At 35.8% G+C, this 144,179-nt stretch overlaps 2 protein-coding genes across 6 annotated transcripts; both read left to right on the forward strand.

The window, feature by feature from the left end:
* The first annotated feature begins 2,831 nt into the window (after positions 1-2,831).
* On the forward strand, positions 2,832-71,922 carry Prkci (protein kinase C iota). Of its 4 annotated transcripts, none has more exons than XM_040270080.2 (18): positions 2,835-3,228; positions 21,111-21,232; positions 28,916-29,005; positions 29,766-29,816; positions 33,052-33,137; positions 35,597-35,737; positions 38,377-38,431; positions 39,508-39,566; positions 45,782-45,958; positions 46,389-46,486; positions 47,420-47,506; positions 49,047-49,182; positions 54,460-54,547; positions 55,536-55,661; positions 57,054-57,133; positions 58,538-58,627; positions 61,659-61,774; positions 62,019-62,212. In XM_040270080.2, exons 1-18 carry the CDS (start codon positions 3,128-3,130, stop codon positions 62,020-62,022), a joined length of 1,707 nt encoding a protein of 568 aa, XP_040126014.1. In that variant the 5' UTR covers positions 2,835-3,127; the 3' UTR covers positions 62,023-62,212. The 4 variants fall into 4 exon arrangements, with proteins under 4 accessions (XP_040126015.2, XP_040126014.1, XP_005332543.1 ...); XM_005332486.3 differs by lacking the exon at positions 62,019-62,212 and adding an exon at positions 69,326-71,922 and having other exon boundaries at positions 2,836-3,228; XM_078043629.1 differs by lacking the exons at positions 2,835-3,228; positions 62,019-62,212 and adding exons at positions 3,407-3,570; positions 69,326-71,922.
* Positions 71,923-105,802: 33,880 nt separating this feature from the next.
* Positions 105,803-130,887, forward strand: Skil (SKI like proto-oncogene). 2 transcript variants are annotated; one of them, XM_078043631.1, is made up of 7 exons: positions 105,803-106,113; positions 107,716-109,480; positions 119,747-119,840; positions 121,622-121,854; positions 124,982-125,202; positions 125,730-125,885; positions 126,742-130,887. In XM_078043631.1, the coding sequence occupies exons 2-7, from the start codon at positions 108,379-108,381 to the stop codon at positions 126,898-126,900; spliced, it is 1,965 nt and encodes a 654-aa protein (XP_077899757.1). In that variant the 5' UTR covers positions 105,803-106,113; positions 107,716-108,378; the 3' UTR covers positions 126,901-130,887. The 2 variants fall into 2 exon arrangements, with proteins under 2 accessions (XP_077899757.1, XP_077899756.1); XM_078043630.1 differs by having other exon boundaries at positions 105,861-106,113; positions 125,730-125,954.
* Positions 130,888-144,179: the final 13,292 nt, after the last annotated feature.

Genomic DNA, 144,179 nt, shown 5'->3' on the forward strand with positions numbered 1-144,179 from the left:
CAAAGCTTGTGGGATGTAAAATGGTATATTGGAACACAATTTGACATTCCCTCAGGATGTTAAACATAGTTACCATGTGACTCAGCAACTCTACCCTTAGGTACATACCCAACAGAATTAAAAATTATGTCCACACAAAAACTAGTATATGAATGTGCATGGTAGCATTAACATATCCTTTTGTTTGAGAATATTATTTAACTATATAAAAGAATGAAGCACTGATATATGATACAAGATGGAGGAATCTCAGAAATATTAAACAAAGTGAAAGAAGTCAGACACCAAAAGTGGCATACACATGTAATCCCAGTGACTTAGGAGGCTGAGGCAGGAGGATCGCAAGTTCAAAGCCAGCTTCAGCAACTTAGTGAGGCTCTAAGCAACTTAGCGAGACCCTGTCTCTAAATAAAATGTGAAAAAGGGCCAGGGATGTGGCTCAGTGGTTAAGTGCCAATTGGTTCAATCCCCTGTACCACCAAAAAAAAAAAAAAAAGCTACATGTTATATGATTCCATTTATATGAAATGTCCAGAACAGGAAAATCCATAGCAATACAAGCTATTGGTGTTCGCTAGAGCTGAGGAGAATGGCCAGTAACTACTAATGGATATACACTTTCTTTTTGGGGTGATGCACATATTTTGGATTTAGACAGTGGTGATGGTTCTATAACTTTGTGAATATACTAAAAACTATTTAGTTATATATTTTAAATGGGTGACTTGTAAGGTATGTGAACTATATCTCAATAAAGCTATTTAAAAATTTTAATGCCATGCTTTCCCTGGTAATCGCAGCAGAAAGCTCTTGTGTCTTTCTCCCCCACCCTCTTTTTTTTACAGGCACTATGTTGCCCAGACTGGTTTCCAACTCTTGGGCTCAAGTGATCCCCCAACCTCAACCTGCCAAGTAGCTGGGACTACAGGCATGCACCACCACACCCTGCTCTTAATAGTTTTTATCTTTAAAAAAAGGAGTACTTATTTATTGATGTGAATTATAAATATTTACAGATTCTTCTAGAGAATAAAGTAAATAGAAAACCTCCTTTGGTAATGATGGTTGCCCTCAATGTATGCTATGAGGAAAATGAAGGGTTTTTCAAAAGTGCTAAGGAATAAGGATGAAAAAATGTTTCCTATGCCTTAACTTTCATTTCTTTATTAAATTTTATTCTTTACATGACTTAAGGCATTCCCCTACCCCCAGTAAGCCATCATGTAATCTCATATTTGGCACATATCAAATTATCCAGTAATCCAATTTCTATATTTAACATGCTGATTCAGGTACCCAATTGTCAGAAAACTTGATAGTAAGTTATTCAACAAGATTTTTTTTTTTTTTTCAAAATGGTACTAGAGATTGAACGAACCCAGGGCCTCATGCTGCATGCTCCACCACCGAGCTACATCCCCAGCTCTGGAAATTTTCATTAAAACGTATGATGCAAGCTCATAGCAGTGGGAGAATGTCATAAGAAGCTAAGCGTTACACATAACTCTGATGAGTCAACCCCCTAAGCCTAACTTACTGTCGTAAAGAAAGCTATTTCTTTGAATATTACAAAGCTTTTTCTTTTTTTTAAATTAGGGATCGAAACCTGGGCCACTTAACCACTGAGCTACATCCCCAACTCTTTTTTATTTTTATTTTGAGATAGGGTCTCATTAAGGTGCGGAGGCTGTCTTTGAACTTGCTACCCTCCTGTGTCAGTGTGGGCCATCGCGCCAGGCTGATTATTCCAACTCTTGGCAAGTTTTGGTTCCAAAACAGTCGCAGGGCCTGGATTCATGCCACTAGTAACTGTAGTATTTTTTGTGACAGAGCCAAGACTCGAGGAAAGTGAGAGAGTAAGTTACAGGGACAGATTCTTTCTAATCCTTGGTTAAAACCAGGCGTTGTGGCCCTCAGCAACTCCCTGGGCTGAGGCAGGAGGATTTCAAGTTTTAGGTCAGCCTGAGCAACTTAATGAGACCCTGTCTCAAAATAAAAAAGGACTGGATATGTAGTTCAGTGGTAGTGTGCCCTTGGATTCAATTTCCAGTAAAAAACAAACAAACAAAAACACCTCTAGTCCTTGGTCAGCCAGTGTCAATGCAACAAATGTTGTGTTGTTTTTTTTTTCCATCCAATGACAGTGCACAGCTACTAAGGGCCGTGAGGGAAGGTCTTCCCTCATATCTTCTGATTGAGTTTCTCCCTTTATTACATTCATTAGTACATTTGTTACATATAATATTAAATTCTTTCCATAAAAGAAGCTTTGCTGAGCAGGTAACCAAATGCTCCCCAAAAGAGGCACTGTCATTTAGATGATTTAAGAATTGGAAGAGAGAATTCATCAGAGAACAAAGTCTGGATCTTGACGAACCCCAGTGATTTCCAGCGCCTTCAGACACCCAAGCTGTATTTCGAATCTCCACGCCCACAGCGCCCGGGGGAGCTAGAGAGTGACCATCAGCTCGAAGGCGCGGCACACCACACGTAAGGAACAAGTCCCAGAATCCCACCCGGACTCCAAGTCCCAGAAACCCGCAGGACAAACCTATCCCAGGTGCCAAGAAGGCAGGCTGTGGACGCGACCAAGTTGGGAACTGGGGTGAGATGATGTAGTATTTGACCACGACCATGTTTCCTGCAGGGGAGAGGATTCTTACAGACCGATACTCATAAATGATCTACCGTGGATCCCACGGAAAGCGCGATTCTTGGAGGTTTGGGGCTATAACTAGCGGCTCCTTAGCTCTCTTCTTTTTTTCTGGCCCCTCGAGGATGGTTCGGCCCGGCACGGAGGCTCCTTGAACTGGTCGGATGGTTGCGCCCGCCCTCCCCCGGAATGTGGGCCCTGGGAGCCCGCGAGGTGGGAGGGGCGGCAGCGGCGGGGAGGCGTGCTGGGCCCGGGTGGCGGTGGAGGCGGCTGCGGCCGCGGGCGGTGGGAGGAGCCGCGAGGTTCCGGCTGCCCGGGCTAGGCGACCCTTGGGTCGGCGCCGTGGGCGAGGTACGCAGGTAGGCGGGCGAGCGGCCGCCGCTCAGGGATCGGCTCCGGCGGCGGAGTGCAGAGCGGCGCCTGGCGCGCCCCCCGCACCCTCGGCCGCCGGCGTCCAGGCGGGGCTGTGAGGAGATGCCGACCCAGAGGGACAGCAGTACCATGTCCCATACGGTCGGGGGCGGCGGCAGCGGGGACCACTCTCATCAGGTCCGAGTGAAAGCCTACTACCGCGGGTGAGTGTCTCGGAGCAGTGGTGTGGGTGCGAGCAAGGGGAGAGGCCAGCTAGGCTTGGCCTGGAGGAGGGAAGGGTGAGGGGCTGGAGGTGTTGTGGGCGGGTTGGGCCGGGCTGGCCGCTCGGGAGGGGGGGGAGGGGGTTGGTGACGAAGTGATCTGGGGAGGAGCAACCTGGCACTGATTGTGGGTACCCCAGGTGTGGTGCCGGGCGGGGGGAATCGGGGGCTTGAGCGGCAGCGTGGAGTCCGAGAAAGAAGCCTTGGTACAGAGTGTGTGTACCTGATGGGGACGAGTCGCTCCCCTGCCGAGAGATCTGCGGGGGCTGTACGTCATTGGTTTAGGTGTGTTTGGGGTTGAGAGTTGAAGATTCCTAGTCTTGTCTCAGGTAACCTCGGTTTGCTCAGGGTTTCGAAGACAGACAAGACTGTCTCAGTTGCTGGCCCTTGTGGTTCCCGGCAGGCCTAAAGCCTCTGGTTTTCTAAGTCAGGGTTATCTTTGCTGAGCAAAAGTTCATGGAGTACATCTGGACTATAGTCAGACCAGTATGTTAGATGTAGGAGTCATACCTAGGAGTAAAGTTGGTAGCGTTTTCAAGGATGTGTATTAGGTGTTGTGTCGTCGAGAGTGAGCGGCAAATGTGTAATTAAAATTTTGCGAACCGTTCTGTATTAGTATTGTTTCAAGGACCATCTGGTAAGATGAGAAGAGGAAGAGTCACATCTTTAAATTCTGCTGTCTTTCCTCATATTATTACCTAAGCTGTAAGTACTTTGGTTACCAGAAATAATTCAGTCCTGAGATCATCGTGTTAAATCACATTCTATCATCAGTGACGCACAGTACTCCCCTTCGTTTGAATTTAGCTGTGGTTTGAAATTTTTTGGAGGTAATTATGTTTAGGAGTATTAGTAAGGTGAAAGGCTAGTGTAAGCACAAAGTTTGACACTAAGGATTAACAGAAAACCCGACTGCTTTGGCCCAACTTACTGCTTGTCTAGGCAGAAATAAATTTAAAAAAAAAAATAAATAAAAGAAAAGAAAAGAAAACACTCAAGGACTGCAAGATTGAAACTGCAGTGCATACTTTTACATTCCTGAGAGGATCAGTGAAGATAACAAACTTTCGAAATGCCTCTCGTTTTGATTTCAAAGAAAATATAATCCCCATATGTCTTATTTATTAGATGTAAGGATTTACTAGTTTGAAATCAAGAAGCCCCTGTTTTCTGTAAAGGTTGACTGCATTCAGTAGTTTATAGGAGTTATATTGGACAGTATTAGAACTGTTTTTACTTAAAACACAGGTAAAAGAGGTTTTGATTTTTTAAAACAATACCAATAAATGTTTTTTTGTTGTTTATTTTTTTTTTTTTTTAATATTTGTAGCTGTGTTGCCCAGTTTGGTTCATGGTTGCCCACCAATTTAGTAAGATGAGGAAAAAAACTTCCTTTTTTAAAAATTAATCTAATCCATAATTTGGTAGATGAGACATTTCATTTTGGAGTATGTTCCATTTTTATAAAGTTGACAAACAGTCCATGAGTCATTAGATGCAGAAATATAGTTTTTTTTTAAAGGTGTATGATTATTGATAGTTCAACAAACTAGATTGAGAATAAATACATGCACATGGCAAGAAAGTATAAATTGTACAGAGATGTAAAATAAAAAGTGTCCCTGTTTCTCCCCCTCAACTTCCACAGGTTACCACTGCTGGCAATTTATTTCTAGTTTTTCTGAAGTTTGAATTTATTACTTTCAAAGTTGTACTTTCATTTCTTGATGTATCAATTTCAGATTGTGTTTGATTCTTTTCATTAGAAAGATGAGAAATTAAGTGCACAGTACCTTTGTCTCCTGTCCTTCTAGTGCCTTTCATGTTTTGGCTGTTAAGATATTTAGTTCTCTGTGTTACCTTCATGGTTTTAAATAATCTAAAATCTTGACTAAAATTTTGATGGCATCCAGTGACTCTGAAAGATAAATTAATGTTTCCTCATTTTTCCTACTTTTACTTAATAAGTGTAAATAAACATAAGTTAAAAATATTGTAAATGTCTTCTTGTCTCCATCCTCCCTTTTTATTTTGGTGGTTTGAGGATTGAACCCATAGCCTCCTGCATGCCAGCCAAGTGCTCTACTAGTGAGCTACATTCACTGCAAAGGTTCTCTTTTGGAAAGAAATCAGTCTGTTGTGCTCAAATATAGACATTCTATAGATATTTTCTTCACTTACTGATCCAATTACAAAAAAGAAGACACTAAGGACACACAACTTTTTAGTTGTTTTAACTAAAATTTGTCTAAGACATTCGAGTTAATTTGTTTTTGTTTTTGATGGTACAAGGAATTGAACCCAGGGCCTCCTACCACTGAGGTACATTCCCAGTCCTAATGTTATCTTTTAAAACTTAGAAAATTTGCTAAGGAAAGACACAATAACCTCTTGCCCTTTTGTGCCTTTCTATAAAAGCTTTCTAATATTACCTTTATTTCAAGACATCAGCACTCTCCAAACTGTACAAATTTCTGTCCTCTGATATTAGGTCTTTTAATATTATGTTTATTCACAATAGTCTAACCTGATGATTATAGTAGTATATAGTCAGCTGTTCATTAATATATATGCAACTAAAATGAGTCACCAATGAAGGGTAGTTAATAAACAGATTGGCTAATGGAATACCTACCTGTTATTAAAATAGAACATCCCTTCTTTATACTCAAAAATATAAGGACAATTGCATTTAAAAAGGTTTTCTTTTCCATTAGATCTCTTGAACAGGCATTATCACTTAACTTTTCCTGTACTCCCTTATAATAGTGTTTCTTTACAATGAATGTTGAATCTTGAGATAACTAGATTTCTTAAATGAATAAATTGCCTTCTTCCTTCAGCGATATGTATGCTATTCTTATTCTGCTGGATTTGATCCTTGTGAAAATGTGATATAATCAACACTTAATTTTATTTTTCTCCCCTAGTTTTCAAGCAGGTGATTAATAGCACTGAGAATCTGATTTTTATGGAGACCAACCTAAGGGTTGCTGTCTCATGGCCAGCACCCTTCTTTTCCTAACATGAGAGCTTTTCAGTGAGTGGCCTTCTTCAATCATTACCTAGTGGTATTAGTTCAGAGGAAGAGAAACAGGTTTTGTTGGTTAGTGATAGATTGCTATTGTATGTGCATATCCTTATATAAAGTTATTTGATATTATGGGGTGGAATTTAACCACATAATGTCTGGATTACTCATATCCATATGGCATTATATGTTATGAGAAATTTTGCAAATAACTTCTAAAAATGCTTTTTTAAACTGCTGTTGTTGAACAGTGGTAACAAACCATAGGATACCTTCTGTACACATTTAGAAACAAAAAGGATCGATAACTCCTTTTTATTTTTTCCCTCTTTTGGTGGTACTGGAGGTCAAACCTAGGACCTGACACGTGCTAAGTAGGTGCTCTGTCACCAACCTGCATCCCCAGTTAAGATTGTTAACTGCATATTTGGGCTTTATAGCTGGTTTGGTGAAGGAGCATGTAGGATTTTTCTCTCTGTAAACAAGTCTTGTCAAGACTTGTTTCGAAAAGTGTTGCAAAATTATTTTAAGAAGATAGTTTAGTATTCTGAGAAAATAAAAACAGTGTCTTGAGTTAAGCATTGGGGGAATGGTAGCAGGTTGATCCTAGAGATTTTGGCATAGCACTCAGCCATAGGGCAGCTGATCCATAGTTTGGCCAGAGAGAAAAAAATAGGACAAGGTGGCCTACTGCCAAATGAAACAAAAAAAGAAGAGAGAGAGAGAGAGAGAGAGAGAGAGAGAGAGAGAGAGAGAGAGAGAGACAGCAAAAGAGAAAAGAAAAAGAAACCCTCTCAGAAATTTGAATGAAATAATATGGAGATAAATTCTTGTCAAGCACTGGGGACTAAAGCCAAAGAGTTGGAGAACAAGGCAGGTGAGGCCAGAACTGACTATATGCAAACTAAAGGTCTAAAGATACAAGAGCTGACAAGGAAGAAGCATTCTGTATAGAAAATTCTCCTAGAGGTCCTTAGTTTGTGATAGCTTTCTCATAGAACTCCTAGGCCTACCCCACCAATTTGGGGGGTGGGTATAGGGGATTGAACCAGGGGTATTTAATCACTGAGCCATATCCTCAGTCTGAGACAGGGGCTCTCACTAAGTTGCTTAGGGCTTCACTGAGTTGCTGAGGCTGATTTTGAATTTGCAATCCTCCTGCCTCATCCTGCCAAGCTTCCGAGATTACAAGCATAGGCCATCTCACCTGGCCTAGGCCCAGGCCTCCTTCAAAGGTAACTTGAGTGACTGTTTTTTTTAAAAAATATTATTATTATTTTAATATTTATTTTTCTTTTTAGTTGTAGTTGGACACAATACCTTTGTTTTTATTTATTTATTTTTATGTGGTGCTGAGGATTGAACCTAGGGCCTTGCACGCTAGGCAAGCTCTCTACCACTAAGCCACAACCCCAGCTCCAAGTGACTGTTTTTTTAATGGCCTAAATGAGCCTAGTTAAAACATGAATTTTAAAAATTCCAATCTTGCTTAGAATTTGGAGATTATTTGAACTGGGTTTAGTAAATACTGTTGAGCACCTGCTATAATCTGAACCCATGGGCTCTCCTGGACACAGGATGTAGAGATAGATGATACAAGCTTCTGCCTTTGAAGATCTAAGAGACTTGTGAAGAGAAAGATAAATATATATTTATGTTTATGTACATATATATCTCATTTATATCTTATATGTATATTATAACTATATAGAGTTATAAAGGATTAAATTTGATGGGGAGGATTTGCAGGGTGCATATTGGGGAGGAGTTTGCGTGAAGGGAGCCTCTTATAGGAAGAAATGTCCACAGCTTTTAAAGGATAACTAGGGAGGGGGTTGGCACAGTGGTAAAGCACATGCTTCACAAGCATGAGGCTCTAGGTTCAATCCCCAGGATCTCTCCATTTTCCATAACAAAGGATAAATAAAAATTTGCCTGGTAAATAATGATGTCATTCCAGGCTTTAAATAACTGCATAAGGTTGGGGAATTAAAGTCAGTTTAGTTGTTGGTCTCATTTTTCTTCCTTATTAGAATAAAAAATAAAAAGTGGGCACTGTTGAGAAATGGGTTAAAAAGTTCACAGGGGCTAGATCCTGAAGACCCATGAAAGATCACACTTGGAACCAGAACTTGAGATGGATTGGTGGAGGATAAGACTAATTTGGAAGCTTATGAAATAATCTAAGGAGATGGAAGAAAGAAATGATTTGGTGGAGATTTTAGGGTGTAGAAATGATATAAATTAGAGATTTATTGCCGTTAGAGGAGTACGAAACTCAAAAAAAAAAATTTCTTGTTTGAGAGAACCTAGGTTATATGCAAGGAAAAGATTTCTGGGAAAGGGAAATTCATTGCCAAAAACAATTTTGAGTTCTGGGTACTTGTGAGGCATCCAGGTTGGAATGTCCAGGATTAACTGAACATAATTTATTGTGTACCTGCTCTGTATGGCAAGCACTATGCATGACAACTAAACAATAGGAATGTGGCTGAGAATAATGATAGAAAAAATGTCATCAGTGCCTTGATCACAAAGTCAAGGCACTAAAGTTAAATTTAAAACAGAAACATGAAATGGAAAACTGCCCCTGTAGTCTCACATTCCCACTTTTCTAGGGCAACCCTTTTTAACTGTCTGAGCTATCCTCCATGATATTAATGTATCTATATGTAGAGACATGTATTCACATACAAACACATAGATACACCCTTTTATTTTTCCAATAGATGAGTTCATGTTTCTACATGTGCTTCTTCAACTTGATTTTTTTCATTCTTGGTCATCTTTTCATGGATAGATGGATGGGTAGATAAATGGATCTCTTTCTTTGTAATTGATATATAATGTTCCATACTATTGTTATAGCATAATTTAATCTTTATGCTAGGAATCAAACCCAGGGTCTTACACATGCTAGGTAAGTAGCTCAATCACTGAGCTATGTCCCCAACCCCATTAAATCTTTTTTTTTCCCCCCTGATTGATGAACAAACTTGTCTTCATTAAGTCACTACTTTAAATAATATTAGAGGAGTATCCTTATATTTAATATATTTGCAAACAAGGCCGAAGATATTCTCATTTTAAAATTTGACATTTTCTTCCTCAAAACTTAATTTACATTCTCAGAAGCAGTATGTGAGTGACGCTGTTTCTTTATGCTTTCATTGCATGTTATGTGTCTTTTAAGTTTTTGACCATTGGATCAGCAAAACAGTAACTTTCTAACAAGTATGCTTTTTTTAGGGGGTAGGGGAATACAGGGGATTGAGCCCAGAGGCACTTAACCACTGAGCCATATCTCCAGCCCTTTTTGTATTTTCTTTAGAGACAGGGTCTCCCTGAGTTACTTAGAGCTTCACTAAGTTGCTGAGGTTGGCTTTGAAACTTGCAATCCTCTTGCCTCAGCCTCCTGAGCCACTGGAATTACAGGCATGCGCCACTGTGCCCAGCACAAGTATTTGTTTATACATTATTTTTAAACTAATTTTATTGGTATATTATAATTATACATAATAGTGGAATTTGTTGTGACATTTGTAAATGTATATAATTTGGTCAATTTTTTTCCACAGTACCTTCACTTTCCCTCAAGTCCTTTCTTACACTGGTCCTCTTTTTCTAATCTCTGGTCTCTGTTCGACTTTGATGAGATTCCCCAACTTCCTTTATCCCCCTTTTTTCTCTTTTACATATGAGGAAAAAATATATGACCCCGAGTTTTTGAGTCTTATTTCATTTAACTTGATAATTCTTCAGTTTCATCCATTTTCCTGCAAATGACATAATTTTATTCTTTATGTATAAATAAAACTCCATTGTATATGTATATCACATTTTCTTTATCCATCCATTGTTGATGGATACCTAGGCTGATTCCATAACTTGGCTATTATGAATTTTATTGCTATAAACATGGGTATGCATGTATCATTATAGTACACTAACTTTAATTCTTTTGGATAAATTCTAAAAAGTGATATATAGCTGGATCATATGATGGTCCATTCATAGTCTTTGGAGGAACTTTCATACTAATCTCCATAGTGATTATACTAATGTACAGTCCCATCAAGAGTATATTAAATATTCCTTTTCCCCCACATCCTCAGGAGCATTTATTTTTATTTATATTCTTCATGATTGCCATCCTAACTGGAGTGAGATGACATCTCTGTAGTTTTGATTTGCATTTCCCTGATGCTAAAGATGGTGAACATTGTTTTCATCTATTTGTTGACCATTTGTTTTTTTTTTTTTTTTTTTTTTTTTGAGAAGTGTCTTTCTATTTCGCATTTACTGTTTGGGTTGTTATTATCATTGGTGGTGGTAAGTTTTTTGAGTTCTTTATTTAATTTGGATATTAATCCTCTGTCAGAAGAGTAGCTGATAGAGATGTTCCCATTATTTAGCCTCTCTCTTCATGCTCTGAATCTTTTCCTTTGCTGTGCAGAAGCTTTAATTTGATGCTATTCCATCATTTCCCAAGCTTTAGGAGTCCTAATGCCTATGCCTATATGTTGGAATGTTGACTCTGTTTTCTTCTAGCAGTTTCAAAGTTTCTGGTCCAATTCCTAAATCTTTTTTTTTTTCAGTTGTAGATAGATACAATACCTTTATTTTATTTATTTTTATGTGGTGCTGAAGATTAAACCCAGTGCCTCACAAGTGCTAGGCAAATGCTCTACCCCTAAGCCACAACCCCATTGCCTAATTTCTAAATCTTGGATCCATTTTCATTTGACTTTTGTGTAGGGCTCCAGTGTCATTCTTCTACATATGGATATCCAGTTCTCACAGCACCATTTGTTTAAAAGGCTATCTTTTCTCCATTGGATGTTTTTGGTGCCTTTGTCAAGGATCAGATGACTGTAGTTGTGTCTTTTATTCTATTGGCCTGTGTGTCTGCTTTCATGCCAGTACCATGCTGTTTTTGTTACTATAGCTCTGTAGTATAAATTTAAAAGCAGGTATTGTGATGTCTCTAGCATTGCTCTTTGTGTTTGGAATGGCTTTTGCTAATATGGTCTTTTTTTAAAAAATATATTTATTTATTTATGTATCTTTAGTTTTTTAGGTTGATACATTAGTTTGTTTTTATGTGGTGCCAAGGATCAAACCCAGTGCCTCATGCATGCCAGGGGAGCACTCTACCACTGAGCCACCACCCCATCCCCTGGTCTTTTATTCTTACATATGAATTGTAGGACTGTTTTTTTTTTTCTAGTTCTGTGAAGAATTTCATGGTATTTTGATGGATAATGTATTGAATCTGTGGATTACTTTTGGTATTGTCATTTTAACAGCATTAATCCTGCCTATCTATGAATATTGGAGGTTTCTCCATCATTTACTGTCTTCTTCAATGTTCTATATTATTTATTGTAAAGATCTTTTACCTTAGATTTTTTTTTCCTAGGGTTTTTTTTTTCTTCTTTTCCTTTTTTTCTTTTAAGGCTATTGTGAATGGATTTTTTTCCTGATTTCTTTTTCAGTAAATTCATTATTGGTGCATAGAAAAACTATTGATTTGTGTATGTTGATTTTGTATCCTCTTACTCTGCTAAATTTGTTTCTTAATTCTAGAAGTCTGTTGAAGCTTTTCGGATCTCTAAGTATGGGATCATATCTTCAGACAGTGATAATTTGATTTTTTTTTTCTGCTTGTATCCTTTTTATTTCCTTCTCTTGCCTAATTGCTCTTGCTGAAATTTCAGTTTGATATACATTATTCATTATATTTCTTTTGGATTATCTTCATGTTGTTTGCCTATTTTTATGTTGTATTATTTTTCTTATTTGTTGATGGGGCACTGACATTTTTTCTTTTAAATTTGTCTTCATTTCCCAATCTGTTGCTTATCTTGAGTTTTTAATTTTTATGTAACCAAAGCTGTCTTTTTAATTTTTCCCCTCAGTGACTTCTTTTAGAAAGAACTATTTTCTGTTTGTTTTTGAGGCTTTCTTTTTAAGTTGCCCATGGACTTTATTTTATTCATTTGTTTATTTGTGGTGCTGAGAGTTGAACCCAGTCTTCACACGTGCTGGCCAAGTGCTCCACCACTGAATCACAACCCCAGCCCTATGCAGCTTTTTAAAGTATTATCTTTTCAAAGAATGGTATTTGGAAATTTAATCATCTGTAGTATTCTGATAAAACTTATTTTTATTTTTATTTTTAAAAAAATCATTTTAATGTTGCTTTTATTTACTTATTTATTTGATGATAGTGGTGATTGAATCTAGCAATGCTGTACCACTGAGTTACATCCCCAGCCCTTTATATTTTCATTTTGATAGAGGGTTTCACTAAATTTCTGAGGCGCCCCTGAATTTGTGATCCTCCTGCCTTTTCCTCCCGAGTCATTGGGATTAGAGGCATACACTCATTACTGCACTCAGCTAAAAATTTGTTCTAATGCCAATTTTGAAGAGGTCATCCTTTCACCACTGATTTGAAATTACAACTTTGTTATATGCTGGTGCTTTTCTGTTTCATTAGTTTTTTAGAGTGAAATCAGTTTTTGTATATGCTAGGATTGGCTAATTATTGTAATATTATAGTTAATTTTACTGTGTTAGGAAAAGTCTATTTTATTAATTTTCTATTTCCAAATTTTCTTGGCTATTCTTGTGCATTTTCTTGCCCAGATGAATTTTAAAAGGTTTTCATAAGTTCAAAACAAAAATCCCCTATTGTTATTTTGATTTGGAATCATATTGAGTATATTAATGTATAGATTAATTTGAAAATTTATAATTTTATCATACAGAGCTGGCTTTATAAGTATGTGATATCCACCTATTCTTTTCTTTCATATTTTTCAGCAAGGTTTTATAGTTCCTATTCCACTCTTACATATTTCCTGATGAGTTTATTCATATATAATTTTGTTACTTTCATGAATGGGACCTTTTATTCTTAAAGGCTTACTATGTACCATCTTTATTTTTTTTTCATTTTTCCTATTTCTTTTGCTTGCTTGCTTGGTTCTTGTTTTCTGTTTTGTTTTGTTTTTGAGTTGGAGAGTTGCTATGTTGCCCTGTTTTTTTTTTTTTAACCTTCTCCTGAGTAGCTGAAATTATAGGACACACCACCTTACTTGGCTGTATACTCTCCATTTCTGTATGATTAAATTGAATTGGCTATTTTATTAACAATTTATTAGTTAACTGTCTTAGAATTTATAGGTAAATAATGTACCAGTTTTAAAGTAGACAAAAGTGATAGTTTTGCCTTCATTTCTCTGTATCTTACCATCTGGCTAGAATTTTCCAGATAATGTTGAGTTGAAGTTCCAGCAGTGGTCTTTTATCATAATGAAATAGATCGACAAGAAGAAAATTTCATAGAGTGTCTTCAAAGATAACCTACCCTCCTTTTCTCTTTGAAATATGTTCAAGAACATACTTTTATAATGTACCTACCCTCTTTCCAACTATGGCAAATATTTTGTGCTTGTTTTAATTTAATCTTCACAGTGATGCTCAAGGGAGATATCATTATCTCCATTTTACAGATTTTAGTATTGAGATTCAGTGACAATACAAAACTGGGTTTTACGCTTCAAACAAAATTTATGTTTTTCCTTTTTCTGTGTCGATGGGGCTTTAGAACACAGCCTTTTTGTTTTATTTTAAAATTCTTACTGTTGTTATTTTTGAGCCCGTTTTCTGTCTTCTAGATGTTAAAAACTGGAAGTTGCTTTGTGACTTTTTTTTTGTAACTTACAGTTAATTTGAGATTATATGACTATTTCATTCTCCCCAAACCTTATATCCAGTGGTTTTAGCATCCATGGATAATCTAGCTTCAACCAATGTTTATACTGGTGTTTACAAATAATTTTTTTTCCTAAATAGACTGTTATTTAAGAGAAAAGCTTATGTTGAAAATAGCAGAACTGACTATGATTCTTTTGGGGTTATTTTTTAAAACATTAGAAAAACTTTAGAATTTTTATTAGAACATAGGAAATTGAATGCTTAAAGCAGTTTGTCTTCTGAAGCCTGACAGCATAATTAAAAATGCTTTTTTCTTCCTTTTCACTTTTTAAGTAAAACTAAATCCAAATTTGCCATTTTAGGAATCTTTGTGGCAAAGATCAGTTTTTTCCCCCTTTCTTTCTGGTTTTTGAACTTAAACCAGAAAATTATCCATGCATATTTAAAAAAAAATACCTTTACAATGTAAAATCTTTATTTTGCAGCTCATTTTTAGCTTTGCTACTATAATAAAGATCTGGTGATTGTGGAGTGTTATGATCATGGTACTTTCCCCGTTATTTAGAGAAATGTTTACATAAAACTTTCTTAAATGTTTTAGTTCCTAGCACTTAACCTATTAAGTCCTAAGTCTTCCATTCTGTGGATTTTTCAATGCAGTTGGTTGGAAATAATAGGTGGGAAATAATAAAATAGGTTGGAAATAATAATCTAGAGCTTAAATATTATTTTATTAATTAATATTGATCAATATTATTATTGACTAATTAGCACATTATGATTATATTCTTTTTAGTATAATTATGTTATATGTTATATACTATATTTAAAGTTTTTTTTATAGGTGTTCCACATCGGGACAATGGGAAAAAAAATGGGTTAAGGATTGGTAGTGATAAAGCATAACTCCTTCATTGAATCTCTTAAAATTGTACATACTGATGCTTTTTTAAGAATTACACAGATATTTTAAAAATATTCTTTTCTTCTAATAAACATTTGTTGCCTCTTAAAAAGCCAGGTTTCTGAAAATTCTTGTTACTTACAGATATGCTTACTCCATGTTAATTTTAATTCCTGGTGGATTTTAATAAGGGAGTCCTATTTTGATGATATCCAATACTATTTTCCTTCCCTTGCACTCAAGAAAGATACTTTCATATTTTTTTTTTGCTAGAGAAATTCTATAGAATTCTTTTCTTGTCTTCTAACTTAATTCCAAAATACGTTCTCCCAAATCCTTATGACTTCATAGAAGGCACTTAAAAAGAAAAATTGCTTTGAGACAAGAAGATTCTCTTTTAATGTTTTAGAAGAAGGAACTATTTTCTGTTTTTATTTTTTAATATTTTTAAAATTTAAAACTATTTTTGTTTATAAAACTTATTTTAACTTGTTTAATATCATTTAAATTTACTTAGGAAATAAATTTGATGGCAAAATACCTCTACATGGTAGAGAAATTGAAAGTCTCTTTCATTAAGAAGTCTCCCTTAAAGTATGACTTTTTAAATGTTTTGTCTCCTCCAACCACCCACAGTTAACAACTTTTAAATAGTATCTTGTTCTATTATATCTGTTGCTCACTATGAAAGATGGGAATTTAGCACTGTATTTTCTCTGACCATGCTTAATTTTCCTTGTTATACTTGTGACTTTTTTGTTTGTTTGTGTTTTGGAGGTGGGTACTGGGGATTGAACTCAGAGGTGCTCTACAACTGAATCACATCCCCAGCCCTATTTTGTATTTTATTTAGAGACAGGGTCTCACTGAGTTGCTTAGGGTCTTGCTAAATTGCTGATGCTAGCTTTGAACTTGTGATCCTCCTGCCTCAGCCTCCTGAGCTGCTGGGATTACAGGCTTGCACCACTGTACTGGCTATATTTGTAACTTAAATAATATACCTTTCTGTACTTCAATTTTTAGTCATGGTTACATAAAATTTTTTTTCCATTTAAGTGTATAGTTTAGAGGTGTTAACTATATTCACATTGTCATGCAGTCAATCTCTAGAACTTTTTCATTTTGTAAAACGGAAACTTTCTATTCATTAGAAAACTGCATTTCCTCCTCCATGGCAATCACCATTCTGTTTTCCATTTCAATGAATCTGACTACTGTAAGTACCTCATATCAGTAGTTCCACAGTATTTGTTTTTTGGTGACTGAGTATTTCATTCAACATAATATTTTCAATATTCATTAATGTTATAATATATGTTAGTTTCCTTCCTTGTTGAGGTTTCTTTTTTGAGACTTACATAATATTCCATTTTATGTAAGTACACTTATTCATTCATCCATCAATGGACCAGTGCCATCTTTTGACTCTTATGAATAATGCTGCCATGAATATGGGTATGCAAGTATCTGTTTACGATCTTGTTTTCAATTCTTTTTCATATATACCTAGAAGTAGAATTGCTAGATTATGTGGAAAATCTGTTTTTAATTTTTTGAGTAACTTCTGCACTGTTTTTCAGAGTTGATGCACCCTTTTACATTTCTAATGTGCAAGTCTTCTGGATATCCGCATCCCTGCTAACATTTATTTATTCTGGGTTTTTGTTATTTGTTTTGTTTGTTTCTTCTCCTTTTTTTAAAAAAAATATATTTGGGGCTGGGGATGTGGCTCAAGCGGTAGCGCGCTCGCCTGGCATGCGTGCAGCCCGGGGTTCGATCCTCAGCACCACATACCAACAAAGATGTTGTGTCCGCCGAGAACTAAAAAAATAAATATTAAAAAAAATTCTCTTCTCTCTCTCTCTCTCTCTCTCTCTCTCCTCTCTCACTCTCTCTTTAATATATATATATTTATATTTTATATATATATATATTTATATTTTTTTTTCTTTAGGTGTAGATGGACACAACACAATGCCTTTATTTTTATGTGGTGCTGAGGATCGAACCCGGGTCCCGCCCACCCTAGGCTAGTGCTCTACTGCTGAGCCACAATCCCAGCACTGTTTGTTCTCTTTTCTTTTTGCAATATTGGGGATTGAACTCAGAGGCATTTTACCACTGAGCTACATCCTCAACTCTTTTTCTTATTTGAAACAATGTCTGAGTTGCCCAGGCTGGCCTTCAACTTGAGATCCTCTTGCCTCAGCCTCCTGAGTAACTGGAATTACAGGCTGTGTCTCTTATCCCAGCCTCCCTTTTTTTCGTTGTTGTTGTTGTTGTTTTTGATAGTATCCATCTTAATGGCTATGAGGTGATACCTCATTTACTTTTAATTTTCAGTTTCCTAATGATTAATGATGTTGAGCATCTTTCATATGGTCATTGGCTATTTGTGTATCCTCTTTGGAAAGATTTCTGTTCAAATCATCTTTTGCTTATTTTTAAATTGTTTTTTTTCCCCCTACTTTTAAAATTTTCAGTTTTAGATAGTGGATTAACACTAGGAAAGAGACATTTTTGAATTTACATTTCCTTTAACTTTTTCCACATCTTGATTTTTCTTTGTAAATTTTACATTGTAAAGGTTTAAACATTATCCTATTCTTTAAGTCATAAAATTTCCCTTAGCCTTTTGTAAAATACATTTATAAGATGAAGTGCCAAGAAATGTAATTAAATGCTTAGAGAAGGAAAAATAATCTTATGTCAATAAAACATTTTTCTTTTAAAAGTTTCTCTTTGATGTTTTGGGCTGGTATGTTTTCTTGATCATATTTATCCCATCTGTTTTTAATCATCTAGAGTTTTCTCATTCTTTCTGTTCTACTTCTGGTTCCTTTTTTGTTATTAAGACTTTAGTAATTTGTTGTTTCAGTTTTCTGTCATGTCAGTGGACCCTTAGGAAGAAAGCAACAAAGATATGTTTACTTCAGCTATATTAGAAGTGTTGTATGTTGCTTTTAGAAGGTAGAATTAACTGAAAAAATGAAAAAAGGCAGGGGGGCAGGGCCAGGTATAGAGCTCAGTAGTAGTGAACTCTTGACTGGTATGCACAAGGCCACGGGTTTAAGCCTCAGTACCATTAAAAAAAGAAAGAACGGAAAAAGAAAAGTAGAAAGGGTGCCGGTGTAGCTCAGTGGTAGAGTATTTGCCTAGCATGTGTGAGGCACTGGGTTCAATCCTCAGTACCACACAAAAATAAATAAAATAAAGGTATTGTGTCCATCTACAACTAAGAAAAAAGTTTTTAAAAGATAGAAGGTAAAATTATTTTGTCTCTCTAGTGAGGTTTCGCTCCTACTTAGAGTACTGTATGAAATACAATTTTTAAAAATTATTATTAAATACAATACATATAAATATGCTATTTTCGAGACATTATTCCAAGTATTACAAATGTTAATTAAGTAAACTTATTAATCCTCATTATGTCATCTGAGGTATTATTGTTCCTATCTTATAGATGAGAAAATTAAGGCATAAAGAAGTTAAGTAACTCACTTCAGGTCACACACTAGCTGGTAAGTAATAGAGCCTGGATTCAAACCCAAACATGCCAGATCTGGTGGTGCATGCCTGTAATCCCAGCAGCTTCAGAGGCTGAGGCAGGAGCATCATGAGTTCAAAGCCATCCTTAGCAATTTAGTGAGGCCCTAAGCAAGTTAGTGAGATCCTGTCTCTAAAAATATATATAAAAGAGCTGGGCATGTGGCTCAATGGTTAAGCACCCTGGGTTTATTCCCCAGTGCCAAAAACACCCCTAAATATTTTGGTTTTAGATTTCAGAGTTTTAACCACTATATTGGGACTACCTCTCATATGCCTTTCTGGGATGTTTTTAATTTCTTTGTACTTCCTTAGAGTCCAACATATGACACCTCTCTTCATTGAACATAAACTACTTGAATATCCACTGTGGGTCAGAAGCTGCTTAAGGTAGTGGTAACACAGTATCAGTAAAATAAAGTACCTAATCTTCCCTTGTGTGCCTTTTAAATAAATTTGCAAGATGGGATTCTGTGTGTCTAGTCTGACAGTTACTGTAAAGATTAAATAAGATAAGGGCTTGTTAAATACCTCAAGCATAATAAGTATAATAAGTATTCTGTAAATGTTTATAGAAAAAGAAAACATAATAATAGTGCATTTGCTTGTACTGGGGAACAGGGCTTCACACATCCAGGCAGGTGCTGTACTAGCTACATCTCAGATCTGAAAGTATTTCTTCTGCATTCAGTTGGGAGATATTTGAGTTCCTATTATCTTCTAGTTGTTTACAATTTAGTAGAAGATGTGTTATCAGTATATGGTGAGTTGATGGTATGATACCTGTTGGACAGTTTAATGGAAGTTTTAGGGCCCATTACAGAGTAGTTTCCCTCATTCACCACCATACACTGAGCCCTAAACTGAGGGAATGTCTGGATTAGACTTGAATAATTAATATCTAAATGTGTGGGGTTGTGAGTAAATCAGAGTTGGAAGTGGCAGATCCAGTGGAAAATAGAAATTAGAACCAGATTATCAAGAGTTGTAAGTGCCACACAGAGTTGAAATTACAAATTTAGAAGATCTCTATATGAACATAGTAGTTAAAACGCTGAATGTGAATTAGATTTCAGAGAGAGAATGAATGAATGAATGTGAGAGAAGGTATAAAGAATGTCTTGTGATCAAAGACAAAAGGAGACACAAGTGTTCAGAATGGTAGACAGAGTCAGGGAAGCATATTGTTATAAAGGCCAAGGCCATAGAGTTCTGAGGGGCAGAAAAGTACAAGGTGCTTGGTAAAATAATGATAACCAAGAAAAGGCCATTTGATTTCTATTCTTGTTTGGCTTTCTGCTTACCTTTGTAGTATTGAAAGACTTTAGCTGTAACTTTTTTTGCAGATTACTAAAATTTTAATTTCTTATTTCCTATTCTGTGTTCCAACTACCCAAGTTAGTTCACAGTACTGTCATTTCCATTTATTTATTCTGTGTAGGCTCTGCTTTGGCTACTAGGAGGATTTTGATGAAAAAGTCCTTGCTTTCACCTTTACCAAGCTTATATTTTAGCTGGGACAGATGGTGGACTATAAGCATTTGTATATCTATCCAGTGGTAGGGAAAATAGGTTGTAGAGGTAGCTGGAGCCAGTTCATATGGTTCCCTTGTGAATCCTGCTAAGGACTTCGGATGTTGCTCTGCATGACTATATATGCATTTGAATAGTTTAAAACAGAGGAAGGACATGAATTACATTAATTTTGTAAAAACCTTAGAACACAGTCTGATACATAGGGATCACTGTGTAAGTGTTAAATAAAGAAATTTTCAATCTATTTAACTTGCATTTGAGTGGATCAGTGTGGCTATTATGTGGAGATTAGGTAATAGGAAACCTTCTGCTGGCTCCTTGGAGAAAACCACAAGCCTGTACTTTAAAACATTTTGTTACAATTTTAAATCTTATAGTGAATATCTGCTCTGTGAGCTTATTTAAACTCTTGTTCATCTAATGCTGATCCAAAGGAAATACATATTGTATGTCTCTTCCTATATGTTTTGGGTTACTTACCTTAAAATATGAGTCACTTTAAAACCAATTTTGGCAAACTGTAATTTTTATGGGTAAAAGGTGAAATTATGCTGTACAAATAATGGTTAACAGATTTATTGGTGGTTAATCTATGAAAGTCAAGGCTTGTGGGCATAACATGACAGAAGGGCATCTCTTGGATGAAGGGTAGACTTTTAGGGAAAGGGAGATATGGGACTGGTGTTTGAAACAGATTTCAGTTAAACATAAAGTAGAAGCTTATATAGAGAGCCGTTCAAGAGCAGAACAAAATTCCTCCCGAAGGAGTAAAGGTCTGATAACTAATGTTAAGGCAAAAGTAGGACTGTCATCTGTTAGAACAGCTAGAGTAGGCTTTCTCAATGAGGAGAGATTGAATTAAGGTTTCTCATTAATCCAACATCTTTGTCTTAAGAAATTTAATATTGATATTTAAATTTTTCCTTTATAAAACTATAAAGGATAGTTTTCTGGAAGTAGTACATGCTGATGCACACACAAGTTGGCTAAACTTCATCAAGTTATTAAGCATTCAATAATATATAGATTATTATAGTTTAATTCATTTTCAAACTTAAAACTCCTTTTCTTTTTCAGGGATATCATGATAACACACTTTGAGCCTTCCATCTCCTTTGAGGGTCTTTGCAATGAGGTTCGAGACATGTGTTCTTTTGACAATGAACAGCTTTTTACCATGAAATGGATAGATGAGGAAGGTGAGTGGTAAAGAGAAGGCTGCCTATGTCAGCATCTGATTTAAGATATTATTCTGCCATTTTGTTTTAAAAATATAATAAAAGTGTTCTAATAAATTTAAGGGAGAAAGGTAGATCAGGAATTTAATATCTTTCTTATTTTTTCTTAAAGTATTTAAAAGAGTACTATAAAGCGCAATCTTTGTTTTACCATTTTTTTACTCCAAAATGAAGTAAATTTAACTTGATTTTTTTTCAGCAGTAAGGGTAAATATCTAATCAAATAGCGCAACATTTTCTTTAATTTGTAATATAAATGTTGTATCATATTTTAAGAAATTACCTACTTTTAACTGAATGCTACCATAAAATATTATGGAGTCAAAGTGATTGTGATAACCATTATTTCGAAGTAATGTCAGAAACTTGATACCTTAGTGACTTGTCTTCCAAAGCATTTATAGAATACCACTGTGCTGAGAATAGATATTTCCTACTCAAACTCAGAGTCTGATAGGGAGATGGATGTATGTATAGCAAATGTAATGAATTCTGGAATATATAAACACAGGTCTTCAGGGAATACAAAAGAAGTAGTACCTGTACCTACCTGAAATATCTTCAATGTTTGAACTAAACCTATTATAGAGAATAAAAGTTTTAGAGATGGAGGAGGTTGGGAAAACTATGTAGGATAAGAATAAAGTATAAAAGGGCATAGAGGTATGAAATACATAATTCACAAAAGATCAAGTTATTCACTAAAGATCAAGTATAGGTAGTTATAAACTTGGTCTAGATCCTCATAACTCAAAGTTGTGATCTGCAGAACTTAACTAGAAAGGGGGGCTCTCAGTCTCCATCTTACTCTGCTGAATTAGAGTTCACATTTTAGCAGGATCCACTGGTGAATTGCATGCATATGCAAGTTTGAGAAATACAGGACTGGATCTCAAAAGACATTACAAACTATATTAGACTTTATTTTACATGATAGAGTGTAATTAAAAGTTACTCTAAATACATTACTTTTATATAATGGTTTTCTCTTAATTGGAATACAAGTAAAGTTTTATTTTGAGTAATATGATTATAATGTTTAGCTCAATATTTGGAGCCATTTTTGGTATCAGGAGCTCTGGACAGACATTACTCCAGTTCCAGGTTACTAGTAATTCAAATGCATTTTCATTTCTTAAATAAGTTTTTAAAAGTTTCTCTAAAGTATTCAGTGTTAACTGTTTTAGGAAAAAAAGTAGTATAGATATTTATGAAATTTAAAAGAAACCCTCCTATTTGTCCTTTTTACTTCTCCTTCCTCACCAATACTAGTTGTAAAAGAAGAATTACTTGTAACAGCTTATTATATATCTTTCTAGACAATTTCTGTTTTAGTCAGCTTTTTTGCTGCTGTAACTAAAGGATCTAACCAGAACAACTGTAAGAAAGAAAAATCTATTTGAGGGCTCATGGTTTTAGAGGTCTTAATCCATAGAAGGCTAGTTTCATTCCTCAGGGCTCCAGGTGAGGCTGAACATCATGGTGGGAGAGGGTGGCAGAGAGAAGCAGCTCATATCACCGGGTTCAGGAAGTGCAGAGAGACTCTACTTATCATATATGAAATACGTAAACCATAGCCACACCCCAATTCCCACCTCCTTTAGCCATACCCTACCACTTTAGTTTAGGGATTAACTCACTGGTTAACCTAAGGCTAAAACCCAATCATATCTCTTCCAGATCTTTTGCATTGTCTCACATGTGAGCTTTTTGGGGATACCACATCTAAACCATAACAGTTTTTGTGTATATACAAATGTGTATGTCTTTTTTTTTTGATACCTGGAATTAAACCTAAGAACACTTAACCACTGAGTCACATCCCCACTGAGCCACATTCACAGCCCTTGTTATTTTATTTTTTATTTATTTTGGATACCAAAGATTGAACTCAGGGACACTCAATCACTGAGCCACATCCCCAGCCCTATTTTGTATTTTATTTAGTCTCACTGAGTTGCTTATTGGCACCTTCCCATTGCCGAGGCTGGCTTTGAACTCTTGATCCTCCTGCCTTAGCTTCCTGAGCTGTTGGGATTACAAGTGGGCGCCACTACGCCTAGCCCTTTTTATATTTTTTTTAGTTTGAGACAGAGTCTCACTAAGTTACCTAGCGTCTTGCTAAGTTTCTGAGCCTCAGACTTTTTTTTTTTTTAATTAAAAAAAATCTTTGTTGTAGATGGACACAATACCTTTATTTTATTTATTTATTTTATGTGGTGCTGAGGAAGGAACCCTATACCTCACATATGCTAAGCAAGTGCTGTACTACTGAGCCACAATCCCAGCCCCTGGCTTTGAACTTGTGATCTCAGGCCTCAGGCTCCCGAGCCACTGGGATTACAGGCATGCACCACCATACCTGGCACAAATGTATATGTCTTATAAATTATTTATTAGCACACTTTTATTAATATAAACTTATAAACTGTTATATACTATTTTCTTTTTACAAGGTGTGTTGGACATTTTTCATTTTAGTGTGCATCCATTCCGATCATTGTCTTTTTTAAAAATATTTTTTAGTTGTCAATGGACCTTTATTTAATTAATTTATTTATATGTGGTGCTGAGAATTGAATCCAGTCCCTCATACACACTAGGCAAGCTTTCTACCACTGAGCCATGACCCCAGCCCTCATTGTCTGTTTTTAACACTGCATTGTGCTTCTTGGATTTATTTTTTAATTCCTTATTGATGGACATTTGATTCATTTTTCACTACTATAAACAGTATAGGGCTGGGGATGTGGCTCAAGCGGTAGCGCGCTCGCCTGGCATGCGTGCGACCCGGGTTCGATCCTCAGCACCACATACCAACAAAGATGTTGTGTCCGCCGAGAACTAAAAAATAAATATTAAAAAAAAATTCTCTCTCTCTCTCTCTCTCTCTCTCTCTCTCCTCTCTCACTCTATCTTAAAAAAAAAAAAAAAAAAAAAAAGAATTTAATTTAAAAAAAAAAAAAAAAAAAAAAAAAAAAAAAAAAAAAAAAAAACAGTATAATTTATATAGTCATTTGCAGAATGTGTACATCATGAGTTTGTCATCAAAAAATGTTAAACCAACGAATAAAGTTATGTTATGTGCCTGCATGAATGTATCAAAATGCATTCCAATTTTATGTGTAACTATAATGTACCAATTAAAAATAAATAAAAGGATGACAGAGTACAAGAAAGGAATTGGGGAGGCAGGAGGGGAAAGAAAGGAAGTACTAGGGATTGAAATGGAGTAAACTATGTTGTATACATTTTTTACTGTGACTCCCATATATGTATAACTATAATGCACTAATAAATATTGTTTTAAGTTAAACCAAATGATAAGCATGTGAGGTAATGCATATGTTAATTAACTTGCTTATATCAGAATATCATGTTGTACACCATAAATATACAGTTTTTCCTTTTGTCAGTTAAAAAAATTAATAAGGATGTTAAACTGGTTAATGACACAACTACATCACATGAGAGGATCTTTTCATTTTTCCCCTTACCACCTCAGATATTATGAGTTGCTAACATTTCGAAAATATAAGTGAAATGCCAATTTGATATTTAAATTGTGTTATTTGAGAGGACGACTAAGTGTCTTAATCTATCCAATCATTTTTTTACCTACTCTATCCAAGGTTAATTTAGATATAATTAATTATCAATGTCATAGATATCTTCCAGTAGATCTTCAACCTGAAATGAGACTAATAATTTATCACAGTGCACAGCATATGCTTTTAATAAAATGCTTCCTGTCATGAACATGAACTAGTGTTATTTTTACTGCTTCTATCCTGATCAGTTCATACATTTGTTTGTATTTTAGTGGGTTTTTTTGTTGTTGTTGTTATTTGTTGTTTGTTTGTTTTTTTCAGTCAAAGTGTTCAAACTGTAACTCACTTGGAGTCACTGAGTAATGCTTTGTATTAAAAGAACTTGGTTTAGAGATAATCCATTAAATATTTTTATAACACCTTTGTTCTTTATGTTGTCTTTGCCTGGAAGGTCCTTTCCTATATTGTCACATGGCTGATCTTTGTCATTTGAGTCTTAGTTATATTATGTCCTTCAAGGAGCCTTATTCTCATTTGTACCTGTTTCTTCTTACCCTGTTTTTTTTTTTTTTTGCCCCCCACCTCCACTTTTTTTGGGGGGTTGGGTACCAGGGATTGAACTCAGGGGCACTCAACCATTGAGAACATCCCAGCCCAATTTTGTATTTTATTTAAACACAGGGTGTTATTGAGTTGATTAATGCCTCACCATTGCTGAGGCTGGCATTGAACTCTTAATCCTCCTGTCTCAGCCTCTGGAGCTGCTGGAATTACAGGCTGTATGTTACTACCTTGCCCACCTCCCCCCCCCTTTTTTTAATTGATAGTAGAATATAGACTCCATGAGAGCAGAAATCTTACCTGCTTTGTTCACCATGGAACGCCAGGGTCTATAGCAGTACTTAATAATAGTGTGTTCAAAAAAATATTTGCAATTTGTACAAAAGGCTAGTAGCAACCTTCCCCAAATTTGGTTTTACTTCAGCTATTGTAGACTTAAGCATTGGAAGTTGCTGTTCATTCTGATATTTTCTTGAGCTAGTATTTTAATTTACAGATTTATGAGGTGAATTAAATTAACTCTTTGAAATAGACTTCTTATAATGCAATTCATAGTTCTCTCTCCTCAAATAGCTATTGTGTGTTCTAATGTCTGGGTGAGACTATGGAACTGTAGCTTTTGCCTTGCTTACATTAAAAGTTAAATTTTCTGTATGCGATCTTTAAATTCTGATACTAGTTTTTTCTTAATTTTAGGCACACAGAGGCAATAGTAATAATTATTTTTTCACAATTGCAGTTGACAGCACTATAATTTGATTTCTGTAACATAAAAAACATCATTCTTGAAACTAAACATTTAATTGTGGTGTATTATGTTGGAGTACATGAAGATCATAAGCTCACTTCATCTCCCTCAACAGATTTAAGGCAATCACCTTTTGACCTGTTACTTAAAATCAGTTTTACTGATTTGTTTTGATGTGAAAGAACTGTCTTGACTAATTAAGTAAACATTTTTGAAGGAATTGTCATTTTGTAAACATCATTCTCCCCTCCCCCATCCCATAATACTATTTTTTAAAAAAATTATTTTAATATCTTTATTTCATTTATTTATTTTTTATGTGGTGCTGAGGATCCAACCCAGGACCTTGCACACGCTAGGCGAGCGCCCTACCGTTGAGCCACAACCCCAGCCCCCCTCCATACTATTTTATTTTATCTTATTTGCTGTGCTGGAGATCAAACCCCGGTCCTCTAGGCATGTGCTCAGCCACAGAGCTATACTCCCAGCCTGTCATGTGCCCATGTATCTGTTTTTAATTTTTGTTTCATATAATTTGTTATATATATTTTTTAGTTATAGATGGACACAATGCCTTTATTTATTTTATTTTTATGTGGTGCTAAGGATCAAATCCAGTGGCTTATACTTGTGAGGCAAGTGCTCCACCAGTGAGCTACAACCCCAACTCCCATGAATCCTTTTTTTGGAAGTTCTAGGGATTGAACCCAGGGCCGCCTTCACATGCACATGCTAGGCAAGTGCTCTACCCCTGAGCTGTGTAACTTTGATCCCAAGTTTGATCACAACTGAGTGAATTTAGCCTACTGGCTTATTTTTCTAACTGGAAGGATACTTTGTATGCTTATTAAAATGTGAGACTTCTGTTATTCTTTCATCTGCTGCTTCTCTGTTTAACTTTGTTTTGTAGTTAAATATAATTCTGTAGACACAGAAGTTGTTTGTTTGTTTATTTTGGTAGTTGTAGATAGGCAGCATGCCTTTATTTTATTTGTTCATTTGTATATGATGCTAGGGATCGAACCCAGTGCCTCACACATGCAAGGCAAGTGCTCTGCCACTGAGCTATAGCTCCAGCCCCAGAAGTTGTTTAAATGTAATTACTGACTTACTTACTTTCTCTCTCCCTCCCTTCCCAATACCCTCTCTCTCTCTCTTTGACATAGTAATAGGGTTGAACTCAAGTCCTCATGCATGTTAGGCAAGTATTCTACCACTGAGTTACATCCTTAGTCTTTTTAAAATTTCATTTTGAGACAGGTTCTCACTGAATTACCGAGTTTAGCCTTGAATTTGTGTTCTTCTGCCTAAGCTTACCAAGTAGCTGGGATTATAGGAATGCACCACCTGGGTGTATTGACTTTAATTTATGTGACAAAATGGAAGAAATTTGTATAACTGAAGAAGTGAATCTTTGTAAATGAGTGACTTTATTTCTTTTAGGCAAGGTGAAACAACTTTTGTAAACTTTCCTAGACTAGAGTGCTAATTTGTTATCTGATTTATTTAAAACAACAACAACAAAAACACTGAAGTAGCCACTTAGTGGTGCAAGTCCTTAATCCCATCTGTTTGGAAACTGAGGAAGGAGGATCACAAGTTGGAGGCCAGCCAGGGCAACTTAATAAGACTGTCTCAAAATAAAACATTCTGGGAATATAACTCAATGGTAATATGTCCCTGGGTTCAATCATCAGTTCTAAATTTTTTAAAAATTAATAAGGGATAGTAATGTAAATAGGGTAGAGCTTTTGCCTAGCTTGTACGAGCTCCTGGGTTCAATACCTACTACTGCAAAAAAAAAAAAAAAAAAAAAGTAGTTTGGGCTTTCCATTATTCATCAGTTTATTGAATACCTACTCAGTGCAGACTGTGTTAGGTAGATACTATGAGGAATAAAAAAATGAATATAGTTAACTAAGAAGGATTAATAAAATAATGTTCAGAGAAGATGAAAGGAAGTAGGGATTTAGTGACCAAATTGGAGAAAAGTACACAGGCACTCTTTTCTTCCAGACAGCTAGAAAGGAAATGAGTTCATTTCTTAATTTTTCTCTCAAGTAGTAGGCAGAGTTCTCTGTCAAGAATGACTGAGTTTGGGATGTGGTTGATGGCAGATGGCAACTAGTGCATAGTGAGGTTTAGTTTAACACAGGAATGAGCAGAAGAATGGCACAGTGCAGGCCTCAAAATTCCTTCTAATGACTCCTCTATTAAGGAATGTCATTGCCCATGAAAATGTGCCACCTCTTGATTACCAGTTGGCTAAGTGACATGTTCCTTCCTTTCTCCATTTCAGTGTTTACTAAAACTGTGCATTTATATTTAAAAGCAGCTCAAGTGGGGCTTTTCTTAAGTTTAGAGTACTTTAGTTATGAAAGAAAAATTGACAAAATGATTCCATGGAGACCTCTAACCATATTGTGGTAATGGAACTACTTTCACTTCTGGTAAAGTAGCAGGTAACAGCTTGCTCTAGACCATTTCCATTAATCATACTGCAGTGACAGTTTGAAATATGGTCAAATTTTGTTTGGTGCATTTTGAATATTAAGAACAAAATGGCTTATATGTATAAAATGTTGTCTTTGTGAGCCTTATGTAATATTTTGTACAAATGGAAATGGAAGTTATGTCACCTACTTCAGAGAATAGAATTGTCTAAATAAATAGCAAAAGCTCTGTCTTTATCATATATTTCCCAAAATATTATATTATAGAATTTGTTTACTAATTATCACATTTGGAGATTTTAAAAATTGAGCTTTATTTCTTATTTTTTAGGAGACCCGTGTACAGTATCATCTCAGTTGGAGTTAGAAGAAGCCTTTAGGCTTTATGAGCTAAATAAGGATTCAGAACTCTTGATTCATGGTAAAATAGTAATCATTTCATACTCTTCCTGGAGCTATTTTTTTTTTAAGAAATGACCCTTTATTATTGATCATTTTTAAAACACAATCCTGATATAATTTTCTTAATCTCTGTGCCTTATTCATATGTCATTGTCTTTTTTCAGTAGTTTCTCAAATGGTAGAGAAAGTAAATTCAATCTGCTTCTTATAGTCTTGGGAAATTTGTTACCTGTATATGCCTTCTTGGATGTTAAAATATGATCTTCCAGGGTTCACAGCAGTCTTAAGATAGGTTGTTGAGATCCTAGTAGACCTTTAGAAGTCATTTATTATTTTGCTCATCTTTTTCTAGTATAAAATTATAACAAATGCTTAAAGAAATTAACTTATTTTAGCTTTTAAAAATATGTAATATTAGAAATTGAACACTTACTGTATTCCATGCTCTTATTAAATAAACTTGTGTCCTTTAGTATATCACAGACTATAGTAGCTGATAAGTTCATAAATATACTATTGCTTTTTATTCTACCTCATTATAGAAATGGTCTGATTTAGTATTTTTATAAACTTATAGCTCCTAATATGAACTTACATTTTTGATCTTTAAGGACAAAAAGAATAATTAGTAATGAGAGATTGGATTTAGTAATTTGAGTTTCTAATGCCTTGTTAATATACATATTTGCTTTTATAAAAACTTCTTTTGTACAACCTTAGTAATTTTATATAATTCATATGCTTTAAATATGCTGTTAATTAATTTTCTTTTCTTTCAGTGTTCCCTTGTGTGCCAGAACGTCCTGGGATGCCTTGTCCAGGAGAAGATAGTAAGTGTTTATGTACTTTTTACATTGAAAAGAGTTATTTATGTGATGGCACAAGTCCAAAGAAGTCATAAATAGAATTATTAATTAATTTGATTTCTTTTCCATTTTTTCAGTCCAATTTAGAATATATTAGTGACTGCCTGTGTTCTTCTTTTGCCAGATGAAATTCAGATAATTAATTACAACTCACATACTTGTCTGTTGTACATATAAAAGGAAAACTAAGTTAAATTTTAAGTCATGTGGCTTCATGTTTTTTAATTTTGGAAATTTTCAAATCTATGAAAACAAGAATACCATATATCCTTTGCACAGATTTACCAGTTATTTATATTTTCTCTGATCGCTTTACCTCTGTGCCTCTGTGTAAATATATGCATACACACACATATATATAACAAGCACACATTTGTTTTATTTTTATTATACCATATGTTAGTAAGTGACATGACTCTTCACCTCCGAATAAGATAAAATGAAGAAATCAACTATTGTTTGTTCTGACATAATTTACATATGCAAACTAATTTTACTGTAAGTTACTACTCTTTGGTATATGGTATAATGCATTAATTATGGATATTAGCTCATTTTCATTTATGGTTTGTGCTTTCTATACATATCTATATCTATGACTTCAGAAGAAAAATAGCAGTGAATGTTTTACTTTGAATTAAGTGAAATTTCAAGGTCTGAAGTTCTAATTCTGTGACTTCATACTCCATAGTAAAAGGGGAAAATTGAAAAATTTGGGTGTGAATATATGGGGTTAAATGGGATCCATGTACTGTATAAGAAGATGGGGTGACTGGGGTTGTGGCTCAGTGGTAGAGCACTTTCCCGGCATATGTGAGGCTCTGAGTTCAATCCTTAGCACCAAATATAAATAAACAAATAAAGTAAAAAATCCATTGGCAATTAAATAATATTAATTAAAAGAAGAAGAGGAGGAGGATGGGGAAATAAAAAAAAATAGGTGGAACCTTGAGGCAGTTGTTAAAAATGCACATTTGGATTTAACTAGAAATATTTCTCTAGGGTTCCAGGTGCAGAAAGATTAAAGCCACATAAGCTACCTTCACCCAACTGGATTTCTTTGTCCAAAGCCAGAATTTCAAAATACTTGCCATTGTAGACGATCTTCCTGATTCTAGAGTCCCATCCTCATCCAAGTCTATCATAAATCTGTAGCATGCTTCCCAGATAAAATATAATTTCTCAGCTTTTATTATAGTTCATGCTTATTTTCCATCTTTACATTTACTAGTGGAGATTTTTACATCACCTCTTCACCAGTAAAATATATATTACTAAACTAGGGCATGGAGGAAAACTGATGAGGTCTCTTGGCCCTTTAATTCTCAGGCAACATTAAAATGCTTAAGGTATGTCAAGGTAGTTCAAAAAAATTTCTGAAATGGAATGTTCTTTCAGGTTAAAATATTATTAACAGAACTGTTCTGCTTTGGCTACTGCTCGCAATATAATTAAAGCAAATGCATCTGTATTTAAGGTTATTCTATCTGAAGATTTCTAATTCAGAGTATTACAACTGGTCTTTTCTATTTCAATGTGAAATAGTGTATTCAATGCTACATTTGCTTTAAAATATGAATTTAGACCCAGTGGCTCCGGAAACTGAGACAGGAGGATCATAAGTTCAAAGCCAGCCTTAGCAACTTAGCGAAACTATGAGCAAACTTAGTGAGATCTGTCTGAAAATAAAGAATAAAAAGGGTTAGGGATATTACTTAGTGGTTAAGTGTCCCTGGGTTCAGTCCCCAGTACCAAATAAAAATAATAATAATAAAGAATTTAGAAACTTAATTAATCTTTCCCTAGTATTAGCTATAGAGGTGAAATGTTATGACTAATAGACAATATATGTGATAGTCTTAACCAAAATTAAGGTGGCCTGGACTGGACAACTTGTGGAACCTTTTTCTCTAAGTGTGTTTAAGAAAAGCATTAACATAAAACTGTTGGATAAAAGTTGTTGGGGAAGAAGATACTCTTGTGGTTACAAAATATCAAATTGCTTAGGTAAAATACTGTGTATTCTGGTTTCTCTTTGTGTAAATCTTTCACCTTTTCACAAAGCAAAATGTACCTTTACAGTGAAGAGATCTACAGTCGCTACATTTAACAGTAACTAAATATCTGTAGTGGGAGGCTACATTCTAACATTTGTGTGCTTCTTGATGTACTGCCATAAGAAATACACATCATCTGTATGTTATTTTTTGGCCAAAAGTATTTATACTGACCCATGAGGAAATAGACAAACCCGGAATATAAAACATAAGACAACTAAAACTTCAAAAAAAAAAAAACATGAAAAAACTAAAATATATAAGACAGAATGAATGTTTTATAATAAGGGATTAAGAAAAAAAATGAGATGCCTGACTCTTGATTAGAGCCTAGATAGAAAAAGAGTTTTAAAAGACACTTTGGGAGCAATTAGGAAATTTTTGTATATGAACTCTATATTGGGTGATACTGAATTAATGTTAATGTCTAAGACATAGGAAAGATACTGTGGTTATGAGAATGACCTTAATCTCAGGCAGTGAGTAGTTAGTTAAGGGTATTTAAGCTTTATGATGTCTGCTTCTGGACTTCCAAATGTTTGAGGGAAGAAAATAAATTATATTTTTTATAGAGAGGAAAGCAAAGGTGACATAACATTAATAATTGGTAAAGCTACAGAGTGCAGGTTTTGTGTTTCAGCTTTCTGTGGGCTTAAAGTTTTTTTTTTTTTTTTAAATAAAAACGTTTGGGTTGGGTGCAGTGGCAGATACCTATAGTCCCAGCAACTCTGGAAGCCTAGGGAAGAGGATCACAGGTCAATGCCAGCCTCAGCAATTTAGCAAGGCCTTAAGCAGTTTAGCAAGACCCTGTCTCAAAAAACAAAAAGGGATGTGGAGGTGGTTCAGTGGTTAAGCACCCTTGAGTTCAATCCCTCTACCAAAAAAAAAAAACACAAAAAACAACCTTGGGGTACATTAAAAAAAAAAAAAAGCAATAGTAATAATTGCAACATTTATACTGCCTGGTCTTTATTTTCATTTAGTTTTGAAGAACATGTTTTACTTTTTCAGTTAATGGTTTTTATCAGTATATATTTTTTTCCTGTAGTAAGTATCATGAAAAAAAATCACAAACTTGATTATAAAATTACTTATATTCATACTTGCTCTTTTTTTCTTTTCTTAACTTTTAACCTCTTCAGAATCCATCTACCGCAGAGGTGCCCGTCGCTGGAGAAAGCTTTATTGTGCAAATGGCCACACTTTTCAAGCCAAACGTTTCAACAGGGTAAATTTAGTTTGTTGGATGTTGGTAATTTGAGACATCTTTTTTTTTTTTTTTGACCCCCTATGAAAGTTAGTTATTTTGTTCCTAAATCTTTTAGTCACTTTTGAAAAAGTAGCAGAGCCTTACATACCCAGTTTAACTGGGGTAGTATACCTGTATTTTTAATAGCATATCCTTTTGTACTTTTTTTTTTCTTTTTCAGTGTTGAAGGTTCAACCCAGGGCTTTGACATGCTAGGTACTCTACTATTGAGCTACACACCCAGCCCCTTTCACTCTTAAAAATGCTCCAAGTTGGGCTGGGATTGTGGCTCAGTGGTAAATGCTTGCCTAGCATGTATGAGGCACTAGGTTTGATTCTCAGCACCACATATAAATAAATAAAGGTTCATCAACAAATAATAATTTTTTTAAATGCTCCAAATTGGTTTATTAATTATGTAGTTACCCTAGCTATAAGAAATTTGCATTTTAAAATATAATCCAAATAAAACAAAATGTAATTCAAGACAGTTCAGAAAATTAGCAAGGTTTGTTTTGCAAACCATTTAATGTTTTAATTTAAGTTTCATTGTTTCGAAAATAAATAGCAAATGCTTATCTAGCTTTTATACTATATCAAGCAGTTTTTAAAAATATTATTGTTCCCCACATTTTTTATTGGTGAATTATGGTTGCACATAATGATGGGATTTGTTGTTACACATTTATACATGCATACTATATAACAATATAATTTAATCAATATCAATCCCCAGCACTTGCCCTTTTCTCCCTACCTCTCACCCCTTAGTCCCTTTCCTGTACTGATCTTCCTTTGATTTTCATGAGATCCACCTCTACCTTTTTTTTCCCTTTTCCTCTCTAGCTTCCACATATGAGAGAAAACATACATCCCTTTACCTTGAGTTTACTTATTTCACTTAACATAATGGTCTCTAGTTCCATTTGTTTTCCTATAAATGACACAATTTCATTTTACTTTGTGGCTGAATAGAACTTGTGTGTGTGTGTGTGTGTGTGTGTGTGTGTGTGTGTGTGTATCACGTTTTCTTTACTCATTTATCCATTAATGGACACCTAGACTGGTTCCATAGTTTGGCTATTGTGAGTTGTGCTGCTATAAACATGGGTCTGCATATATTACTGTGGTATGATGACTTTCTTTTTTTAATCATTTTTAAAATTTGTTCTTTTTAGATATATATGACAGTAGGGTATATTTTGAATTATATCAGGCAATTTTTCCAGTGCTTTTATGTATATTCATTTAATCCTTACAACAACCCTATGAGATAGCTAGTATATAATTTAATTTTGTAGATGAGGAAAATGAAATGTAGGGCAGTTAAGTAACTTGCCCAAGATGACACAGCTAGTAAATGGTAGAGTCAAGGTTTGAAAGCAGGCAGGCTGTCTCCAAAAGACCATGTTTGTTTGTTTGTTTGTTTTTAATATTTTTTAGATGCTTATGGACCTTTATTTTATTCATTTATTGTATATGTGGTGCCAAGAATCAAACCCAGTGCCTCGCACATGCTAGGCAAGCACTCTACCACTGAGCTACAACCTCAGCCCAGAAGACCATGTTTTTAAATTTTTTGTAAATACAAATTTATGGACTTAATTTCTATTCTGAAATTAATGTTATGTCCTAAATTCATTAAAATTCATGAAATTAGAAATTCATGAAAATAGAAACAACTACCTGGGATCCCAATAGCACCGATATTAAAAATGTCTAACAAATGAAAAGTCACTTCAGGTATTGCTGTTCAAGTACACAAGGCTGTGAGCCATAGTGGTGCATGCCTATAACCCAACAACTAGGGAGGCTGTAGCAGGATGATGGGAAGTTTGAGGCTGGCCTCAGCAATTTAGCAAGACCCTGTCTCAAAATATAGATAGATATGTATGTAGATAGATTTATAGACAGATGGATTGATCAATCTGGGGATGCATCTCAGTGGTAGAGCACCCCTGGGTACAGTCCCCCAGTGGTGGAGTGGGGAAGCAGGGCTTTGGCCCTGTGTGGTGGCTCATACATATAATCCCAGCCACTCAGGGTTAAGGCTGGAGAATTGTAAAATATGAGGCCTTTAATTTGACCCTTGACAGTATGAAAAGTCTTATGTTTTTCAAGTTAATTCATTTTTTCTGCTTTCATTATTATGACTTAATTATGAAAATTTTTTTACCTTAATAACAAGCAGCAACCTGATTGCACACGTCACTGTCTCCTTTAAACAAGCTCACTTTCCTGTTTCTCTTTCATTGAACTTCATAGCTTTTGAAAAATTATATGTAAGGAAAGTTTGTTTTGTTTTTTCATGTGCTGACAATTAACACCACGATGAAGGGAATTGAGTTGAAGAAAAAAACCACTTTCACTCTTTTATGAGCAAACTCTTGGAAATGATTATAACCTTTTTTTGTTTGTTAATAAAATATTTTTGGCAGCGTGCTCATTGTGCCATCTGCACAGACCGAATATGGGGACTTGGACGCCAAGGATATAAGTGCATCAACTGCAAACTCTTGGTTCATAAGAAGTGCCACAAGCTAGTCACAATTGAATGTGGGCGACATTCTTTGCCACCGGTAAGACACAGTGGTCTTTTTTTTTTTTTTAATATAGTATGCTTGATAACACTATTAAAACAAGGTTAACAAGATTTTGGGCTAGGGTTGTAACTCAGTATTAGAGCGCTTGCCTAGCATGTGTGAGGCACTAGGTTTGATCCTCAGCACTAAATAAAAATAAGTAAATAAAATAAAGATAGTGTGTCCATCTGCAACTAAAAAAATATTTTTTAAAAATAGGGAGATGTTAAAGAACATCTCAAAAAATTGTTAGTGTGGGTAGGAACACTTTATATTCCACTTGATATATTGTGAACTTTGTAACTTTTTGAAATACTTATGATAATATTTATTTGTAGGATGTAGTTTTCTTCTTTTTGACCTATAAAATTCTCTGATTCTCTGGTTAAGATATAGGAAGAACTATTTAAGAGACTTTTTTCTCTTCTTTAAATTCTTTACTTTATAGCTCCCATTATTCTATGCTTAAGCAAAAGAGTTAGGAGTATCACATTTGCTATTTAAAGTGTGGGATTACTGGGGAAAAAAGCATTTAAAATTTTGATTTTTTTCGTCATACTTTACCGATGTAATTAAGGCACACTTAGAAAAAATAGAGAATGCAGATGAATACAGGAAAAATTAGTTAAAAATTCTCATAGGCCAGGGTTGTGGCTCAGTGGTATAGCACTTGCCTAGCATGCGTGAGGCACTGGGTTCGATCCCTGAACCACATAGTATGTCCATCTACAACTAAAAATAAAAATTTAAAAAAATATTCTCATAAATTCTGCCATCTAAAGGTAATTGTCTTTTGAGCTATATATTTCTAAAAATTTTCTTATGCAAATTTATTTACATAAGCATTTTCAATTTTTATATATGAAAAATATGTAAACATATAAGCATAGGTGAAACAGTACAATGGTGGGTGGATGGAGCAGTCCCCCAGCCTTAACAGTTAACACTTAATGATCAACTTTATTTTCATCTATTTCCCCCCACTAAACTTTTCCTTGCCCAGTGTTATTTTGAAACTTATTTCAGTATATACTTCTAAAAGAGGCTTTTTAAAAATATCTAACTAGAAAAAACAAATTTCTTATTTCAAATATCCATCCAGATAATGCTCAAAATTTCAGTTGTTCCATTAGTGTCATAATTTTGGTTTTTATTTTCATTAGGAATCAGGATTAAATTGTAATTGATTCATATCTCTTAGATATTTTTAAATTTACTAGTTCATCCCCTGTCCTTTTTTTCCTTATAATTTTATTGTAGAAGACTAGTATTTATCCAACAGAAGGCATGTGTATTGAGTGTCTCTTTTACATACCTTTTAACAAAAGTGAGATCATATGCATCCTATTTTTTAACCCATTTTTGTCACTGAACAATATAATCTGGTCATCTTTCTATGTGTATTTATAGTTAGTCTCATCATTCTTAGCATAGTAATTTGTTACATGTCTCTACTATAATTTATTTAACCTGTGGTTGATTATAACTTACTTTCCTAGGGTTGAACCATTAGGGTTGTTTATAAAGAAAATCATGATGAACTGCATGATAAATAATTCTTATTTCCTTAAAGATCCAGCAACAGAATTACTAGGTTAAAAGAAATGCATTTTTAAAATGAATAGGATGCATCTTTCTAAATTGTCCTCTACAGTGATTATATCATGTTTGTTTATTGGCCTTCTTTGGACATTTATTGAAAGTAGGATATTACTGTTAGCTCTTCAGTATTGGAATTATGGAGTGAGTTCATAGAATTTTAGGAATGGGTTTAAAGTTAAGGGGGCGGGTAATCCAATTTTAAGGAAAATCAGAAGGCTACAAATTATAAACATAATTTTCCTGGTTTCTAATGATATTCCTGAATATTCCTAGGTGATAGAAAGACTTGTGTGTTCATACATGTAGAAGAAAGAGGGATAGTGTTATTGATACTTTAAGATAGAGGTTGAATTTCTTCAAAAATCCATACCCTTCAAAGCCTGTCATTAAGTAGTTTTAAAATTATAATTGTGTATCTAATGTTCTTCCTCAAGTTTACTTCTTCCTGCATTAAATTTGAATATAAGATTAACAAATTAGTAACAACTTTGGTTTGAATTAACATTGTTCCCGAGATTATTTGCAGATGGTTGTTGGTTAAGTCAGTTTCTAGAAGGTACTTTTTTTCCTTTTTTGGGCCACTGACACCTTTAAGAATGTTCATAAAAATGGGAAACCTATAAAATAAAACATAATTTTAAAGAGTTTATAAATATCTTGAAAACTATCTCTGGACCTCAACAAAGAACTCATATTCTAGAAATATCTTGCCAAAGACTTAAAGTGGAATTCAAGAAAGAAAAGATAATGTGAAGAGAAACAAATCAGAGTGCATAGGAGTTTAATTTCCAATCAGTGGTCTGAATTAGTTTTGTTTCTTTTTTTGTAAAATGTGACTAACATTATCTCATTCACAGGAATGTTATAGGGTTTCATAAAACACTACTAGATATAATAACAACTGTCACCTAAGGTTTATTCTTTCAAATTTAAATTTTAATATTCCTCATTGAAAAAAAAAGTTGTTTCTTAATTTATAGGAATATTGGAATTTAAAAAGAATCCACTAAGTGTGTCTTTGGAAATGTTTGTAGGAACCAATGATGCCAATGGACCAGTCCTCCATGCATTCAGACCATCCACAGACAGGTAAGAATGAGGCTCACATGAACCATTTTTCATAAACAAGGTAGTATTTGAAGACTTCTACCCAAGCTCAAAAACATTAATATTCTTCTGTAGCAATAGGAAATAAGCTTATTTTGTGGTGGTAAGTTTAGTCATAATATTTATTTAACCGTATAGTTTACATAAATATTTTAGATATTTGTGTAAACTCTAAGAAATAACTTATTTTTCTAATTCAGATGCATTTCTTTTTGAGACTCTCTTACATTCATCAAACCTAGTTTGTTTTTCACAATGAAAAAATTTAAAGCAGATTTTGTGGGCCATATTGACTGTATTCAGGTGACCTATTTTTATTCCAAGCCTTATTAGCAGAAGTAGATATTATGTAGAAGATAGAAATGCAGTTATAGGAAATCTAAAACTATGCTGTGAGTAAAAATGTTAAATAGGAACAAAACCTTAAGCACAGGTCTGGGAAATTTGGAGAGCAATTAAATGGGATACAGCAGCATGATCTGCTCTTAACTCAATTAAAAAAAAAAAAACATGAAAAAGGAAGATAGGAGTTTTTCTGGAAAGACAATGCAGTCTCTTGCTCTTGAAGCTATGAAATGTAGGGCGCTTTCCCCCAATTGCTTTAAGGAATAAAAGCCCAGCATTATCATTTCTTTACTTTAGAAAGTCAGTGACATTTTTGAAGTGTGAAAAAATAAGAAGTGAAAATCATAGGCTCTTGATTGCAGTGCTTTAGTCATACTGAAAGATTTAAATAGGGTTTTTGAGTCAGCCATATGCAAGGAATTGCTTGATTAATTTGTAAAAAAAAAGAGAATTGTTTAAAAAATATTTATTAGAGCAATACTTGGCTACCAAGTTGGTGCTTTTTCTCTCTACCTAAAGATTAGGATTTGACTCTTAAGTTTATATATAACATGCTATTAGTAGGACAAGTATTCAGATTTAAATGATAAAAACTTACTCAGAAGAAAAAAACTCAAAAAAAAAGTGCAAACTCATAATCATCAAAAGAAATATGTATGTTAAAGTACTTTAATTGTGTTTCTTCTTTTTAATTCTTGGGTTTGGATTTTTAGTAATTCCATATAATCCTTCAAGTCATGAGAGTTTGGACCAAGTTGGTGAGGAAAAGGAGGTAAGATAACTTGTTATAAATACACTGTTTCAGTAGCTTTTTTTTTTTTTTTTTTGCAGTGTTGGGGATTGAACCCAGGGCCTTATGCATGCAAAGCAAGCACTCTACCAATTGAGCTATATCCCCAGCCCCTCAGTAGCTTTTTAATAAGATACAATAGTTTAGAAATATGACACATTGGCTTAGGTATTAGATGATAGTGATAAAAGACAAGTGGTTTTTAATAACTTGAGAATTTTATTCTGATTTAATTTGGTAATTAATTTAAATTAGGAAATAGTTTGGGAAACATTTTCATTTTAAAATAATCTAAAAATCACAATGTATGGTATTTAGAATACTTGGTAATATTAGAATTATTGATTCTTTCAGTTTGTCAACTAATTACTTATTTTAAATACAATTAAAATATTTTAACTGCCACTATTGTTTTCTACTAATTAAGCATTTTATCAGTTTTTAAAACAGAACAAATTCCTAATTTAAATTTTTTTAGGTTTTTTTGTGCTACGGGCACTCAAACACTGAGCCATATCCCTACCCCTTTTTTGTTTGTTTAATTTTATTTAGAGACAGGGTCTCATTAAGTTGCTTAGGTCCTTGATAAAATGCTGAAGCTGGCTTTAAGCTTGAGATCCTCCTGCCTCAGCCTCCTGAGCCAATGGGATTATAGGCGTGTTCCACTGCACACAGAAAATATTTAAAATGGTAACCATTTATTTTTTTTTTAAATGTGTAGTGCAAATCATTATTGTGGCTCACCCCTTCTAAGTTTGACTTCTTAGAGTAACCACTTTTTAGCCATATTTTGTGTGTGTGTGTGTGTGTGTGTGTGTGTGTTTCCCCATTTAATGTTTATATCTCTGTTTTTTGGTTTTTGAAGTTTATGTATTTCTGAACATAAAAAATTTAGTTCATACTTCCTCCTCCTTTCTCCTTTTCTTTTTAGTATATGATAGGCGTATTATATTTTGCTCTTCTCTTGGTTACCTTTTGAAAAAAACAACTGTGCTGAATGACAGGATTCCTCATGCCCAAAATCCAACTACTTAGGAGACGGGAGTCAGAAGGATTACAAGTTTTTGGCCAACTTGGGCAACTTTTAGTGAGACCCTGCCTTAAAATAAAATTTTTAAGAAAGTGCTTGTGGAGAATGATATTGGCCAAATTATATTGTTATATTGTGTGCACGTACAAATATGTAATAATAAATATATAACTATAATGCACCAATAAAAAAAAATGGGGGAAAAAGACATGAGGTGGGAACTCAGTGATAGAGCACTTGCTTAGCACTGTGAAGCCTGTGTTCAATCTCCAGTACCACCAGAGCAGTCAATAAAATCTAACTTTTTATTATGGAAAATTTCAAACGTAAAGTAGGCAGAATAGTATAAGAAAACCCCTGTATCCATTACCCAGTTAAAATAATTAGTATTACATGGTTAGTCTTCTTATCTACCTGTATTTTTTGGTGCATTATAATTACGTATAACAGTGGGGTTCGTTTTACCATATTCATACATAACATACAATTTGACGAATCTCATTTCCCTGAACCTTCCTTTCCCTCCCCTTTTCCTTCCTTCTAATCATCTTTCTGGACTTTACAAATATTCCTTCTATTATTATTTTAATTAGTGCATTTATTTATATCTATTATCTATAACAATTTATTATTGTATCTTTATACATGAACATAGTATAATTTGGTAGATTTCATTCCCCAGTGTTCCCATATGCCCTCCTCTCTTCCCTCCCTCTTGATTCCTTTCCTCTACTCTATTGGACTTCTGTTTTTGTGATATTCCCCCCCTTTATTAAAAATATATATCTGCCCAACACACAACACCAGCTTCTTCATATGAGGGAAAACATTTGATCTTGACTTTTCTGAGTCTGGTTTATTTCACTAAGCACAGTGTCTCTAATTCCATCCATTTATTTTCAGATAACATAATTTCATTCTTCTTTATGGCTGAGTAAAACTCCATTTTACATATGTATACCACATTTTCTTTGTACCTAGGCTGTTTTATAACTTAGCTATTGTGAATTGCTCTTATAAACATAGGTATGCATATATTAACATAGTGTACTGATTTTAGATCTTTTGGATAAATACCAAGGAGTGGGATAGCTGGGTGATATGGTGATTCCATTCCTAGTTTTTGAGGATTCTCCATACTGCTTTCCAAAGTGGTTGTATTAATTTTCAGTCCCACCAACATTGTATAAGTGCACTTTTCCCCCACATCCTCTCCAGCAATTATTGTTATTTATATTCTTGATAATCTCCATTTTTACTGGAGCAAGATAAAATTTCAATATAGTTTGGATTTGCATTTCTCTTAATTCCTTAGGATGTCGAATGTATATTCATGTCTGTTGGCCATTTGTGTTTTTTCTTCTGAGAAATGTCGGTTTAGTTCATTTGCCCATCCATTAGTTAGGTTATGTATTTTTTTTGAGTTCTTTATATGTTCTGGATATTAATCCCCTGTTGGAAAAGTAACTGACAAAGATCTTTTTACTTTGATGCTGTCCTACTTATTGATTCTTGGTTTTGTTTCTTGAACTTCAGGAATTTTTTGAGACATTCGGTGCTTACACTCCTTTTTTTGTTTGAATATTTAAAAAAATTTTTTTAAATATATTTATTTGTATGTAGTGCTGAGGATCAAATCCACTGCCTCATGCGTGCAAGGCAAGCACTCTGCCACTGAGCCACAACCCCCGCCCTTGAGGGTTTTTTTCCTCTATTTTATTTATTTATTTTTATGTGGTGCTGAAGATCAAACCCAGTGCCTCACACGTGCAAGGCAAGTGCTCTACTACTGAGTCACAACCCCATCCCTCATTGTTAGAATATTAATCCTATGTTTGTTTGTTTGTTTCTAGCAATTTTAGTGTTTCTGGTCTAATTTCCAGGTCTCTGATTCATTTTGAGTTGTTTTTTTTTTAATATTTATTTTTTTAGTTGTAGTTGGACACAATACCTTTATTTGTTTTTATGTGGTGCTGAGGATCCAACCCAGGGCCTCATACTTGCTAGGCGAGCACGCTACTACTGAGCCACAACGCCAGCAGTTGAGTTGCTTTTTAATACCAGGTGAGAGATAGGGATCTAATTTCATTCTGCTATATGTGAATTTTTAGTTTACCCAGCACCATTTGTTAAAAAGGCTGTCGTTTCTCCAACATATGCTTTGGGCACCTTTGTCAAGGATCAAATGACTTAATCTACATCCATTTGTCTCTCTCTCCTATTCCAGTGGTCTTCATGTCTGTTATTATGCTGATACCATACTGTTTGTGTTACTATTGCTCTGTAATACAATTTGAGATTGTCTGCCCACTTTCTCTACTGCTGTATTTTTGAAGGAAATCTGTTGGTCACCTGTTTAATCTCATATTCTTGTTCTGTTTTAGTCAATATATTGACTCTGTTTTAGCTACCTATACTCTCTCTTCCAATTTTTCTTTTAGTTACATATTTTACTTTTACATTGCCAAGGTTGTCAACATTTATAATCTGTCTTACAACTAACAAAATCTTCTACATTTTGTTCACAAATTAAATGAGTCAGTCGAAGAAAGACATTCCTAATAATACGGACTAAATTCTCTGTTCTTCTGGTACTATAAGTTGTTAAGGTTTTCTTTCCTTTAGTCTTTGAACCTTTTATATAGTTTGTGCGCCTTTTAGAAATCTTTACTGCTATTGTTATTATTATTAATTTCAGTTTGGTTGTTTATCAGACTCATCTACCTTTATTTTTACAGTTTTTAATATCTTCTAAATTGTAGAAATAGATGTAGCAGAATGCACAGATCATTAATATTTGGCAGATATGTTTTCACAAAGTGAACACTTATTTCATTTCATAGATGATCACTTGGATCAAGAATGAAGGTCCTTCAGCATCCTGAAATGCCATTTTATGCTTTCTCCCAGCCACTAGGACTCCCTTCTCCCCAAACACAACCACTGTCTTAACACCACACATTAATTTTGCCTTTTTGTTGTTCGAACTTTATATAAATGGATTCATACAGCTTGTATTCTTTTGTATTTGTTTTCTTTCACACAGCAGGATGTTTGTGAGAGTCCTCCATGTATCACACAGCAGTATTTCATTTGTTTTCACTGTTATGTCAGTTTTTCTGTTCTACTGTTGATTTGCCCCCCCCCTAGATTTTGATTATTATGATTTTATGCTATGAATATTCTTGGAAATGTGGTTTAGTTCACATGTATTAGCATTTTGGTTAGGTGTGTAACTAATTGTGGAGTTGGCTAGTTCATGTGCACATTCAACTTTAATAGATAATGGCAACAGTTTTCTATTTGTGTCAGTTTCTAGTTTCACCAACAGGGTATGAGTTCATTTGCTCTACATCCTTGTCAACACTTTGTATAGTCAGTCTCTAATTTTAGCAAATCTGTTGAATGTTTGGTGGTGATATTGTGATTTTTTTTTTACTTCATTCTTTTACTGATTTGTCTAGAGATTGCATCTTGCGTTCTTATTAAAATTTAGTACAAATTATTAATAATACTTTCATCATTTTCCAGAAAATACAGTGACCTTAGCATATTTCTGATTAATTTCTTTTTCTTTCCTGCCTTTGGTGCTTTTTGCATAGTTTAAAATTCTGTGTATGTGTGTTAGTGTTTTAAATAATTGATCCCTTAATTTGCCCACATTTTACTTTTTGTTCTTTCTTTTTGTGTCATTGTTCTTCCATCTGGCATATTTTTCTTCCTGAAGAACTCAATTTCATATTTTCTTATAAGCTTACTGGTGATGGGTTTAGTAGTTTTTACCTGAAAATGTTTTTATTTCACTTTGTTTTTGAGGACTATTTTTGCAGCATATAGAATTCTAGGTTAGTACTCACTTTCCTTAGGCCTTTTGAAGGTGACATTCCACTGTTACCTGGCTTCTGTTATTTCATGTAGTCTTTCATCATTGTGTCTTAAAGGAACTGTGCTTTTTTTTTTTTATTTGATTTTTTTATACTTTGCAGTTAAGCATTGACTTATTTTTTTGCCATTGTCTTCTTTTTTAACCTGCCCTAATCTCTTTTTAATTCCTCTTTGTTTATTCTTATTACCATAGCAAATTATTAGTATTATTTCTAAATCTTCACATGATTCTGTCTTTCATTAGCTGAATTGCTTCATGCTTGTTTCCTGTCTATTTAATCTAAAAATGCCTCTAAATGTGCCTTCTGATTAGCTTAGATCTCATATATCAAAACTTCCAGCATACTCTTTCATCCTCATGTCCCCTTGTAACTCCCAAAGTCAATATGAAGACTCGAACTATTATCCCAACCATTCTGTCAGTCTAACCTACTCACATACTTTATTTTTCCTATCAGTGATACCTCCAATCCCCCAGTCACAAAAGTTATTGTCATTTTTTTTTATTGGCTGTTCACAACATTACAAAGCTCTTGACATATCATATTTCATACATTAGATTGAAGTGGGTTATGAACTCTCAATTTTACCCCCAATGCAGATTGCAAAATCACGTCGGTTACACATCCACAATTTTACGTAATGCCCTATTAGTAATTGTTGTATTCTGCTACCTTTCCTATCCCCTACTATCCCCCCTCCCCTTCCCTCACATCTTCTCTCTCTACCCCATCTACTGTAATTCATTTCTCTCCTTGTTTATTTTCCCATTCCCCTCACAACCTCTTATGTTATTGTCATTTTTTATTCGTGCATTTCCATTGCCCCCATACCTAAAAGTTAACAGAAACCAGGTCTTTGTAAAGCCCTCCTTGAACATTTCTCAGGTTTCAACTCCCTTCCATTCCTACTTTTACTTTAGCTCAGACTTATCCAATCTCATGTGTATTATATGGCTTGCAATTATATAAGAATTAAGAACTTACCATGTTTATTTTAAGAAAATATTTAAAATCATTATAAGTATAACAAAGTGTTAGAAATGCAAGTTACTGCTGGGCACAGTGGTACACACATCTAATTCCAGCAACTCGGCAGACTGAGGCAGGATTGCAAGTTCAAGGTCAGTATGAGCAACTTAGTGAGATCTTGTCTCAAAATAAATAAAAAGAGCTGGAGATGTATCTCAGTGGTTAAATACCCCAGTATCTAAATAAATAAGTAAGTGTTACTATTCAGTGTACTTTTAGGTATAACTCTTTGATATGAATGTTCTTGACAGGCAATGAACACCAGGGAAAGTGGCAAAGCTTCATCCAGTTTAGGTCTTCAGGATTTTGATTTGCTTCGAGTAATAGGAAGAGGAAGTTATGCCAAAGTACTGTTGGTTAGATTAAAAAAAACAGATCGTATTTATGCAATGAAAGTTGTGAAAAAAGAGCTCGTCAATGATGATGAGGTAAGCATAGTAGAGTTCTACTTCTAAGCTGTTAATCTCCCTCAGAGTACTGTATCAGAGAAAGCCTCAATGTTCATGTTTTATTATTTTGCTGTACCTTTCTTAATATGTTTCAAACAGATTATGTAAGAGATCTTTAGCCTGATTACTGCTAGATTTTTTTAAAAATAAAAATCAAACCATGTATTACCAGAAGTCCTTGAACTTTATAAAAGTTTTCTAAAGCATTGCATAATACTGGAAGGTTAACTAGTGGTGTTTTTCTCTTTTTGTATAAATTTTTGCTTCATGATTATCAGTGGCTCTGAAATTTAGCCTTGTTAGTTCATAGTTGAATTTGTGATACTTGAATTACTAAAGAACAAATTTATCATTAATTTTGATTATTTAATCTCAGTTTGACGTAGATTTGTTTCATATTTTAATTTAGGATATTGATTGGGTACAGACAGAAAAGCATGTTTTTGAGCAGGCTTCAAATCATCCTTTTCTTGTTGGGCTGCATTCATGCTTTCAGACAGAAAGCAGGTAAGACTGAAAGAGAGTGGGATGAATCCTGGGCTTCATGCATGTTGGTATATTATATAGTAAACCTGTCTGCTATAATTCATGAAGCAGAAGTCATGGAGAAGGAGAGAAAGTATTATGCTTACAGCTTCCTGCTACTCATAAAATAAGTAGTGATATTAGTTTGCCATTATTGGTTTGCCATTAGGAAATTACCTGCTTTAGGTGAAAAAGGAAACAGCCAGAATAGAATTATGGCAATAGAAATCCCACCTTTTAAATGTCCCTAGGATTCTAATTTTATGATTTAATGTTTTTTAGAGTTTAACTATGGGGAAAAATATCTAACTTTTTAACCTTAAATGATAGTCAGAAGTGACTTATCTAGCAAATGTTGAATTGGGATGAGCAGATTACAAGTGTTACAATTTTTCTTTTTGCCTTTTTAAAAAAACTTTATTTATGTATTTATTTTGAGGAAGAGATTTTTTAATATTTATTTTTTAGTTTTCAGTGGACACAATATCTTTATTTTATTTTTTATGTGGTGCTGAGGATCAAACCCAGCGCCCCGCGCATGCCAGGCAAGTGCGCTACCTCTTGAGCCACATCCCCAGCCCAAACTTTATTTATTTATTTTATGTGGTGCTGAGGATCGAACCCAGTACCTCACGCATTCTAGGCAAGGGCTCTACCACTGAGCCACATCCCCAGGCCGCAAGTGTTACAATTTTAGTGTTAGAAGTAGCAGGATATAGAGTTATTATCTTGCTGATGTACATTCTGATCTTTTGTACTCTGTGTACCCTTTGTTTCCACCAAATCTTTGACATTTACTTTAAAGATTAAATCATAGAGAATGCTGTCTATATTGTGGCTAGTTAGTGTTTAAAATGTAAAGTCAGTACTACCATATTTTGAATTTTGGTTTCATGGTTCTCTCCTGTGTTTTAGATTGTTCTTTGTTATAGAGTATGTAAATGGAGGAGATCTGATGTTTCATATGCAGCGACAAAGAAAACTTCCTGAAGAACATGCCAGGTAGATTTTTAAAATGTTGTTTGTATTGGATTTGTTTCAAGACTGCCTGACTTTTCACATGCAGTAGTCGAAAAAAGTATGTAAATAATTTATTTTGATGCTAACTAGTTCTTTTTAAGGCATATTGTGGCTGAGCTAAGTTAATTTACATAATTTTAAATATGCATTATAATTTGCAGTTTATTTTTGTTTGTTGGCCTTATCAAATGGTCACTTTTTATAGCAAGGTCAGATTATATTTTGAATTGTGAACATAGTTTTTGTTCCTTGTTTCTTCAGCTGAATTTGGGGAAACTACCTCTGGTTTTTACTATATTCAAGTGCCAGTTCTGCTTCTATACCATCTTTCCTTTTGTAGGAGGAACTGAAGCAGAGAATAAGTTCAGATTCTCTAATCACAAAATTAAGTAGTTAGAAGGCATGTATTATGTTCCTGTAAAAATTATGATATTGTGGGGCTGGGATTGTGGCTCAGCGGTGGAACGCTCACCTAGCATGTGTGAGGCCCTAGGTTCTATCCTCAGCACCATGTAGAAATAAATAAATAAAATAAAGATGTTGTGTCCACCGAAAACTATAAAATAAATATTTAATTTAAAAAATTGTGGTATTGTGCTACCAAGGCACCATAAACTAGCTTGGATGTTTCATTTTCATTATTTAGGCCAGTTTTAGTTATCAGTGAGTTGGTAAAGTTTTCAAAAGTTTATTCTTTAATGTTAAATTTTATTATTGTAGAATAGTTCCTTTTAATTTCTTTTCTAAAATCTTAGTATGATTTTTTGAATAGTCAACTTAATATTTTTTTTCTATTTTATACCTGGCATTGTTTCTTAGTTTTTAAGGATAGTCATTGGTCCCTTAGAGAGGTGATAAAAACTATAGGAACTCTGATAAGTATACATGTACACATACAACTTTACCTCCAGTTGTAGAATTCTGGACTACACAAAGTTCATCCAAGGACCCAAAGTAAACCTCTGTTTAAAATTTTCAAACTAATCACATTATGAAAAATACGAGTTTAAGTTAGACTAGAACTTTTATAATTGTGTTTTGGGCTCAGATATTTTAAAGTGGGAATCTAATTTTGGGCGGGGGTGCGATTTGGGGATTGAACTCAGGGTCATTCAACCACTGAGTCACATCCCTAGCCCTGTTTTGTATTTTATTTAGAGACAGGGTCTCACTGAGTTGCTAATCACCTCGCTGTTGCTGAGGCTGGCTTTCAACTCACCGTCCTCCTAACTCATCCTCCTGTCTAATTTTTTTGTATTAAAGTACTGGGAGGAGAAAACTGCAGGTGGGAATAGAAGTTCAATACCTTACTCTAGAAATTTATTACAATTTTAAAATTTTAAGTCATGTGAATTTTTAAAAAATATTTTGTTTTATTTGTAAATGGACACAATACCTTTATTATATTTATCTTTATGTGGTGCTGAGGACTGAACCCAGTGCCTCACATGTGCAAAGCAGGCACTCCACCACTGAACTATAACCCCAGCCCTCATATGACTTATTTTTAAATTTATTTTAGGTTTTATTCTGCGGAAATTAGTCTAGCCTTAAATTATCTTCATGAGCGAGGGATAATTTATAGAGATTTGAAATTAGACAATGTATTATTGGATTCAGAAGGACACATTAAACTCACTGACTATGGCATGTGTAAGGTAAGAAAATTTTTCTAGTTGTTAATAAAAAAATAGTCTTCTGTAGCTCATAAAGTTGTCTTGGTAAAAAAAAATAACTGCATAAAGATGGGAGAGATGATTGCTGCTTTCGGCTGTTTGGAATTCTAGCACAAAGACAAATGTACTTTTTTCCTAATAATTTGCAAAATTCCCATATCTTCTGTATTTTATGTGCTATAAGAGGAGTTAATTTCTTTTCATGATTTATAACTTTTTTTCTGGAAAGTTGTGACATTATTGAAGAAAATTTAGAAATAAAAATTATCTACAATCCCATTACTTGAGCATGACATTTGCATATGACCTCTAAATTTTTGCTATGTAGTAGGAGTCTATTTTTTAAATAATGCATGTTCAGAATTTTCCCTGAAGTCTTAACATTTTTATATTTAAATTTTAACTATCTGACACAGAGTATAGTAAAAATCAAATAAGAATTTTTGTTACTCTCAAAACATATCTTCTTTATTTCTTGTTTTATTTTTGTGACAAGTGTTTCATTTGAAAGTCTGATCTTTTTCCACAAAACATGCAGGGTACCATTTTATTTATTGAAGCAGCTGGTACAAAATTACCCTCACAAGAGTGTAAATGTGTGAGTTGCATTCCCCATTCACTTAATGGTAGCACCACCAGGATCCAGAGATTTCTAAATGCCAACATCACACAAGGTAGTCTAATCGTATTGAAGATTTAATTTTATTATCTGTTAAGAATAAATTAGAAAATAAGATCTTCACAGACTATATTTGTAGCCTGGTGTGGTGGTACATACCTTTAAGTATAGCTGCTTGAAAGACTGAAGCAGGAGGATATCAAATGTGAGCCCCATTCTGGGCAACATAGTGAGACTGTCTCAAAATAAAAGCAAAACTAATTTTGCTTTTATGGATAATACTAAAAGCCATTTTTCTTGTGATAATCCTTATAGTATTATATGGATGTTCAGTGATAAATAATTAGAAAGTTTAGTGATTAGAAACCCCTGTGTGCCTTTCAGTCATATTTGTGATACCTTTTTTATTTTTGTGCCATTTTTTCCTCTAGGGAACCCCCCGCCATTTTAAAATAAAAGTGGCAGTAATAATGAAATCTTAGATTACATAAGAAAAATCAAAACTGAACAAAAAATATGAAGAATGTTAACTTTGTTACAAAGACTGCAAATTAAAACTGACACCTATTTTTGTCTGTCAGATATTGGCCTATAGGTAAAAGAAAATAATGAAATGGGCATTCTCATATGTCTGTGATGTGTATATAAATTATGGTAAGACCCTGGGTTCAGTCCCCAATACCAGGGAGGAAAAAATTATTGCATCTTTTTGAAAAACTATTGTATGTCAAAAGTAATGTTGGTTAGATTGTGTATTTTGAGTAAATATTTTGGTCTATAAGACCAAAATTTTTATTGTAATTTATGATAAATATTTATTGACTTTGTTAGTTAAATATTTTTTATTTTATAAGTCATTTAAAGTCAAAAAATCTAACAATATAAAATGTTCATAACACTAAATAAAGTTTTAAAGTATTGTCATATTTTATTATATAGCATCAAACACTAATTCTGTTTACTTTTTTATATTTATTATAACAGTTTTGTTTTACATAAACAATGAGAACATAAAATATTAAGGCAGGCTGACTTCCTTCCTATTTCATTTTTCCCCTTCTTTTCCCTCCTTTCCTCTGTCCCTCCTTCCCTCTCTTCTTCCTTTTTTCCTTTTGTCTTTTGTTACTTTCATTGAAAAATGAAACTTGTTGGTCATACATCCTCACTCTTTACAAGAATCTTCAATCAAGTTAGTCAGGATCTTTGGTAAACCTCAGAGATTGGCCTGTCTATCTCTCTCTGCTTTTCCCACCTTCTGCAAGAGCTGCTTAGTTTTATTAATGGGAAAGAACACGAGGATAAGAATTTCTGTTCAGTGACTTTACTAACAATATTTTGTCTCTTTTTTTTAATATTTATTTTTTAGGTGTAGTTGGGCACAATACCTTTATTTTATTTATTTATTTTTTTATGTGGTGCTGAGGATTAAACCTAGGGCCTCGCACATGCTAGGAGAACACTCTACCATTGAGCCACAACCCCAACCCCTGTCTCTTCTCTTACTAGCACATTTACTCCCTTTTGATGTGAAAGTTCATGGGAAATGAACTCTCTTAAAATTTGGATGCTTCTATCTTGTGACTTAGAGTCAGTATTTAAACTTACCTAAAGTGTAACCTCCTGCAAATATTGAGTTAATTTCTTTTGCTGGTAACAATTTCTAGATAAACTATAAATGCTAAATTTTTTTTCAGTTAATTCAGAAATATTTCTTTATGTTTAGTTAGCTTAATTTCTTTGGAGTACAGAGGATAGTGATTTAAACTTAATATTTTCAGACTTAATATTTGAAATATTTTATGAGTATTAATTTTATTGAGTGAAAAATTAGCCATTTATGAATTGAGGTGCCTTTAACTATTTTTTTTGTCAACAGGGAAATTTTAACAATATCTATGTTGTGCCATAGATAATTTAGCTAATAGGCCTACATTTAGATATTCAGTGAGTGCATGATTTTAGTGTTGCTCTGTTACATGTTACCAGACTGTCTCTGCTTCTGTTTGTTGTCTGGAAGTGCATGTCATTTATCATGATAATGTGTGACAAGCCATGTCAATAAAAATAGGGTCGGGGTTGTGGCTCAGTGGTAGGACACTTGCCTAGCACATGTGAGACATTGGGTTCAATCTTCAGCACCACATAAAAATAAATAAAATAATGTCCATCTACAACTAAAAAAAATTATAAAAAATAATATAAAACATCTTAAGTCATATTTATAGTTATTAGTACATAAAACTAACATGGCCAGGCATAGTGGCGCATGCCTGTGATCCCAGTGGCTTGAGAGGCTGAGGTAGGAAGATCCTGAGGTCAAAGCCCGCCTCAGCAACTTAGGTCCTGAGCAACTCAACATGACCCTGTCTCTAAATAAAATATGAAAAAGGGCTGGGGACATGACTCAGTGGTTAAGCACCCCTGGGTTCAATCCCCAGTACCAAATAAATAAATATGTATATCCCTATTAGAAATAATTTTTTTAAAAATCCTTGGGATAACAACCTGTTACTAAGTATTTCTTGTAGATGTTTATAGTAGTGTTTAGATGGTAGAATAAAATTTGAAGGAAATTATGTATACCATGCCCAGAATATCTCTGGAGGGACACATAAGAAGCTATGGTTTCATGGGGCTGGGGATGTGGCTCAAGCGGTAGGGCGCTCGCCTGGCATGCGTGCGGCCCGGGTTCGATCCTCAGCACCACATACCAACAAAGATGTTGTGTCCGCTGAGAACTAAAAAATAAAAATATTAAAAAAAAAAAAAAAAGAAGCTATGGTTTCATCTGGGAAGCTAAAACTGAATGCATTGAGAACAGTAATGAGAGGAAGATTTGATTATCAGTATAATTCCCCCACTCCATTGTCAGTTTGGAATTTTGTTACATGTGATCTAATAATAGGAAAAGGGTTAAATTTCTAGTTACATATATTTAGTTGAATTTCATAATTATTAATAATAGAAAGTCTGTAATTAAGGAACACTTATAAAGTTTAAAAAAAAAAACAAAACACCAGCAACAAAAAGGAGCTAGGCCCAGTGGCACATGCCTTTTATCCCTGTGACTCTGGAGGCTAAGGCAGGAAGATCACAAGTTCAAGGCTATCATCACATCAGCAATTTAGGGAGACCCTATTTCAAAAAAAAAAAAAAGGGTATGTAGCTCAGTGGTAAGGTGCCTTTGTGTTTAGTCCTCATTATTTATTTATTTATTTTGAGAGAGAGAGAGAGAGAATTTTTTTAATATTTATTTTTTAGTTTTTGGCGGACACAACATCTTTGTTGTATGTGGTGCGGAGGATCGAACCCGGGCCGCACACATGCCAGGCGAGCGCACTACCGCTTGAGCCACATCCCCAGCCCGAGTCCTCATTTTTTAAAGACGCTTAATTATACATATAATCATATTCTGCCCCTTTTATTTTTAGACTATCTTTTTATTATTTATTTTTTTTCCACAGTACTAGGGATCAAACCTGGGGCCTCTTAAGTGCTAGGCAGTCATTATACAACTGAATTATATCCCCAGTCTACTGTTGATTCCTTATTTAGTTGCCTTATCTGAATGACATTGGCTCTTTGAAATACACTGAGATTTCTTTTATGACTTAGTATCTGGTCAGTACCCCATGTGTACTTTAAAAAGATATGATTTCTGTTTTTGCATGCAAACAAAGTCTCTCTTTTAATGTTTCTTTCTCCTTTCCCCACACACATATGGACACATATGTTCTATATGTATGTTTTATGTGTGTTTTTATTATGCATATATGTATATTAGCTATACATATATATTAGTTATACATATAGTGTATCTACATATATCTAGTTTTCACATTTTTCTCTGCTTACTAATTATTGATCTGTGTAATCTATCATTTCTTTTTAAAAAAATAGTTTTTTTAGTTGTAGATGGACACAACATCTTTATTTTATTTATTTGTTCTTATGTGATGTTGAGGATCGAACCAGTACCTCATGTGTGCTCCACCACTGAGCCACAGCCACAACCCCATAATCTATCATTTCTGATATAGATATGTTAAAAATCTCATCAAGATTAAAGATTGTGAACTTCTAATAATTTTGTCTATTTTTACTCTTCATTTTGAGAAAAGTACAAGTTTGTATTTATTATAATTTCTTGGTGACTGTGCCATTCTTTATTGTGCAGTGTCCCTAGTTAGTCTTATTAATGTATTTTGCATTAATTTTCACCATCTTATAGCTATTAAAATGAGAACCAAAAATCTTGTGCCATAGAAAAAATGAACAACTTTATGTCAACAGTTGTTGTGTCAGGAGGTGGGACTTAAAATGCTGCTTTTCTTCCTGAAATACGATTCATTGTATTCCTATAATTTAAGTTTTTGTGTTAAATTTTAACCTGAATATAAACCATTTTAAATGAATTTTAAAATTCTTAGTTGAACTTACTTTTTAGCAACATCTAATAATCTTTTTTTAAGCTATTTAGTGGCAATCCATAATTTTAATAATAAATGCATTTGTTCTAGTGATTATTTAAGGTTAATATATTACTGATGCTGAAGTTATGTGATAGATAAAATAGAGGAGGTGAATTTAAAACAGAATTTTAGATCTTATTCTTCTTTCTTTGTTTTCTTTCATAAAAGGAAGGATTACGGCCAGGAGATACAACTAGCACTTTCTGTGGTACTCCTAATTACATTGCTCCTGAAATTTTAAGAGGAGAAGATTATGGTAATAAATACATAAGTGATATTTCAGCTATTGCTAAGTGGGTGGTTAAATGTGGTAACAAATATAGTAAACTACAGCATTTTAATACTGATCTTACTAATGTAAACTTTCTTGATTCTGTTAAAATATACATGAAGACCCTCAGACTCTGAAATCAGAGAGTAGGACTTGGTGGTCTATAGGGGTACAAATTTAAATAATATTTTATTAATGACGAACACTGAAGAGTGATAGGTACTGTTCTGAGCAGCTTATATTATATTAACTAATTTAATTTTGCAACAATCCTCTGAAGTAAGCATTGTTGATTCCCATTTTACAGATAAAGAAACTGACATACAAAAAGTTTAAATAATATGTCCAATGTCCTAATGACTACAGTGTTACAGAGTAAGGGATTCATAACAGCAGCCCTGTGATTCCAGAGTGAGTCATGATAGAAGGTTCTCCAGATTTTGGGGGGTATTTCCCTCAGAAATCTGTAAGAGGGTAGAAAGATTGGCTGGCTGTCAGGCACCAGAAAATAAATTTTCCTCAAAAAGGATTTGACTTTTTGAGTTCTGGTCCTATGATTTCAGCAAATGTTGCTCAGAATATGAATTCAGGAGTCTTTAATCAGCTAGCAAAAAAAAAATCAAGTTTTAGACCAAAAAAGCTTATTCTCCAATGCTATATAATTATATCCTTATATCCTCAAAACAAAATATTAAATAGTGGGCACGAGTCTGAAATTACAACTATATTTGGAAAAAAAATTATGTTTCACTGCCCATAATTTTATATTCTGATGTTCTTTTGGGCACTTACCTTTGATGGTAAGTGACATATTTCTGTAATTCTCAGAACTTACTCAGATAGTTATAATAATTTAGAGTTTACTGTCTCATTGTGTTTATTTTTTTATTATGTGACAAAAAATGAACCTCCAATTACTGACTTAGAAGCATGCAGAGGGGATAATTTATTGCTTTAAACTTTCTTTCTGAAGGTTTCAGCGTCGACTGGTGGGCTCTTGGTGTACTAATGTTTGAGATGATGGCAGGAAGGTCTCCGTTTGATATTGTTGGGAGTTCTGATAACCCTGATCAAAACACAGAGGATTATCTCTTCCAAGGTAATTTGCAATACTTTATAGAGATTCTTTGTGAATAACCTATTCTAGAACACAAAGTGTGCTTAGGGTATTTGAATAAGAAAAAGGATAATAATCTGAACAGTATACTCCTTACTTAATGAGATTTTGATTTTTTTTTAAATACATCCTTCCTGCCCCTCTCATCTCCAGTCTCATCTGCAGTTATCTTCTTGTATTCACAATCATTGCAAATGATTCCATTAGCTGATATATCACAAACCTATATGGAAGAGGGAATCCTATGGCTAGAGAGGATCATCTTCATGAAACCTGAAGCTGAGGATATAAGTTCACAAATATTATGTGGGGCATAGAGTACCAAGAAGATAAAAGGGGTCAGAAGATGGAGGAGGGGAAGGCTCATGATGGGAATTACAAAGAATTGAGCATGATGGATAGGCAAAAAGGCCTCCTAACACACAGTCTAAAGTGTGGCCATGGGATCCTGCATTTAATAATTACCAATCACAGAACATGAATAGGCATTTATTATACTAGGAAAGTTAAGCTGAGTATGGTGGGACACACCTGTTATACAAGCTACTCAGGAAATTGAGGTAGAAGGATCCCAATTTCAAGACTAGTCTAGACAACTAAACAAGACCTATCTCAAAAGAAAAAATTAAAAGAGCCTAGCATGTTCAAGGCCCTGGATTCAATCTCCAGTACAGGAAAAAGAAAGAAAGAAAGAAACCCAAATGGGCCATGGAATATGTGAAAAGACCTTCAACTTCACTAGTATCTAGAGGAATGTATATTAAAATATTAATGATGGGCTTGGTGGCTCAGTGGCAGAGTGCTTACCTAGCATGTGTGAGGCACTGGGTTTGAATCTCAGCACCACATATAAGTACATAAAGGCCCATCAATAACTAATAAAAATATTTTTTAAAAAATTAATGATCTACCATTTCATGCATTTGGCAAAAAGTTTAACGTTTAATAATCAGTGTCAGCGAAGGTATAAAGAAATTGGAATGCTTAGACAGTGCTAATGGGAGTAAAAATTGACACAATAGCTTTGGGAAATGATTTGGCATTGTTTAATAAAATTAATTATTATATGTGAAGCATTTTATAAATATTAACTACTTCAAACTTAATAACAAATCTTCAGAGTAAGTATTATTTTCCTGGTGAGGAAACTGAGGCACAATAAAGTAATCAAAGAATAAAACATTCTCATAAATGATACTACAGTACTTAGATTAGAGGCCATATCCGAGGAGAGAGAGGTAATGGAAAACAAAAGTGGTTTAGTTGGGTATGTAATATTTTTATTGTTGCAGTGCCTTAAATATCTCAAACAAAAACTTAAAAATCAAAGCTATGTGAAGGTTCAACACAATGCTATGATTTTTATCTTTCTAGTTATTTTGGAAAAACAAATTCGCATTCCACGTTCTCTGTCTGTAAAAGCTGCAAGTGTCCTAAAGAGTTTTCTGAACAAGGTAAAATTTGTGTGTAAATATCTTTTGTGTTTTGTTTCTATATAAATCAAACCAGTAAGGAGAAAGAAGCCTAGGCAACTTCCAAACAAGCAAGGTATGCAACTTTTTCAGTTATGTCTGTAATACCTCTCTTAACCAAAGAGTAAATGACAGCATTAGCTCCTAAGATGATTTTTTCCTTTCTATTTTGCCAGTGTAATTTACCCCCAGCTACATGCTACTTATGAATTTTTTAATGTATATTTTATGAATGTGTGTGTATATACCATATACTCAGTAAAGGAAGAATTTAATATTTGGGGTTAGCCACAACTGTACTTTACACTATTTTCCCATTTTTTCTGTTATTATCCACAGAATTTATTCATCATCATGTACTTTTTGAGCACTTGGGCAGTAATATTTCCTATAAATTGTTATATTGAAAACCCTATAATTAGATAAAATTTAGAAGAAATGAAATCCTATCCTAAAAATCTGAACATGGTTTAATTGTTGCAGTTTGTGGGCTAGAGAAGTTTTAGGACCTAAGGTTGCAACTTTTGGTATGGATAAATTCTACTTTTAATGAGTATAAGTTGGTATGCATTTACCTACTAAGATAAACAGGTAAGATAATGGTGAATTTTTTTTTATGTTTTGCTTTTATGTTTATTTTTTAAATATGTATTTTAATTTTTTAACTTTTTAATGTTTTGCTTCTGTGTTTATTTTTTATTTTTATTTATTTTTAATTTTTTAACTAAACTAATGGTGTATTTTTAATAAAATCAGAAATTGAAGAACTTGTTTTAAATAAATACATTATGTGAGGAAAGATTTAAACTTGAAACCTAATCTTTCACAAAGTGAGCAATTAAAAGTGAGAGGGTTAATACGTAAAATGGTTTTTGTCAAAAAGAAAAACAGGAACATGTTCTCATTCATAGTAATAAATAACCCAAGACTTCATAATTTGTAGACTCCTTTACTTCAGTGATTCAGGTAATGGTTATATTATTGTCTTACTCAACTTATGCTTTGTTGCTGTAATTACAGCATATACCTTTAAAATTGAGCTAAGAATGAACCTATGAAGTTTAGTGGTTTCCATATTTTGATTGACACTAGCCCATGTAAGAGAAACAACTGGTTGCTGCTCTCTTTTCCTCCCACTTTTTCTTAAGCAAGGAGTGGTGACCATTCTCCACTTCAGTGACATAAGAACACTGAGGAAATCTTACATATCACAAAGTCTGGATAATTCAACTTGGGTCTAGTATTGTACTTTCTAGAAATAAAAGGTAGATAATTTCAGCTCAGAAATAAGATATCAATTAATAGACAGGAAACTCTGGTCACAAAATTGAATTATTTTGAAGCATGACATTTACACAATTCTTAGAACATTTTTTTCTACCCTAGGACCCAAAGGAACGATTGGGTTGTCATCCTCAAACAGGATTTGCTGATATACAGGGGCATCCATTCTTTCGAAATGTTGATTGGGATATGGTTTGTAAATTTTTATTGTTTTCTGTATTAGGTTTTATTGATACCTTGGGCCAAATTTTACTGTCTTAAAAGAGTGTTGAAAAACTTCTATGTCACAGTTTTTTAATGTTACTGTATTTTTTATATCTTTTTAATTAATTAATTAATTAATTAATTTTTTAGAGAAAGAGAATTTTTTAATATTTATTTTTTAGTTTTCGGTGGACACAACATCTTTATTTTATTTTTATGTGGTGCTGAGGATCGAACCCCGTGCCCTGTGCCCCTTGCATGCCAGGCGAGCACACTACTGCTTGAGCCACATCCCCAGCCCTTAATTTGTTTTTTTAATGTGTTGCTGGGAGCAAATCCAGTACCTCACACGTGTTAGGAAAGCACTCTACCACTGAGCTACAACCACAGCCCTCATGTATCACAGTTTAAACAACTGAAAACAACTCTCTCAAATGCTTTTTTAAAAATATTATTGAAATGTTAAAAATTAATTTATTTTAATTAGGTATATATGACAGCAGAATGCATTTTAATTCATTATACACAATTGCAGCACAACTTTACATTTCTATGGTTGTACATGATTTAGCATCACATCATATGTGCAGTCATACATGTACCTTGGGTAGTAATGTCCATCTCAGTTCTACCATCTTTCTTGCCCCTTGCACCTCCCCTCCTCTCCCTCCCCTTTGCCCAATCAAAGTTTCTCCATTTTTCCCATGCCTCCCCCCCTCTCTGTTAAGGATCAGCATCCACTTATCAGAGAGAACATTCAGCATTTGTTATTTTGGGATTGGCTTACTTCACTTAGCATGATATTCTCCAACTCCATCCATTTATCTGAAAATATCATTATTTTATTCTCTTTTAATGCTGAGTAATATTCCATTGTGTATATATACATATATACACCACAGTTTATTTATCCATTCATCTATTGAAGGGCATCTAGGTTGCTTGCACAGTTTAGCTATTGTGAATTGAGCTGCTGTGAACATTGAAATGGCTGTGGTTACTATAGTATGCTGATTTTAAGTCCTTAAGACCAAGGAGTGGGATAGCTGGGTCAAATGGTGGTTCCATTCCAAGTTTTCTAAGGAATCTCCATACTGCTTTCCAGATTGGTTGCACCAATTTGTAGTCCCACCACCAATGTATGAGTATACCTTTCCCCCCACATCCTCACCAACATTTTTTGTTGTGTGTATTCTTGACAACTGCCATTCTGACTGATGTTCTTGGATAGGCAAAATTAATATTGTCAAAATGGCCATACTACCCAAAGCACTATACAGATTTGGTGTGATTCCAATTAAAATCTTAACATCATTCCTTATAGAAATAGAAAAAGCAATCATGAAATTAATTTGGAAAAATAATAGAGAGACCCAAAATAGCCAAAGCTATCCTGAGCAAGAAGAGTGAAGCAGGAGACGTCACAACACCAGACCTTAAACTATACCATAAAGCCATAGTAACAAAAACGGCGTGGTATTGGCACCAAAATAGACATGTAGATCAATGGTACAGAATAGAAGACACAGGGACAAACCCACATAAATATGTTATCTCATACTAGACAAAGGTGCCAAAAACATACAGTGGATAAAAGATAGCCTCTTCAACAAATGGTGCTGGGATAACTGGAATCCATATGCAGCAAAATGAAAATAAACCCCTGTCTCTCACCATGCACAAAACTCAACTCAGTGTGGATTAAGGACCTAAGAATTAGTCCAGAGACCCTGCGCCTAATAGAGGAAAAAGTAGGCCCCAAACTTCAATGTGTTGGACCAGGCCCCAACTTCCTTAGCAAGACTACTAAGGCACAAGAAATAAAATCAAGAATTAATAAATGGACCTGACCCTTTCCAGTGAATGAACTGACTCTTTTCCATGAGAGCTCAGTAAGACAGGCAAAGGGAAGAGTAAAATAGAACTTCTCAGCTCTTCCCAGTATACCAAAACACCCGTGGCATATAGAGTCAGGAAGACATAAAGCCATGAAAATTATCAGTCTTGCCTTATATTTTATTCAGGATTTATAACACACCATCAGAGTGTAAATAATCCTATAGATATTTAATCTTTGCTTTTTATGGACTGGGATAAACATATTCTCTTCTTATAAAAAGACTTTTGGGGAAAAAAATTAATAAATGGGGTGGACTCAAAAAAAAGCTTCCTCTCAGCAAAAGAAACAAGGAGGTGAACAGAGAATCTAATTTTGGGAGCAAGCTTTTGCCACACACTCGTCAGAGCACTTTTCTCCAAGATATATAAAGAACTCAAAAAACACCACCAAAAAAACCACCCAGTCAATAAATGGGCTAAGGAGCTGAACAGACTCTTCTCAGAAGAAGATATACATTCCATCAATAAATATATGAAAAAATGTTCAACATCTTTAGTAATTAGAGAAATGCAATTCAAAACTATTCCAAGATTTTGTCTCAAGTGCTTTTTTAAAAATCTTCGCAACTAAAACAATTATAATATTAATGTAATAAGAACAGGTCATAATATTGTTGAGGGTCATATTAATGTTCAAATTTGCAAATTATGTCCATTGTTGTTGTTATCACATAGAGCCAGGGACAGTGGCCTATGCCCATAATCCCAGGGACTTGGGAAGCTGAGACAAGAGAATTGCAAATTTGAGATCAGCCTCAGCAACTTGGTGAGACCCTGTCTCAAAACATTTTTCAATCATTTTTTTTAAAGAGCTGAGGTTGTAGCTCAATGGTATAGTGTCTCTGGGTTTAATTCCTGGTACCATAAAAAAAAATTATGTATGTATGTATGCATATGTGTGTATGTATATATACATGTACATACATATATATATCATATATATTATATATATAGTGTGTGTGTGTGTGTGTGTATTATAGACCCTGTGTGTGTGTGTGTGTGTGTGTGTGTGTGTGTATTTAGAACCATGCCTAGAGAAACATCAGAGCAGAGGAAAAATTTAGGTGTGGAATTTTTCTAAGAATGTAGGTTTGAGCTGTCATCTAATATGTCTTTTTAGATGGAACAAAAGCAGGTGGTACCTCCCTTTAAACCAAATATTTCTGGAGAATTTGGCTTGGACAACTTTGATTCTCAGTTTACTAATGAACCTGTACAACTCACTCCAGATGATGAGTAAGTAATTCTGTATACTGAAATATTTTTTAAATTCTTTGAAAACCCATTTTTAATGGTTACACAATGTTTTATTATCAGATTATACTATAATTCATGTAGCCAGTAGGTTACTGGATATTTGAACTCGTTATATATTATCAATTATAATAGTAACTGTCATTATTCTTTCTTTGCGTTACATGCATTATCCCAATTCTCACAACAACCTTGTAAACTAGGTATTGTCATCTTCATTTTACAGATGAGGAAACCGAGACTCAGAGAGGTTAAGCAAAGTTACACAGCTGTCAGGTGGCAGAGTCAGGATTCAGACCCATATCTGACTGACTGAGGCCTCTGCTCTTTCCACTGTGCTGCACTGTTCCCCATTTTGATGATGAGCATCTTTTTCTGGGTTTCTGTTACTTTAAAAAAATTATACCATTATCAAATTTAGCCAGCAGTGATCCAGTGTTTTTTGTTTGTTTGTTTTGTTTTTGTTTATATTGCATCTTTTAAAAATATAGGTTAGAATAATTTGTGGACATTTTGATCATTTATCTGTCATTACAGATTCATTCTCTGTAAACTCAAGGAGGCCCATTTGGTGGATAGTCACTTCACTTATATCTTCATTCTTATCATGTTCTTCACAGCAGGTGTTCCAATGGTATATAATTTTTAGAAGGCTTCATTCCTACCCCTGTCTCCATCACTCTTAATGGATTAACCTTGCCTTAAGTTGACTTCAATAATTTAGACCTCTCTGGTTTAAGTTCCTTTGCTCAGGTATCCTGATTTTACCCCTAAATCATAACCCCTCTTAGAACCAGATTACTTTTTTTTCATATTTTCTTTTTAAACATTTAAAAAGAATAATTAATGAATGCTTATGGTAAAAGAAAAATAAACAAGCAGTATCTGTCTCTTCAGAGTAGTCAACAGAGATTGTCTTTGTACTTTCTTGCTGCCAACAAGTCAAATTGACATCTTAATTTCTAAATTACAAAGCACTTTTTGGTCAGTCTTCATCTACCCTGATATCTATAAGGTACTTGGCACTCAGGGCCTTGCCTTAGGTAGTGCTGCCCACCCTGGCTCTGCTTCATCTCAGCAACTACTTATTTGTCTTATATTTTCCTTTCCCTTTGAGACCAGGCTGCTCCATGGTTCTATGATTGCTGCAGTCTGGCTGGGCACAAATAACTGAGTCACCACAAAGCCTTGTAGGTTCAAACAGCAACTCTTTATTCCCAGACTCTCACCGGCACTCTGCACACACTTCCCGGGAACACACTCCCTCCATCGGGCACTCTACACACACTTCCTGGGAATACACTCCCTCCACCAGGCACTCTACACACACTTCCCGGGAACACACTCCCTCCACCAGGCACTCTACACACACTTCCCGGGAACACACTCCCTCCACTTGCCAATTCTCACAGAACCCTGCAAGAACTCAATGGGAACTCCAAAGTAGCAGGCGCCCCGAGGCAGCAGGATCTGCCCAAATCCCGGAACTGCCCAAATCTGCCTTAATCCCAGAGCAGGGTCATCTTTCAACCATTCCCTCTAGCAAAATGCCAGGGGTCATTCCGACTAAACTGTGGCTCTCAACATCTTTCCCCTTCTGTTTAATTAACAACAAGCATGTGACTTAGGGACTGTGCCTGTCTTAGGTTGTCCAGTACTACATATGGTCCTTACCCGTCATCGGATGAGCTGACCTCAAGGCGTCAGCCTCCTGTCTTAGGTCGGTACCATTGTAATTGGATCTTACCCATCATTGGCTACCAGTCCAGCATACAGCCATACTTGTGGATAGGCCTTTGCACCAGTGGGGGGGTGAGGTTCTTTGCCTCACTTCTGTTGGCCCCCAGATTTGGCCTTTGCATCAGTGAGCGGGTGAGGTTCTTTGCCTCACCTCTCTTGGCCCCCAAATTGTAGACCATCACAAGCAGAAAGGGAGGAGGATGCAAAATGCCACGGCACCAAACCAAATGACGGCTCTTTTTGGAAAAATTGTACCACCGACAACACCATCAGCAAAGATACCCCAGCAATACCACAATTCGCTGCACCAACAGATAGTTCACAATGCATGCAAGTGATACATAGTCCCGGCAAGTTCTGCAAGCAGTTCAAAGCAGAGGAATCCATTAATATGTCCATTTTCTCCCAAAGTAAATCGACTCCTTGATTGAGCATCACTTGTTGAGTTATTATTCATTGATGCATCAGTTTATACAGTTTACTGTGATAGCTATCAAAGAAGCTGTAGTTTGGTTTTATCTTTGTCATCACCGGCACTGGGATGAAGATAGGAATTCTAGCAATGATGGCTAAAAAAAAATTATGTAACATTCCAGCAGGCACTAAAAAGAAATCAATTTTCTAAACAATTTACATTATCCTGAATAAAATTATTAAATATAATGAAAAGGAAAGGTAAAAGTAAACAAACAGATCTGTTAACCTCCTTTTTTGTTCACATATTAAAACAATCCTCAACAGCTGTTTACCCAATTTAAATTAAGCCATTTAAATCACGTGAATAAAAAAAATATTCAGATCCGTTTTTTCATGAGTGCTCCTCATATATATGGACATACGCACATGCAACACAAAACAGAAGTGTGCACACATCACATACAACACATAAGACAATAGTAAAGGCCTTGTAGCTTTACACAGATGAAGTCTCCATTGCAATGTTTAAAAACTCCACAGTCAAAAAATAGAACTGATCAGAAAAACATTAACCTAGGTCTGTATGAGCTCAAAAAATAAAATAGAACTTCATGATGTGGGAAAAGGCAATAATAAAATAGATATTGAAAAAAAAAAACATCCTGGTTACCACCTGGTTTTGACTCTTCTTATGATATCCCATCCTTCTTCCTGTAACTTGCATATGGGTTTGAAGGTATTCCCACAAGCAAGCCTCAAGGTTTTTTACATTTGAAATAGGCTTTAATGGTGTTTGTTATTCATTAGCCTCTAGGTCTGGGAGAATCACTGTCGCAGATGTAAGAATAGCCAAACTGGAGTTCTGAATATCAGCTGTTATGGATTTGAGCCAAATCATCTTCTTTTTGGTCTGTAGAAATCGCTTTAGTTAATCCAAATCGGCTGCTGTTCTCCCTGTGGAAACACACAAACAGACCCCCGAATCCAGACAATCACTGGGTCAGGACCTTTCCATTGTGCTGTTAGAATATCCTTCCAAAGTACCTTGGGTTTATGTACATTTTTTGGACACATCAGGGCTCTAAGCCCTGATGAATCCAAATTTTAAAAGTTTAGAATAAAAAGGGTTATTTTTAATGTATCTTTGGGGGATATATACCCCTTTCCAATTCCCTCTTTTTACTTTAATAAGTACATTTTAATAGTTTGATGGGCTCTTTCAACTATGCCTTGTCCCTGTGGATTGTATGGGATTCCTGTTAAGTAAAACATTAACTGATTTTTCTTCAGGGATGATGTTCCAAAATATCCTATATGCATCCTTTGGAAATTTAAAGATCCTTTTAAATTAAGTCTTCCAAAAGCATTTTGCCTTAGTTTTTAGAATTACTTTAGTCCTTTTAATTTTTTGATGTGATTTTAAACCAATTTCCTTCTAGTTTAATGTTTTCTAAATTGACTCTTGTCTATAAATTTTAACACCCTCATCTGAGACTTCTAATTTCTGCACCACCAGAAATTAAAGTTGATGGGCTTTTTGAAAAAATTACTAATAATCTCCTTGCTCTTTTATTTTATCTAATATTTGACTTTAAAATTTTCTCTTTTACCTTTTTCTATCTTGAATGTCTGTATCTAATAGTTGTCTTAGCTTTTTGTATTTTTTATCTGAAATATCTTTATTTGACATTTTTAACCATTTTTTATCTTGTTTCTATCTTCTAGTTTTTTTCTAAGGTTTGTACATTTACCCTTAGTTGCTTTTATTCCTCCTAGTTTTTTGTTTGTTTCCTATTTTGTGGGTTTAAAATTTTTGTTTTCCTACATCTTTTCTGTCTTTCTACATCTTCTCTATCTTTTATTTTACCTTTCTGTACTTCTGTCTTTAAAGTTTTCCGCTTCAAATTTTTAATCTTCTTTATCCAGATATCTTTTATCCTATTAACTTCCCATTTTCATGGTTTTTTTTTTAAAGTAATGCTTTTAAGATTAACTAGGCTTCGAATGACTCAATCTTTCCTCCACCATGAAGTCATCTTAACCACCTTCAATTTAACCTTTTAAAGCCTTTTGTAACTTACTTAGACATTTTACAACATTTTACTTTACCACACAAAGATTATCTCATCTAGAAACATTTCTTTTTTCTTTAACCTTTTATATTAAAATATATTTCCACATCTTGAATCTTTTTATATCTCTTTTCTAGCCATTAACCCTTATAAAATTTCTGATTTAGACAAATTATTCCACTTTAATAAGATGAAATACTTTCATTTTTTTTTTAATGGTACTATAATTGAAACCCAACTGAAACTTCTTATACTCTTTGTATATACATTACACCTGATAGAATCTTAACTCTTAGTAACCTTGTTTCAGCAAAGACACAGACACAAAGCAATATTAAACTTTTTTTCCATTTACCAATTTATGAAAACACATATAATGTTTAAATATATTTCCTTATGGAACTTAATAAGTAAAGAGTACTTGATTTTATATTTAGTGGTTGATGTTTCAATACTTTAGCTTTGTAAATTAATCAGATGTCTGTAAAAATCAAGATCTTAGACAAGTGTAAACAGAATTAGCCATCTCTTTCTTATTGAAGAAAAATCTTTTTACAGGATACCATGATGGTCCCATTGTGATATATTTAACAACTCCTCTTTAAAAAGCCATGGGCTACATTTTTGTATTGTATCAACATATGTCCAAACTGTTCTTGGTCTTACTGGGGTGCCTCCTTCCTCTAACAATTTCTCTTCCTCGGGGGCGAACAACTTTAAACTTTGAGCCAACCATTTTCCCCAGTTTGCCTGAGAAAGTTCTAGGGACAGGCAATTGAAATAAAAACAAAATAAATCAAAACAAGAACACATTGTTTTTTGAAATGGTCACCCTTTTTTTTTTTGTTCTTCCTTAGGGGTGAGCAATTTCACTTACCTCCAAGCTTCAGGCGTTCCCCATACAGGCCACCAAATGCCGCAGTCTGGCTGGGCACAAATAACCAAGCCGCCACAAAGCCTTGTAGGTTCAAACAGCAACTCTTTATTCCCGAACTCTCACTGGCACTCTACACACACTTCCCGGGAACACACTCCCTCCACCAGGCTCCACGTGCCAGTTCTCACGAAACCCCAAAGTAGTGGACGCCAGAGGCAGCAGGATCCGCCCTAATCCAAGCAGGAGCCGCCCTAATCCCGAAGCAGGGTCACCTTTCAACCATTCCCTCTAGCAAAATGCCAGGCGTCATTAGAACTAAACTGTGGCTCTCAACATATGATACCCTTTGCTCTATGCAGTATGTACTTTGGAGATTTCAGCTAGCCTTATAGCATGGATACTAACTTTTTAAAAGATTCCTAGCTAAATTAACAAATGACTGTTAAGCAAAAGGCACTATTCTAAGTACTATATATTCAGTGATAACTAAAACAGTTCAATGTCACAAAAAACTTCCTATCTACTAGAAGAGAGAATGAGGTATCATGTCATTCTGTGGCAGCATTGTGTATTGGAAAGAACACTGGATTTAATCAAAAGATAGGAGTTTGAATCCCGATACCACCTCTTACCAACTGGGTAACCTTGGGTATGAATTGCATAACTTCTCTGAGCCTGCTTTTTCTCAAATTGTCTACCTCACAAGGTTACTGTGAAGAATAAATGAGTGATGGTCTCTGAAGCATCTAGCCCCTGCCCTGATCTGTCTCCTGAGCTGCATTTCCATCTATATCTCCCCAGTTTGTCAGATGTCAAAATATATCAAAGTCAAAAAATAATGAATTTTTATGGCCTCTTTTTCTGTTATTACCAATAAATTTTGTGTTATTTATTGATTTCTACTCACTGTACCTCCCATGTTTTCCTGTCATTCCAATTCAAAATGTCAGTGATTGTTGCCTCCTCTTTTTCCTTAACAGATTATGTAATACTGCATTACTAAATCTCTGTTTTTCCTTTGCTTCATCACTTGCCTTTTCTCATTCCATTTCCATAACCCTCCAGTTCCAGTCGTACTCAAGTCATACCAAGAATTGTACAAGCTTCCTAATTGATCTCCTTCACACCTTTACTATGCAGCCTATTCTTATTATTTCACCCCATGAAATACCATTCCAATTCTCAAGCCCTTTAATCAGCAGCCTTCATTAATTCCTGCATTGCCAGATAACATCTATTCTTTTGGCTAGCATTGAAAGCTTTCCCTATCGGCTCCGGCTTGACTCTAGCCATCTCTCTCATTTAACAAATGGCATTCTGATCAATCTCAGTTACTTACCATTCCCTGGTAGTGAACATCTTTGAGCTCTCTTTGACACTCCCTGCTCATGCTTATATATTCCTCTATTGTTTTTACTTACTGAACTTTTCCCATCTTTCAGATGTGAAATCTAAAATATAACTAGATCTTTGATAAATTAAGGCAAAACTCCTAATGTAAACATCACTGGCTTTTCAATCTCACCATTGTCTTCCTTCCAGCATCATTTGCCACTTAACACCCTTCTATTGCTGTGCACCAGCTCTAATAAATTACTTGCCTTTTTCCAGACCTACCATTATCTTGCATAATTCCGTTTATTAGTGTGTGTAGGATAAATGCTGCCGTCCTTGATTTCTTCAATTAGAAGTCACCTCTTTCTTTAGAACTATGGCTAGAATAGGACTTTGCTTATCATGCATGAAATTTAACAGGTACTGCATTCTCTCATGGCTTTCCAGTGTATTAAGTTACCCCTGCCTCTTTAAAGGAGGGGGTTGTACCTTCTATAACTTTGTGCTCTGTGGTGCATTATGTACATATATAGGTATTAAAAGGTTTGATAGTATTACTGTTAAGGTATATTAAACTAGAAACCCAGTGTAACCGAATGCCAATCTCTGCCCTCTGTGACCCAATTTCTCCCTGTGGTGTTCTCTCCTTATTCCAGGTCTCTCAGTGTACTTGTTCCTATTGCCTTTTCCTTTTGGCTAACTTCTTCTGGGCCTTCTCTTCACCATCTTCCATATGGCTGTTGAGGTGACTACTAAACTGGATGCTAATTCAGATCTGAATGTTCACCTTAATTAAGAATGTTGTTCAGGTCAAAAGTTTAAGATTAATTGGAGTTGTGATAACTTGTGCTTTTTTATTCCCAGTCCAGTTTTGAACTACCTTTTGGCTCTGAGTCTGCTTGTGGGATTATTAGCCCTTTTTTTTTGGTTTTAGTACTCTTCTTCTAGAAATGTTTTGGGATGAATCTAAGAACTTATAGATTTTTTTCCACAATGTATATAATTAGTCCTATGTTTTGTATTTAAATTTTATCATTTAAATTAAAGGTTGAAAATCTTATGATGAAAATAAATTTATTTTTCTTTTAACAGTGACATTGTGAGGAAGATTGATCAGTCTGAATTTGAAGGTTTTGAGTATATCAATCCTCTTTTGATGTCTGCAGAAGAATGTGTCTGATCCTCATTTTTCAACTGTGCATTCTCTTTATGTTGCCATTTAATGCATGGATAAGATTGTTACCAGCCTGAATACAATTAACCATTTTATATTTGCCACTCCTCCCCCCAAAAAAACACAACAATATCTTATAGACTATAAGAATAAATTATTACATTTAAATATAACTGAAAAAAATTAAAACTAGCTTTCAGACAATCATGTCAAAATTTAGTTGGATTGAATCTTCAGAGGCCGGATGAGTAATGGAATTACCTTTTTAATTTAAAGGAAATAACCACTATTTTAAAACAAATTATCTGTTGCATTAAGGCACATAGTGGGATTACATCATAAGCTCCTCATAATTTTCATCATTCTCTATTAATTTGGAATAAAAGGTTAATTCAAAATGCAGCAAATTTTATATTACCTGTTAGTTTCAGAGTTCTTTATGTTTAACATTCAACTATAAGATTTCTCGTTGTCTTGGATAATTATTAATTTTTAAGGCAACAATTACTAAATTAGTAATAAAAGACATTCCCTTAGAATTGGGCATTACAGACTCCTCTAAGTTAAAAAGTAGACATATTAAGAATCAGATTCCAAATCATTAGCTATTTTTTAAACACTGGCACAAATGATTTTTAATTTTATTTTTTTTAACAATAAGAGATAGTTTTTGAGCTTATCCTTTTAGTGAAAATTTAATGTTAATATATGTGTTCAAAAGACACAGAATGCAGTCAAATGGAAAACTGCTAGGTATATAGAAAGGAAAATAATAGACATTTAAAGTAGATACAGAAAAGTGCAATGGTAATATTTATTTCTTACTGGAGAGTGAATCCTGCAGTTATTCTTTATGATCTAAATAATGAGGAGACACTCATTTGTTACCAAACTTGTAAAAGCATTCCATTTATTCGGTGGAGGCAGAATGTATAATATTTGTTCCTTATTTAGTATACAGGAAATTAATTTATCTTCTAAGTAGAATGTCTTATCTTCAATAGTTTCTTTCCCCAAAACCGCATTTTTGGTACTTTTGGGTCATGTTTATGGAATCCTCAATGAAATACAGAATAAAAAGAAACCAGTAAATATGAATAAATGTTTAGAGCCACACATACACTCAAACTTATCACAGTTCTCTCTCTTTAACTGAGTTTTTATTTAGTAACTAATACATGTAATACAAAGTAGAATACATTTCAGGAGCAGAGTTTTTCATATTTTTTATTAATATTGGTGTTTAGTAACTTAGTATTTGAAGAGGTGCCAGATATAGCATCCTTCTGTTGTTTATTTTAAATATCATTTTTATGAAAAAGGGCTTTAAAAAAGTAACCATAATCATCTAAATAAATAACTGTCCAATCTTGGTAAAATGTAATTTTAATTTTTTTTAATTTAGAATGATTTAAAATTTATAGACATTTAATAAATTTCTCTGTCTCTGAATACTGCATTTCATTAGAAATGTAATATTCCAGTTTGTGGTCACATATTCTCCTTTCTTCAAATAAATAAGTCTGAAAGCAATGAAAACCTCAAAGGAAAATGTTTATGTACATTTGCATGTTCATTTGAGAGGTGTTTATGTTTCTCTTAATACCTGAAACTTGTTTTAAAACAAGAAGCAGTATTCACTTCATGTCATAAACTTATATAGGGAATTCTGACATCTTGCACCAGAAAGGTTCATGGTCTTGCTTTTAAGTGGTACTGTTTCCCCTGGGGCAGCTTAGAATGTGGCATTATCACCCAGGGAGTTTGTTTAAAATGCAGGGGCCAACTTAGAATTTTGTTGGGCCTTTGGACCTCATTTTGAAAAATAATTTCTTCAAATTCTTTTTTGTCCTGTGGTTAAATATTAGAGCATTCCTTGTAAATAACAAACGGCAAGGTATATAACCTGTCTACATTTTTAAACAAATTATAAATGAATGATTTCAAGTTAGGTATCTTACCCACCTTGCCTGGCAACAAAAACTATCAGTTTTCTACCAATAATATACAAAGGATGAGCATTTTTGTATGATATAGTTTTAACCATTATTCAGGGTAATCTTTTATTTTAAAATCCTTTTTTAACTAATAAGATTTACTGTGTATATTTTATACAGAATTACATTACAAATGTTTTTGTGTTATTTTTTTTTTTTTTTTTTTTTGCAGTCTTTTAAGTGCCATGCCGGTTCTTTTTGTGTTATGTAGAATTTCTCTCAAAATACTCACCAGGGGAATCAGGCAGTGGATAGTCAGAATGGTTGGTGTATTTGTGTTCTAGGAAATAATTTATTTTGCATAAGCATGTGGTCAGATCATTTTATACATATGCAGCCTGGATTGGACATCAGGTATATTATGCTCATTCTGTGCCGGTACAATTACTTTATCGATTTGTTTTGTTTTGACTTTTGTCATGTAGAGTACTGCCTTGGTCATCATCATGTAATCTGTATTTGTATACCTTTTTTTTTTTACATTAAAAACTTCAAATAAAATATAATACCCATAAGAAGTGGATTGTTTTTTATCATGCACCATGTCAAAAATTTGTGTCAGAATAAGGTGTGTTAAAATGTGCTCAAGAAAACAAGATGAAAATTTTAGAGTTTGGAATTTTTGCTATAATTAAAATAGCAGTCCAGTAGTACCTATGCTATAGTGTAGACATTCACTCATCGATTAAAGTATTCCCTAGTGTATTTTTTAGTTTTTTTTTTAGTTCTAGGTGGACACAATATCTTTATTTTGTTTTTATGTGGTGCTGAGAATCAGTGCCTCACACACACTAGGTGAGCGCGCTACCACTTGAGCCACATCCCCAGCCCCTCTAGTGTATTTTTAATTTATTCTTCCTTTTTTCTCTTTCGTTGGAAAATAATTATTAAGAAACAGGCTGGGGCTGGGGCTGTAGCTCAGTTACAGAGCGCTTGCCCAGCATGTGTGAGGCACTGGTTCTTTTTTGTTTGTTTTGTTTTTAATATTTTTTAGTTGTGGTTGGACACAGTATCTTTATTTTATTTATTTATTTTTATGTGGTGCTGAGGATTGAACCCAGCACCTAGGCAAGCACTTTACCTCTGAGCCACAACCCCAGCCGCAGGGGCACTGGTTTTGATCATTAGTACTGCATAAAAATAAATAAATGAATAAATAAATAATTATTAAAAAAGAAAAGAAACCAGCTGAATAGAACATTTTAATTGGCTTGATTGATTGATTTTACTGAGGATCGAATCCAGGGGCTCCTTATCACAGAACTACATCCCAGTCTTTTTAAAAGTTCTTATTTTTTACTTTGAGACAGGGTCACATTAAGTTGCTGAGTCTGGCCTTGAACTTGCAGTCCTCTTGCCTCAGTCTTTCAGATTACTGGGATTATAGGCCTGCACCATCCACTGTACCTGGCTTAACTGGCTTTAAAACTGAAGCAAATTATATTGTTATGTGCATGTACAAATATGTAACAACAAATGCCACTGTTATATACAACTATCATGTGCCAGTAAAAATGAGGGAAAATGTTACATCATAGTCTAGGACGAAAAAAAAATGAAGCCGATTTAAACAGATGTTTCCCATATTGTGTTCTACAGTGATCTACTCTGTTCTAGAAGTCTGGAACTTTCTCAGTAATAGTTCTGTCCACATATAAACAAGTATAAGTATGGTGTGCCATACTTAATCTTTTAACCTAGTGGTGTCTTCCCTTCATAAGGAGAATGATGTCTTAAGTGCCTTTTCTTTTTTATTGTCAAGGAGCAAGAGCCTGTACATTAAAACCCACTCCTATTGGGCTGGGGGTATAGCTCAGTTGGTAGAGTGCTTTACTTGCATGCACAAGGCCCTGGGTTCAATCTCCAGCACCAAACAAACAAAAACCCACTCCTGTCTTCTATATTATTTTACCCTAATTTCAACTCTTGCTTAAAATGGAGTTAGAGGCAGTATTAATGAGATATTGTCTGTACTAATCCCTGTATCACATCATAAATTTAATTGTTTTCTGTGAGTTAGTAAAACCCCAAAACAGCCCAAAGAGGAACTTGAAGCTTCAAGCAAATTTTGGATTGAAGCCTTTAGTCACTGGGGCAACCTGTTTCTCCCTGAAAGGTAAAACCAGTCTACAGTCCTGGATATTGAACAGCTTGGTTTCTGGACAACACCCAGCACTGAGTCATTTGACCTTCTGATGATCTTTTGTATTACTCTCCTCTGCTGTGGTACTTATGGATTGGTTAAGAACCAGATAGTCTGAGTAGTTTGTATCCAGAGTTTATTGTTCCAGAATATACTGTAACTTGTTACCACTGTGCTAAATAACACTAATAAAAAAACTGAACCCATGCCCTCGACATTCAAGATAGAAAAGCAGACATACTGAGAAACATTCATTTCCAGAACTAGTCCAATAATAAAGGCCAAATAAATGCAGTAGAATACATGTTAAGTGCTCATAACAGGTTATGAGCTTTACCAATGAAACTTGAATGAGTTTTACATAACATTCTTTTCTCATTGATCCATGCTAGACATTTTTCAGACTTATGGTAGATTCCATGAAGCTTTCTGAGTTCATAAAAACACCCTAAGAATAAATCTTAGTGCGTGTGTTCTCCCCCGCCTCCCATATACACCCACACTATAAGATTGTTTTGGGGTATGTGCTAAAAAATATGAATTGGGTTTTACATAAGAATGGGAGTACAAACTGGTGCTTCTGGTTAGATTATTTATAATCCATGGCTGAAATTATTAAGGTGAATCTGGCTCAGGATGTGAAGTATTGCAGTGCAATTCATTTTCATGTAGCAATTTGTGCTTTACTGGTGTTAGCATTGTACTTTTACTCCCATTGCTATTTTTAATGTTTTTATTGGAGAAACAAATAACAACTATCTAAGAATTAAGTAGCCATTTAGTATGATCTTTTACAGAATATCTGAAAGCCCAAAACCTATGCCAGGTGGATTCACTAGACTGCAGAGTTTGTTAGCTCAGATTTACAACAAGAGTTAGCTGGTCAGAAGCAAATTCTAACTATAAGAAAGCTTGTTGAAAGGCTCTAGCAAAACCTTTGATATATTAGATGCTTTGTTTTTTTCCATAAAAGGGAAGTACTGAGTATTTTCTAGAGATAGTATCTCAGCCTGATTTAAAATTTAAATGCTATAAACTATCTACAATGTGGGTGGTTTGGTGACTTTTTTATATTATTCATAATATTTTTAGGAGTAAAATTATGTAATTAGGAAGTTAAGTGCTACAGAAATCTAACTTATTTTATGCCCTACAGAATTTTTTTTTTCCTATCTTTCTTAAAAAGGGTCTTGCTGTTTTGTCCAGGCTGGTCTTGAACTTCTGGGTTCAAGTTATCTTCCTGTCTCAGACTCCTAGAAGTAGATGGTACTACTGCACCTGGCTTACAGGAAATTTTTTAAGTGAATTTTTTCTAGTTCCTAAATTTTTATTTAAAAATTTATGGATCACTAAAGGATGTGCATTTGTAAACAGTTTGACTCAACTTTACTCAGTTTAAAGCTGTTAATTTACTGATAGATCTGAATCAGTGTGCCAAAGACTTGATATTTTTCTAAATTTTTTTTTCTTTTTATTGGCACGTTATAATTATACATGACGGTGGGATTTGTTATAATATATTCATACATGCACACATTAAAACCTAAATTGTTCTTACTTTTTTTCAAACGTGTTTATAGGGGGCTTTTCAATGTGTCTAACACTGATAATTCTGTAGGATCTGGAAAAGTGCCATCTTAAGGAATTTTTTTTTCATAATACCTTTATTTTATTTATTTTATGTGGTGCTGAGGATTGAACCCAGTGCCTTGCATGTACTAGGTAAGCACTCCACCACTAAGCCATAACCCCAGCCCAAGGAATTTTTTAATGTATATAAAAAGTAATAAATGTATTCCAGAAAAGTTGGCTTAAATTAAAAAAAGATCCTCTCTGTGTATCATTCCTTTATGTAGGAGACATTTCCTATGATTAAAATAAAAATGTTCTTTCCCCAGTAGTGTTGTCTGGGTGAGTGAGCAGTAGGTGGGGGCAGACAGCAGTAGGCCTGGTTCTCTCATAAGGGTGATCCTCTGCTTCACCACCACCAGGGGCCACTCTTACTGTAATGAAGGTCATGGTTACCAAAATCTTAGCCCACTGGAGGAGCTAGATATTCACTGTAGATACAGATACCAAGAAGTTCCTGGATTTTATCAGTGCTGATGATGTATATTTTTATTTTACAGAACTACTACAAGTCAATGTGCCATTCAAATTGCTCTTCAGAAGGTAATCACTGTTATCTGGGAGTCCAGCAAGTCTTTTAATAGAATTGCTTTGCCCTCTAGCCATTTTGAAAATTATAACTTTCATATTGCTCAACACAAATGAGAGCCTACTATGTGCCAGACACTGGGGATATAGGAAGCCAGAGTATAACCATGTCATGTTCCATCTTTGAAGAATACATTTAGTTGAATGCAGAGTTGATTTTGACCATTTAAACATGAAGAAATTTGATTAAAACAAAGTTTAAAAATTATCCACATTTATTGTGAACGTTCCATATGTTGCATAACACTAAATTAGTGTCATTTTCAGATTTAACCCATGACTTTGTAGACTGTCATATTATTCATTAAAAACATGATTTTGGAAGAGTTTTAACTGTGTTACTATTTCATAAACATTGAACACTGTTGTCCTGGAAGTAAATAGTGAAAATCATCTGTTTGCCAAGAAAAGACATCTTTCCTTGTAATCCTGTTGAAACTTCCACCATTCCTTAATTCCAGATAGTTATTTACTTCACTGCCCAAAATAATTGACTGTACAACATGCCATAAATTGCATTAAACAACCTCACACCTTCTCCTTCACAAGTTTTTCATCAACAAGTTTTTTAGGTTTGTTGTGTTGTTGACACCACTTTATAATCCATGCATTGTCACTTTGTAGTAACTAGTAAACATGAAATCTGTTCACTTACAAAGTATTCTTGGAAGTATAAGGATTTTTTTCTTTTGGATTTTAAAATAGTAATAGCTGTAATGAGTCCTGATGTTTTTAACTTCTGTTTGATTTTTAGAAATGCTAAAGGCATTTAAGTTTCCCAAAGGAAATTGCTCCCCATGTCAGGTCTACCCAAATAGGATTATTATTTATGGGTTGTCATAGGTAGCTGGGCCAGCACAAGCTAAATATTTTGTACATATTTCATTTAATCCCAGTGATCCTGACAATGTTTTTCATGCCAGAACTATTGAAGTATTAGAAGGTAGAACTGAGGCCTAGTATCTCAGGCTAGTCTCAAGTTAAATTTCAAGAGCCATAAGCTGCATTAACATTTACTATTATGCCCATTCAACAGATAGAGGAGCAGGGGGAAGATGTAAGGAAGTTAGGTAACTTACTCAAAGTCTAATATGGCTCCAGGGGGCCTATTACTCCCCAAGACAGCATATAAAATCTGCTCTAAAATTTCAGTCTCCCTCTGAGAAAGTATATACACGAAACTGGTGCACTGTTTTTTGTTTTTTTTAACTGGAGCTTTATAGTTACACATAGTAGTTGGATTCATTCCAACAAATTCCTACATTCATGGAATTTGATTTCAGTTCATGACCGCCCCCCTTTACCTTTCGCCCTCCTTCCCCACCCCCTGGTACCTGTTTTTTAACTCCATCTTGCTTACTACTTGATGGCCATCTCTGTGAGTCTTTTTAAGGTCTTTCTCCATAATTGTCTACATTGGCTCAACCCTCCCAGCCACTTCAACCCTGCTGTATCTTTCAGTGCTTTGAGCTTCCTTTGTCAGATATATATGAAATACACTTCTTGGACAGCTCAGGGTCCCTTTTTCTCAAGCACTCAGAACTTTGTGCTAGCCCATCAGAAACTGTTCCCATGTCCAACAGATGGTACAAAACCACACAACAAAATAGTCCCATTGCTGACCTCCACATCCAACTATGCCCTCCTGGGCTAGAGAAGTCTACTAATTTCTGGGAAGCCAGGGAGTATCCCCTGAAATACACATACATACCTCAGATCCACTAGATGATTGTTGGCATTAGTTCCCTTAGACACCTTGGAGGGATTGTACCCTTATGCCAGTTGTCCGTGGTGACCATCTAACCTCCCTGGGGCCCTACTTCCTGAATCAATGTTCTCAGCTTGTTGGTTGGGCTTTCCTTCCCCTCTGACTGTCCCCTGAGAGCACTGCCCTGGAGAAGAAGCTGCTCCTTCTCTTGATGCTCCCCAGGGTGCAGTCTTCTTGTTCCTTCCTGCTGCTCACCTACCCTGACTCCTCCACCTTTGTGTAAAAGCCCCACTTCTGTGGGGTTCCTGCTTCGTGGCTCTGCCTCTGTCATACACCACACTCCTGTTTGTTTCATCTCACCGGAATATTTCAGCACCTGATTTATTAACTGCTGTACCCTAAGCTCTTCCATCTTGACAACTTCAGTGTCTACATGAGCTAGGCATCCAACATCCAAACACCTATTCCCTTCCCTTCTTCACAGTCTTTTTCATGCCGCACTCATTCCTGCCTAAGAACCCTAACACATGCAGCCCCTGTACCTGTAATTCTCCCCTCCTTTCTCAGGGGGCGCTGTATAGCCTCAGGTGTGTGGTCACCTCCCCCAGAAAAGCCTACACAAAACCACCTTACCTAGTGGGTCCCTCCTCTATATCACTGCACCTTCACAACATCTTTCACAATGTGGAACGATGTATTTGCTTGTTTGTCCTCTGTCACCTTTGCCACAAGGTCAGGAGCCATATCATTTCGTTACTCCTCCAGTCAAGTTCCTAGAATCATATGATCATGCTTAACACTTAGAACCTCCAGATATTTTTTTCCAGAACTGGGTTTTGAACCCAGGGGGTGCTCTACACTAAGCTACATTTCCAGCCTTTTTTATTTTTAAATACGGTCTTGCTAAGTTCCCCAGGCTCTTGTCAAACTTGTGATTCTCTCCCTCAGCCTCCCCAGTGGATGGGATTATAGGCGTGTGCCACCATGCCCAGCTTCCCAAAATATTTATAAATGCATAAATAAATTAGTGAATGGGTAAACATTAGTACTGTACTTTGGAAGGAGGGCTGCCATTGTCTCCCTGTTCTGCCTAGGTAAAGGTTGGTAGGAAATTTTTCCTTTCTTCAGCTGGGTTGGGGCTAAGGAACCAGCAGTTTTAATAGACCACCCAGATGATTTTGATGCTTTGATAAAGTTTGGAAAAAACTGAAGTAGGGAAAAGCTTTCAGCCACACACTAAATGCTGACCTAGGCTAGAGAAACCGCTGCAGCCAGGAAGGTGATTCATTCTGGGGTTTTGTGGGATTCCCCAGCACTGATGTAAATGGAAGCTTTAGCAAAGGTCCCACTTAACGCTGGTAATAAACAGCATCAAGAGAAAGGAGACTCCTGAAATACTGTAGAAACTGGAAAGCATAGACTAATTTAGTCCATTATTAGTTTTCTGTTTTGCTTTGTAATAAGAATTTAGAAGAGGAGCATTTCAATGCATTGATGGCCTTGAATACTTTAAACAGGTAATATTACTGAGAATCCTCAATGGCAGCACATTTCATCCTTCAAAGGTGGATGTGCTTCTTAGAATTACTCAAAAGCCACTTAAACTCAAGTTTAATGTGGGTGGCAAACCAGGGGAATGTTGTTCTGGGAATCTGAACCTCAATCCCCCTCTTCTTCCAGGACCTCCTGGCAGGATGACTTCTCAAGACAATTTCTAAAGCAAAACAGGACATTTTGTTCTTTCTCTTTGGCCCTCAGAGGAGGACTTCAGTTCTACTCAGGGAAGAAGAAATGGTGACCCAGAAAACATAGTATTTTAACCAACACGGTGATTCTCAGAAGCTGTGCCTTTTGTCTCTGCATTGAGCCCACTAGACACACCTCAGGTGCCGGCTGTGGCAAAGGGGTCTAGTTCTGAAGCTCTTTTGGCTAATGTGCACAGAGCCCTGAAAAATATTCAACTGATGCTGCACTTCACATTCCTTGAGATACAAAGTCAGGATCATTTTGGGGGACTGGGGGAGAAATGGGAAATGTGGCACCCGGGTTTAGAATCTTTGTTCCTAGGAGCTTATTGAATTGCAGGGTTCCTTCTGCAGGCCTTTGGGTGTTCTCATGCTGTAACTCTCTAAGATCACAGAGAACGTCCCACGAAGAACCACTTCCTCCCACCACACCCTACCCTCCCTTCTCATTGCCCACCATCGCTATTTTTTCCCTATCTCTAGCCCTGCTACCAGAATAGTAGAGGGGAAAGAGTGGAGATTACAGGTAGGTAGAAGGAAATTGAATTATCTAGCTTTTGTTTTGTTTGTGAATTTTCTTTCAATTTGGTCTCTTTCAAAAAAAATTTTTTTTTAAATAAAATGGGCTGAGTGTGTAGCTCAGTGATGGAGTTGCCTGCCACATGCAAGGTCATGGTTTGACTCTCAGCATAGCAAATGATACTACTAATGTTAGTAAATAAATAAACAGACAGCAGACATCTTGTGTTGTGAGGAATAATATCCCATATTAGCTATCTCTGGGTTTACAATTAAAATTCGTGTCTCCTACTAGTATGCTTATTGGGCCTTTGAGTCTTTGGGCCTTATAAGAGTGTCTATCTCTTTTTAAACCTGGAATAACTTTACAAAGTCCCCGTCTATTAATTTTGACTTGATGGAAGCAATATCTGATTATTTTTCCTTCCCAGTTTCCTGTTTCCTTCACTCCTATTAGTAGGAAGAGATTTGATAAATGATAGTAGACTACTGAACTACTGCTTTTGGTATTGTAGGTTAATAAGGTATAGGAGTGAGGACATCACTGTCATTTCTAACACCCTCTACATGGAAAAAGATCTGCTATGTTCCAAACAAAGGACAAACAAGCAAACTAGTGGACCAAGCATTACCATGAAACAATTCTTTATGTGTATCCATAAGTGGTTATATATCCAAGACACATAAAGGTGATGACTTGGGACATTTTTCTCTATGATAACCCTCTCGGAGACTTGAAAAATCTCTGGTCACTCTGAGTGGGACTTTGAAGAGTGAGTTTTGTCAGCTTTCCATTGCTGTGACAAAATACCTGAGACACATATTTTTTAAAATATTTTTTTAAGTTGTTGATAGACCTTTATTTATTAATTTATTTATATGTGGTGCTGAGAATCGAACCCAATATGTCACACAGGGGCAAGTGCACTACTGCTGAGCCACAGCCACAGCCCTGAGACACATAATTTAAAAGGAGGAAAAGTTCATTTGGGCTCATCATTTCAGAATTTTAGTCCATGGTCATTTGGCTCTATTGTTCCTGGGTCTGTGATGAGGCAAAGCATCATGGCTGGGAGAATGTGGAAGAAAGAAGGTGCTTACCTCATAGCAGTTGGGAAATGAAAAGAGAGGGAGGGATTCCACCTCTTGGGTCCCCTTCTTCCTCTGGGGAGAAGCCTTTTCAACTGTCCTTTAATAAAGCTTCAACTTTCCACTCTAAAAAAAAAAAAAAGAAGAAGAAAAGAGAGGGGAAAAAAGAAAGGTGCAGCCATAAGATATGCCCTTGCGAGGCATACCCCTAGTGAACTACTCCCTCCAAGTAGGCCCCACCTCCTGATGTTTCCACTCAATAGTCTGTTATTTTATGAATTCATCAATGTAATAGTCCATTGATGAGTTTAGAGCCTTCATGAACTCACTCCCTTCCCAAGTCCCCAGCACTGAGCCATGCTGCCACTGTGACAAAGCTTTCAACACACAAGTTTTTCAGGGACATTTTAGATCTAAACCATGAAGGAAGGCTACACTTCCCTAACATATACCTGTCAGGTGATGGGAGTTTATTTCTGCCTCTCCTAACAGTCCAGGACACAGGCTTTGCTCCTAGAACTTGGAGAATGGCGCTTTGCTTCGCTCTGACAATTGGCGATGGCTCCACCATCTTTAACACATGGTTTCTGGTGGGCTGAGGATGTGGCTCAAGCGGTGGCGAGATTGCCTGGCATGCGTGCGACCCGGGTTCGATCCTCAGCACCACATACCAACAATCAAAGATGTTGTGTCCGCCGAGAACTAAAAAATAAATATTAAAAATTCTCTCTCTCTCTCTCTCTCTCTCTCTCTCTCTCTCTCTCTCTCTCTCTTCTCTCTCACTCTCTCTTTAAAAAAAAAAAACACATGGTTTCTGGGAAGTAGAGGGGTGGGGAGGCATCCTACTGGGGTGGGCAGGGTTTACAGTCCAGGTCTAGAGGTAACTTGCCTCATTTGGGCTCACACTTTGGCTAGAGCTTTTGTTTTATTTGTTTTGTGATCTGGAATAGAACCCAGGGCCTTGCACATGCTTGACCTCCAGGCCTTTCCTAAGCAAGAGAGGCTGAAGACAGTCAGCTAGCCATGTGCTCAGGATCAGGAGGCTAACAGATGTGGTCCTGCCAGGGGCCTCATGCTGGGGCAGTTTCTCTCAGACTGAGTGGGATCAGAACAAAAGACCCAAGGGTCACTATGCCCCACTTTGACTTCCTTCTTTAGTCACTGGCTCAGGTGAGCTTCCAGCTCCCTCCTTTGCTCTCCTGAACCTGCCCCATTCAGCATGGCCCTGCCTCCAGGCTCACACATGCCTTTTGGGGGACATATGATACCCAGGATCCACCAACCAAGTTCCAGCTCCCTTACTAAGCTGCCCACTGGTCTTCTTGACTGTTGGCTCACAGGTCTTATGGAACATATGAACTCACATGTGTCCCGTGTACTCATATGTGGTCCATGAACTCACACAGCTCCCATGGCTTCAGTTCTTCCTAGTGTGGACAACAGTGCTCAGGGGAGTAACCCTGTCATGGCACCCCATGTCCAGTTTGCTGCCCTTATAGCCTTGTTTGGTTTAGTACTTCTTTTTCCTCTTTCATTTCTCTTACCTCCATCTGACCTCTCTCCTGGATGACTGCTGGTTTCGATTTCTTTAATTAAATTAATCATTTTTTTTTTCAGTGCTAGGGATCAAACCCAAGGCCTTGTGCATGGTAGACCTCCACCCTTGATGTGACTTTCTTGAAGTTGTTCCCTTTACAATTAAAGACAGTCTCCATCTCACAGTTAAGTTGAACCCTCTGATAACCTTCTTGGCCTTTAGGGGACATTGAAGACCCAAACCATAATGTATGCTAATGAGATCACTGATGATTGGAGCCCACAGATAGCTTTGGGATGAGGACTGGTTGCCAGAGAGACCAAGGCATATGTCCCCCAAAAGGCATGTGTGGGAAACTCAATCTCCAACACAACAACGTTGAGAGATGGAGTCTGATGAGAAGCCATTAGACCCTAAGGTCAAAGAGAGTAGACTCATGCCATTATCCAGGAAGTGATGTCATTTATCCTGGCAGTGGCTTCCTTATAGCAAGACAAGTTCAGCAGTCTCTTGACCTCTCTTTTTGACCTTTCCATGCACTTCCACCATGGATGATGCAGCAAGAAGGTCCTTGCCAGACGCCAATACCTGACTTGAACGTACTAGCCTACCAGATGGGGAGAAATAAATTTCTGTTCATTATAAATTATTCAGTCTGTGGTGTTCTGTTACAGCAGCACAAAACAGATGAAGACAACTTGATCGGAGGGTTGTAACTTTCAGCTCCACCCTTCAACCTTGAAGGAAGGAAGCAGGGGTGAAAGTTGAGTCAATTACCTGGTGGCCCATGATGTAATCAATAGTGCCTTGAGATGAAGCCTCCATAAAAACCCCAAAGGGCAGGGTTCAGAGAGCTTCCAGGTTACTAAATGTAGAGATGTCTGGAGGGTGGCACACCCAAAGAGGGCCTGGAGTTTCCCAGCCTTCCAGTATGCCTTCCCCTTATCTCACAAGAGTTGCCTTCTGCAGTTCTTCCCTCTGACAATTATTAAAGGATACTGACAAGTATCCTTTAATAATTAAAGGATACTGACAAGTATCCTTTGTAATGTCCTTTATAACTCATGGGGAAACTTGAGTGTTTCCTGAGTAGGCCATCCTAGCAAATCAATCAAACTCAAGGAGGTTTGGGAACCCCCCATTGATAGCTAGTCAGTCAGAATCATAGGTCACAACCTAGATTTTGCAACTGGCATCTTAAATGGAGCAGTTTGATGGGTCTGGGTCCTAAACCTGTAGATAGTGTCAGAATTGAGTCAAATTGTAGGACACTCAGTTGGTGTTTGATGGAATATTGATTGGTGATTGGTGAGGAGAAATCACCACACATTTCAGTGACCAGGGGTGAAGTATTTTGTGTTGAGTATTGACTATATTGACTGTATGAGATAGTAGAAAAAACATTTTTCCCCTCTACTTTCAAAGACTATATCACATACTTAAAAGAAGAAAGACAATTTAGACTATATGTAGTAGAAAAGAGAAAGTGGGATATTTACTATTCTGAAGCTTGCTTTATCAATATTCTTTTTTTTAAAAAAAAATATCTTTTAGTTATAGATGGACACAATACCTTTATTTAATTTATTTATTTTTGTGTGGTGCTGAGGATTGAACCCAGTGCCTCAACATGTGCCAGGCAAGCACTCTGCCACTAAGCAATAACCCCAGCCCCTCAAATTTCTTTTTAAATTTTATTTTATCAGTCCTGGGGATGGAACCCAGGGCCTCATTCATGCTAGGAAAGTGTTCTACTAGTTAGTGATACCTCCAGCCCTTGCCACTGAATTTATTCATATTTTTAATAACATGTTAAACTGCATTTGGAAATGAGAATCTGTCTTGATAAAAATATGGAATATATAAAGCAAAAGTTGGCCTAATCAAAAAATTCTTTAGAGATTTATTTGTGTCTTCTGACCAAGTGAACTTAGAGAACGAATTGTAAGTAACAGAATGATCATTCAAATTTGAAAGGAGGAATCTGCTAAGTAAGAAACAACTTCTTCTTTACAGAACCCAATTCATTTAAAATGAGAGGCAAAACTGATAGATGGTTTAAAAGGAAGTTTGACTGAAGCCTGCCTCCTGTACCCATAGCTACCTGCCCACAAGAATGTGGCTCCCTGGTGACAGCTGCACTAATTATAGAAAAATGAGTGGAAGATGAATTATGTAAATTTACATTGACTGAGGATCCTGCTGGAGCATTTAGGAATTTTGATTATTAAAATAAACTGAGGATTTTCTTACATTGAAAAGCAATTAAAAGATGAAGAATAATTTGCTATGGGCTTAGAATGAAATTTGAATCAGCTAAAATAACATTTGCTAACATTACTGTAAATTATATACAGGTAACAGCTATTTTGTGGATTTGAGAGGAAAAATCATGTGACTTTCAGGGGAAAATTTATCTATATTTTGTTTATTAAAAAAAGACTCTGAAAAAAATCACATTTTTCATAACCCTCATTGTTAAGTAAAATAAGAACCTACAACTTTCCCTGCTATATTTCAAGTAGTTTTCTTATTTTTAAAAAAGTATTTTTTAGTTGTTGATAGATCTTTACTTTTTAATTTATTTATACGTGGTGCTGAGAATCGAACCCAGTGCCTCACAAGTAGTTTTCTTATTTTAAAATATTATCCTAGCTTAAAAGTTGAGGATTAGAAAACAGGAAGTGGGAAAGAATGCAGAGTCAATCTTCTGCAAGAAAACTTTTTGTGTGTGTTTATAAAGAGGAGCTATTGAAATAAGATACATTCATGAGGATGCTTAAACTGATTTTTAAAACTCATTTAGAAATTTGATAAGCTTAACGTTAGTGAATGTTAGTCAAAGAAAATGAAACCTGTATTTAAGATTTTTCTTAGTGAAACATTATTCAACACTTAATTTAACATGCTATAATTTTAAATGAATCTTTTTACATACTCAGACACTTTGGAAACGCAGCTAAATTGTTTCAGACACCCACTCACTGAAGAACAAACAAAACAAAACAAAATCCCAACCATGTATTACTTGCTACATGTCAGAAAGGCCAAGAATCTACTCCAAGAGCAGTACGATTCATGGGTAATGTTTTTTTTCTCTGCATGAGTGAAGAAAACACTGTTACATACATCAGAGTCAGAAAATCATGTTAATACATGATTTTATTGCCATTCTCAGCCCCCAAATATGTATACTTCAGTAATGTGCAGCCTAGGGGAGAGTTCCCAAGCCTTTTTCCAAAGGCAACTCTCTCAGGACTGATTGTATTGTACCAATGCAGACAGACAAAGGACAGCTTGAGGATCCCCTAGTGTTCACATTTAGCACTGACAGCACTTTCATCTGTAACGTGCCTTACAAACAGTAACTAATTAAGAGGAGCAACACCCCTGCAAGGTATTTAGCAGGATGTAAAAATGAAAATCCACAAGCAAGACAGCCAGGATGATGCATAAATGATGAAGTGTTAAATCATCATGACCTGAAAACCAGCAGGACTCCCTCCCTCCCTCTTTTCTTGCCATGGTATCTTTGAGGAAAGGTAAGAAGTTAGGTTTTATGCCAAGTGGGGGAGGGGCTGATGTCTGGGTAGGGAGAGGTGAGAGGTTGGTGGTAATTCCAAGTATCACATTTGCAAAGGGGAAATGTTCTACAAACACAGAGAAGGGGCTTCAAGACTCTAGCCCTTTTAGAAGTACCCCTAGAGAATATAAAATCAATACAGAGTTTAATTAATCTACTACAGATTGACTTCACATATTGAAGCCCCAGGTAGGAAAGTGCCATGCTGAGAAGCCAGACAGTGCGCAGTTGTAGAATGTGAGAGGAAATAGGAAGGACTGTAGAACCTACATTTTTTGTTCTCTCAGATGGAGGAGGGCACTGTCACTGCCCAGGGTCTGACTGCACAGACTTTGCTGTCTTTTTCTTCTTTTCCTTTTTCTTTTCTTCTTTAATTCCTTCCTTCAATTCTTTTTCTTTTTCTGTACTGGGGATTGAATCCAGGGCTTTGAGCTTTTTATCACTGACCTACATCCCATCCCTTTTTACTTTGAGTCAGGCTCGCTCTCCATAAATTGCTGAGGCTGACCTCAAACTCGTGATCCTCCTGCCTCAGCCTCCCAAGTAGCTAGCATTACAGGTGTGCACCACCACACCCAGCTTTGCTGGCTTTTTCTATGAAAGTGTTCTCAACAGGTTAACAGCATTACACAACCTTGAGTGAAATGAGTTCAGTAGCTTTTAGAGGAGGCGACGGAGCTTCATTGCAGAAGAATCTGCAGTTCAGGGCTCTGAATGAAGAATTTAAAATTGTTTATCACCTGAGCCTCCATTTCTTCATCTTTGATAGGGTCTAATAATTTCTCCCTCAAAGGGGGTGCTTGAAAGTTCAATGAGATGGATGTAAAAGTGCATATGTCAAAGTATATGCTTGATGAATTCTAGTTCTTTTTGTCTAATTTGCCTGAGGGTGCTGCAGAGATGAGGCAGGGATATTCGCTCTCAGTCCCAGGAAGGCTGCCATTGTTAGAAGCGGTGCCAGACTTAGGACTTGCCAATGATGCTCTCTCATGTCAGGAGGTATGTTGCCCAGAACAGTGTCCACAAGCAACATGTGCTATTGAACACTTTCAGTGTGGTAGTCCAAACTGAGATGGGTTGGCGTTGTAGATGACGAATTCAATTTTGAAGTCTTAGTTAAAAAAAAAAATAAAATGTTTTACAAATAATTTCACATTAACCATATGTGGAAATTAGAATATTTTGGACATATTGAGTTAAATAAACTATATTATTAAAATTGATCTTGTCTCTCTTTTAGTATATACGGCTTTAGAACACTTCAGGTTGTATATGAAGCTTTTGTTATGACTCACTCACATTGTTTTTGTTGGATAGCATTGCCCTACAACATCCACTCAAATGTCTTAGATAATATATTTAATCAGTTAAAAAAACAGTTTGAGGCTTAGGTATGACGCTGGCAAGGAAACCAAGAGGTATCTAGGACAGGGGTCAGGATTCTGCTCGTTGCTGTGAGACACTAAGGGCCTCGTGGGCTATGGGATAGTCTGCTTCTTTGATCACTGAAGGCCACATCAGTGGTCAGAGCTGGTGCCTGCAGTGGGTAGGGATGAACACCAAGTGGCTGCTGCTGGAGGATGGGCGCAGGGTGACTATAGGAAGAGGATTTAGTGTCACATTACCAACTGGTATCAGAGACTTTCCCTCTAATGATTTCTCACAACCACTGTGTCTTGAAGCAGAATCCTGAGGGTCAGTGGACAATTATGGACAGCAAGACAAGGCCACAGATAGGAAGAGATTTGGTGAGTCAATTACAGTTTTGTGATTGCTCCTTCTACCGTGACTGCGTGAGTGTCAGCAGAGAGTCTCACACTCTCGGTAGCATTCATTCAAGTCGCAACACTGAGGAAGAAAGCTGCACTGAAGACACAAGAAAAACAAGTCAATCCAGTCTAGAGAACAATATTCAGGGAAATGGTACCAACACCTTCTTAGAACATGGAAATGAAAAATAACTCCATCAGCGCTCCCTCGCCAAGCAGCATGTTGAAAGTCCAAAGAACTCTATTCATCAGTGCCTCAGGTCCTGTGGAGCGTCTCTATCACTTACCATAAGGAAGCAATGAATTTAAAACTACTTTTATACATCGAAAAGAACATGGACAAAATATAGAGATCTATAGACAATTGATGAGCATAAGCTACTGGAATTGTTACATCTATATGAAGAAAAAAAAAGGTAGGGGGACTCTCAATCTCTGTAAGAAGCAGTGGGGAAATGTGTGAGTGGAAAGGGGGGGTGCAGTTGTGTGAGCGCAGTGGAGTGTGAGTTGGAAGATGCTTGTAGTGAACCAGGCCTGAAGAGTCACCTGTAGGAATAGTAAACGTGGATTCACAGTGTGAAATTCTGAGCATTTTCGCTCCAGTCAGAATGATTAAAAGCTGCACATTGTAAATTCTCTAAAGCAAGGCTCAGAGTCCCATAGTTTCTTCGTATACTTGATGATTTGCACAGAAAATTAAAAATCCCATATGTGATACCATGACCTCATCAGTACCCACACACCATATGAAACACGGATGGAGGTGTTGCCATTCAAACAAGTGGAGGTAACTGATACTTGGGAAGGGGGGTTCATTGCTGCCCAGTGGAGTCAGGGGGACACTGTTGGCCTCATTGATCTTCTTGTCATTCATTTCCTTTGGGACAGGAAGCCTTCTCTTAGGAAGGCTTCTCTCTATTTCCTTGTCTGCAAATGGTTCTTGACTGACCCAAATAAAGAGTTCTGGGTAGTGAACAATGTTGGAGGCTGGAAGTCCAAACAGTATAGCACCAATTCCAGTGAGGGCCCCCTGACTATAACACATGTTGGTGGATGGTGTCACAGCAGAAGCACCTTCACAACTTTGGAGAGCCCTCACAGCCAGCTGCTACTGTGGGAGTTAGTGTCTTGGAGGAACACTGTTTTAGTCTGCTTTCTCATTGCTGTTACCAAAACATCTTAAACATGAATTAGAGTTCCCATCTATTTGCGCCTGTGGGAAGTCCTTGCACGTTCTGCTGGTCTGGAGATAGAGAAAAAGAGCCTAATGTGTCCTCTCAAGTCAAGGTGGTAGTCACTTTACCCAGGGGTGCTTAACTACCAAGCCACAATGCTTTTCATTTTCATTTTTAAATTTTGAGACAGATTCTTGCTAAATTGCTCAGGGCTTTGCTAAATTGCTGAGGCTGGTCTTGAACTTTCGATCTTTCTACCTCAGCTTCCCAATCACTGGGATTACAGGCATGCACCACCTGGCCCTGCTAAATTTTTTAAAAAACCTTATGATTGTGACAGCGAAATGTGTACTTTGTGATTATTCATTTTGTTGTACATTTGTGATTTGTGCATTTTATGTGTACAACATTTTGCTTTCCTTACTTATCTTTAAAAAGGTTGAAAATGCACTCTCAAATATGTAAATTTTTTGTTTATATACTTCATATACATTAAAACCTACAAAATGAAAGACAAGAAAGAATGACAGAAAACATGACTAGAAGCCCTAATCCCTTCCTCCCACACCCAGTGATCATGCGTACCCCTGGGATGTGCACATGCCTCTTTGAAGATTGTTACCTTAGAAGTGGCTCTTGTCACACTCCTGAGGAAGTACACTGAGAGGAACTCAGTGATTATAATTGAAGAGAAACAAAATCACAACAAAAATTGTAACAGTACACAGATTAGACATATGCAACCAAAGTGAAATATTACAAATGTAACAAGTAAGAAGAAAAGGCTGATTTCAGCTGCCCCCAGCTACAGCATTTTGTTATGAATGAGGGCAATCATTTTTCCATTCTGTGCAGGAGGATGGGAGTCCCATTCCACATAGGGGCTCCCAGAGGTGACAAGACCAGCCTTTCTGTCTTCCTTTCCTATTTCCTGCCTTCCTTCTGTGGCCAGCTATGTTGCCCAGGCTGGTCTTGAACTCAAGATCCTTCTGCCTGAGCCCCCAAGCAGCTGAGATTACAGGCATATGTCATCATACCTGGCTAAATATACACCATCTTTCTGATGAGACTTGTTGGGACACTGCTGTTGCCAAGCTTGAAGAGACTATGGACTTGAGCAATGTGTCGAGACTACGTGCCCTGGAGACTAGCAGGTCTGCCCTGCATATTCTAGACTAAATGAGACCAACTGGGACTCTTGCATGACTTTAGAGAGGGCTAAAACCCCAGATCATGATAGAGATTAATTTCCTAGCAGCAGAATTATTTGAATTAGAAGCACACAAAAATATGACAAGTTTTTAATTAAAAAAATTGTCTTACTTAATAAATGTATATAGTTACATAATTAAAAATGTCAAATAAAAATAAAAAGCACCCTGCTCCATCTCCACACTGCAGATTCCCACCTCCCTGAAATGACTACCTTCAATGTTTTTAGTTATTGCTTCTAACTTTGCCTCTGTATTTCGTTTTTGCGGGGCTGGGGGGAGGCTTACTGGGGATTGAACTCAGGGGCACTCAACCACTGAGCCACATTGCCAGCCCTATTTTGTATTTTTATTTGGAGACAGTTTCTTACTGAGTTGCTTAGAGCCTTGCTGTTGCTGTTGCTGAGGTTAAATTTTAACTCTCGATCCTCCTGCCTCAGCCTCCCGAGCTGCTAGGATTACAGGCATGTGCTACCACGCCTGGCCATATTTCTAAATAATGTATTTGAATGGCCTTTTCTGAAGTTTTTGTGCTTTGACAATTTATCAAAAGAATCCTTACTATGGAAGATGAAAATTCAACTCTCTCCCTCTCTCTCTTTCACACATACACACCCATTACCTTCCCTACTTCTAATCAATATGGTTATATCACAGTTGTTCATTATCAACTGTGTTTGCATTAGTATGATTATGTAAGATGCACAGCAGAGCTAGGTAATGTTACTATGATTTTCCTTTCTTGAATAATATTTTATTTTATTGTTTAGAGTTAGTAGTACCTTTTAATAACATTGTTTTCTATTTGCCTAGTTATCACTCATTCATCTTCAAACTTTCTCATTAAACAATATTTCCCTCTCAATATGTCCAAACATTAGGAAATCTATCATTTTCGGTCATTTTGTATCCTCCTATACTAATCTGGACATATATATGGTTGTCATTCTGGGGTTCCCCTCCTCTATCAGTCTTGCATTTCCATTTGTCCTTATCTCTTTCCTTCCTTCCTTTCTGTGGGGGTTTATGATTATTTTATTCATTTACTCCTTTTTGATAAGGATTCAGCAATGTGCAGGTGCTACTTTTTAAATCATTATTATTTAAAGGGAGACTTAGCAAGTACTGGGAATGTGACAATTGCTAGCCTGAGATAATTCCGACTGTCTGCATGATGGTGGGACTTCATAGAGGAAACTACAGTCCTCACAGTCTTTTTTTTTTTTTTTTTTTAACTGGGGATTGAACTTTGGGGAACTTAACCTCTGTGCTACATCCCCAGACCTTTTAAAATATTTTATTTAGAGACAGGGTCTTGCTGAGTTGCTTACGGCCTCATTAAGTTGCTGTGGCTGGTTCTGAACTCGATGTCCTCCTGCCTCAGCCTCCCAAACCACTGGGATTACAGATGTGCAACACCTTGCCCAGCCCTCATAGTCTTTAGTAACACATTAAATTTCAGTCTACAAATATCAAATTTAAGTAACTCATTTTTGTAAGTTCTGGAAAATAGCTCTTAATCTTATAGGAAAGTGACTGCTTATGTGATTATAGGTCATTCATCTTTAAGAACCAAAGGATTCTACAAAAAGGATGTTTTAAACTATAAAAAACTGAGACACATAAAATATGCTAAAAAAAATCTATGAGGTCATAAGGAACGCCCCCCCCCAAAAAAAAAACATCTTGGCCATCATTGGAGGATATTCACTGCTGTGAAAACTAGCAAATAAAAAGAAATAATAAAACGTTCTGCCTCACCACAAAAAAAAAAAAAAAAAAAAAGAAAGAAAGAAAGAAAAAGGAAAAAGATGCCTGAATATAACAAACAGAATATGAGAGTGATCTAGTATGTATGACCTCTGTCACCCCACTGCTCACTAGGGCTGATCTGGCTGGCTAGGTGGGTGTGTCCCCTTCCTCCTTCACTGCTCCACATGTCCCTCCCGAAGCTGTTCACTCTGTCCAAAAGGACAACCTTTCCAGATAGGGGAGCACTGTTCTTCCCTCAAGGGTAAATGAGAAGCTGTGCTCACCTGCCTGAACCTCCAAACAAGCTCTCAAGATAACCAACAAATGATAAAGAAGCGTTTCCTTTAAAGAATATTTCCAGTGAATAATGCAGAAGGAAGAAATGATATTTAACCATCCTTAAAGAAACAGTGGATGCAAGCAATGATTATGGCCCAGCTCTAGGCCATATCTCGGGTCCAACTCGTGACCCCTGCCTTAGAACAAACCTTGTTCTTGAGCTAGACCCATACTTTTCTTGGAAGTACGACTTTTGTGCACGTTTGTCCCTTTGATCGTCAGTGGAAAACTCTAGTGTCTAGCCAGGGTGGAATGAGAAATATTACGCTTATCAGACTGACCAAGTAAGAACGGGTAGGAAACGCTCTACCAGGAAGACGGCAGTCCCTTGCAGAGACTAACTCTGTTGATTTAATGATAAGAATCTGTACACTAAGGGTGTCAGCCAGCACAGGAAGTCCGTACTGGTGGAGAGTCACAAGTGCCCCAGTCAGGAATGCCTGCGGCCACATGGACCAAAAACTCCAAAGGGCATTCCTTAAACACAGGCAAAGGGCAGCATGTCTAGACCTCTCTGTGTCAGGAGACTTTCCGGTCACTGAAAGGGAGTGAAGGGTGGGGATTAAGGGCCTGAGAAAGAGGCTGAAACCCTGCCTCTTCTTTCATCCCTGTGATTGGTTGATTTTATTCTATTTTAAAATAATTCTGAGATTCTTCCTAAAACACCAGAGAAACATCAGAATGTGGGAGAAAATAATTATTAAAAAATAGATTTTTTTTTCTGTGTTTCCATGTCTTGCTCATTGAATAGGATTATTTTTATTTGGTAGGATAGTGGAAAAGTACACTGTATCTACTTTAGCTTTGTCAAGATCAAATACCATACAAAGGAACCACATCAAGCCCTGAGGACAGGGGTGGGGGTGCACAGATATGTAGAAGATGAAAATGTAGTTTCTGCCCTGCAAGATCATACATTGTAGAAGATCTAAAAATTACATAAAATAAACATCGAAGACACTGTAGCACATGATGTGGTACTTCTTGTTTTTGTTTTTTCCCTCATAGTGCTACAGTTTGTACCAAGGGCCTCCCCCATGCTAGGTAAGGAAGGACTCTACCACTGACCCACATCTGCAGCCCTGGGCAGTCATGTTTTTAATGCTCATGACCTCTTGATCCAGTAGGTTAGGCAAGAGGTGATCAACTGGCTGTCAACCCTGGCATGGTCTGACCCAGTGTGGTCTGGCATAGAAAGACATTCTGAGCCAATGAAAGTCTCAGCGACAATTAAATGCAGGAACTTGGGAACAACTCAAGTTGAAGGATTCCATATGAAAGTCAAAGTTATAAAGAAAAGAAGGTGATGCTGGGCTGCTTAGGATCCTAAGGACTTTCTATTTCCAGTTATAGGTCCCTTTATAAACGTCCCCTCTACCCCCCAGTCATTTGAAGTAAATGGAATGGATTTCTGTTCCTTTGTCAAGATGATCTGATTAAATTTTATGGACAGGCTGAGTGTGGTGGCTGACTACTGTAATCCCAACAACCTGGGAGGCTGAAGCAGGAGGATCAAAAGTTTGAAGCTAACCTCAGCAAGTTAGTGAGACCATTTCAAAATAAAAAATAAAAAGGGCTGGGGGATATAGCTCAGTGGTAAAGTGCCATGAGTTCAACCCCCAGTACAAAAAAAAAAATTTATGGACAGAATAAATGGAAATAATAGTAAGGTTTTAGTTTTTTTCCTCTCTCTCTCTCAGTTCTGAGACTCTCTTGGTACAAGACTTCTCTGGAAGATCTTGAGAGACCCCTCCTGAAAGTCATCTTTATATTTATCAGGTGGGTGTTGCCCTTATTGTATTTGTCTTTAAGAGGAACAAACGAATCATATATTAACTAGAACTACTAGTTTTTTTTTGTCTTACTCTGGGCTTTTCCCTCCTTCTGTCCTTCCCTTCTGTCTTCTCTGTCTCCTATATGAAACGAGAGTAATGAGAAATTTAAGGTGGGAAATAAAATCAAACCAGCGGTAGTGTCAGCACGTCAGTGTATCTGGGAGGTAGTCTACAGTTGGGATTCTGACATTCTAAGAGGCTGGGGCAATACATGAATAATAACAATTATTTGAGTATTTGAAAGACAGAAGCAAAACAGTTGATCCTCAAGAGAAACTTATCCCAAGGGTTCTCATAAAAGGAACACTGAGTCATCCTCAACTAACAAATTATAGGTGGTTCTTTCTCAGAAAATCCCTTGTACAGAGAGATGGAGAATATAATGCCAAAAGTCCTCCTCAGGAAGGGAACTCTTTCATGTTTTGAGTATGAACATTTCTGATGGCCTGATTTGATTCAAGGGGGGAAAACCCACAAGGAAAGCTGTAACATGCTTAGAAAAGTGGATAGCCTTACAGTCCATCAGGCTACCTTTGATGAATACCATTTTTCACAATCATGCTTTCGTATGTCTAAAAAGCAGAGAGCCTGCAACCTGAAGTGCAGACATTTAACACAGTTGATTGACAGCAGTTGCACAATTCTGATATTTGAACAATCAGTAGAGCAAAGGTTATGGTCAGAATCATTTTCTGGAAGCAAGGAGCCAAAGCTGTAGAGGCAGCATGAAAGTATCTTCCACTTTAGGTAGAAATCTCAACTGAACATCCAAGCAGGTGTGGTCCTGCTCTCGGGGTCAGAGAGGCCTGTGGGAGACTGGGACTCTTATTTCTTATTTGTTTTGGCTCACTGTGAGCACTTTCATAGATGGTTTAGGCTCCCACCTCCATGTCAATGATTGTTCACAACTAAATCATTTTTAACATTTATTAGCAAGTTGTTCTCCACTTTCCTAAAATTAGTGTAGTGCACTATTTGTCTTAACTATTTTTGAATGTGTAAGATATTTGAATATTGAATACTGAATGACTGGTCCTTGTCCATCCAGGAGATGGTGACTAAAGCACTTAAGAAAAATACTACATAAGCCTTTATTTGACAAGCTATTTATTTAAAAATCAATAATGTGGCTGATGGAACTTCAGGTATTAATTTCATATTTATTCTACCTAATTAGAATAAGTTACACTCCATGCGTGTATAATACGTCAAAATACACTCTACTGTCATGTATATCTAAAAAGAACAAAAAAAAGTTGATCATGCAGTCTCAGGTCACCATTAGAAAGTCATAGTAAAGTCATTAGTAAACGAGTCCAATTACACAAATTAATTAATAAATAATTTCATAACATTGTTGAAAGTAAACCACTGTAATATAAATGAAGAAACCTAAAGCATACCTGTAATAAACTAAATTAACATGCAAAAAGATTTCAATTTATCCTAACCTTAATGAGCCCATATGGTTTGTTTTTTTTTCTTTTAAACCTTTATTTTATTTATTTATTTTTATGTGGTGCTGAGGATTGAACCCAGGGCCTCACATACACTAGGCAAGCGCTCTACCACTGAGCTACAACCCCAGCCCCACCATGTGTTTTTTTTTTTTTTAAAGATCCATATTACCTATGTAAAGAAACCTATTTATTAGAAATTCAGTATCTGATTTGGGTAACAGAACCAATATTTATTTCCCACAGATACCAATTCTAGTGAGCTTAAGAATTCAAAACAAGTAATTTTGTGAATGTAAGACTTTTCTATTAACAGGTATTTCCCATGTTGTCAATTGAAAGAATATGTTGGGCATCTTCTGTAACAAATTTAACTAATGAGGGCTGGAGATGTGGCTCAAGTGGTAGCGCACTCGCCTGGCATGTGTGCGGCCCGAGTTCGATCCTCAGCACCACATACAAACAGAGATGTTGTGTCTGCCACCGAAAACTAAAAAATAAATATTAAAATTCTCTCTCTCTCTCTTTAAAAGAAAAAAAAATTTAACTAATGATCAAGACATTAATAAAGTGACAGCATTATTAATATTTTTCTCAGTAACTTTTAAATTTATATTAAGCATATTTGAAAACAATCATTTTATTGTCTGAGGTTTTCATATGTAACTTATTTTTAAAGGAAAATATGTACATCAATTCCAATTGACTGTATTTTTTTTTTGTTAAGTTTTAGAAGGAAAAGTCTAATTGGCCTAATAAATCACTATCTACCCTCTGGGCCAGGCTTTTGGGTTAGATTATGTCTAGGTCATTGGCCAGTCTGTGATTCTGGTCTCTGCTCCTGATCCTTTAAGTGATCATCACTCTTTGCTCAAGGGATGCCCTGAGGCTGCAGCAAGGGACCACGATAAGGGAGGTTCTGTTAGAAGAGGCTGGAAGAGTTGCATGCATCACAGATGGATGTGTTCCATGTTAGAAAGTTTCTAATTTTTCTCTGACAAACAACAGGATGTGCTTCTTTGTTACACATCTTTTTGCTTTTGTCCATTAACTTTGTTAGGATAAATTTTTGGAAGAGTACCTATTGAATGAAAAGGTATAATAAATTTTCATTTTGATACCTATCCTGCCATGTATTTACCACTACATTTTTCTTGATCTGTTCACATTTCACTTACTGAATATCATTAATATACTACTAAATAACCAAAGTTTCACCTTTTTCTTTTCTCTTTCTTTCTTTCTTTCTTTCTTTCTTTCTTTCTTTCTTTCTTTCTTTCTTTCTTTCTTTCAGTGCTGGACATTAAACCCAGCCCCGCCCCATGTATGTTAGGCAAGTATTTTATCACTGAGCTGTATAAAATTTAATTTTTATAATCAACTCACAAACATGTTTGAATCTTATAACCTTTTTCTGTTCCTTGTTTTACTGTGGAATTGTTTATGAAAGAATTTTAATGTTATTTTGGGAAGTATTCATATCTCCAGAATGTTTTTTACCCCAGGAAAAGATTAGGGCAGATTGGCTACTGTGACAGAGGCTAGAATCTGACAGAGGGAGAAGAAATTCTAGGTCCTATTTTTACTTAACTTTGTCAACAATTGCTGTTGGGGTAGCAGAAGAGCAGGCAGTTTGGGAAAGTTGGGCCTGTCCTTTCTCTCAGATAATTCTACATTTGGACTTCTATTCTGTCTGCCCCAGTGGCCATCTGAGTAACCCTGCTGTGGCAGGCAGTCCTTAGTCATAATTCAGGTAGGTCCTTCCTCTACTGTCTCTTTATACTTCATTGTGAGTGCAGAGAAGCACCTGGTAGCTTAATCCGAAGTGCGGATTCCTTCTAGGAGGTGTGAGCCACATCTGTAATCCCAACTACTTAGGAGGCTGAGGCAGGAGGATTGCAAGTTCCAGGCCAACCTGGGCTACTTAGGGAGACCCTGTCTTAAAATAAAAAGGGCCGGTGATGTAGCAAAACGGTAAAATACCCCTGAGTTCAATCCCCAGTACAGGAAAAACAAACAAAATTGCAGTTTCCTGCATCTTGAGATTTTAATTTGGATGTTCTTGAGATTCTAATTTGGATGTCCAAGAATCCAAACATTTAATAAGATTCTCAGATGATTCTCGTGTAGGACCTTAGTCCCACTTTGAGAAAAATTGTTTTGGGGACTTGGTGGGTACTTTTGAATGGGAGGAAATCAAGATGAAATTTCCCTACTTAAAAACATTGGTTGTTAGCTGATGTGGTGGCATGAACTTATAGTTCTTGCTACTCAGGAGGGTGAAGTAGAAGGATCCTTTGAGCCCAGGAGTTCATGGAGAGCCTGAGCAACATAGTGAGACTCCAGTTTTTAAATTATTTATATATTTATTTTGTGGTACTGGGGTTCAAATCCAGGGGCACTTTACCAGTAAACTGCATCCACAGTCCTTTTTATTTTGAGACAAGTTCCCACTAAGTTGCCCAGCCTGGCCTTGAACTCACTACCCTCCTGTCTCAAAATCCTGAGATTTCAGGTGTGCACTACCTCACCAGGCTAACTATCACCCTTTAAAAATAACTAATTTCACATAGACTTACATTCATAAACTCCTCTTATTCCCATGTTCTTACCCGGCTGTGCCAGAATTCCTTAAGAATCTTTAGTTTCTCTTGCTTCCACTTTAGGAACTAATGTTTTGAAGATATGTCCCTGGGACAGGTCATGGAATGGTGGGGAGGTCATTTGGCAATCTGCCATGGGCCTGACCAGGGCAGTGTTATCTGGGTTAATTAGAACCTGGATCTTTGCCCTGAAGGTTCAGACACCTGATTTTGTCAACAAACAAGATTGGATCTGGTCTGTGAGCCGATTCACATTAACCAAACTCACAGCACTGAAAGCACACAACCAGCCTGACATGTATTTGAGTACAGTTAGAAAAGGAACTAGAACATTTGCATTGGCACAGAATCTCCCACATGCAAGCCCCATTATATTCAGAAGGTTGTTCCACATAAGAAATAAGAACAAGGGAGGTTAAAGACATAATTTGCTTTCTGAATATCTTGGGGCTGATTCATTAATTTTCACAATTGAGATAACCTTGCTAACCTTGCTGACCAATTATTATGTTCTGAGGGACACATTTGTTTTCCGGATTTGTTAGTACAATCAGTTACATTTCACTGTGAACAGAAAATCATTTTCTCTCTTAAAACTTACTTTGCTTCACCTTCCCTCCCTTCCCTATTTTATTCATTTCTTTCTTTTTGCTTGTTTTACAGGTGATTCTCAGAGCACCATCTATTTTAGTTCAATTTTCTGTTGCTAAAAACAAAATACCATGAACTGGGTAAGTTATAAAGAAAAGAGGTTTATTTGGGCTCACACAATTATTTGGGTTGAAGGGCAAAGGGCCACATCTGGTTGATAGCCTTTTTGCAGGCAGAGTCCTGAGGCTGCGCCAGGCATCATACATCAAGAGACAGTGTTCTCAGATCTCTCTCTCTTCTCGTAAGAAATCTTCAAACATGAGGGTTCCAACCCTGATGATTTTATTTAATCCTAATCTCCTCCCAAAGGTTCTCTATCCAAATACCACAGTTAGATAGCTGGATTCAGTTTTTACCCTCTTAACACTCAGCATGAGTTTCAGAGGAAACAGACAAATCATATTCAAACCATAGGACCATCTTAATACCTGTTTTTCCAAGTTATTGCATAAAGTGAGAAGTAGGCACTTAGTTTGCATTTACTGGGTCAAGTTCTTCACAGATGTCCCCTAGTGTTACTGCAACATTCACTTCCAGTTTTCTTTTGATTCTCGTTTTGACATTGCAAACTAACTTTACTGTTTGCGTCTTCGTCAACTTTTTCCAGTGCTGAGAGTTAAACCCAGAACACGCCTCACTCTTACCAGGCAAGTGCTCTATCACTGAGCTACATCTCCAGCCCGACTTTGTGATTCTTATCACAGAAGAAACCTTATTTTCAACAATTAGAGAGCTGTGCTGTCCAATAGAGTAGCCACTAGCCACATGTGGCTAAAGTTAAATTAATTAGAATAAAATAATCAGTTTCTTAGTTTCATTAGCCACATTTAAGGACTCAACAGTCACATGTAGCTAGTGGCTACACTGGACTGTACAGAGATACTGAACATATCCAGTTATTGCAGAAGGATCTACTGGATAGCATTAGTTTAGAGACGCCTACATTTATTTATTTTTTAAAATTTTGTGTTTGTTATTTTTAGTTATACCTGGCAGTAGAATGTATTTTGACATATCATATATACATGGAGTATAACTTCCCATTTTTGTGGTTTTACATAATGTGGAGAGACTCCTACATTTAAAAGATGTGAATATCCTTAAATATTTCATATTCTATGCTAAAAGCAAAAATGTATCATGTTTTGTTTGATTGCTTTGGTTTTTATTTAGGAATCTACTGCTAGCAAAATTTGATATTTATACTTAAATCCAGTGATATATAAAATTGAAGTGAGCAGGCTTTGCTGTACTCCCCCATTCTTACACTTCTTCCTCAGAGCCAGTCGTTCTTCAACTGCTCAGGACTCTAGGTTGCAAATAGCAGAAACTCACTCTGACTAGTTCAAGCCAAGAAGGGAATTCAGTTCAAGGTTGTAGTAGTAGCATTCAAGGACAGGAATTCAGCTCAGCTTCTGGAATAAACTGGAACTGAAGTTTGAGTTTTATCAACACTCCATCTATTCCTCTCTAGGCTCAGCCTCATTTTGGTTTCCCTTTGCAGGCCGGCTCCCTCTGCTTTTCTACTCCACAATACAGCTAGTACAACTGCCAAAAAGTCTTGAGATTATATTTACTCCATTCAATACACCGCCCATGCTGAACCTAGACTCCTTCAGTGTTCATTCCAAACACCTCTGAGAAGGTGCTTATTGGCCTAGATTGGCTCAGGTGTCTATGCTTGGTCCAGTTGGCTGTGACAGGGTACAAGGTCAACATAGCAGCATGAAGACCTACTATTTGTGGCCAAGTGGTTCAGAGCTCGGGGCAGGAGCCAGGAAAAGAATTGGGGATTGGTTGGACAACCTATGGAGGCCACTACAATTCTGCCTCTATTATTTGGGGACCTATTATTCCCCTTTGGTCTTTCACCTGAGTTCTCTTTCTTTGAACTATATCATGTGTATACTCTATTTCTACTCCTCTTTTAACCAAACTTTCTTTTTTTGTTTTTCTACTGCTATAGGAATCTGCTAGGTGACTAATCTGATGTAGACAAAACACTATAGCAAAGATTTAAGAAAAACCCTGAAATCAGTTTTCTTATTAAGTGGGGATAATATTTTTTACCTTGAAGCATTATTGTGAGATTTAGAAATAATAATAATAATAATAATAATAATAATAATAATAATAACAACAACAATACTTATTCCCTCCAAATAACACATTTTTAGTTTAACCTGGATATTAATGGAAATAAAATGTCTTGTGGGAATTTCAAACACTATGTCATAATGCAGTAAGTGAGATAGAATCTTTTGTCATATAATATAAACTTTCATATCCTTTCTTTTAAACATCAAAATTGAACCTGCTTAGAAATCAGATTTGAAAATCAAGCATAAATCTTTCTCTTATTCCCAGGGTAAGAATTTATCAAGTTGTGTGATCTTGGGCACAACTCTAGGCCAGTTTCCTCATCTGAAAAATGGGGGTAATAACAGCCTCTACTTCATAAGGTCAATAGTAGTAAATGAGTTATTGTATGTAGAGGGCTTAGAAAAGAGCCTAGCAAAATTAAAGACTATATGAATATTAACACGGGCTATTCTTTAGGTCATTGTTTCTTTCTCTTTCTTTCTCCTCCCTCTTCTTTCCTTTCTTCCTTCCTTTCTTTTCATGCTAGGCAAGTTCTCTACTGTTAGGGTCCATACCCTGCCAACCCTCACCTTTTAAATTTAATTTAATTTTTAATTTTGAGACAACGTCTTGCTAAGTTGTCTAGGCTGGCCTTGAACTATCCATTCTCCTGACTCAGCTTTCCAAGTATCTGGCTTTACATATGTGCATCACCACACTCAGCAATTCATTAGTTCTTAAACTTCTGATTGCAAAGTGTTCCCAGTGGATTGAAATACAAAGAAACAGAATAGAATAAAACATTGTGCATAGTAAGGGTAAATGTTATTGTGGATTGTGATATATGTACCCAACCTATGAGTTTCGATCTTTGTTCTTTTTGAGTAATTTGAATCAGAACTTATTGCTTACTTGTATGCACCCCAAGCAGAGAGAGGACATGAAGAATGGAAACGCCATTGATGTTGGTTAAGTGCACTTGGTTCTACTATTCTTCTACTGATGATCAGTGTGGCTTGGCAGGTGACCTAAACACTGCCTCAACTTCCCTTTCGTTAAAGGAGTGAATTTCTAGTACATATAAGAATATGTGAAACACTGAGCTTTTAAGAGTCCAGTACTACTAATTAGATAACATCTCTCAACTTGAAGGTTGCAAATAATAGCTTGACAACATCATGGGGTTAATTATGACTCCTCTCACTTTCTTTTTCAGATAAAAAGTCCAAAAGTCTGATTTACAATAAATCAAAATTGGCCAAACTTCCTAAAGACTAATGAAATTCCTAGAATTGACAATGAAATACACTTATTATGATTGTTATATTAATTTCAAATTTATTTAAAATTTTTAAAAATATTTTTTAGTTATACATGGACACAATATCTTTATTTTATTTATTTATTTTTATGTGGTGCTGAGGATCGAACTCAGGATTTCACTTGTGAGAGGCCAGTGCTCTACCGCTGAGCCACAACTCCAGCCCCTATTTAAAATTTAAACATTGAAAATTTAAACATTTTTTAACATGGCCTTTCCTATTTTACCCTTTGTGGCTATTCCTTTTTGTTTTCTTCCTTCTTTTACAATTTAATTAAGTCTAAGTTAAAACCTGAGGATGGGGGGAAGTGTAGTGTGACACTCACTATTCAGGGAGAGGAAGTTAAGTTTTTAAACATCTTGTGTTCATCTTTTTTAAGGCATGAAAATGGGAATTGGGACTTTGTTGAACCATCAATGAATTGGCAGATAAGAGGAAAGAGCAGTCCAGGGAGAAAACCTAGTCAAAGAGAAGGAACTTTGCACCAGCAAGGGCTGAAGCACTAATGCAATATGGGAGAGTGAAGGGCAAATGCATAGGGGGAAAAATATTAAAGTGCTGTGAAGAAGTTAAAGACAGTTATCATTATCATCCTAACAAGCAGAAATAAATGAAAAGCTGCAGGAAAAAAAAAAAAACGAGATGGAAAAGGAAAAGGCTGACGTTCTTTTGTAAAGCTGACAGATCTCCCAGCATTTGATTTGTTGACAAAAAACCATAACCAAAAAACTCAAAAAATTTTTTTTCAAATTCTATTATTGCTGTCAATCAGGGCAGAATGAAGACCACTCAAAAGGACCCCTAGGCTACCACTAGTTTCTCCTCTTTGAAAAGAGCAGAGGTGTAAAACAGAAACCAGTTTTGTATTGCTCAATTAACATGGTTTCTTCCCCCAGGAAAAAAAAAAAGTATGTTGCACTTTCACTTTTCCCTATGCTTTCTCAATTTCATATTCCTAGTAATTAATATTAATAGATAATTATCAATGGATCAGTAAATGGAGACAAAAGGAAAGCATTTGCCCCAAACTATAATTGGGTCACAGAGCAGAAGTGGCCTTCAAATTTGTAACCTCTAAATTTCTATTATTACCAGACAGCCATTACCACTAAAGAAGAAATTTTAGACTGCCTAGTAGCAGTTACTTTGGATCCTTTATGTACTTAATACTACATACTATTTCGTGGAAGAGGATGAAACAATGGGTAAATCCTTGCGCAAACCCTTTGGAGCTCTTAAATGCATTCAGGCACATTCATGGAGGTCTTGATCAGCTCTTCCTGTTGGCAGCCAAGAAGGTGAGCTAGGAGGCCACATGAAATCCATCTAATACCTATTTACTGACCAATACTAACACTGAATTTTCACTGTTGATGAAGACCATTAGTATGTAGAACTACAGCATTCATTACTTCACAGCACCTATTTGTTTCTGAAACCTGTACTTTTGTACCTGTTCAATTCTGTTTCTGGGTTTAAGAACCATCCTCATTTGCTTTTAGTGTTTTAAATTTTATATCATACAATAAATTTTATTGATACTCTGAAAATCCTCAGTAAGCCTGCAAAAAATATGTCTTAGAACCTCTCTATCAGCATAAGATCTATGTAATGTAGTCTGCTTGGTTTCACATGCGTTCAAATTTGTATCTCTGAGGCTAAGACTTTGGGAATTCAAGGGCAAAGTGAATTTTAATTTCGTACATTTTGTACCTTGATGAACAGTGGGGAAAAGATGCCCTTAGTTTGACTGGTTCTAGCCACAGTTTCCTGTCACTCTTTCTCAAACCATTACACATAAAATCAGAGGCACAAAAGATCCTTCCCTCAAGATTAGATTCCTGTGGAAAGCAAATCACAAGAACAGTGGAGAATAATAATGTAGTTGATTTCTGAAAAGTCTACTTACTGTCCAATATGTTTTGGTTCTCAGGTCTTTACTAAAAAGCAAGTAATCACTTTTATGGCTGATAAAATGACTATCAAACATTTATCATTATTTACAGCTCTAGAATCACTTTTTAATATATCAGTTATCTTGGTTTCTAAAAATTCTTTCTTCTTGCTAGACACAGAAGCCAGGTGCTGAAAGCTGACCGGGTGCTAAGTCTCAGGACTGTCCCAGCCTTCCACCTCAGCTTTGCAGCCGAGCCTTCTGAATATTCTCGCGGTTGGAAAATCTATTCCCCCAGACTCGCAGATGCTGTTCTCCCCCCACTGGCTCTGCACAGAACATCATTATCTTTGCCGAGCTTCTGTCTCTATGGCAATAACAGATGGGAAGTGCTGTGGAATTATTCATGTTCAGAAAAGGAGGCAGTCAGGGAGGGGGAAAGTGGGGGGTGGGAGAGGGGGCACGACCTATGGGGGCGTAGGGAAGGGAACCTAGATGGGGGTGGGGGCGAGGTTGGCTGAGGACAAGAGGCTTGTGAGTCTTTGGTGGGCCTGTGGAGAGGAAAAGAGGGGAATAAAACTACGAGTACCAGTCGCAGACTGCAAATGTGGACCCCCACCATAGGAGCAGCCTCGAAACAGCGAAACAAGAAATTGAACGAAAATGAGCGGAAAAAAAAAAAAGAAAGGTCACAAAGCTCGAGTCCCTCCTGAAGTCAGCCTACTGCTACTCGGTGGACTCTTTCAGTTCCTGATCTTGCGGTGGGGTGGAGAAAAGGGGATTTCTTGGTGTTTCGAAATGTGACGGAGCAGCTCGGCAGAGTTCTGTCTGCTAACTGGCCACCCCCACCCCACAGGGCCCTGAGGGTCGCGGCCGAGAGCTGTTAGTCGTTATCTTTCCCCACCTCGTCTTCTCTCTCAAAAACAAAAACCCCGAGTCCAAACCCCTTCGGTAAACACTGCAAAACATGTAATTTATAGCTCCCTGTAGGAACCGAGAAGGCAGCCTGGTGGGGTGGGAGGCTGACAAGCGGGGGACAGAAATGTCTCCCCTTGGTTTGGCCGGAACTTTGGCCACCCCGCCCGCCTGGCCCGATGGCGGATGGAGGTCAGCCGGGGGAAGGCGTCTGGGTGGAGGCCGCCGGGGCGGGGCGGAGCGCCGGCAGCTGGCAGGGCGGCCCTCGGGCAGGAGGCCCCCGCGGGGGCGAGGGCAGCCGGGTGGGAGGCCCCGCAAGGCGGGCCCGGGGGAGCGAGGCCAACACCGGGCGCGCTGCAGGGCGGCTGCTGCCCGGCTACCTCCGGGGCGGGGCGGCCCAGCTGCGGTCCGCGGGGGGGAGGGTCGCCCGCGCCTGACCTCGGGCAGCGGCGCTCTGCCTCCGCCCGGCCGGCTGCTGGGGTCGCGCACAGTGCACCCAGCGGCCGCCCTGCCCCCTCCCTCCCTTGTCGCGCGACGGCCGAGCGGCCAGGGCGCCCCCGGGTCTGGCCCGTCACCACAGAGCCGCGGGTGGGGCGGGGGTGGGGCTGTGGCGGCCCCAGACAGCGGGCTGGGCGACTCGAGGAAGGAAGGAGGGAGGGCGGCGGTGGGGGTGGGGCGGGGAGGGAACATCCTGTCTGCGCCGGGTGCACCGCAGACAGCGCCGCGCGCCAGCCGCCCAGACGGCGCGCTGGGCCAGGAGCGCCGGGCGCGCGCCTGAGGGGGGGGACGCGCGCGCGCGCGGGGGACAGAGCGGGGGGGGGTGATCCCTGAGGAGCCACAATAGGCCAGACGGCGCGCGCGTCCCCGAAGGGACTCGGAGCCGCGAGGGGGCGGCGACGCCGGCGGGCTCGCGCGCGCGGGGCCGCCGCTGGCTCCGTTCCCTCCCCCACCCCCTCCCCCTCCCCGCCGCCCTCGCTCTCCCCCGGGCGGCCGGAGACGGCGGCGGCGTCTGCGGGAAGCCGTGTGTCTCCGCAGTGACGTGGGCGGGCCGAGGGCACGGTGACGTCAGAGGGCTGTGTGTAGCGATGTGTGTGGGGTTCGGAGCGGCGCCGGCACAGCCGAAGGGAGCGGGCGAGCGGCGGCGACGGCGGCGGCGGGCACAGGTGCGGCCCCAGCTCGCGGGGGAACGCGGCGGAGGTGGCGGGAGGCCAGGGGCGCGCGACCTCCAGGGAGCCCGACGGCGGCGACTGGGGTGGTGGGAGTTAACAAAGCTGGTGGAGCTTCCCGGGGCGCGGAGACCAAGAGTCCGGGGTTCGGATGCGCAGGTCCGGGCGGGGTCGTGGCCAGAGGGGTCTCGGGGCGGACGTCCCACGGTGGATCAAGCCTGGTAGATCCCGGGCGGTGAGCGCAGGCAGGAGAGGGTGTTGCACTTGACCAGAGACGCCTGGACCCCGGAGACCTGGACGCCGGTCACCGCCCCCACACCCGCCCGTCTGCGCACCGCGGGGATGCCCGGGGCTCGACCTGGCTGGTCAGCCCGAGCGGCAAGGGATCTGGGCTGGGCGGCCAACCTGCTCGCGGTCCCCAGTTGGGTCTGGCTCAGGGCCGGCGGGAGAAGGTGTAGCCCTAGGGGCGCTGGGGTAACACCGGAGAACTTCCCGGGGAGAGGGTGCGCGGGGGATTTCCATCGTTCACCCCGCGGCCCCGTAGTGGGCGATGTGGGGAGGACACTTGGGGTGATCCCAGGTTCGCGGGTGGGGGTTGGGGGACTCCTCCCTCTACTTCCCTCCACCCCTTTTCACACCCCCCCCCCAGAGGTCCCGGCACTCTAAGCTCCTTGTCTTCCCCATTTCGGGTGAAAGATGGGTGGGTGGCTTTGCGTGGGCGGAGCGCTTCAGGGTTTTAGGGGCTCCCCCATTCTAGGTCATGTCTCCTGCCCTCTTCCTTGGCCTGCATTGGATGAGGTGTCCTTATGGTGGCGAAAGTCAGTAGGATGGCTAGTGACTTTCGTCCTTAATCCTTTGGGTTTGTTTTAAGGTAAACTGCTGGGAGTTTGGAGAGCAAAAATTTCTATTTATTGGATTTCTTTTGGGTATTCTTTAAAGGAGGAAGTGGAAGAATCTTTTCTTTTTCTCTCTTCCTCCATTTGCATTCTTTGTGAGGTCTGTCTGCCTTGTGGTTTTTGTCCCGGATTAATCTTGTTCAAGGATGGAGGTTCCCAGGCATAGAGTCTTATAGCTTTTGGCTTCCATTAAGCAAAATTACTAACCTTTTAAAGGGAAAGTTAATTTTTGCCTACAGTCATTTTGGGAAGATAGCATACGTTGATTAGATGAATCAATGCACTTGAGATTGTAACTTAGTTACTTACATTAACTCCTATGTTTTTTGGGGGGAGATGAATAAAATTATGTTTTTTTTAAAAAATTAGATGAAATAATGGGTTATATTTTAGTTATAGTAGTGTAACTGAGAAAGCCTCTGGTACTGAGTTTCGGTTGAGATCATCTGTTTAAGGTTTTTCATATTCTGAATTTGAGTAGCCTTACTCTTTTTGAGGGATATTTTTGCTCCCTTTGCCCACCTTCCTATTTAAATGAAGCTTCTTCTAGTTACTTGGTGTTAGATTTGAAGAAATCACTCAAGTGTCACCTTTGGTAAAGTGAACTTAGTTTAAGATTAAGAAACTGGTTTCAAACTGACCCTTTGGCCTCTGGAGCAAATTCAAATGTAACTCTTCCTCCATCCCCTTTCTCTTCTTCCAGATTAATTTAAAGAAGAATGAAGTGTAATTCTTGAAGATAATTGGGCAATTTTTTTGTTAAGTATCATTTTTGATTGTAGAAGTTCAAGTGAAGCTAGAGGCCCTTACTGGTGTGAAGATTTATACAAGTCTTCAATTTGTCAGCACAGACCAACCAACCATTTTTAGAGGGGATACTCCCCCTCTCCTTTTTTGGTATCTTGCTGGTAAAAATTAAATTTGTTTGCATTATTTTGACTGGTGTCGGAGTCTAGGTTTTATGAAACATCAATGGCATAAACTTTACACATGCTTTGCTTAAAAAAAAAAAGATTAATCAAACCATTGCCTTGAAGCTGGACCTCTTGAATTGAGAAATTGGTAATGTTATTTTACATATATATGAAGAATCCAAGGAAAGCCTCTTCAGAAGTGTACCTCTTAAGATTATATTTATTACTAGAAGCAAAAAGAGACATTTTGTAGTATTTGCAGTGAAATTATACTAGGATAAGCAGAACCAAAACAAAGTTGCAAAATCTATTGGGTAAGAAGATTTCCTTTTGGAAATTTGTAATTTTTTATGAATAGGTTAAAAGTATTTGATACAGTTACTCTTCTTCAAATAAGCAACTAAATAAAAATGCAAATCTCAGACTTAATTATTTAACACAATAGCATAGCAATGGAAAACCTACAGGCAAATTTCTCCTTAGTTCAGGGCTCAAATAAAAAACTGAATGGGATGGGAGATGATGGCAGCCCGCCAGTGAAAAAAATGATGACAGACATTCATGCAAATGGAAAAATGATAAACAAGATGCCAACGGTAAAGAAGGAACACTTGGATGACTATGGAGAAGCACCTATGGAAACTGATGGAGAGCCTGTCAAGCGGACCTGTACTTCTGTGCCTGAACCTTTAAATTTAAATCCCAGTTTGAAACATACATTGGCACAATTCCATTTAAGTAGTCAGAGCTCTTTGGGTGGACCAGCAGCATTTTCTGCTCGGTATTCCCAAGAAAGCATGTCACCTACTGTATTTTTGCCTCTTCCATCTCCTCAGGTTCTTCCTGGCCCACTGCTCATCCCTTCCGATAGCTCCACAGAGCTCACCCAGACTGTTTTGGAAGGGGAATCTATTTCTTGTTTTCAAGTTGGAGGAGAAAAGAGACTCTGTTTGCCCCAAGTCTTAAATTCTGTTCTCCGAGAATTTTCACTTCAGCAAATAAATACAGTATGTGATGAGTTATATATATATTGTTCAAGGTGTACTTCAGACCAGCTTCATATCTTAAAGGTCCTGGGAATACTTCCTTTTAATGCTCCATCCTGTGGGCTGATCACATTAACTGATGCACAAAGACTGTGTAATGCTTTATTGCGGCCACGAACTTTTCCTCAAAATGGTAGTGTACTTCCTGCTAAAAACTCATGGGCTCAGTTAAAGGAAACTGGCAGTGCCTTTGAAGTGGAACATGAATGCTTGGGCAAATGTCAGGGTCTCTTTGCACCTCAGTTTTATGTTCAGCCCGATGCTCCATGTATTCAGTGTCTGGAGTGCTGTGGAATGTTTGCACCCCAGACATTTGTGATGCATTCTCACAGATCACCTGACAAAAGAACTTGCCACTGGGGCTTTGAATCAGCCAAATGGCATTGTTATCTTCATGTGAACCAAAAATACTTGGGGACACCTGAAGAAAAGAAACTGAAGATAATTTTAGAAGAAATGAAGGAGAAGTTTAGTGTGAGAAATGGAAAAAGAACTCAATCCAAGGCAAGTAGCAATTTTGAACAAGGGTAATAGTTTACTTTGAAATCAAAATTTTATATTTAGAGTATAATTTACACATTGTTAAGAAAGATACTGCTTATGCAACAACATGACACAAATCAATGTCATATTACATCTGTATTATAATTTTTAGGCTATAAAGTATTTTCCTATTTAACCTTCCAAACAACCTTGTGGATTGTAGGATTATTCCCATTTCACAGAAAAAATGAGGTTGAGATGAGTGGCAGAGTTTGAGATGAGTGGCAGTTCCCCAAATTGTATAGTCAGGGAGTGGAAGAGTTGGGCTTTGTTTTGGTCCTATTGTCATTTTCACACATCCTGCTTCTTGATGACTAAATCTATTGTTTTCTTAGGACTCAAGATAATTTTCACTTTGGTATTATGGTGTTATCTCCATTTGCAAATGATATAATGACTAGCCAAAACATTTCTTATGTGGGCTCAAAATAGCATTTTTCAAAGACATGGCTATGTTTATGTTTAAAACTGATGTTTATATGGTTGAATATTCAGGCTTGATCAATGTTGGAAACAAATAGAAAAAACATTTATCTGAAGTATTTGTGATTCTAGTAACCAAGGTATTTATTTTTGGTACAGGGAATTGAATCCTGGGGAGATTTACCACTGAGCTACCTCCCCAGTCCTTTTTATTTTTTATATTGAGATAGAATTTCACTGAGTTCCTGGGGTTCTTCCTGTTTCTGAGGCTAGGCTTGAACTTGGGATGCTCCTGCCTCAGCCTTCTGAGTTGCTGGGACAGACATGCACTACTGTGCCTAGCCCAAGATATTTTTTTTTAAGTAAGGAATAATTTTTAAAATGTATGACACAACTAGAATGAAGAAGTTTATTTTACATTAATAAAGTATTAATATAACAAGCTATTAGCAAAAAGATCTGAAACTTACTATTCTTTTCACTGCATTATTTGATAGGCTAAGTTAATATCTTCATTCTAATTAAGAATTTGAATGCCTGGTAATAGATGATTTGAATTATTAAGTACTATTTGATCTTGTTATTGTATGTATCTTCCTACTTGATTTTAAATTGATATATAGTAACAATACCAAACACTTCATGGTTTAAAATGTAGTATGCATTGCTCCTGGGCACTTTTATATATATGATTTATTTAATTCTTATAACAAAAGGCTGGCATGTTTTGTTTAAAACTTTAAATTTTTTCACTATTAATTTTTATTGCTTGTCCTTATCTCTGTCTTGTTTTATAGAAGAAATGAATGAGCATATTAAATGGCTGACGACCCAAAGTTGTTCATAGCAAAGTTAGGGCTGAATTAGAATTTAAAATTAGATGTCTTGTGCTTTATCATCGTACTCTTTAAGATTTTCAGGGAAATTTACTTAGCATAGTTTTAAGACAATGTTTTGCTTCTGAAACTCAATGAAGATGGTAGACTTTTAGACTCTAGAGTAGTTTGTTGCTTCCCAAAAGGTTAGTACTTTAAATCCCTTGCCAGTGGCTACTAGATTGAGGTATAGTTATTAACTAGTTTTAAAGCTCTACTGACTTCAAGCCAGTACTCAAAAGTTTGAAACTTGCTTACAGCTGTATTTCTGCAATACTGAAGTTTGTGCTCAGAGGTCATCTGTTTTCATAATGTGAAATGACCCTTTTTGATACATATGTTATCATTGCCCCAAAACTATAAGTAGAGACTCTATGCTTATATTTCTGTAGGTGGACATATTATTTGTCAGATATTCTTTTTTGAATCTTTGTTATTCTTGACATAAGTATTTTTTGGATAAACCACCTTGCCTCTATTCCTAGTCTGTGTTTGTGTAAAAAAACAGAACCATGGTAAAGGATTGAGTGGGGGAAAAAGATAGTGGGCAAATTAACTGAAACTGAATGTGGTGAGATTTGGTTAAAATTGAATCCATCCTTTATCTGGGAAGTAGTCCATTATTGTCCCAAAATTTATTAATTTGAATACACTTTTGATTTTGGGAGAGAGAGTGAGGTTTTTTTTCTCCCATCTCTTTGCCGTGTTATATTTTGCATTTTTTGCAACATTTTCTTTCTTTCTTTTCTTTTCCTTTCTTCTCTTTTCTTTTTTTTTTGTGCACTGGGGCAAACCCAGGGGCATTCTATCACCGAGCTACACCCCTATCCTAATTATTTTTTATTTTGAGACAGGATCTCACTAAGTTGAACTTGTGACTCTCCTGCTCTAGCCTCCTGAGTTGATGGGATTACAGGTGTGCATCACCACACCTGGCTAGCAGTTTGCTTTGTTATATTTTAATATTGCTTCCAATTTTATGTGAATCAAAGGAATTTAAAGGAATTTAAGAAAATTTTCAACAATCAGATCTTGAGTCTTTTTGGTTCATGTTTTAATATATACTTGATTTTTTAAATAAAGTTATGCTTGCCCCACTGCACATTTTAAAAAATTTACTATTCAAAACTTTGTGAGGTAGTATTTTGAAGGTCTGTGAGGAAAGCAAGTTAGAATATTTCTTCCTCTCATATGAGAAATCAGTCTCAGATGTAACATGTTCCTGGCTATATAGCTGAAGATGGTAGAATCAGGAGTTGAATTCAGGATCTTCTGTCTTGAAGTCTGGTAATTTTCCCTTCTTCTTGAAGCAAATGTAGTAGCAGAAACAAAATTTTGAGGAACATTAACTTTTCTTATCAACTTACCTTAGTATAATGGTTCTAAAATTCTGTATTAGCTTACACATATCAACATAGACTAAGATATTTAACTGGGAAAGGGGACAAGGAAATAGTCCTTGATTAGGGAACCTTGTTTTCATTATCTTCAGTGTGTCAGTGAGTTGGTGACCAAACAGTTGACCAAAGGGAGCTCATTTTATAAAGTAAGACCAGGTCTTTTTTTTTTTTAAATACTATGCTAAATATAATAGCCTGTTACATAAAGGACCGTATGTTTAGTGTGAATACTAGTGTAATTTGATATGCTTATATAGTTTATATAGTCAAAGTACTGTTTTTGGATTAAAAAATACCCTGAAAATAGATGATTGATTGAAGAGTAGCAACTTAATTATTTTAAGGATGAAATTATATTAGCAATGACCAACAAACTACTTACTTGCATAGCTAATAACTGTTTAATTTGCATAGGAGCTATATTTAGTTGGGAGAAATAAGTTGTGTAAGGTCAGTGCTCTAAGTAAGGAACTGAATTTACTTTTTGAGGAAACTAAGGGTATATTATGAACTCCTTCTCATTCAGGTTGTAAAAAATATACTTGATTATAGACCTGCCTAGGTTGCTCTGCATATCTTACTGTTCGAAATGAGCTTTTTGTGATTTTATTAGAAAAATGGATATTGTATCTTATAGTGCACAAATATGTGGGAAAATATCATTCCTGATTCTTTTTTACATTATCAGTGGGTATTCAAACAAATCAGAATTAGATCAAATTAATTTTTGTCATGGAATAAAGGTTGCTAAGCAAATTGATCATTTGTAAATAAAATTTGAAGGGTGATATTTCCTTAAGATTATTTTCAAGCCTGTTAGACCATTTATAGTCAATTAATAAAAAAATTATAGGTGATGCTTCACTGTTAATAGCATATGGCTAGCAATTTCCACTTTACTAAATGAAGGATGATATATACCCTTATAAATGTATTAGAACTTAGATTTATGGTACTCAGACTGGACTACTATTAGTAAGTATATTTTTTACTTTATAGTTAGGGAAAAAATATAGGTTATTTTTGTTGCAAATAGAATTCTTAAAAATATTTCCCCTGATTGGGAGGATAGTTCAGTGATAGAACATAAGCTTAGCATATACAAGATCCTGGGTTTGATCTCTAGCGTGTGTGCGCGCGCGCGCGCACACACACACACACACACACACACACACACAAAAGAAAAAAAAAAAAAGAAAAAGGTGGGGGGGGGGAAGAAGCCAAGACAAACTTTCCTGAAAGCTTATTAGTTGTTTTCCTACCTTTAGTTTTACATTTTCATTTCAATTCTTCATTTCTGCAGAGGTTTTTTGAATACAAAAATCTCAAATTACAGTACAAAAATCTCTCCCTTCTTGCAAGCTGTTGTATAATTGCTTAGGAAATGTGTTTCTTAGTATGAATCTAAATGAGGTCAGGACAACTACAGAGAGTTGTGATGGGACAAAATGTGTTCTAGTAGTTATTATGGTAGATTTCATGGTAATTTGTTACTTCAGTGGTATAGTTTGCATTTTGTGATTAGCACAAATTTTGATCAATAAGGTCAGAGTCAGGTAAAGTAATTGTGCTCCTATGAGGAATGACTATGAATATTGTCTAACTTTTTAGAGTTAATGACTGTCTTTATGAATTTAGAGATTAACTGCCTTGCCCCACAAACTACTTTAGATCCTGGCATGTCAGAGGCTCTCAATGGATTCTTAATTTTTTTAACTGAATAATTTTTTTCTTAAACAACACTAACTATATTTTAAAGTATTAGGATTTTTAAAAAATGGTTTAACCTTTAAGTATATATATTTTACACATGGACTATTAATGTAACTCATTAAATGAGAGAATGAATCTGAAAGTATTTGGAAGTTAAAAGTCTTTACTATAGAAATGTAGGATGGCCAGGCACCTGTGTAATTCCAGGGACTCAGAAGGCTGAGGCAGGAGGATTGCAAGTTCAATTTAGTGAGATTCTGTCTCAAAATAAAAAATAAAAAGGGCTGGGGCTGTAGCCCAGTGGTAGAGCCCACATTATGGGTTCAATCCCCAGTACCCCATACACACAAAAAAAGTTTAGGATGGTATTTCAATGAATATTGAAGTATGCATATTTATTTGGGGATTCCTTCTTCCCCCAATCATATTCAGCTTTCCTAGAATTATGTGAAGATATTTCTAAGACAAATAAGATAACCGTATACTGGGTTCAAATGTATCTCTCACTTAGTTGTTTGTACACAGTATACTAGTTGGATATTTACTTACCAAAATAAAGTATACAGGATGAAAGTGTGAAATAGGATTTTTATAAGAAATAGAAACATTTTTCAAACATTTTTATTATTTTAGACTTACAACCTGAGAAGGTACATTGATTGGTTCTCTTGGAGATAGGGCCTGTTCCATGAGATCACTTTGAGATTTTAAATGATAGAGACCCCACAGTCCATTTGGATTAGATAAGAATTTCATTTAGAATATCTTTCTATTTTCTTCCTGAGCCTTTGTATTGAGTTTAGAGTAATTAAGTTTTGAAGCTCTTCCTGTTAATAGCAGGTTTTGTAGATCCTCCCTTTTCCTGACATTTTATTGGATATCTTTAGAATAGTGACATTGAGAATAGTGCCTCTCTTTTTTTTTTTAAGAGAGAGTGAGAGAGAGAGAGAGAGAGAGAGTTTTTAATATTTATTTTTTAGTTCTCGACAGACACAACATCTTTATTGGTATGTGGTGCTGAGGATCGAACCCGGGTCGCACGCATGCCAGGCGAGCGCGCTACCGCTTGAGCCACATCCCCAGCCAAGAATAGTGCCTCTCTTTTCAGAAATGCAGAATCTGTATTCATTTTTAGCATTTAAAATAGAATCGTTAGCATTTTTTAAAAAACATATTTTTAGTTGTAGATGGACACAATACCTTTATTTTGTTTAGCTTTTTTTAATGTGGTGCTGGGAATTGAACCCAGTGACTCACCTGTGCTGGGCAAGCACTCTACCATTGAACCGCAATCCCAGCCCTCTTCAGCATTTTGTAGACTTGTGATAAAAAAAATTATATATATATATATTCTTAGGTCTGAGTTTCTTTTCCAACTGTAGTTTTTCAAGTCTTTCTTGTCTGGGGTTCTATGAGGGGAGTAGTAAGTCCTACAGGATATGTGATTTGAGTGAGATCAGGTTCTCTTGAGGATGGTACTTAGTACCATTCTACATGCACCATTCTACATGGTTGGAGAGAAATTGATTCACTACATACAAAGAATGCCTGGGGCATTTCTAATTCTGTTGAGAACCCAGTTGAAAAGGGTCAGGAGGGTCATGAAATCAATTTAATGGGTCACCTGCATTTAAAAAAAACCATGAAATAGAATAAAATAGAAAAATAGTGAATATCACATATAGTAAGATTAATTAATCTCCATTTTGATGTTGCCAGTTAACATTGTTTGAAGGCCCAAATAATCTGGGGTCATAATTTTTTAAAAAGCATACCTACTAAGATGAGAAAAAAGTAAAGTCTTGTACTTATTCAGATTAAAAATTTTGACATTTCAGTGAAAATACATTTATGACATTGAGGATTCTACATAGTTGCATATTAAATGTTTTGAACACCACAGAATTCGTGTGTGTGTGTGTGTGTGTGTGTGAGAGAGAGAGAGAGAGAGAGAGAGAGAGAGAGAGAAATATATACATATACACATGTGTATATATATTATAAATATATATATATATATATATATATATATATATATATATATATATATATATATATGAAGTCCTGGGAATTAACAGGATTTTTATCAGCTTTTTCCTTTTAAGTTATGAGGGGACTGACAGACTAATAGTTTCACATGAAGAATGTAAGATAATAGTTGCACATTTATTTTTAAGAACATGATCCTTTGCTTTTCCTATGGGTATTTTTAAGCACTTCAAACCTAAAATCGGCTTTGTGAGGTAGGTGGTATGATCTTTCAGTCTGTGGGAACAGCAGGCATTGCTGTGACTCCTGAAAATCCATTTTTGATAAGTTAGTGCAGATGCTTAGATCATATTGTCCCAGTTTTGCATTAGGTTGATTAATTCTAATGATTACGATGAAGTGAGGCTCAAGACTAAGCCTTAAAATCTCATAAGTAGCTATTTGTTACCTTGTAACACTATTCCGTTTGAGTTGTTGAGACACTCGTTCACAACATGTTGGAAGTATTGAAACCTGATGCTGTACAGAGGGATTTGGTTTCTTCAGTAAGAGTTGTTGGCAGCTGTCTAGTAGGGTATCTTTTTTATACTTCTGAAAATCATTTATTGGACACTTGAATGGCTTGTGTATTAAAAAGATCTGACATATATATTCACTTTGTACCCAAAGAATTATTTCCTAGGTATGTATCCAGTCATGTGTTTGGTAAGCTTGATAATGATTTATGTTGGGCTAGTATAAAGTAATGTGCACTATATTTTACTTCTTACATAATCATTCCATTAGGATGATAGACTGTTAAATTCATGAACCTACTTACTGTCTTAGGGATACAAAAATTAATCTTTATCATTTTTAGTGCCTTTTAAATTATTTTAAAAAATAATTTCCATATATTTTTTAAAAAGCTTTATTCTTTGGAAATTCCTTCAGTATTTTGAAGCATTTTGTCTTTAGGACTTTGAGATTATATTATTTACCTGGATGCCATAATGAAAAACTAGAGTGTCCATCCAAAAACAAAGTTTATTATTGAGCATTTGTCTAGGACTTCTAAAAGTTTTGGTTTATTTTTTTTGGTACAGATTGGAATATTTGTATGAGAACAGTGGTGCTGAGTGGGTGGAATTGCTTTTGTATTTAAAAAGTGGTGACTTTTTTGTAAATAAGTCAAGTGCTCTAAATTATTTATTATTATGACACTAATGTGCATTATATTACCAAAGTACAATGTTTTTTTACTAGAAAATCCAATTATCAGAGAGTCATGTGTATAAAGACCTTAATAAGATGCAGAAATTTAGAGAAACTTTTGTAAAACACATTTTCTAAAGTTTTTTAATTACTAAAATTTTTACTTACTAAAAATTAACTGCACCTCACATTCCACCATCATTGCTAACCATCTGCCCCCTCTCCTCCCCTCCTCACTCCTCTGCCCTATCTAGAGTTCGTCTATTCCTCCCATGCTTCCCCTCCCTACCCCACTGTGAGTCAGTCACCTTATATCAGAGAAAACATTCAGCATTTGTTTTTTTGGGATTGGCTAACTTCATTTAGCATTATATTCTCCAACTCCACCCATTTACCTGCAAATGCCATGATTTTATTCTCTTTTATTGCTGAGTAATATTCCATTGTGTATATATGCCACATTTTTTAATCCATTCATCTACTGAAGGGCATAGGTTAGTTCCAAAGTACATGTATGAAGACATGAATTGGTGTGAACATAGTTTATATACAAACAGATATGAAACATTATGCTTTATATGTGTAATAAGAATTGAAATGCATTCCGCTGTCATGTATTTAAAAAAATAAAATCAATTAAAAATAAATAAATAAATATTAAAGACAAAATTTAAAAAAATAACTGTACATTTTAGGGTTGTTTAAATTTTGCTTTCCTAGCTATTATTTGGAGTTTTATGACTTTAAAGAATCTTTGGAATGAAATAATATGTCTGAAATTTTGCTTACGTGTGTGAAGTGAAATGCCATCTATTCATTTTGGGGTAGTTAATGGTGGGGAAGATGAGCAATAAAAGCATTTAGAAATGTTAAGGCTCTAACTTAAGCTACTAAGTAATCATCTCTCCATTACCAAATCACATAATGTGTTTTATTTTAATGTTTAAATTAAATTTAAATTCCCATGTTGAAATGTAAGAGATGAAAGTCAATAGATAGCTCATATCTTGGTTATCTAATTTTTATTCCTGATCAGTAGCATTACTGCTGTGTCATTTAATTTTATATATATTTTAAAAAACCTAATTTGTATGTTGATACAAATGCAGACTAGATCAGAAAATCTGGCATGTTTGTGAATGTTTTGTTGTATAATATGTGCTTTTCTTAATTCTTTTAAACATGCAGTTAGGATAATTTGTTATAAATGTGTTTATGGCTTACCACGCATATTTGGTAAATTAACTTGCAGCATTTTATTATGGTTAGTGTGTGCATGTCCCTATCATTTTATTATTTAATTTGTGTATCTGATAAAATGCAGACTGTTGGACTTCTTTCCATGAACATAGGATATCATATATGAAAGAGACTCTTGAAAGTGAATACTTGAATGAAAGACAGGGTGCTAGGTACTGAAAATTCCAGTTAAGAATGTTTTTGACCTCAGGTGGTTGTTCCATCAGAGACCAGATAGCCACTTAGGGTTGAATAGGTAATTCAGACATTGGCTAGAGACTACATACACTAGATAATCTTAAAGGCAAATTTTCTTAGAACCTATGGTTTGTGACTCTCTTAGTGGATTGACTTGAGAATTAAAAAATAAAGAAAGGGAATTAAGAGTGATGAATATTTAAAAATAAGTAAATGTGCTGGCAGTTACTTAAATAGAATTTAAATTTTAGGGACATTGTAGAATAGACACTAGATTTGGATTGTGAATGAAACTTACATCAAATTGTATTGGTTAGAAAGAAGCAGGATGTAATGTAATTAAAATTCTTAATAGGTGGATGTTCATTAAGTTGTCAGTTACCTTCTGCAAGTTATCCTTTTTGCTCTTCCTTTATTTATACATATAGCTCATCCTTCAGCATTGAGGTGAAAAAAAAGTTTGCCATATTTATAAAGAAATATGGTTTACTGATACTTATTAACAAACAAAGTGGTTTGGGGTTTAATTTGCCAAAGTACTTATTGCTGTAGAATGTTATATAGTTACTAGTCTAACAGACACTATAGGAGTGGGATACAGTCTAGCTGACTATAATAACAAGAATAAGAATCAAAGTTCTCAAGGCTGTACATTCACATAGTACTCTTGTTTAAAATAGATTCCACATGTATGACATTTGATGAAGTCATTTCTGGTAATCTATGTTAACAGGCATATTGAAACTTCCTATGGTACAGTAGTTCATGTAGCAAACCCTTTTGAGTTTCAGGTGATTAGGCATGGTAATTTAAGGAAAGACTGTCTTACTAAAAGGTGATTGTTAAGAATGTAATTCCTCTTTACCTTGTGGCCTCTTCAAGTTGACATATAAAATTAACCATGAGGGTCTGAGGTTGTAGCTTAGTGATAAAGTACTTACTTAGCCTGTGTGAGGCCCTGGGTTTGATCTCCAGCATTTGGGAGAGTTATATATGTGTGTGTGTGTGTGTGTGTGTGTGTGTGTGTGTGTGTGTGTGTATTTGGATTGTGAATAAAACTTAAACAAATTTATGTGTGTGTGTATATATATATATACATATATTATGTATACATGTATATATATAAAATCTCAAACAAATAAACAAATAAATAAATTTGCCCTTCAATAAACTTTCCTTTCAACATCTTTCTGCAGACAGATACAACACCAGGAATGGAATTACAATCATGGTATCCTGTTATAAAACAGGAAGGTGACCATGTTTCTCAGACACACTCTTTTTTACATCCCAGGTGAGTGGCATTTATTTATTTGTTGTTTATTCATCCATTTATTCATTAAATAGGTATCTGCCAGTTACTACTCTGGGAACTAGGAATTTATGGTATGATGTTAAGCTTTCTTGTTAATGGATTATCTGCAAAAATTCAAAATTGTTTCTAAGAAGGTATACTTGTATAAAATCACTGTTAAACCTATTGTATTCAACGAAGGTCTTTTGGGTACTATTAAATCTATTTGTGAATTTTTTTTTTTTTTTAGCAGAATACTGAGTTTTCAGATGTAGCGTTCATTAAATTGATAAAGAGGAACAATGTAGATGTCCTATACAATGAAAATGAGGTATAAGAGAGCATCTGAGGGGCTGGGGATGTGGCTCAAGCAGTAGCGTGCTTGCCTGGCATGCGTGCGGCCCGGGTTCGATCCTCAGCACCACATACCAACAAAAGATGTTGTGTCCGCTGAGAACTAAAAAAACAATAAATATTAAAAATTCTCTCTCTCTCTCCTCTCTCACTCTTTAAAAAAAAAAAGAGAGAGCATCTGAGGTTTAGGGGATAAAGTATTAGTTAAATGGTTATATCTTTTCACAAAAGTTTATTTAGATTATAGTTAAAATATAGTTAAATATCTAGCTCAAATTTGTTCTATGAGCCTTGCAGATAATAGATTGAGCAATTTTATGTGAGCTGTGACCCAAAGTAATAGTTATTCTTTTAATCTTAATTTTTGAGATTTTTTATTCTGTTTTATCAAATAAGTAGGAAGTACTAGTTTTTTAAGTACTACTAAGATTGATCTGTGGAGTTTGCTACAAGGAGATTTCCTAGTACCTGGGCAGAATACATGGTCCCTGTTCTCTCTTTCTGAACTATAGAAGAAGGACCCTGGGAGCTCTTCACTGGACTAACATGGATTATGTCAGTCATGGAATGGGTGACTAAAACAGCCCCACTCTAGCAAAGAGCAAGGGTTTGGGATGGTTGGTGGGCAAGTAGTGTATTAGTCAGCTTTTCCACCTCTGTGACAAAAATACCTGATAAGAACAGTTTATAGGAGGAAAATTTTATTTTGAGTGCACAGTTTCAGATGTTCAGTTCAGTCCATGGTCTTTGGACTCCATTGCTCTGGGCCCCAGTGAGACAGAACAGCATGGTAGAAGCTCTAGTGGAGGGAAGCTTTCAGGTCATGGCAGCTAGAAAGAAGACAGAGAGTGGGGAGCCAGGGGACAGCCCCCAAGGGTATGCCTCCAATAGCCCATTTCTTCTAGCCATGTCTCACTTGCCTACAGTTACCACCCAATTAATCCTTTGAAATTATTAATACATTCAGTGAACCACCCACTTATTAGGTTATGGCTCTCATAATCTAAGGATTCCTGCATTAACACAAGAGCTTTTCTGGGAACACCTCATATCCAAACTCCAAGAAGTAGCATATAGTCTGTTCTCTTTCTGGAGTAAACCTCACTTGCTACTCAGAAGTATTCTGCAGCTCTGTGAAGTGCGGCATGCTTTTAGTTCTCCAGTGATTTTAAGGGAAGGGGAAAAGACACCCCCCCCATCACCAGTAAGTATCTCTTTAGTGTAAGAAATTACTTGCAGAATAACAAAACTTCCTTATAATTTGATTTTAATGCCTAAAATACTGATTTTTCCCCAAGAAATCTTTTTATGTGACCTGTTTTCTAAGTTGTTATATTGTATATTTTGGTAAAAAAAGAAATTGATTTTGACTTGTACCTAAATGTAATATGTAATATGTGTCTTATCTTGGTTTTCTTTATTTTCAGCTACTACTTATACATGTGTGATAAAGTGGTTGCTCCAAATGTCTCGCTTACTTCTGCTGTATCCCAGTCTAAAGAGGTCACAAAGACAGAGGCAAGTAAGTCCTTTTCAAGACAGCCAGAGAAGCCTCACATTAATAATAAACACCAAAAAACAGTGTCTTACCCAGATGTCTCACTTGAGGAACAGGAGAAAATGGATTTAAAAACAAATAGAGAATTATACAGTCGATTAGGTGAGTATTCAGGAATTATATTTAAAAATCAGATATCTAAAAAATGTATGCTTTTTATAGATAATTGAAACTTTTACCTTAAAAATGTCACCTTTCAAAACTCAGGGTGATTTCTGTACTTTTTTAGGATGAGTATAGCTACGGAAGCTAATGAGATAGATATTCATAGGCTATATAGTTTCATATTGCAAGTGATTTTTGTCATTTTTTTCATTCCTGCCTTTTCTTGCTGTCAGATTCTTTAGTAGGTTTTTTGTTTGTTTGTTTGTTTTTGGTATGGGGGATTGATCTCAGAGGTACTCAACCACTGAGCAACACTCCCAGCCCCTTTTTGTATTTTATTTACAAGTAGTGTCTCACTGAGTTGCTTAGTGTCTCATTAAGCTGCTGAGGCTGGCTTTGGACTCACAATCCTCCTGTCTCAGCCTCCCAAGCTGCTGGGATGACAGGTGTATGCCACCGTGCCTGGCTTTCCCCTTCCCCTTAACTTATTATGAATTTAGAAACCATTTAATGAACTTTCAGAAATAATACATAAGTAACAGTGGTTAGATATAGAGTCCAGAGAAACGTAAGTCATGGAATAAAACAAGAATTGAAAGTTATGGGAGCCAGCCAGATGGCATAAATGCAGAATGCTAACTGGTTATCAAGAAGAAAAAAAAAAAACATTTTTTATTCACCATGCCTTTTAAAATACTGTGGACTAGGGCTGGGGTCGTGGCTCAGTGGTAGAGCGCTTGCTTGGTGTGTGCGGGGCCCTGGGTTTGATCCTCAGCACCACGTTAAAATAAAGGTATTGTGTCCAACTACAACTAAAAAATAAATATTTTTTTAAAAAACACTATGGACTAAATGAGACATGTCTACTCAAATACTACCTGTGTTATATTCCATGTAGAAGCACAGCTTTGCTTAGTGCTTAGGCAGTGTGACAGTTATTTTAGCTGCTTTGGAACAGTTGGAGAGGCCTCATTTAACTGTTTTCACAGAGAATTGAGATTCTTGAGAAATTTCTATACTTTAATACTTTGAGGGTTTTTTTTTTTTTTTCCAAATGGTACTGGGGATTGAAATATGCATTTTGTGCTTGCTTACTACTGAGTTACATACCCAGCCCTCATTTTGAGATTTTCAAAACTTAGTTTTCTTTGCATTATAATGCAAATTTAATTAATCAATTAATTAATTAATTATATTTCTTAAATTCTAGTGATTTTTTAGAACCTAGTTGAGATATAATTTCCATACTAAGGTTTACTCCTTTAAAGTGTTCAGTTTAGTGGTTTTTAGTAAATCACAAAGTTTTGCAGCCATCACAAATATTTAATTCCAGAACATTTTCATCACTCTAAAAGGAAATTCTTTTATCCTGTAGTCTTTGGCAGTCACTAATTTGTTTCTGTTGTATGGATTTGCCTATTCTAGACATTTCACACTAAAATAATCATATAATGTGGCTTGGTGTTTGACTTCTTTCACTATTTTTTCAGAATGTGTTGCATGTGTCAGTACTTTTCTTTTTATGGCTTAATATTCCATTTTATGGAAATATCATATTTTATTTATCCTTTCAGTTGATTGATAGTTGCATTTTGTCTAGTTTTGAGTTAATATGAATATTGCTATATATAATATTGCTATAATATTGTGTATACTGTGTACAAGTTGTAGTGTGGACATGTTTTCAGTTCTTTTGAGTAAACATGTAGGAGTAGAATTGCTGGATCATGTGATCAAATATGTTTACATATTCAGGGACAGTCAAACTTTTCCAAGCACCTGTATTATTTTATATTCCTGTTAGTAGCTTGTGAGGGTTTTAATTTCTGCACATCTTTTTGTGAGTACTTGTTTTTGTCTGTCTTTCAATTAAGCCATTGTGGGTTGTGAAGTGGTATTTCATTGTGGTTTTGATTTGTAATTCACCAACTACTAATGATGTTGAGTATCTTTGTATTTTTCTGAATATTGTGTATTTTCTTTGGAGAAAAGTCTTTTCAAATTCTTTGCTTATTTTTAGATTGGGTTATCTCTTCACTATTGAGTTGTAAGAGTTCTTTAGGTATTTAGGATACTAGATCCTTATCGCATATATAATTTGCTATTTTGTCAGTTTTCTTTTTGCTTTCCTGTTAGTGACCCTTGAAGCATAGCAGTTTTTAGTTTTTGTGAAGTCCAATTTATTTTCTTTGGTTACTTGCTTTAGGTTTCATATCTAAAAAAACCATTGCCTAATCCAGGGTTAGGAAGATTTATATTTAAGAGTTGTAGCTCTTACAGTTAGGTCTTCACTCCATGTTAATTTTTATATATGGTGTGAGGTCCAGTCCTATTCATTTGCAAGGGAATACAGTTTCACATTTGTTGAAAAGACTATGTTTGCTTGATGACATTGTCTTTGGCACCCTAGTCAAAAAATGATTGCCTACAAAAGTATGGATGTGTTTATTTCTGGACTCAGAATTTTTTTCCTACTAATTTGTCTGTTCTTAGGCCAGTATTTCCAACAATCTTCGTTTTTGTAACTTGAGCTTTGAAATGGGGAGTTGAGTCCTCCAACTTTATTATTATTTTTAGGATTGTTTTGGCTATTTTGGATTCCTTGAATTTCCATGCGAATCTTAAAATATGCTTGACAATTTCTACAAAACAAAAACAAAAACACAACCTGAATGTTTTGATAGGGGTGCATGAGTCAGTCAATTTAGGGAGTACTGCTATTTTAATATTAAGGTCTTTAGTCACGAACATGGGATATCTTCCCATGTATTCAGATTTTTAAAAAATTTTTTTTTATTTTTTAGTTTTCATTTTTTAGTTTTTTAGTTTTCACAACATCTTTATTTTTATGTGGTGCTGAGGATCGAACCCAGGGACTGGCGCATGCCAGGCGAGCACGCTACCGCTTGAGCCACATCCCCAGCCCCTGTATTCAGATTTTTTATTTCTTTAGGTGATGGTTCATAAGTCATTGTACAAATCTTTCTTGTGTTAAATTTATTAAGTGTTTTGTTCTTTTGATTTGTAAATAAACTTGTTTTCTTAATTTGATTTATGGATTGTTCTAGCGACTTTTAAAACAGTGATATTCATACCTTATTTGATTTTTTTGGTCCTCTCAAAGATCCATTGGTCTCACATAATTCTACAAGTAAAAAGAAATCAGAGTCTGCTACTTGCGCAAGAGACACAACCAAGCATGATGAAACTTCATCTTCATTTCTTGTCAAAGATGTTATTTGTGAGGATGATAAGGGGAAAATCATGGAAGAAGTAATGAGAACTTATGTAAAACAACAGGAGAAGCTGAACTCAATTTTGCAAAAGAAGCAACAACTTCAAATGGTAAAATTATTATCTAAGATAATAAAATTATTATCTAATTATTATTTTCACAATGGTACATTGTGAAAAAAATACTTTTGTATATTATTAATAAGGAAAGTGAAGATGGGGTATTGCAAATGTACTTAAGATCGTTCAGAGTTGACACCGATAAGCAATTTTAACATACTTTAAATTTTTTAAAGAAAATAGATTTTCAAGAGAATTCTATATAGAACTAATAAGATAGTTGGAATTTAGGTTTGGTTTTCTTTCTATCTTTTTTTTTTTTTTTGGTGGTACTAGGGATTGAACTCAAGGCCCTTTACCACTAGCAATGTCTTCAGCCCTTCCAATTTTTAATTTTGAAACAGGGTCTCACTAAATTGCTGAGGCTGACCTCAAACTTGTGATCCTCCTGCCTCAGCATCCTAAATAGCTGGAATTAGAGGCATGTGCTACCATGCCCAGCTTAAATATTTTCTGAACTGAAATTTTTAAATGATAGAAATAAAGTAAAAATTATATTGTGATTGTTTATGTTATAGGAGGTGGAAATGTTGAGTAGTTCAAAAGCTATGAAGGAACTCACTGAAGAACAACAGAATTTGCAGAAAGAGCTTGAATCTTTGCAGAATGAACATGCTCAACGAATGGAAGAATTTTATGTTGAACAGAAAGACTTGGAGAAAAAATTGGAGCAGGTAATGAAGCAAAAATGTACCTGTGACTCAAATTTAGAAAAAGACAAAGAGGCTGAATATGCAGCACAGGTAAGAATTATTCAGTTTATATGAAGATGCTCTTTCAGCATGGAAGTGGAAACTATTTCTTCTGTATTAAAGGAATTCCTTTTTGTTAAGTTCATTTTGCTAGGCTAGATTTCAAAATAGATAATTCTGCTAAGTGCAACTTCATGCTGTTATTGTCTCAAGATAGTTTTTTGACCTTTGTTACTTTCTTACTTTAAACTTTTATTGTGTTTCTGTAAATTTAATTACCTAAATCATTAATCTCAAGTTCTCTGAATATAAAATTTTATATTTTAATTTTATCCAAATATAAAATTTGGACTGGGATGTAGCCCAGTGATAGAGCACCCACTCAGCATCCCTGAGGCCCTGGGTTTGATCCAAAGCACCATAAAATTAATAAACAAACATCTTAATGTAGTATTTGGGCTTTCAAATCAACAAATTAATAAGCCTTAACTGTTTCCTACTATATTCAGAAGCACTGGAGGCAAATAAATAAATAAATTTTTTTTGTTAATAGTAGCTAACAATACAGGGAAGATGAACAATCACGTTGTGATATGGAGATATAGTAAAGTGTAGGGCATTTTGCAAGTACTATGAAGGTGTTCTTTCCTTTTGATCCTTTGCTTTTTCCTCAGTGTTGTGTCAAATTAAAAGTATTAGATATTCAAGGGGATTGTGATATGTATGAAATAGTTAACTTTTAAAAAAGTAATTTGAAAATAGGTTTTTACCATGATAGAAAGATTAAATTGAAAAATAAAACTGAATGAAAACTGACAAAGCCTTTTAAATCACACAGTTGGCAGAGCTGAGACAGAGATTGGACCATGCTGAGGCTGATAGGCAAGAACTTCAAGATGAACTCAGACAGGAACGGGAGGCAAGACAGAAGTTAGAGATGATGATAAAAGAGCTAAAGCTGCAAATTTTGAAATCATCAAAGACTGCTAAAGAATAGAAACCATGAAAGAGATTCATTTGTGTATTACTGACAGGGTTTTTTGTTTGTTGCTTGCTTTGGTGATTGAATCCTGAACATCTTATCTGCATGAAGATAAATAGGCTTTCTGTCCATTTGTAGATCAGAGAAAGTGAAGAGATTATATATTAGTACATAAATTTTTACATTTTCCAAATGAATGAAATGTATGTTTCTTTGTACTTTTTTTTCACTCAGCTTGTTAACAGTAGTATATGGTTTCAACTAGTAGATAATTACCTATATTTCTAATGCAAAATTAATAATTGTATACTTTTTAAAAGCTGCATTATGTGATGGAAAATAGTGATCAATTTTGTTTATCCATATTTCAAACTCAACTTTAGATAAAATGGTGGTATTATAATTCAAATATGTAATATAGAACTACTTGAGGAGTTGAGTCTCCATTTTTCTCACCAACACAAACTCCTTTCTGAATTGATATAGTACATTCATTATTATATGCAAAATTTGCTTTTACTTTGTTCAGATTGTGGAACTGAGTTTCCACCAGTTTTCTTTTTGGTGTCTTCTAAGAGGAATTTCATTGATGAAGTTATAGCCCACCCTTGTACACAATGGGCAAAGATAACATGCTTTGTTAGTTATGCTTTGCTGCTAAACACAAGAAGCATTGTAATTTGTCTTTCAATTTAAATGTGATTATATTTAGAATTTTTTTGTAGTGACTTCAGAAAAATAATTTCTGAGCTTTTTAATGGTGTTAATAGTGGTGTGAAAATATTAATGTTCTTGAGAAAACTGATTCCATTAATGTACATTGGTTTCTATACAATCCATAATCCTGTACAGTTTTTATATGTAGTTATGGGTCTTTACTAAAATTTATATAATGGATTTGTTTTTCTTTAAATTATAAAATATTAAACACCTTGAAGGTTATTTTGGACTTTTGTATGTTTAAATGTTATCTTACCAAATTTGCACGAATGGACCATTTTCAATTGCTCTTTGATATCAAAATCAGGAATTTACAGTAAACTGCTAGTATCTGATAGGTTAATATAGGTCAGTTTAGTTATCTGCTACTGAAAGTTTTCTGGATAATTTTTAGATGGCAAAGGAATTTCAAATTTTGGGGAAGGGCAACATCTGCACTTTTTTTTGCACAAAAAGTCTAAAAAATGTTTTTAATAGCAAATCTCACAGTAGTTAGTTTTTTTGTTGTTAAAGTTATTAAGTAAAATTCTCAATATTAAGTTTTCTGAAGGAAGATTGATTACTATTCCATGAGTTTTTTGTTTTTCATGTTCTCATAAGGTACTATATGAAATTACTGAAGAGATCTAAATTTATTTTAAAAATAAATCAGCTAGATTTAAAGTTACATACTATTTTCAGCACAGAAGGCTTATACTCTAATGGTATAGAATTTCAAAAATTTACTAGGTTATCATTTAACTAGTTATTTTCATATTTTGCTGAATGGTACTCATATATCCAAAAAGAATTTTTGTACTTCACAAAATGTAGTTTATTTTCTATATAATGTGTGATTTTCATTTGAGCTTTACTATGTTAACCCTATAGCTTAATTGGTTGATTCTTGAAATCTCCTCAAGGAGGAACAATGTGAAAATGACAAGCAGAAATATGTTAAAAATGACATATCCTCCCAGTGCCATTGATTTAGATCTGGAGAAAGAAGAATCACAAACATTTATAATATAGTTTTATTTTAGCTGTGAATTAGTTTTGTCATAACTCAGCTTTTTGGTAGATATACTCAAGCACCTATAATTTCATTTATTTTTTAATTCCCTCAAAACCTTTCTGCTTATGTTACTTAGTAAATTATAAGCTTAACCTAAGTTTCAACCCAAAACTTCTAAAATAAATTGCTTAATCTTTGAAATGGGTTACTTTAGAATTCTAAGTGGTAACACCATTAAATTATTTATAAATTCTTGATTTAAAATTGAGTAAAGAAATATTTTTTATAGTCCTTCATGTAATAAAACTTGCCATGTGACATATAGTCTTTGTTTTCCAGAAGATTCATTGATGTGCCATACGTTTCTTTCTAACTTCCTTGAAAATAGTTTTCTAGTTAATTGTAAATATACCTGTTATTGTTAAAAGTAACTTTAAGTTAAATTGCACCATATAGCTTGAAAACAATGTAGAAGTTTTTGTAATACTTTTAAAAGTGACCTCTGCTGAAGTATCTTATCCATATAAAACTTATTATTCTATGCTTTGCATGCTTTTGTGTGCTGATTGCTAGCTTAGTTTGTTTTGGTGTTAGTTTTTGTGTGCCAAGTTCACTTGCAAGCCGATTTTTCCTCAGATTTCATAATATTATTCTTTTTAGGAGAAATAAAAATGTTTAAAAAGCTGCGTTAAAAGATCAGCCTATAAAGAATTTTGGTAGAGCATCTTTAGAAGGAAAAAAGACAATTTTAGCTTACTGGGTGATGAGTGATTTTTAATTTGAGTAGTGATAGCGTATCTATAATCTAAACTTTATGAAAAAAATGTACCAAATCTATAAAGGTATTAAATGGAAAACCTCCTGCTGTTGATGAGGAAGCTCTTAAGCCACCCTAATTTCACAAATGGCAACTTCTAACACTATGAAAAGTTTGACCAACCAACATAAGTTTGACTTATGCTTTAATTTTTGTAAAGCATATTCTTTTGCTTAAATTTCTGTGTCCATGAAAATTAGGATGTTTTATTCTTCTTGAACTAATTTTATAGCATATTTAATATATTACCAGTTTAGATAAAATCATTTGTATATATTGGATTATAAAACAAGTAAAGTAGGTGAAGTAGACCAAGTACTATGATATTTGCAGGTTATCCATATCTTTTAGAAGACATGACAGAACAACCAATTTGTTTGCACATCTGTGGCTTCTGTTTGAAGGAAAGTAAAAGGACAAGGAAACTCAAGTAATATAAAACAGGCTCAAAGTATTTCCCTAGAATTAATTGCAAAGCTAATACTGAAGATTTTGCTCAGCTTCTGAAATTTTCTTCTTAATGATAAGATGTTCTGATTACTTAGGGAAGAATGCTCACTTTTTTATTTGCCCTTTTTGCATTTAATCCACATGACAGGACATTAAAATTACTATAATGAAACATTGTGCTCATACTGTACATCTATTCCTGTGCTTGGAACTACTTGTTAATAGTTTTTATTGAAGCTATCAGCAATAAGAGACATACAGCTGCTGTATTATATGTTGGTAAATTGAATAAACTGCTTAAAATTTTCTTTTTCTAGTATAGAATACTTAAGCCTTTCCACTATTGGAAGAAAAGCATATGGGTATTTTATAATGCATCTTCTTTAAAAGGACAGTCTTTTTCTTTTTTTGTAAAATCTTTCCACTTAACTGGCTTCTAAACAATATAATGCAGTTTGAAGCCTGCTTAGGAATAGAATTAAATGTCTTATGTAGTGCTACTGTTTTTCAATTAGAAATGTAAAAAAAAATTTTAAAAATGAAGCCCAGAAAACAAAGTAGTTTAATATAAAATGAATTTATAAGATTTTTTTTCTTCAATAGAGATACCTCACTTGAAAATAAAGCACAGCATACTTAAAGTAGTTCTAGTAAAAGCATCCTACTAAATTAATTGCTAAGTCTAGGACATTTTTTGGGGAAATTAGAATTTGTGAAAAATAAAATATACTTGCTTTTAACTATCTTGTTAGGAGTACTTGTTTATCCTGATAATTTTATGCCAAAATAGTAGTCTTAAATTATTTCTGAATTTTTAACCTGTGAAGGCAGTAAATGAATTAACTGTTCTGCAACTGTTGAAACAAATTGTTAAATATATTGACCATAATTCAATTTATAATTTTGCCAATGATGTACAGTTTTATGATTAAAATTGCTGTGGTTGGTTGCATTACATGACACACAAAACTGTCCTCTACCTCACGTGAAATAAATATTTTATATGGTTTTACTAAAAAAATGACTCATCTATCTGGTCACTTAGTTTACAAATTTTGAATTATATTTATTGAAACATGACATACTGTGCTCTTAGCTTATACCTCAATTGTATTTTGTGCTGTTTTCCATTTTCATGTCTTGTAAATAACTTGTATAGATTGTGGATCAAATTCCAAATAAAAACTTTTAATGCCAATGAAATTTGATTCAAGTCATCTCAGTATCCTGTGTTAAACAAGCTACCTTGTATTCTATAATTGATATTCTTTTTTTTTTTAAACAAGGAGAGAGAGAATTTATTTTTTTTTAAAGAAGAAAGAGAGAGAGAATTTTTAATATTTATTTATTTATTTTAGTTTTCGGCAGACACAACATCTTTGTTTGTATGTGGTGCTGAGGATCGAACCCGGGCCGCATGCCTGCCAGGCGAGCGTGCTACCGCTTGAGCCACATCCCCAGCCCCAAGAGAGAGAATTTTAATATTTATTTTGTTTTTTAGTTTTCGGCGGACACAGCATCTTTGTTTGTATGTGGTGCTGAGGATCAAACCCGGGCTGCACACATGCCTGGCGAGCGCGCTACCCTTGAGCCACATCCCCAGCCCAATATTATTTTTCTTTACAGTCTGTTATTACACACTGATTAAGACTTGAAAACCATTTTTGTGTGTGTGTGTGTGTGTGTGGTGCTGGGGATTGAACCCAGGGCCTTGTGCATGTGAGGCAAGCACTCTACCAACTGAGCTATATCCCCAGCCAGCTTGAAAGCCTTTTAAAAAATAAAATGGAATTTTATATAATATTTCAGGTGGTGAAATAATCAGCAATTTGTCATCATTCTATTTCATGATACTTGAACTCTTCACCTTAGCATCTTTTTCCCTCACCCCAGGTATAAATTATTGCTACATTAACAGATCACCCTCAAATTTGGCAGCTTAAACAATAAGTGTCATAGAGTATCTGAGAGTCAGAAATATAGAGCCTAGCTCTTTATATGGATGTTACCTGAGGCTAAAATCATTTGAAAACTGGATTGTGCTTAAGGACCTGCTTCTGAGCTCTCATGTGGCTGTTGATAGGCACTCAGTTCCTGACTGTGGATGTGTCCATACAGCTCTTCAGGACACGGTGTTCGAATTACCCAAATGAGTGATCCAAAAGAAAGCAGTGCCACAATTTATGACCCGAACTGGCACATACTGTCCTTCCCCCTCCTTTTTTTTTTTTTTTTTTTTTTTTTGCTTTATCCTGTTAGAAGTGGGTCACTGAGTCCAGCATATATTCCATAGGAGAGTGTTATACAAAGGTACATATAGCTAGAGGCAGAAACCATTTGGGGCCACTTAAAATGTAGCTACAAAACCTTCCACATTTTTAACTCTTTTTGGTGATATATATAACAAAACCATTTTAACCATTTTTTACTGTACAATTCAGTATCATTGAGTACATTTGCAATGTTGTGCAACTATCATCAAACATTTTCATCATTCCAAACAAATTCTATACCAGTAACTGAATCTTCAGCATCTGATACATGTTTATTCTACTTTTTGTTCCTGAATTTGCCTATTCTGGACACAAGTGGAATAAAAATATTTGTCCTTTGTGTCTACCTTATTTAATTTAGCATGATGTTTTCAAGTTATATCATGTTGTTGCATGTGTTAGAATTTCATTTAATGACTAATACGCCATTGTATGTTTGTACTCCATATCTATTCATCTGTTGATGGACACTGGATTGTTCCCACTTTTTAACAGTGTGAATGATGTTGCTATAAATATTGGTATACAAACATCTACAGTAGTTAAGTTCCTGATTTTTGAGTATAGACCCAGGAGTGGAATTACTGTATCCAATAGTAATCCTTTTTTTAAAAAAAATATATTTATTCTAATTTGTTATACATGACAGCAGAATGCATTTCAATTCATAGTACACATATAGAGCACAATTTTTCATTTCTTTGGTTGTACATAAAGTAGAATCACACCATTTGTGTCTTCATACATGTACTTAGGGTAATGATGTTTATCTCATTCTACCATCTTTCCTATCCCCTACCCGCTCCCTTCCCCTCTCTCCCCTTTACCTATCTAAAATTCCTTTATTCTTCCCATATTCCTCCACCCATCCCCATTATGGATCAGCATCTACATATCGGAGAAAACATTTGGCATTTGTTTTTTTGGGATTGGCTAACTTCACTTAGCATTATGTTCTCCAACTCCATTCATTTACCTGTAAATGCCATGATTTTATTTTCTTTTAATGCTGAATAATATTCCATTGCATATATATACACCACATTTTCTTTTTCTATTCATCTACTGAAGGGCATCTAAGTTGGTTCCACAATTTAGCTATTGTGCTACTATAAACATAGATGTGGCTGTGTCCCTCTAGTAACCTGTTTTTAAGTCCGTTGTCTAGACCAAGCAGTGAGATAGCTGGGTCAAATGGTGGTTCCATTCCCAGTTTTCCAAGGAATCTCTATACTGCTTTCCAGATTGGTTGCACCAATTTGTAGTCCCATCAGCAATTCATGAGTGTGCCTTTTTCCCCACATTCTCTCCAACGTTTATTATTGTTTGTATTCTCAATAGCTGCCATTCTGACTGGAGTGAGATAAAATCTTTTTTTTGATTTGCATTTCTCTAATTGCTAGAGATGTTGAACATTTTTTTATGTTTGTTGATTGATTGTATATTCTCTTCCAAGAAGTGTTTGTTCAGTTCCTTGGCCCATTTATTGATTGGGTGATTTGTTTTTTGGTGTTAAGATTTTTGAGTTCTTTATATATCTACAGATTAGAGCTCTATCTGATGTATGTGTGGTAAGATTTGCTCCCATTCTGTAGGCTCTCTATTCAACTCACTGATTGTTTCAACTTTGTAAAAGCTATGTATGCTAAGCCCAAGGCCAACATCATTCTAAATGGAGAAAAATTGAAAGCATTCCCTCTAGAAACTGGAACCAGACAGGGTTGCCCTGTTTTGCCACTTCTCTTTAACACAGTCCTTGAAACTCTAGCCAGAGCAATTAGACAAAAGAAATTAAAGGGATACAGCTAGGAAAAGAAGAACTCAAACTATCACTATTTGCTGACAACATGATTCTATACCTAGAGGATCCAAAACATTCCACCAGAAAACTTCAAGAACTAATGAATGAACAAGGGAGAGAAATGAATTACAGTAGATGGGGTAGAGAGAGAAGATGGGAGGGGAGGGGAGGGGGGGATACTAGAGGATAGGAAAGGCAACAGAATACAACAGACACTAGTATGGCAGATTGTAAAAACGTGGATGTGTAACCAATGTGATTCTGCAATCTGTATACAGGGTAAAAATGGGAGTTCATAATATGCTTGAATCAAATGTATGAAATATGTCAAGAGCTTTGTAATGTTTTGAACAACTAATAATAAAAAAGAACTAATGAATGAATTTAGCCAAGTAGCAGGACATAAAATCAACATCCATAAATCAAAGGCATTTCTATACATCAGTGACAAATCCTCTGAAAGAGAAACGAGGAAAACTACCCCATTTACAATAGCCTCAAAACAAAAACAAAAACAAAAAACTTGGGAATCAACAAAAGAGGTGAAAGACCTCTACAATGAAAACTACAGAACACTAAAGGAAGAAATGAAAGAAGACCTCAGAAGATGGAAAAATCTCCTTTGTTCTTGGATAGGCAGAATTAATATTGTCAAAATGACCATACTATCCAAAGCTCTATACAGAAATTTAATGCAATTTCAATCCAAATCCCAATGACATTCCTCATAGAAATAGAAAAAGCAGTCATGAGATTTATCTGGAAAAATAAGAGACCCAGAATAGCTAAAGCAATCTTCAGCAAGAAGAGTGAAGCAGGTGACATCACTATACCAGATCTTAAACTCTACTACAGAGCAATAGTAACAAAAACGGCATGATAGTGGCACCAAAATAGACTTGTAGACCAATGATACAGAAGAGAGGACACAGAGATTAATCCATATAAATACAGTTATCTCATATTAGGCAAAGGCACCAAAATATATACTGGAGGAAAGATATCCTCTTCAACAAATGGGGTTGGGAAAACTGGAAATCTATATGCAGCAAAATGAAATTAAGCCCCTATCTTTCGCCATGCACAAAGCTCAATCCCTGGATCAAGGACCTAGGAATTAAATCAGAGACCCTGCACCTAATAGACGAAAAAGTAAACCCAAATCTTCCTCATGTCGGATTAGGCCCCGACTTCTTTAATAAGACTCCTATAGTGCAAGAAATAAAATCAAGAATCAATAAAGGGATGAATTCAAATTAAAGGCTTTTTCTCAGCAAAAGAAACAATCAAATGGTAATTCTACATTTAACTTTTTTGGGGAACTGTCAAACTGCTCCACAGGAGTGTATCATTTCACATACCTATGAATGCAGGAGGGGTCCAGTTTCTTCACATCTTTGCTAGCATGTGTTGTTTTTCCCATTTGATCAATAATCATGCAAAGTGCTATTTTCATTGTGGTTTGACTTCCACTTTTGTGGTCACTAGGGATGTTGAACATGTTTTCATGTGTTTATTGGTCATTTGTAAACCTTCTTTGGAGAGATATCTATTCAAGTTCCTTTGCCCATTTTAAAACATGGGTTGTATTTTTTTTAGTCGTGTGAGTGAGTTCTTTATGCTTGATTTTTTTCTGGGGGTGGGGGGTTCCTAGGGATTGAACCCAGAGCCTCATGAGTGCTAAGCAGGCACTACTACTCAGCTATACCCCTTGCCCTTATTCTGGATATTAATCCTGTATCAATATAAATTGCAAACACTTTCTGCCATTCTATGGTCTGTTTTTCATTCTTTGTAGTGTTCTTTGATGCACAGAACTTTATTCTAATCTTTTGGTTATAGGGGTGGAACCCAGGGGTTCTTTGCCACTATATCCCCAGCCTTTTTTATGTTTTATTTTGAGATAGGGCCTTGCTAAGATCCTGAGGCTGGCCTTGAACTTGCAATCCTGCTTCAGCTTCCCAAATTGCTGGGTTTAACAGGCATGCACCACCACCCTGGCTTTGATACACAGAATTTTAAATGTTGAGAGAGTCCACAGTTTTTCCTTTGTTGCTTATGCTTTCGATGTCATATTCAAGAAACTATTCCCAAATTAATGTGAAGCTTTTCTCCTTGTTCCAAGAATTTCATAGTTTTAGGTCTTTGATCCATTTTGATTTAATTTTTGTATATGGTGCAAGATAAGGATACAACTTCATTTTTTTTTGACACATGAATATTCAGTTTTCCCAGCACCATTTGTTGAAATTTCCTTTCCTCCCATTGAATGGTCTTGGAACCCTTCTTGAAAATCATTTGGCTATTTATGCAAGAGTTTATTTCTGGACTTGCTTTTCCATTGATCTATATGTCTGTCCTTTTACCCCTACCAACCTGTTTTTTTATTATTAGTTGTTCAAAACATTACAAAGCTCTTGACATATCATATTTCATACATTTGATTCAAGCATATTATGAACTCCCATTTTTACCCCGTATACATATTGCAGATTCACATCGGTTACACATCCACTTTTTTTACATACTGCCATACTAGTGTCTGTTGTATTCTGCTGCCCTTCCTATCCTCCCCTCCCCTCCCCTCCCCTCCCCTCCCCTCCCATCTTCTCTCTCTACCCCATCTGCTGTAATTCATTTCTCTCTCTTGTTCTTACCAACCTGTTTTGATTCCTGTAATTTTGTAGTAAGTTTTGAAATAAGGAGTATAATTCTTCCAAATTTGTTCTTCTCTTTCAAGATTGTTTTGATGATTTGGAGTTTTTTGAAATCTCATATTAATTTTATGATGATTTTCTATTTCTGTAAAAAGTGCTATTGGGATTTTCACTGGGATCATGCTAAATTTGTGGATTGCTTTGAATGGTATTTTCATTTTAACAATACTAAATTTTCCAGTCTATGAACTTAGGATGTCTTTCCAGTATTTATGTCTTCTTAAAATTTCTTTCAGCAATGTTTGTAGTTTTTAACACACAAATTTTTGTTCTTAAATTTGTTACTAAATAATTTGTTCTTTTTGATGCATTGTAAAGGGAATTGTTTCCTTACTCTCTATTTTGGATTTTTTTTTTTAGTATATAGAAATGTAATTGACTTTTGCATGTTGATTTTGTTTGCTGAAACTTTGCTGAATTCATTTATTAGATATTCTGCTGTGTGGGGAGAGAAGGAGATATCTTTGGATTTTCTACATATCAGATCGTGTCATCTGTGAACAGAGAGTTTTACTTTCTTTAAAATGTGGATGTTTTTAATTTCCTTTTTCTTTCCTAATTGCTCTGGCTAGAACTTCTACTACTATGTTGAAGTGTTGAAAATGAGTATCTATGTCTTATTCCTGAACTTGGAGGAAAACTAAGTTAAAACTTAAGAAAAACTTAGCCTTTTACTATTGAGTATGATGTATCTGTGGGTTTTCATGTATGAGTATATGTATACTCATGAGGATGTTCTTTTTTTTGTATTTTATTGGTGTTTTTATGATGATCAAGTATTAATTTGTCAAGTGCTTTTTCAGTATCAATTGATAATCACGGGTTTCCCCCCTTTATTAATATGGCATATGATGTTGCTTGATTTTCATACATTGAGCTATAACTTTGCATTTTGGAAACAAATCCCATTGGTTATCGTGTATAATTGTTTTTGTATTGAGGATTGAACTCAGGGGCACTTAACCACTGAGCCACATCCCCAGCTCTTTTTTGTTTTTTATTTTGAGATAGGATCTTACTAAGTTACTTAGGGCCTCACTAAGTTGCTGATTGCTTTGAATTTGCAATCCTCTTGCCTCAGCCTCATGAGCCACTGGGGTTACAGGTGTGCATCACCATACCTAGCTAATCCTTTTAATATACTGCTGAATTTGGTGTGGTAGGATTTTTGCATCAATATTCATAAAAATATTGGTCTGCAGTTTTGTTTTTTCTTGTGTCTTTGCCTGGTTTTGGTGTCAGGATAATGCTGGCTTCATAGAATCAGAAAGTGCTCTCTCCTATTTGATTGGAAGAATTGTCACTAGTTCTTTAAATGCTTGGTAGAATTCATGAGTGGAGCCATCAGTTCTCAATGGACTTTGTTGGGAGATTTTTGATGACTGATTTAATCTTCTTACTAGTTTTAGGTTTATTCAGATATTCTAGTTTTTCATGATTCAGTTTTGGTAGATTGTGTGTTTCTAGGTAATTGCCCATTTCATCTAGGTTAGTTATCTAATTTGGTGACATTGTTCATAGCGTTCTCTTAAAATCTTTTTTATTTTTGTGAAATTGATAATAATATGCCTATTTTTATTTCTGATCTTAGTAATTTGAGTCTTCTTTTTCTTTTTTTTTTCTTAGTTGATCTAACTAAAGTATTGTTAATTTTGTTGCTTTTTCCAAAGAACCAACTTTTGGTTTCATTGATTCCCCCCCCCCCATTGTTTTCTAGCTTGTATTTTATTTACCTCTGCACTAATCTGGATTATTTCATTCTACCTAGTTTTGAGTTTGTTTTCTTCTTCTTTTTATAGTTCCTGAAGGTATACAATTTGGTTATTGGATTGATATCTATCTTCTTTTTTAGTATATGCTTCATGACTACATTTTTATGTTAGCACTTTTCTTGCTTCATCCTGTAAGTTTTAGTATTTCATTTAGTTCAAAGTATTTTTTAATTTCCTTTGTAGGGTCTCACATGTGCGAGGCAAGTGCTGTACCACTGAGCTACAACCCCAGCCCCCTTTGTAGTTTTTTATTGATCCATTGGTTGTTTGAAGATTATATTGTTGATTTTCCACTTCTAATATTGATTTCTAGTTTCTATTGTGGTTGGAAAAGACCACTTGTAGGATTTCAGTCTTTTAAAATTTATCAAGACTTGCTTAATGTTCTATTTCGGAGACTCCTGTGTGAATTTGAGAAGTATATTCTATTGTTGGGTAGAATGTTCTGTATGTCTGTGGGGTCTGATTGGTTGATTGTGTTAAGTCCTTTATTTCTTTCCTGTTTTTTTGTTGGCTTTTATATCCATTCTTGAAATTGGGATGTTACAGTCCCCAACTATTGTAGAGCCATCTATTTCTCTTTTCAATTCTGTCAATGTTTGCTTCATATGTTTTGGGGTTCTGTGGTTGATGCACACGTTTATTATTCTTATATATTGTTTTTTTGGGGGTATTGGGGATTGAACTTAGGGGCTTGACCACTGAGCCACTTCTCCAGTCCTATTTTGTGTTTTATTTAGAGACAGGGTCTCACTGGGTTGCTTAGTGCCTGGCTTTGAGCTCTCAATCCTCCTGCCTCAGCCTCGTGAGCTGCTGGGATTACAGGTGTGTGCCACCATGCCCAGCAATTATTATTCTTGATGATTGATCCTTTTATTAATAAACAATATCCTTTGTCTCTTGTAATAGATTTTGAATGAGTCTTATATTACTATAGCTACCTTAGTTCTTTTTTGGTTACTATTTTCATAGAATATATTTTCCCATCCTTTGACTTTTACATCATCATCCCACTTCCGCCCAATCTTTTATTTGTGGTATTGGAGTCAGATCCAGGGCCTTGCACATGTCAGGCAAGCACCTACCATTGAACTGCATTGTCCGCCCTTTTGATTGATTGTTTTAAGATAGGGTATCACTAAATTGCCCAGGCTGGCTTCAAATTGGCCATCCTTCTGCCTCAGCCTCCTGGGTAGCTGGAATTACAGGTGTGTACCACCATGTCTGGCAGACTTTTATCCTATTTGTGTTTTTAGATTTGAAAATGAGTTTCTTGAGTTAGCATACATTTAGTTGGATTATTTTTTTAAAAAATCCATTCTAGCCAAGTGTGACAGTACACAGCTATAGTCCCAGCTCTTTGGGAAGCTGGGGTAGAAGGATCCTAGGACTTTGTGGCCAGCCTGGGCAACATAGCAAGACCCTGTCTTTTGAAAGAATCACTAAGCCAAGTGTGGTAGCATATACCTAAAATCCCAGCTATTCAGGAGGCTGATGCAGGAGGATTCTAAGTTCTACTTAATGAGATCCTATCTCAAAATAAAATAAAAAGGGCTGGGTATGTAGCTCAGTGATTGACCACTTGCCTAGCATGTATGAAGCCCTGAGTTTAATCCCCAGCATAGAATAAACAACAACATACACACAAAAACCTAAGCAAAACCCCCTTATTTTCACTACCCCAAGGAATTTTTTAATGTTTCAGAATATATTTTTTCAAATATGTTTATACATATTCAGGAAAACCAGCCTCCAACTATACAGATTTTTTTGGCATGAAACTTAGCAATTTGTGTCTTGAAATTAATATTTTATAACATCATATTTATTTATTTATTTTTTATATTTGTTCTTTTTAGTTCTACATGACAGAAGGATACATTTTGATGTATTATAAACATACATGGAGTAAAACTTCCCATTCTGTGGTTGTACATGATATGGAGTTACACTGGTTATGTATTCATATATGAGCATAGAAAAGTTATGTTTTATCCATTCTACTGTCTCTCCTATTCTCATGCCCCTTCATCCCTGCTCCCTTCCCTTCATTCCCCTTTGTCTAATCCAATGAACTTCTATTCTCTCCATCTCCATTGTGTGTTAGCATCTGCATGTCAGAGAGAATGTTTGGCCTTTGGTTTTGGGGATTGGCTTATTTCACTTATCATGATAGTCTCCAATTCCATCCATTTACTTGCAAATGCCATAATTTCATCTTTCTTTATGGCTGAGTGATATTTCATTATGTATATGTACCACATTTTCTTTTTTTATTCATCTGTTGAAGGGCACCTAGTTTGGTTCCATTGCTTAGGGATTGTAAATTAGGCTGCTGTGAACATTAATGTGGCCTCATCACTATAGTATGTTGATTTTAAGTCCTTTGGGTATATGTAGAGGAGTCAGATAACTGGGTCAAGTGGTTCCATTTCAACTTTTCTAAGGAAACTCCATACTGCTTTCCAGAGTGGTTGCACCAATTTGCAGCAATGTATGAGTATACCTTTTCCCCTTACATCCTTGCCAACGTTTATTGTTACTTGTATTCTTGATAATTGCAATTCTATCTGGAGTAAGATGAAATTTCAGTGTAGCTTTAATTTGCATTTCTCTAATTGCTAAAGATGCTGAACACTTTTTTCATGACAAGGAACACAATTGAAATGTAAATTGAAAAACTAAATTGAAAACTTTCAAAATAATTTTCTTAAAATTTTAGAACTGGCTCACAACAAATATATTTTAAAAATCCTTTGCTATTTATTTCCAGATTACTCTTGAAAAGGAATATGTCAATGGTGCTGTTGGTATTTTTAAATTTTTTTCTTTGTTCTTTTTAGTTATTCATGACAGTAGAATGTATTTTGACATACCATATATACATGGAATATAACTTCCCATTCTTGTGGTTGTACACAATGAGGAGTTACACTGGTCATAAATTCATATATGAACATAGGAAAGTTATATCCGATTCATTCTACTGTTTTTTGCTGATTGTATTTTGAGATATTCATTCTTTGTGTTATTTTTAATAAATCACTTTTATCTAGTGTAATTGGGAGTCTGTGAGAGCCCTCTAGTGGCTGAGATAATTTTTGCAACAATATCTTCAGTGGAATTGAAAGGAATCCTATCTATCTAGTTTCAATCTTTAAGGGAAAAGAGTATGGGGGCGGTGTGCTGGAATTATCTTGCCTGATAAGTCCTTATCTTGTTGTTGGAGAAGAAATGTCATTTCTCTCTTTTCAAATTCTCATTCAGATGCTCCCTGATAATAAAGGGTTTTGAATATCATTGCTGTTATATGAAGGTTAAGATTTTGTTTACAAACACGCTTATGACCAACTGATTAACTAGTTTTGGTATAGGAACTATTATTTATTGAATTCTTACTGTGTCTTAGGCAATGATACAAGCACTTTATATTAACAACATCTTTAACTTTCACAGCTATTAGGAAATAGTTACTATTTCAATACCATTTCACTGACAGGAAATAGAATATTAATCACTTAATACAGTTACCTAATAAAAAAAGGTTAAATAATTGGCAAAGATTACACAACTAGTAAGTGATAGAGCTGGAGTCCATCTGAATGCTCATAGTTACCTGCTCTCATGTCCCCTTGGGTCATGGTACCCAAGAATGTTCCCATGCAGGATGATGAAATAGAATTGTTATTTATGTAAGAAACAGTTGGCATGATTACAACATAGACTTTTCAACATTTTTAATGGAAAATTATATATAGTGTTGATAACATATGATTTTTATAATGTATTGAAAGAATAAAAGAAAATACCTGCTTGCTTTGACCATTTTATAGTACCTATGTTTTCAGTACAAAACTTAAAATTTGACAAATTGCTTTTTAATTCAATGTACTAAGTAGCTAAATGGAAACACCTGCTCTGTGTTTCTAAGCTCGAGAATTTAATAGTGTGGAGCTTTAGTTAGATTGTTTTCTCATTTTTCCATTTGATACACACATTTTTTATTACTATTATATTTTAAGAAAATGCAATTTCTAGTTTGGGCTTAAAATGAGGTCCTCTTTTGTCTTCAGAAAGCATTATCTCATAGGATGAGTTAGACATGATATCATCCAATGTATTCTGAGACTTCTGGAAGAGAAGTGGATAAATAGAATTGGCTGTTTGAAGACAGAAGAGAGTACTCAAACCTAAAACACCAGTTATTTCATTTTTTCATTATTTTGGTTTAAGTTGAGGAAGGACTAATTAGGAATAAAATGCCTTCTGAAAGAATGGTATTATGGTATTATAATTGTGTGATAAAGGCCAAGAAATAGGACTTTGAAAAGGCATTTTTTTCCCCCTTGTAGCTGATTTTTTTTTTTTTTTGGTGAGGTATTGCTCTACTGCCCAGGCTAGTCTTGAAGTCCTGGGTTTAAGTGATCCTCCTGGGGCTGAGATTGTGGCTCAGCGGTAGAACACTCGCTTAGCACATGCAAGGCCCTAGGTTTGATCCTCAGCACCACATTAAAAATAAAATAAAATAAAGATATTTGTCCAACTACAACTAAAAAAAATATATTAAAAAAAGTGATCTGCCTGCCTCAGCCTTCCAAGTAGCTGGAACTAAAGGCATATGCCATCACACCCAGCTTAGTAGCTGAATTTGAAGTTCTAGATGGAAGTAGTGTGTGAAGGTGCAGCTCTTCTTGGATGGAGATACATTGGTTGGGGCCAGCATCTCTGGGTAACTGGAGACTTTTTTGGATTCAGAGCTGAGCAGTACACATCCCTTCTGTTGGTGAAGGTTCTATTTTCTTAGAGACCACAAAGGGTCTTGCCCACTCCAGCTTTCATCCTTCCTGGTTTATTCTGTACCATGTCTTCAGATTCCCATCCTAGTGAAACTTAGGAGGCTTGCAAATTCAGTTTCTTTGTCTCTCTGTCTGGTTCTGTCTCTATCTCTATTTCTGTCTCTCTTTTCCTTCAGTTCAGCTCCATTCAACTGATATGTATTGAGTGTTAGGCACTGTACAACATTCTGAGGTTTGAGTGATGAACAAAATAGACAAAAATCCCAAAATTCACAGGGCATTTCATTTTTAAAGCCTGCTTTGATACACTTGTTTGCACTATCAATTTATATTATGATATTTCTAAAATGATGTTATGTGGGATTTCTGCATTATCAAATACTTAAAATCTACCAGAGGAATCTATCTGTTGAAAAGAAATCCTTTGGGGATTGGGGTTATAGATCAATGGTAGAGCACTTGCCTACCATGCAAAAGGCCCTAGGTTTGGTACCAAACACCAAAAAAAATTCTATTAAAAACTCCTGACATTTTTATTTGTATGTATGTATGTATGTACATACATACGAGGGATTGAACCTGGTACCAAAAGGGGTGCTTAACCACTGAGCCACATCCCAGCCCCCACTTTATGTTTCATTTTGAGACAGGATCTCACTAATTTGCTGAGGCTGGTTTTTTTAATTTTATTTTATTTTTATTGGTTATTCAAAACATTACAAAGATTGCAGAATCACATCGGTTACACATCCACATTTTTACATAATGCCATAATAGTAACTGTTGTGTTCTGCTACTTTTCCTATCCTCTACTATCCCCCCTCCCCTCCCCTCCCATCTTCTCTCTCTACCCCATCTACTGTAATTCATTTCTCTCCTTATTTTTTTCCCATTCCCCTCACAACCTCTTAAATGTAATTTTGTATAACAATGAGGGTCTCCTTCCATTTCCAT

This window comes from Ictidomys tridecemlineatus, chromosome 3, assembly GCF_052094955.1.
Source record: "Ictidomys tridecemlineatus isolate mIctTri1 chromosome 3, mIctTri1.hap1, whole genome shotgun sequence".
Taxonomy (NCBI): domain Eukaryota; kingdom Metazoa; phylum Chordata; class Mammalia; order Rodentia; family Sciuridae; genus Ictidomys; species Ictidomys tridecemlineatus.

Excerpts from the sequence above, each read along its gene's own strand:
- Prkci (XM_005332486.3), top strand. The coding sequence starts at position 3,128 with ATGCCGACCCAGAGGGACAGCAGTACCATGTCCCATACGGTCGGGGGC. Across the intron at positions 45,959-46,388 it reads AGCTCGTCAATGATGATGAG|GATATTGATTGGGTACAGAC; the intron begins GTAAGCATAGTA and ends ATTTTAATTTAG. Across the intron at positions 57,134-58,537 it reads TAAAGAGTTTTCTGAACAAG|GACCCAAAGGAACGATTGGG; the intron begins GTAAAATTTGTG and ends TTTCTACCCTAG.
- Skil (XM_078043630.1), top strand. The coding sequence starts at position 108,379 with ATGGAAAACCTACAGGCAAATTTCTCCTTAGTTCAGGGCTCAAATAAA. Across the intron at positions 125,203-125,729 it reads AGAAGCAACAACTTCAAATG|GAGGTGGAAATGTTGAGTAG; the intron begins GTAAAATTATTA and ends TTTATGTTATAG. Across the intron at positions 125,955-126,741 it reads AGGCTGAATATGCAGCACAG|TTGGCAGAGCTGAGACAGAG; the intron begins GTAAGAATTATT and ends TAAATCACACAG.